At 48.6% G+C, this 131,055-nt stretch overlaps 1 protein-coding gene across 3 annotated transcripts; it reads right to left on the reverse strand.

Moving 5' to 3' along the window:
• Positions 1-16,422: 16,422 nt before the first annotated feature.
• spi1b (Spi-1 proto-oncogene b) lies at positions 16,423-121,155 on the reverse strand. 3 transcript variants are annotated; one of them, XM_038807312.1, is made up of 6 exons: positions 120,883-121,155; positions 120,674-120,770; positions 86,514-86,595; positions 63,035-63,273; positions 21,976-22,132; positions 16,423-17,010 (listed from the first exon to the last, which is right to left on the reverse strand). In XM_038807312.1, exons 2-6 carry the CDS (start codon positions 120,737-120,739, stop codon positions 16,700-16,702), a joined length of 855 nt encoding a protein of 284 aa, XP_038663240.1. In that variant the 5' UTR covers positions 120,740-120,770; positions 120,883-121,155; the 3' UTR covers positions 16,423-16,699. The 3 variants fall into 3 exon arrangements, with proteins under 3 accessions (XP_038663240.1, XP_038663239.1, XP_038663241.1); XM_038807311.1 differs by lacking the exon at positions 86,514-86,595 and adding an exon at positions 119,577-119,657; XM_038807313.1 differs by lacking the exon at positions 86,514-86,595 and having other exon boundaries at positions 16,425-17,010.
• Between the last annotated feature and the right edge of the window lie 9,900 nt (positions 121,156-131,055).

The raw sequence follows: 131,055 nt of genomic DNA on the forward strand, positions 1-131,055 counted from the left end.
TGAATCCTTCATGTGCGGGAAGTGTGTCCAGCTGCAGCTCCTGTTAGATCGCATGGCGGCTCTGGAGCTGTGGATGGTCTCACTTTGGAGAATCTGCGATGCTGAGGAGGTCGTGGATAGCACGTTCAGTGAGTTGGTCACACCGCAGATTAGGATTGGTGAGGGAGACAGGGAATGGGTGACCAAAAGGCAGAGAAAGAGCAGGAAGGCAGTGTAGGTGTCCCCTGCGGTCATCTCCCTCTAAAACAGGTATACTGTTTTGGATACTGTTTGGGGAGATGACTCACCAGGGGAAGGCAGTAGTAGCCAGGCTCATGGCACCGTGGCTGGCTCTGCTGCACAGAAGGGTGGGAAAAATACTGGCAGGGCTATAGTCATAGGGGATTCAATCGTAAGGGGAGTAGACAGGTGTTTCTATGGTCGAAAACGAGACTCCCAAATGGTATGTTGCCTCCCGGGTGCACGAGTCAGGGATGTCTCAGATCGGCTGCAGGACATACTGAAGGGGGAGGGTGAACAGCCAGTTGTCATGGTGCATATAGGCACCAACGATATAGGTAAAAAAACGGGATGAGGTCCTACAATCAGAATTTAGGGAGTTAGGAGATAAGTTAAAAAGTAGGACCTCAAAGGTAGTAATCTCAGGATTGCTAAGAGTGCCACGAGACAGTCAGAGTAGAAATTCAAGAATAGTCAGAATGAATATGTGGCTTGAGAGATGGTGCAGGAGGGAGAGGTTCAGATTTCTGGGACATTGGAACCGGTTCTGGGGGCGGTGGGACCATTACAAATTGGATGGTCTACACCTGGGCAGGACTGGAACCAATGTCCTAGGGGGTGCTTTTGCTAGCACTGTTGGGGAGTTTTTAAACTAATGTGGCAGGGGGATGGGAACCAGATTAGGAAGTTAGAGGTCAGTAAAGAGGCAGCAACTAAAGCCAGTAAGGTACTAGATAATAAACACAATGTGACTAAGGGGAAGAGTAGACAGGGAAGATATGATGAACGCAAAGGGACAGGTGGTCTGAGGTGCATTTGTTTTAATGCGAGAAGTGTAGCAGGTAAGGCAGATGAACTTAGGGCTTGGATTAGTACCTGGGAATATGATGTGATTGGTATTACTGAGACTTGGCTGAGGGAAGGGCAAGACTGGCAACTAAATATCCCAGGGTATAGATGCTTCAGGAAGGATAGTGAGGGAGATAAAAGGGGTGGAGGAGTTGCATTACTGGTCAGAGATGATATCACAGCTGTGATTAAGGAGGGCACGATGGAGGATTCGAGCACTGAGGAAATATGGGTGGAGCTAAGAAACAGGAAGGGTGCAGTAACATTGTTGGGACTTTACTACAGGCCTCCCAAAAATGAGCGTGAAGTAGAGGTACAAATATGTAGACAGATTATAGAAAAATGTAGGAGCAATAGGATGGTCGTGATGGGAGATTTTAACTTCCCCAACATTGAATGGGACTCATGTAGTGTTGGAGGCGTAGATGGAGCAGAATTTGTAAGGAGCATCCAGGAGAGTTTTTTTTACAGCAGTTTGTAAGTAGTCCAACTTCGGAAGGGGCCATACTGAACCTGGTATTGAGGAATTATCCCGGCCTGGTGGTTGAAGTTTCAGTCGGTGATTACTTTGGGAATAGCGATCACAATTCCGTAAGTTTTAGAATACTCATGGACAAAGACGAGAGTGGTCCTAAAGGAAGAGTGATAAATTGGGGAAAGGCCAAGTATAACAAAATTTGGCAGGAGCTGGGAATGTGGATTGGGAGCATCTGTTTAAGGAAAGGTTGATTAGAGTGCAGGACAGACATGTCCCTGTGTCAATGAGGGATAGAAATGGCAAGATTAGGGAACCATGGATGACGGGTAGAATTGTGAGACTAGCTAAAATGAAAAAGGAAGCATACATAAGATTGAGGTGACTTAAAACTGATGAAGCTTTGGAGGAATATCGGGAAAGTAGGACGAATCCCAAACGCGCAATAAAGAGGGCTAAAAGGGGTCATGAAATATCTTGGCTAACAAGGTTAAGGAAAATCCCAAAGCCTTTTATTCGTATATAAGGAGCAAGAGGGTAACTAGAGAAAGGATTGGCCCACTCAAAGACAAAAGAGGGAATTTATGCATGGAGTCAGAGGAAATGAGTGAGATTCTTAATGAGTACTTTGCATCGGTATTCACCAAGGAGAGGGACGGATGTTGAGGCTAGGGATGGATGTTTAATTACTCTAGGTCAAGTCGGCATAAGGAAGGGGGAAGTTTTGGGTATTCTAAAGGGCATTAAGGTGGACAAGTCCCCAGGACCGGATGGGATCTATCCCAGATTACTGAGGGAAGCGAGGGACGAAATAGCTGGGGTCTTAACAGATATCTTTGCAGCATCCTTGAGCACGGGTGAGGTCCCGGAGGACTGGAGAATTGCTAATGTTGTCCCTTTGTTTAAGAAGGGTAGCAGAGATAATCCAGGGAATTATAGACCTGTGAGCTGGATGTCAGTGGTAGGCAAACTGTTGGAGAAGATACTGAGGGATAGGATCTATTCACATTTGGAAGAAAATAGACTTATTAGTGATAGGCAGCATGGTTTTGTGCAGGGAAGGTCATGTCTTACAAACCTAATAGAATTCTTTGAGGAATTGACAAAGTTAATTGATGAGGGAAGGGCTGTAGATGGACTTCAGTAAGGCGTTTGATAAAGTTTCCCATAGCAGGTTGATGGAAAAAGTGAAGTTGTATGGGGTTCAGGGTGTACTAGATAGATGGATAAAGAACTGGCTGGGCAACAGGAGACAGAGAGTAGTGGTGGAAGGGAGTGTCTCAAAATGGAGAACTGTGACCAGTGGTGTTCCACAGGGATCCGTGCTCGGACCACTGTTGTTTGTGATATACATAAATGATCTGGACGAAGGTATAGGTGGTCTGATTAGCAAGTTTGTAGATTATACTAAGATTGGTGGAGTTGCAGATAGCGAGGAGGACTGTCAGAGAATACAGCAAAATATAGATAGATTGGAGAGTTGGGCAGAGAAATGGCAGATGGAGTTCAATCCAGGCAAATGCGAGGTGATGCATTTTGGAAGATCTAATTCAAGAGCAGACTATATGGTCAATGGAAGAGTCCTGGGGAAAATTGATGTACAGAGAGATCTGGGTGTTCAGGTCCATTGTTCCCTGAAGGTGGCAACGCAGGTTGATGGAGTGGTCAAGAAGGCATACAGCATGCTTGCCTTCATCGGACGGGGTATTGAGTACAAGAGTCGGCAGGTCATGTTACAGTTGTATAGGACTTTGGTTCGGCCACATTTGGAATACTGCGTGCAGTTCTGGTCGCCACATTACCAGAAGGATGTGGATGCCTTGGAGAGGGTGCAGAGGAGGTTCACCGGGATGTTGCCTGGTATGGAGGGTGCTAGCTATGAAGAAAGGTTGAGTAGATTAGGATTGTTTTCGTTGGGAAGACGAAGGTTGAGGGTGGACCTGATTGAGGTCTACAAAATTATGAGAGGTATGGACAGGGTGAATAGCAACAAGCTTTTTCCAAGAGCGGGGGTGTCAATTACAAGGGGTCACAATTTCAAGGTGAGAGGGGGAAAGTTTAAGGGAGATGTGCGTGGAAAGTTTTTTACGCAGAGGGTGGTGGGTGCCTGGAATGCTTTGCCAGCGGAGGTGGTAGAGGCGGGCACGATAGCATCATTTAAGATGCATCTAGACAGATATATGAACTCTGTAGAAAGGAAAGGTAAATAATCAAACAGGCATGTGGACCACCTCTGCAGCTGAGCCTTGAAGGCCAACGAGGACAGACCAAAGCCCCCATGACCGGTTGTGCCCCTCCTCCGGAGCAGCCACTGGTGACACCAGGCGAAGCAGAGGAGCCCCTCGAGTCGGAGATGCGGGAGGTCGACTCATCCGACCCAGACTCCGACATGGCGACTTTGCCAACAGCAGTTCGAAAGAGGTCCAGTAGCGACTGCTGGGCCAAGCACAGCAGAACCGTCAGGCGTTTGGCCGGGAAACGACACTCCCCGATTCCTTATACCCCTACGGATCAAGAACAGTGTTGGCCAGGTGTGGAAGGCCCTTTGTGGAGGACGAGGTTTAATACAATAGGCATCATACATATTTGAGTTTCTTACATTCATAGCTTCCGAGGGGTCGCTTGCCTCAGTTTAAAAAAAAATTTAGATTAATTTAATTAATAAATTTTTTTCGCATTAAGGGGCAATTTAGCGTGGCAATTCCACCTAGCCTGCACATCCTTGGGTTGTGGGGGTGAGACGCACACAAACATGGGGAGAATGTGCAAATTCCACACGGACAATGACCCAGAGCCGGGATCAAACCTGGGACCCCAGATCCGTGAGGCAGCAGTGCTAACAACTGTGCCATTGTGCTGCCCATGCTTCCCTCAGTTAACATAACCTCCCATGTCTGAGACAGTTTGAATGCAATTCCACGCAGCCAACCTCTACCACAAAGGCAGAGAAAGATGTCAAGGGATTTCACAGCAATCTTTTCAATAAAAGTGAGTTTGTGAAAGGGGAAAGTGTGTCATTCACAGACACTCCACCAGAGAGCAGCAGACACCAGCACACAGAAAGAATAGCTCCAAACATCAAGGCCTAGTCATAAGGAGATGTTAAAGGTGCTGATTGATGAGCTTAATGAGAGGAAAATCCTCCCAGAACTGTGCAAAAACACGGTGAAGGAAAATGAATCTTCTAGTGGGACCTTTACTCTGTATCTAACCCCGTGCTGTACCTGTCCTGGGAGTGTCTGATGGGACAGTGTAGAAGGAGCTTTACTCTGTACCTCACCTCGTGCTGTACCTGTCCTGGGAGTGTTTGATGGGACAGTCTAGAGGGATCTTTACTCTGTATCTAACTCCGTGCTGTACCTGTCCTGGGAGTATTTATAGGGACAGTATAGAGGGAGCTTTACTCTGTATCTTACCCCGTGCTGTACCTGTCCTGGGAGTGTTTGATGGGACAGTGTACAGGGAGCTTTACTCTGTATCTAACCCTGTGCTGTACCCGTCCTGGGAGTGTTTGATGGGACAGTGTAGAAGGAGCTTTACTCTGTATCTAACCCCATGCTGTACCTGTCCTGGGAGTGTTTGATGGGACAGAGTAGAGGGTGCTTTACTCTGTGTGTAGCCCTGTGCTGTACCTCTCCTGGGAGTGTTTGATGGGACAGTGTAGAGGGAGCTTTACTCTGTATCTAACCCTGTGCTGTACCCGTCCTGGGAGTGTTTGATGGGGACAGTGTAGAGGGAGATTTACTCTGTATCTAACCCCATGCTGTACCTGTCCTGGGAGTGTTTGATGGGGACAGTGTAGAGGGAGCTTTACTCTGTATCTAACCCTGTGCTGTACCTGTCCTGGGAGTGTTTGATGGGGACAGTGTAGAGGGAGCTTTACTCTGTATCTAACCTCGTGCTATACCTGTCCTGGGAGTGTTTGATTGGGACAGTGTAGAGGGAGCTTTACTCTGTATGTAGCCCCGTGCTGTACCTGTCCTGGGAGTGTTCTGGGAGTGTTTGATGGGGACAGTGTAAATTGAACTTCATAAGACTGGATATAAACCAATTGAAGCTCCCAATGAGATTTCAGATGGATTCAGTGGTTTCAGTCTCTATATGAATACATGAGACGTATTCAGAAGTTTGGAAGCGTTTGTGTTCACACAGATTGAACCTCCACCCTTACATTTTTGCTTAGAAAGTTCCGGAACAATAAATGAGCTAAATATGGCTGTGGACTGAAATAACTGTGTCTGTGTTGTTAATTTTTGCAGACTCCACCTTTTTGGAGGAAGTGAGTGCACATTTTTCAAATGGCTGTTTCAGAAACTTTTCCTTTGACTGTACAGCGTGAGCTCAGATGACAAAAGAGGAACTTAGTGCTTATTCCAATACCAGGGGGAGAACTGACGTCAGACTGCTAAATAAAGGTAGAAAGAGGAAAAGGGGAAGAAAGGAAGATAGGGAAAGAATGCAAAAAGGACTAACTGTTACACATCTTTCAGAGGAACATGGCAAGGAGTAGACTATTCAGCCTCTCGAGTCTGCTCCCCCATTAAATTAGATCATAACTGATCTTCCCCTCAACACCATTTTTCCACATGATCACCATGTCCCTTGACATTTTTAATATCTTGAAATCTATCAATCTGAATCTTGAATGAACACAATGTCTTGTTAGTTCTTGACTGAGCATAAACTGCTTCCTTGATGTTCACTCTGACAAAGGAAGGTTCAGGCGTGGAGATAGCTTCAACACGTTTATTGAACTATTAACAATTCTCCTACTTGGATTCGACTCTACTGTTAATCCTTCTATAGCTACTCAGACTGATGAACCAGTCTGCTACAATCCACGTGGTGGGTGTGATGTTCAATCAACCCTGTGTCTGTACTCACTGAGTGTCTCCACTGGAAAGAGGAAGATCATGTGTGCTGTGTCCTTTATATATGGGTTGGTGTAATGCCCCCCTGTGGTAGTGTCACCTCTGTGTGTATCGTGAATGCCCATTGGTCGTGTCCTATCTTACTAACCTATTGGTTGTATGTCTGTGTTTCATGTCTCTGGTGCTCCCTCTAGTGTATATCTAGTCTACATGAATTTACATTAACCCCTTGTGTATTTACAGTGATGCATATCACCACATCCCCCTTTTTACGTTACATATTTTCTGTACAGTGTTAAAGAAAATTGAACAAAAACAGGTAGATAAGTGATGCTATGTACAAGTTATGATAACAGTGATCATTAAACAATAAGTCCAAATCATATGCATGAGTCCAAAATTAATTAATTATTATGGTTGAGTGTCTTTCTTGTTTGGTTGGTGAGGTGGTGGCATGTCCTTGTGAACACCATCAGTGGCCCTGTGCGTAAGGAACCAAGAAGTGGTCAAGTCACTTTGTTGTCTGATTTGGAGTCTTTTTTTCTTCCGATGCCTGTGGTAGCGATGTATGCAATCTGTCCTGAAAGCCATGTTGCCTGTTGGTAGTGCAGCAAACGTGAATTGGGAAGATTATTGTACTGAGCTGAGCAGCAACAGTGTCCCTCATGGGCAGAGTTGTACCATATCGTACCAGTCATAGTTTCTGAGGTGTTATTTTTTGTTGCGCTTGTTGTCGACGTTGTTGCCTTTGGTACGCTTCTCGTTATTGTCGTTGATGTGGTTTTCATAGGTTGTGTTAAAAGCAAATTATTGCGGATGCTGGAATCTGAAACGAAAGGGAAAATGCTGGAAAATCTCAGCAAGTCTGGCAGCATCTGTAGAGAGAAAAGACCTAACGTTTCGAGTCCGATGACTCTTTGTCATCCTTTGTTGTGTTGGATGGTTCTGTTGTTGTGTTTGATGCACTCAAGGATCACATTCTGTGGATAATATGAGTCCTTCATACAGTTACTCGTGTCAGTGTGCTTTGTGGCATCTGCTGTTTCATTGAGCGTGCCGTCACTGAGTTTGCGGCGCTTCCCGTCTGGAGTCAAGTCCGGCTTACTTGAATCAGCTTTGGTTTCTTGCCGCTCCCCGTGCGGAGTCATTGCAGGTTCACTTGAGTCAGCTGAGGTTTCTTGATGCTCCACGTCAGGAGTCAAAACATTCAGGAATGCATTTGCTTGTGGAGAGACTCGAGCGAATGAGGTTTGAAGTAACGTGGTGTCACCGGAGACACCAGTAGTCTCACTGTGATTGCCGAGTGCCTCTGTACACACTGATGTGGAGATGCCGGTGTTGGACTGGGGTGAGCACAGTAAGAAGTCTTACAACACCAGGTTGCAAAATCCTAGCAACTGTTCTGGCTTGAGACAATTCACACCTCTTTAACCTGTGATTATCCCTCTCCCTGGATCTGTAATGATTTGATTACCTTCAAATGCACGCATTCCAAGCATTGTCCGGCATCTCTGATTTTGTCTATATAAATGTTTCTGGATACCTCTCCATTCACCTGAGGAAGGAGCTGCGCTCCGAAAGCTCGTGTTTGAAACAAACCTGTTGGACTTTAACCTGGTGTTGTAAGACTTCTTACTCTGTACACACTAGCTGAGGTCTGTCACATTGCACATCTTATATGGGAAGTGGGATGCCGTCATCACTTGTCTCACATATAGTGGATAGAGCCTCAGTAGCTTCTTGTCGTTCACTTGAGCTGGGTAGACTGTCGGAGTCTTCTTCTTGTGCCTCCAACAATCTGGGTGGACTGTCACGGTCGCTTTGTTGTTCACTGGAGCGTGGTAGACTGTCATAGTCTTTCTGTTGTTCACTGGAGCGTGGCAGACTTGCATAGTCTGCTGCTGGTTGCTCAGAGGAGGTTGCTGGACCCTCATGGTCTTGTTCCTGCAAGGACTGCTCTTTGGAGTCTTGCGTTGCTTCTATTGTGGAGTCTGTCCACGAGCTCAATGCGGAGGCTTGTGTCACTCGAGTCACTCCTTGTTCATGCAAGGACTGCGGTGTGGAGTCTTTCATCGCTTTCTGTGTGGAGGCTGGGACCCTTTGTGGTACGTGGACCACTCTCTGTGTGGAGTCGGGGTCCCTTCGTGGTGCGTGGACCACTCTCTGTGTGGCAGCTGGCTGCTCTCTGTGGGCTTGTACCACTCTCTGTCTCTTGGTGTCAGGCCGCAGCATAATCCTGCATTCACGAGTTGGGATGTCATATATGCTGGGCTGAAGATCCTCAAATCCGAAGAACACATCCGCGTCTGTGTCTGATTCTTCACTGTAGAACATTTTGTTGCGGTTCGGATTTGGTACTGGGGTCGCCATCTCTAATGATGAAATCTTTGCCTGAGTCGTAGTCTTCTAGGACCATATCATCACTTTTTGTGTCAGAGCTGGCATTGGGCTCGTGACGTCCAAAGAAGAAATCAAGGTCAGAGTCGTAGTCTTCAAGGACTGTATCATCTCTTTGAGCAGTGCTAACTGCTTGTTGCAGGGTTCTGCGGCAGTTACTTTCAGCTACTGGTTGAATTTCAGGCATCGTGCTGTTGTTCCAGGTGAAAGAATCTTGTTTTGAGGCTTAAAATTTTTTTTTCTTGTTTTGGGACATTTCCCCTTTAAGTGGGCATGGTCCTGGGCCTCTGACGTCACGCAGCGTGTGACGTAGGTTTTAGGAAGCGATTGGGCATGCTCAGATCGCTGTTCCTTTACATGGGGCCTTTTTCTCAACTGTGCATGTGCAGCACCTTTACCAAGATGGTTGCCGATCAAAATTGTCGTTCTCTGCTCCGGAACCTCGGCCTCGTGGTACGTACTGGTGCCTCTCTTACCATTTTCTGTTGGTTTGTTTGTGTTTCCCTCGCAGTATTGTTTGAATTTGTCCAGGATTGCCTGGAAGTCGCTCCTGTTTTGCCCTTTGGAGAACTTGAATGTTTTGAAGATTTCTTCTCCTCTGGCACCGGCGATGGTGAGCAGAAGCTTTGTCTTTTCAGCATCGGCCACGTCTTGTAGGTCGGCTGCTACCAGGAAAATCTCAAACCTTGGCCTGAATGCACGCCAGTTTTCACTGAGATTGCCTTGGCACCTGAGCCGCTGTGGAACAGGAATCTCGATCATCTTGCCTGGGTGTGGTTGCTGGTTGTCAGTGGTTGTTGAGTTGTAACTATATGGATTGAAACAGTCACTCACTGGAACCATGTCTTGTTATGCTCTTGACTGAGCATAAACTGCTTCCTTGATGTGCACTCTGACAAAGGAAGGTTCAGGCGTGGAGATAGCTTCAACACGTTTATTGAACTATTAACAATTCTCCTACTTGGATTCGTCTCTACTGTTAATCCTTCTATAGCTACTCAGACTGATGAACCAGTCTGCTACAATCCACGTGGTGGGTTTGACCATGGCCTAGCCCTTAATCTGAGACTGTGTCCCCTGGTTCTATATTTACCAGCCAGGTGAACCATCCGTCCTGCATCTACTCTTTTGAAGGGTAGGCATTTGTAGGTTCCAATTAGGACACCTCTCTTTCTTCTAAACTACAGAGATTACAGGTCCTGACCCCTCAGTCTCTCCGCATAGGACTATCCTGTTATCCCAGGAATCAGTCTGGTGAACCTTCACAGCACTCTCTCTATAGCAAGTATATCTTTTCTTAGATAGAGACCAAAACTGTACACATACTCCAGATGTGGTCTCACCAAGGTTCTGTACAATTGCAGCAAGCTATCTTTACTCCTGTACACAAATCTTCTTGCAATAAAAGGCAATGTTCCATTTGCCTTCCTAATTGCTTGCTGTACCTGTATTTTAGCTTTCAGTGACTCATGAACAAGGACTCCCAGTTTCCTTTGAACATCAACACTTTTCAGTCTCTCCCCATTACAGAAATACTCTGCAATTGTTTTCCTACCAAAGTGGATACCTTCACATGTTTCCCAAGTTATACTTCATCTGTCATGTTTTCATAGAATTTACAGTGCAGAAGGAGGCCACTCGGCCCATCGAGTCTGCACCGGCTCTTGGAAAGAGCACCTTACCCAAGGTCAACACCTCTACCCTATCCCCATAACCCAGTAACCCCACCCAACACTAAGGACAATTTTGTACACCAAGGGCAATTTATCATGGCCAATCCACCTAACCTGCACATCTTTGGAGGAAACCGGAGCACCTGGAGGAAACCCACGCACACACGGGGAGGATGTGCAGACTCCGCACAGACAGTGACCCAAGCCGGGAATCGAACCTGGGACCCTGGAACTGTGAAGCAGTTGTGCTATCCACAATGCTACCGTGCTTGCCCACTCACTCAGTCTGTCTAAATAAATCCCTTTGAAGTCTTTTAGCCTGATCTTCACAACTCACATTCTTACCCAGTTTTGTGTCATCAACAAACTTGGAAAATTTAATTCAATCCCCACATCCAAATCATTGCTATAGATTATGAAATGTTGGGGCCCACGCACTAATCCTTACAATACTACACTAGGCACCGCCTGCGAAAGTAAGGATGACCTGTTTATCCCTACTCTCTGTTTTCTGTCTATTAACCAATCATCAGTCCATGTTAGTATATTGATCAATGCTATGTGCTCTCATTTTGTTTACTTACCTCATACTTGGGACCTTATCGTAGGCCTTCTGAAAGTCCGATTACACCACATCCACATGTTCTCCTTTGGCTATTCTACAAGTAGCATTCCCAATAAACTTTCCCCAAACATGATTTCCTTCAATAAATCCATGTTGACTCTGCCCAATCATATTATTTTTATAAGTGCCCCGTTATTACCTCCTTTATAATAGATTCTAACATTTTCCCCACTGCTGATGTCAACTGTAGTTCTCCATTTTCACTCTCCCTCCATCATTAAATAGTGGAGGTACATTTGCTACTTTCTATCTTGCAGGTACCTTCCTAGAACATGCGAAACTTTGGAAGATAAATCACCAATACATCCACTATCTCTACAGCCACCTTCTACAAAACTCTGGGATGCACCTCTCCGGTTTGGGGGATTTGTGAACTCTAAATCTAATTCATTTTTCAAGTACTGCCTCATTCAGTTCCTAGTATTTCTGGGAAATTTTCTGAATCTTCTTCCGTGAAGACAAATACGGAGCGGATCTACCGGCCATGCTGCACCCCTAAAAGCACCGGAAAATGACGGGAGACCCTGCTCCCGGGATCTACCCAGCTCGCCACACCTCGCGAGATCTACTGCGATCTTATAAGATGTCACGGTGTGAAGCCTGCCCATTGGGGGCGGATAACCTTTTAGCAAATCTGCATATTAGAACGAGACCACTAGTCTCACTCTAATATGCAGTTCCCTGATGTAACCAAGGTGTTGGGACTTCGCTTCGGAGACCTTGGGTGAGCAACGTTCAGTACTGGTTTCCACAAATGGGAACAGATGGAACGGCACACGTGGAAAAACTCCCATAAGATTGGAGGCCCCCCTTTGGGCAGGGTGGTGCCCTGGTACTGTTGGTGCTACTCGGGCACCCTGGCATTGCTAGCCTGGAACTTCCACCTGGGTGCCAGCCTGGCCTGCCAAGGAGCTCAGGTGGCACTTCCAGCTGGCAGAGGAACTATCAGAATGCCAGGCTCACACTCTCCAGGTGCCAAGCTGACATTTTCTGCATGATAGTGATTGGGCAGGGGGTACCCTGCATGGGTGTGGTGAGATGAGCGGGCGGGTCCGGGAACCCCCTTACAATGAGTTGGGGTTTGGGGGGGGAAGGGAGGGGGGATGGTTCGGGGGTCACGTCAGAGGCTCAAAACTCCCTGCACTGAAGTGTTTCAGTGAGTGGGGTTCTAACCAGGTTGGATAGCATCTGCTACGAGCGTGGGGAGCATGCAGCTAAACGTGCTCGCTATGGGACACAGCTCACATTTGGTTAAATCGCCACCTCCTATCCGTTATAAGTTGTCCTGTCTCTGCCTGTCACGGAACCTTGTCCTTACTAATCCTTTCCTTTTCACAGACTTAAAGAAGCTTTTATTGTCCACCTTTATGTTTCTTGCAGGCTCAGGTTTATTCTCTTTTCCTTTCTGTTGCCAGTTTCGTGGCTTCCCCTTTCCCTCTGTACTGACCCTCTGACAGTGCAGCACTCCCTCATTACTGACCTCTGACAGTGCGGCACTCTCTCAGTACTGACCCTCTGACAGTGCAGCACTCCCTCAGTACTGACCCTCTGTCAGCGCAGCTCTACCTCAGTACTGACCCTCTGACAGTGCAGCACTCCCTCAGTACTGACCCTCTGACAGTGCAGCACTCACTCAGTACTGATCCTCTGACAGAGCAACACTACCTCAGTACTGACCCTCTGACAGTGCAGCACTCCCTCAGTACTGACCCTCTGACAGTGCAGCACTCCCTCAGTACTGACCCTCTGACAGCGCAGCACTCCCTCAGTACTGACCCTCTGACAGCGCAGCACTCCCTCAGTACTGACCCTCTGACAACGCAGCACTCACTCAGTACTGACCCTCTGGCAGTGCACATACCCTCAGTACTGACCTCTGACAGTGCAGCACTCGCTCAGTACTGACCCTCTGTCAGTGCAGCACTCCCTCAGTCCTGACCATCTGAAAGTGCAGCGCTCCCTCAGTACTGACCCTCTGACAGTGCAGCACTCACTCAGTACTGACCCTCTGACAATGCAGCACTCCCTCAGTACTGACCCTCTGGCAGTGCAGCACTCCCTCAGTACTGACCCTCTGACAGTGCAGCACTCCCTCAGTACTGACCCTCTGACAGTGCAGCACTCCCTCAGTACTGACCCTCTGACAGTGCAGCACTCCCTCAGTACTGACCCTCTGACAGCGCAGCACTCCCTCAGTACTGACCCTCTGGCAGTGCACACACCCTCAGTACTGACCCTCTGACAGTGCAGCACTCCCTCAGTACTGACCGTCTGACAATGCAACATTCCCACCGTACTGACCCTCTGACAGTGCAGCATTCCCACCGTACTGACCCTCTGACAGTGCAGTATTCCCTCTGTACTGACCCTCTGACAGTGCAGTATTCCCACAGTACTGACCCTCTGACAGAGCAGTATTCCCTCATTACTGACCTCTGAGGGTGCCAGATGCCCTCGGTCATGCAGCAGGGTGTTGGCCTGTGGTTTGTGTTCTTGTTTCCATAGGGGATGTTGAAACCAAAACTTTTAATCAGAGTTGATGATGATAGCACAGAGGGGGGAAGAGTGTGTGGGAATTGTGGAGTCCGATCTCCTCTGATTGTAATTCTGGTCCTGATCTGCCAGAAATGGAAGTTGCTCATACCCTAGGTATGTGTATATATTTGGAGAATCACAATATTTAAATGTTCCTTTAATTGTCAGAGCAGTGGCCAGTTCTGAATTCTTTTGCTTGTCCATTATACCTTTTTAAATTATTGTTTGGGCTCAATGCTATGGGCCATCATCTCGCCAAATGATATTACGAAATTAAATTTTCACATCTGCACTTAATTGTTAATAATACTTTGTTTTTGATGCACAGTTTGTATAATAATAATCTTTATTCTTGTCACAAGTAGGCTTACATTAACACTGCAATGACACTGCTGTGAAAAATCCAGATACAGTTTCAATGTTAATTGAATGTTTATGGACAGTGTTCTTTAATATCCATTTTATCCTACCTTATTCGTGCTTCACCTTAATTTGTATGTGTAATTTTCTTTCATCCGAATAAATCCAGTTCATTGTTTTAGCCTGCAGAGTACACTCTGATATTATGATGTCTTGTTTTTTGGAGTATGAGGCAAGTTACAGGCATGCCTCCTGGTTTAAGTTATTAATGGATCACAGAATTGCTTCTTTTCAATTCATTTTAATTTGAAGTTACAGCTGGGTCAGACTGTTGAACAACACTTCCATAACTCTCACATCAATACACATTGGCCAAACACAGATTTACAGCAATTTATTTCAAACAGCTCCATTATTACAGCGAAACAGCTAAAGCACTTTCTCTCTGAAGAATTATTAAACCAAGAAAGGATTTACTGTCTCCAGACTCCACACCAAAGGATTGTCCACACCAACAAGGTACAGTATTTGGCTCCAGCCGATTTTGATCTAAGTTTTTGGAGGTTCCACTCAAGGTAACATTGTGACGTAACTACTGGTCCTGGGAGAAAGGCTGAAACATGGAAAATTACAACCTTTCCCACTGCTCTCTCACCATTCAATTTCTAAAATATATCTTCTGTAATGAAGTGACAGCAGTGGAAGGAGGGACATAGAAGTTAACGTCATACATTCTCCCTCCTGACCTGAAGACCCGTGTTCAGGTCTTGGCTGGGAATTACAAACTAACTCCTCAGTACCTCATGGTGCAGGAACAGAAATGATCTTTTATTCATTTACGGGATGTGGGCGTCGGTGGTTAGATTAGCATTTGCTGCCTATCCCTAATTGTCCTCGAGAAGGTGGTGGTGAGATGCCTTCTTGGACCGCTGCAGTCCCTGAAGTGTAGGTACACCCACTGTGCTGTTAGGGAGGGAATTCCAGGATGTTGCCCCAGTGACAGTGAAGGAACAACGATATATTTCCTAGTCAGGGTGGTGGGTGACTTGGAGGGGAACCTCCAGGTGGTGGGGTTCCCAAATATCTGTTGCTCTTGCCCATCTAGATGGCAGTGGTCAGGAGTTTGGAAGGTGCTATCTAAGGAGACTAGGTGAGTTCCTGCAGTGCATCTTGTAGATGGTACATTGGTGGTGGAGTGAGTTGATGTTTGTGTAAGCAGGAGCAATCAAGCGGGCTGCTTTATCCTGGATGGTGTCCAGCCTCCTGAGGGCGGAATGGTAGCACAGTGGTTAGCACTGAGTGCCAGGAACCCGGGTTCGATTCCCAGCTTTGGGTCACTGTCTGCGCGGAGTCTGCATGTTCTCCCCGTATCTGCTTGGGTTTCCTCCGGGTGCTCCGGTTTCCTCCCACAAATCCCAGAAGACGTGCTGTTAGGTGAATTGGACATTCTGAATTCTCCCTCAGTGTCCCCGAACAGTTGCTGGAATGTGGCGACTAGGGGATTTTCATAGTAACTTCATTGCAGTGTTAATGTAAGCCTTCTTGTGACAATAAAGATTATTATTGTGTTGTTGGAGCTGCACTCATCCAGGCAAGTGGAGAGTATTCCATCACACTCCTGACTTCTGCCTTGTAGACGCTGGACAGACCTTGGGGAGCCAGGAGGTGAGTTACTCACCGTAGGATTCCTAGCCTCTGACTTGCCCTTGTAGCCACAGTATTAATGTGGCTGGTCCAGTTCAGTTTCTGGTCAATGCTAACCTTAGGATGTTGATAGTGGGGGATTCAGTGATGGGTAATACCATTGAATGTCAAAGAGCAATGTTTAGATCCTCTCTTATTGGCAATAGTCATTGTCTGGCATTTTAGGAGGGGTTTTGGTGCCAAAAGGTAGAGAGGGTTCCTGGACTGTGGACTCTTTGCCATGATGCAGAGTCAGATGCCTGTGGGCCTTGTTAGCAGAGATCGATGAAAGGATTGAGTCAGAATCAGAGCGCGTTCTCCATGGATAGTTGAAAACGGTGAGAGTGGTGAATTTCACTCAGCAATAGATTGTGCTGAGCTTAAAAAATACACAAGGAGGGTTTTATTACAGAGTAACAGTCCGACACAATGTAGAGCTGGAAGCAAAACACAGAGACTAATGATAAGAAAGTCCTGTTGTCACTGGCAACCCCCCCACCCCCAGCCCCTGTATGAGGAACACCCCCCCTACCCCGCCAACCACAGTTATTGGTAAGCACACTGCATCTGCAGGAAGTGCAAGAGGAGGAAAATCCAGAGGTGGAGTGTGGAAGGGTAGAGGGAAGGTGGAGGAAGGAAGGAGAGGAGCTGGGGAAGGAGGGGTAGAGTGGGTAGGGAGGGCAGGATCTGAGGCGGGGAGGGATGGGAGGGGAGGGTAGGAAGTATGGAGGGACGGGAGGGGAGGATAGGATGGGGGGAGGTTAAGAGGTGGGAAGGGAGGAGAGGAGACGAGAGGGTAGGAGGTGGGGAAGCAGGGGAGAGTAGGAGGTGGGGAGGGAGGATAGGAGTTTGATGCATTCTTGTTCCTGGGCATTTGTAGCTGATTACGCTGTTTTTCCTCGCTTGCAATGCTCCTCAATGTCCCTGAATGGGCCGCCCCTCCCACTTCCTCATGGAAATGTCCAGACAGAGAGGGATGGAGAGTTGATTTGGTGGGACGTGGGTGGACCATTCATTGGGTGTAATGTTTCCACTCCCCTCTCCCCATCACCTCGCCACTGAACTGATACGTGAGTTTCTTCTTGATTTTCCGCACCTCGCCTGTCTTGCCATAGTTTCTGAGAGCTCTGGCCATTTTCTGGTATGTCATTATCTTGCGGTTGCCTTTCTGTATCCCCCAGCGGTTCGCTAGCGCCTCCTTGTGTTTGGAGGAGAACTGGAATGTCCCCTTGTCCTTATCCACCCACCAAATACTCTCCTTCATATCTCCACTGCGCAAGAGGTCCAGCAGGAACTGGTAGAGTCGAATTTTCTTCTTGTTCGCTGTTGGGGGGAATTATCACAAGATGGTTTGTCAAAATGTCATAACAGTTAAACTATGACCCTCCCTCCCCACTGTTAAGAGCAAGTATAACACATGATCTTCGCCATGCAGACATTATTGATCTAACTTCTTTACACCTTCCCGACAGAAAGGGCAAAATGCTCAGGACTTACAATATGCTACGCTCCCTCCCCACTTCAAATAAATCACACAATTAAACTGTAAAATGTTCCTCTCTGTAATTTTCCAGAATATAATGACTAAATCAATATTAGAACTTTGTAAAAAATTAACAGGTTAGGTTGCTTATTTATTTTTACTATCTTCACAACCAAAACATATGTGACCCATACTGCCAGATTAATTTAAATTTAAAAAACCAAAATGCATTTAATCAAAATTATCAACATCTGACACAAAATAATGAAAGAAGGAACAATTTATTTTCTTCTTCCTTCCCACACATCAAACTAATTACCAGTCTGGCTTATTTCTCTTTCTGTCTAGATATCTCCATGCATTTCCCGTTAGCTTTACTCTGCTCTCTCAACATCTCTGACTTTGTTACAAACTCCACTTAATAGTTGACTGATCGACCTTAATCAAAGATCCTGGCACACATTGCTCTACTGGTGAGTTCTGTGAAACTGGCAAACATTCTGGGCGGAATTCTCAGCTCCCGGGAAAAATCGGGAGTGCCGTCGTGAACTCGGCCGAGTTTCACGACGGCCTCAGAGGCCGCTCCTCGCCCCCTATTCTCCCCTCCCGGTGCGCCGAATGACGTCAGCCGCTGACGTCATGACGCTGACGGCACTAACCCACGCATGCGCGGTGGCCGTCTTTCCCCTCAGCCGCCCCGCAAGACGTGGCGGCTTGATCTTGCGGGGCGGCGGAGGAGAAATAGCGCGTCCGATTTGGATGGCGGCCCGACGATCAGTGGGCACCAATCGCGGGCCTGTCCCCTCCCGAGCAATGGGCTTCTCACTCCCGATTCACGACGGCAGCGACCAGGTGTGTTTGCCGCCGTCGTGAAACGTGCGCAAGTGGCAGGCCGCTCGGCCCATCGGGGTCGGAGAATCGCCGTTCGCCGTGAAAAACGGCGAGTGCCAATTCGTCCGAGCCCGGGGGGGGGGGGGGGATCGCGAGGGGCGCGAGGGGGGCGTGAATTTTGTTGGGGGGGCCTCCCGCGATTCTCCCACGCCGCGTGGGGAGCGGAGAATCGTGCCCAAATCTTTCATCTATCAGGTACTGAAGGAGTCTCTCTCCAATCTTCTCCAGATATGTGCATGTACACAGTCTCTTTACAGCAACTCCAGTTGCATGCTTCTCCCTATCACCCCAGTGGTTTATCACTATGACCTTTTGACCAGCACTGAGCTCTCTAAGTCCTGTGTCTCATTGTCATTTACCTTGCTTTTCTCTTTGCTATTGACGTCAGACTTTAACAAACAAAATCTTGCCCTGAGAATGTGATTAAACACTAACTCATGGTCAGTTGATTTCTAATATTTCATATAATCAAAATCAAAGCTCATCTTTAAAACTGTGATTTTGCTTGGGATGGTCATCCTTGCTCTGAACGAAACATGATTGTAAGGGTTTGGCTGGTCAGTGAACAAAGTGAAGGTTCGACAGTGCAAGTATTTGTGGGACTTCGCAACACCATATATGGGGCGTGATTCAACCGGGAAAAAAATCTATGTCCGGTTTTGGGTGCATTTGGTGGGGTGTATCTTGATGGTGGCAGCGCCGGGAAACACCCGGTTATTCAACAGTCGTTTTTTTTTGGTCTCGAGGAGTCTCTCTCCGCCGAGGCCGCACTTGAGTTATTTCCTGATGATCAACCCAACAGGAAAGGCTCCTCGCAGTTCACGGTGCCATTTTGTACTTCTCGCGCAATGTCTGAGCAGTCTGTACATGGGGACTGTTGCATCCGCACTGCGCCCCCTGACCACCTCACCCACCCATGTCCTGAAAAACGTGCTTGTCAGGTGAATTGGACATCCTGAATTCTACCTCAGAGTACCTGAACAGGAGCCGGAGTGTGGCGATTAGGGGCTTTTCACGGGAACTTCATTGCAGTGTTAATGTAAGCCTATTTGTGACACTAATAAAGATTATTATTATTAAGTATAAGGAGAGCTGTACTCCTTCAGTGTGTTTCCGTGAGGGACCATGGACGGAATTCTCCGCCACCCGGTAATCGGCGGGGGTGGGAATCGCACCGCGCTGGTCGGCGGGCCACCTGAGCTGGTCGGCGGGCCCCCCGCGGCGATTCTCCGGCCCGCGATGGGCGAACTCCCGCCGCTGTCAGGCCACTCCCGCCGACATGGTTTAAACCACCTCTGGTGCCGGCGGGAGCAGGCGGTGTGAGCGGGCCCCGGGGTCCTGGGGGGGACACGGGGCGATCTGACCCCGGGGGGTGACCCCATGGTGGTCTGGCAACGATTGGGGCCCACCGATCGGCGTGGGAGCCTGTGCCGTGGGGTCACTCTTTTTCTTCCACCGCCGCCATGGCCTCCACCATGGTGGAGGCGGAAGAAATCCCCTCCACTGCGCATGCGCCGGGGTGACGTCAGCGGCTGCTGATGCACCGGCGCATGCATGGACTCACGCCGACCGGCGAAGGCCTTTCGGCCAGCCGTTCGTGCCGGCTGGCGGGGCGCCAAAGGCCATTCGTGTCGGTCAGCCGAGCGGGAGCCACTCCAGCGCGGGCCTAGCCCCTAAAGGTGTGGAGGATCCGCACCTTTGGGGAGGCCGAACGCCAGAGTGGTTCTCACCACTCCGGTACGCCGGGACCCCCCGCCCCGCCGGGTAGGGGAGAATCCCGGCCCATAAGACCATAAGAGGCTTTCATTGAACTGATCTTAAGATGTTGGCTTCCAGATGTTGGCTATATGACTACGGACAGCCTGAGGTGTCAATCAGACCGGTTATATTTCAAAACCTAAACAACCCCCGCCCTTTTATACTGAGCTAAGGATACAAAGAGAGACACCCAGGGCTGCTGGATTTCTGGGGTTTCTCCTGGCATCTCCCTGTTGTCTAAGACTGGCATGAGCTCATCTGCAGGCAGCCATAATTGAACAGCTGTATTTACATCTCCCCAACAGAGAGAGCACTAGAGAGGCCGATCTAACTAAATGCTCAGCTCTTAAAATAGACCACAGCCACCTCCACTTCTCCCCCCACTCACCCCACCACTCCCCACCTCTGAAAAAGAATGATGTGGAGATGCCGGCGTTGGACTGGGGTGAGCACAGTAAGAAGTCCTACAACACCAGGTTAAAGTCCAACATACTCGTGCGACTCGGTCAACGTTGTCTACCTCCTACGCTGCAGGAAAGGATGTCCTGAAGTGTGGTACATTGGTGAGACCATGCAGACGCTGCGACAACGGATGAACGGACATCTGTTCCCCAAGGACGCCCGACAACGCAGAATCGCTAAACAGAAACTTATAGCTACGTTCCGCACACTTGAGTGCGGCCTCAACCGGGACCTGGGATTCATGTCGCATTACATTCATCCCCCACCATCTGGCCTGGACTTGCAAAATCCTACCACTGTCCTGGCTAGAGACAATTTGTACCTCTTTAACCTGTGATTATCCCTCTCTCTGGATCTGTAAAGACTTAAGTACTTGCAAATGCTCGCATTCTAAGCATTGGGCGGATTCTCCGACCCCCGCCGGGTCGAAGAATCGCCGGGTGGCTGCGTGAATCCCGCCCCGCCTCTCAGACGGTGGCTGCTGAATTCTCCGGTGCCAGTTTTTTGGTGGCGACAGGGATCACGTCGCGGCAGTCGGGGGCCGATGGCAGTGACTCCCCCGCCGATTCTCTGGGCTTCGATGGGCCGAGTGGCCGCCCATTTTTCGGCCAGGACCGCCGGCGTGAAATACACCAGGTCCATACAGGCGGGATCTGGCTCTGAGGGCGGACTGCGGAGTGTCGGGGTGCTCCGGCCCCGGGTGGAGCCCCACAGTGGCCTGGCCCGCGATCGGGGCCCACTGATCTGTGGGCGGGCCTGTTCCGTCAGGGCACCCTTTCCCTCCGTGCCAGCCTCTGTAAAGCTCCGCCATGGCCGGCGCGGAGAAGAAACCCCCCACACATGCGCAGGGATCACGCCAGCGGTTCTATGCATGCGCCAGAACACACTGGCGCGCCCGCACATGCACCAACTCGCGCCGGCCGGCGGAGGCCCTTTGGCGCCGGTTGGAGGATGAGCCAATCACTCCAGTGCCGGACTAGCCCCAGGAAGTGTGGAGGATTCCAGAACTTCCTGGCGGCCCGACGCCGGAGTGGTTTACGCCACACTTTGGCACCGGTACGGCCCACCCGCTGGTTGGGGGAGGATCCCGGCCATTGTCTGGCATCTTTGACTTTGTCTAACTAGACGTTTCTGTAACCTACCTCTTCATTCACCTCAGGAAGGAGCTGCGCTCCGAAAGCTAGTGATTGAAACAAATCTGTTGGACTTTAACCTGGTGTTGTAAGACTTCTTACTGAAAAAGAATGGTCAGACTAAAAATGTTAACTCTGTTTCCCTCTCCACGGATGCTACCAAACCCGCTGAACTTTTCCAGAACTTTCTGCTTCTATTTCAGATTTCCAGCATTCCCAATATTTTCCTTTGCCTCAAAATAGATAAATTTCCTGCCTAAGGGAATTAAGGGTGGAAATTGCCGGGGCTGTGACCACACCTCCCATAGTCCTTCGGTAGGGGAGTGGACCTCGAGGATTCCAAACCCTTGTTTGAAAAGATGGAAGAGAGATAAACCCAATACAACACAGTACTCTTGCCCTCACTGCTTTTGTGTCACATTAACGTCCCGACCTATACCAGACCTCTCGGCCTAGATCTCATTCAATCCCATCATTCCTTTTTCTGTTAACTGAGCCAATCCGCTCTTTGTTGCCTCAGTTGTTCTCTGTTCAATCCCAACAATGCCATCGCAGACCCACCTGAATCTGCACTGCCCATGTAGGAAGTAGGTTCCGCAGCCTCGGCCTCTCCGTCAGAAACCTCCAATGGTGGACTTTGACTCTCCAACTGTTCATCATCAGAACTACGCTCGGCTGAGGATATGTACTGCGGGCAACAGTGTGACACGTAGGGAACCTGCATCAAAGAGACAGGCCATGAAGTAGACATAACTTACAAACAGTCAAACACACTGATGCTTATTGAGTTTGAGACATGGGAGCACATTTAAAGAAATATCAAGTCTCCAACCTGTCAAAGCGACACCGAGAGAGCAAGATCCAAAACCCTGGTTTCATACAGTAACGCTCACCAAGACGCTGCAGTGATCGAGTCAGCTGAGATTGGATCAAAGGCCTGGAATTCAGTGATTTGAAAGGGAGAGTGAGAAGCGGAGGTGTTGTAGCACTGTTGCTTCACAGCTGCAGGGTCCCAGTTTCAATTCCCAACTTGGGTCACTGTCAGTGGGGATTCTTCACATTCTCCCTGCGTGTGGGTAGATTTCCTCCGGGTGCTCTGGTGAGGTAATTTGGACATTCTGAATTCTCCCTCTGTGTACCTGAACAGGCGCCGGAATATGGCGACTAGGGGCTTTCACAGTAACTTCATTGAAGTGTTCGGGCTGGTTTAGCACAGGGCTAAATCGCTGGATTTTAAAGCAGACCAAGGCAGGCCAGCAGCATGGATTCAATTCCCATACCAGCCTCCCCGAAAAGTTGCCGGATTGTGGCGACTAGGGGCTTTTCACAGTAACTTCATTTGAAGCCTACTTGTGAAAATAAGCGATTTTTATTTTCCATTTCATTTCATGAAATCCGACTTGTGACAATAATAAAGATTGCTGTAACAGAGCATGGACAGGAAGATGTGGATGACAAGAAAATAAAGGTGAGAATTTTAAAACTAAGCTGTTGCGAGACCAGGATGCAAAACAGGTCAGCAATGACGGGGCTGCACTGTCAGAATCTCAGTACTGAGGGAGTGCTGCACTGTCAGAGGGTCAGTACTGAGGGAGAGCTGCACTGTCAGAGGGTCAGTACTGAGGGAGTGCTGCACTGTCAGAGGGTCAGTACTGAGGGAGTGCTGCAATGTCAGAGGGTCAGTACTGAGGGAGTGCTGCACTGTCAGAGGGTCAGTACTGAGGGAGTGCTGCACTGTCAGAGGGTCAGTACTGAGGGAGAGCTGCACTGTCAGAGGGTCAGTACTGAGGGAGTGCTGCACTGTCACAGGTTCACTACTGAGGGAGTGCTGCACTGTCAGAGGGTCAGCACTGTGGGAGTGCTGTGCTGTCAGAGGGTCAGTACTGAGGGAGTGCTGCACTGTCAGAGGATCAGTACTGAGAGAGTGCTGCGCTGTCAGAGGGTGATTACTGAGGGAGTGCTGCACTGTCACAGGTTCACTACTGAGGGAGTGCTGCACTGTCAGAGGGTCAGTACTGAATGAGTGCTGCGCTGTCAGAGGGTCAGTACTGAGGGAGTGCTGCACTGTGAGAGGGTCAGTACTGAGGGAGTGCTGCACTGTCAGAGGGTCAGTACTGAGGGAGAGCTGCACTGTCAGAGGGTCGGTACTGAGGGAGTGCTGCACTGTCACAGGTTCACTACTGAGGGAGTGCTGCACTGTCAGAGGGTCAGCACTGAGGGAGTGTTGCACTGTCAGAGGGTCAGCACTGTGGGAGTGCTGCGCTGTCAGAGGGTCAGTACTGAGGGAGTGCTGCACTGTCAGAGGATCAGTACTGAGGGAGTGCTGCGCTGTCAGAGGGTGAGTACTGAGGGAGTGCTGCACTGTCACAGGTTCACTACTGAGGGAGTGCTGCACTGTCAGAGGGTCAGTACTGAATGAGTGCTGCGCTGTCAGAGGGTCAGTACTGAGGGAGTGCTGCACTGTGAGAGGGTCAATACTGAGGGAATGCTGCACTGCCAGTGGGTCAGTGCTGAGGGAGTGCTGCACTGTCTTAGGGTCAGTACTGAGGGAGTGCTGCACTGTCAGAGGGTGAGTGCTGAGGGAGCGCTGCACAGTCAGAGGGTCAGTTCTGAGGGAGTGCTGCACTGTCAGAGGCTCAGCACTGAGAGAGCCCTGCAGAGTCAGAGGGTCAGAACTGAGGGAGTGCTGCACTATCAGAGGGTCAGTATTGAGGGAGTGCTGCACTGTCAGAGGGTCACTACTGAGGGAGTGCTGCACTGTCAGAGGGTCAGTAATGAGGGAGCGCTGAACAGTCAGAGGGTCAGTACTGAGGGAGTGCTGCACTATCAGAGGGTCAGTACTGAGGGAGTGCTGCAGTCAGAGGGTCAGGTCTGAGGGAGTGCTGCACTGTCACAGGGTCAGTACTGAGGGAGTGCTGCACTGTCACAGGGTCAGGACTGAGGGAGTGCTGCGCTGTCAGAGGGTCAGTACTGAGGGAATGCTGCACTGTCAGAGGGTCAGTACTGAGGGAGTGCTGCACTGTCAGAGGGTCAGTACTGAGGGAGTGCCGCACTGTCAGGATCAGCACTGAGGGAATGCTGCACTGTCAGAGGGTCAGTACTGAGGGAGTGCTGCACTGTCAGAAGGTCAGAACTGAGGGAATGCTGCACTGTCAGAGGGTTAGTACTGAGGGAGTGCCGCACTGTCAGAGGGTCAGTACTGAGGGAGTGCTGCACTGTCACAGGTTCACTACTGAGGGAGTGCTGCACTGTCAGAGGGTCAGTACTGAATGAGTGCTGCGCTGTCAGAGGGTCACTACTGAGGGAGTGCTGCACTGTCAGAGGGTCAGTACTGAGGGAATGCTGCACTGCCAGTGGGTCAGTGCTGAGGGAGTGCTGCACTGTCACAGGGTCAGTAGTGAGGGAGTGCTGCACTGTCAGAGGGTGAGTGCTGAGGGAGCGCTGCACAGTCAGAGGGTCAGTACTGAGGGACTGCAGCACTGTCAAAGGGTCTGTACTGAGTGAGTGCTGCGCTGTCAGAGGGTCAGAACTGAGGGAGTGCTGCACTATCAGAGGGTCAGTATTGAGGGAGTGCTGCACTATCAGAGGGTCAGTATTGAGGGAGTGCTGCACTGTCAGAGGGTCACTACTGAGGGAGTGCTGCACTGTCAGAGGGTCAGTAATGAGGGAGCGCTGAACAGTCAGAGGGTCAGTACTGAGGGAGTGCTGCACTATCAGAGGGTCAGTACCGAGGGAGTGCTGCAGTCAGAGGGTCAGGTCTGAGGGAGTGCTGCACTGTCACAGGGTCAGTACTGAGGGAGTGCTGCACTGTCACAGGGTCAGGACTGAGGGAGTGCTGCGCTGTCAGAGGGTCAGTACTGAGGGAATGCTGCACTGTCAGAGGGTCAGTACTGAGGGAGTGCTGCACTGTCAGAGGGTCAGTACTGAGGGAGTGCCGCACTGTCAGGATCAGCACTGAGGGAATGCTGCACTGTCAGAGGGTCAGTACTGAGGGAGTGCTGCACTGTCAGAAGGTCAGAACTGAGGGAATGCTGCACTGTCAGAGGGTTAGTACTGAGGGAGTGCCGCACTGTCAGAGGGTCAGTACTGAGGGAGTGCTGCACTGTCACAGGTTCACTACTGAGGGAGTGCTGCACTGTCAGAGGGTCAGTACTGAATGAGTGCTGCGCTGTCAGAGGGTCACTACTGAGGGAGTGCTGCACTGTCAGAGGGTCAGTACTGAGGGAATGCTGCACTGCCAGTGGGTCAGTGCTGAGGGAGTGCTGCACTGTCACAGGGTCAGTAGTGAGGGAGTGCTGCACTGTCAGAGGGTGAGTGCTGAGGGAGCGCTGCACAGTCAGAGGGTCAGTACTGAGGGACTGCAGCACTGTCAAAGGGTCTGTACTGAGTGAGTGCTGCGCTGTCAGAGGGTCAGAACTGAGGGAGTGCTGCACTATCAGAGGGTCAGTATTGAGGGAGTGCTGCACTGTCAGAGGGTCACTACTGAGGGAGTGCTGCACTGTCAGAGCGTCAGTAATGAGGGAGCGCTGAACAATCAGAGGGTCAGTACTGAGGGAGTGCTGCACTATCAGAGGGTCAGTACTGAGGGAGTGCTGCAGTCAGAGGGTCAGTACTGAGGGAGTCCTGCACTGTCAGTGTTTCAGTACTGAGGGACTGCTGCACTGTCAGAGGTTCAGTACTGAGGGAGTGCTGCACTGTCACAGGGTCAGTACTGAGGGAGTGCTGCGCTGTCAGAGGGTCAGTACTGAGGGAATGCTGCACTGTCAGAGGGTCAGTACTGAGGGAGTGCTGCACTGTCAGAGGGTCAGTACTGAGGGAGTGCTGCACTGTCAGAAGGTCAGAACTGAGGGAATGCTGCACTGTCAGAGGGTCAGTATTGAGCTGGTGCTGCACTGTCAGAGGGTCAGTACTGAGCAAATGCTGCACTGTCAGAGGGTTAGTACTGAGGGAGTGCCGCACTGTCAGAGGGTCAGTACTGAGGGAGTGCTGCACTGTCAGAGAGTCAGTACTGAGGGAATGCTGCACTGCCAGTGGGTCAGTGCTGAGGGAGTGCTGCACTGTCAGAGGGTCAGTGCTGAGGGAGCGCTGCACAGTCAGAGGGTCAGTACTGAGGGAGTGCTGCACTGTCAGAGGCTCAGCCCTGAGAGAGCCCTGCAGAGTCAGAGGGTCAGAACTGAGGGAGTGCTGCACTATCAGAGGGTCAGTATTGAGGGAGTGCTGCACTGTCAGATGGTCAGTACTGCGGGAATGCTGCGCTGTCAGAGGGTCAGTCTGAGGGAGTGCTGCACTGTCAGAGGGTCAGTACTGAGGGAGCGCTGCACTGTCAGAGGGTCAGTACTGAGGGAGTGCTGCACTGTCAGAGGGTCAGTACTGAGGGAGCGCTGCACTGTCAGAGGGTCAGTACTGAGGGAGTGCTGCACTGTCAGAGGGTCAGTACTAAGGGAGTGCTGCACTGTCAGGGGATCAGTACTGAGGGAATGCTGCACTGTCAGAGGGTCAGGACTCAACGAGTGCTGGTCAGCCAGAGGGTCAGTACTGATGGAGTGCTGCACTGTCAGAGGTTCAGGACTCAACGACTGCTGCTCAGTCAGAGTGTCAGTACTATGGGAGTGCTGCACTGTCAGAGGGTCAGTATTGAGGGAGTGCTGCACTGTCAGAGGGTCAGTACGTGCGAGTGCTGCACTGTCAGAGGGTCAGTATTGAGAGATGCAGCACAGTCAGAAGGTCAGAACTGAGGGAATGCAGCACTTTCAGAGGATCGGTACTGAGCGAATGCTGCACTGTCAGAGGGTTAGTACTGAGGGAGTGCTGCACTGTCAGAGGGTCAGTACTGAGGGAATGCTGCACTGTCAGAGGGTCAGTACTGAGGGAGTGCTGCACTGTCAGAGGGTCAGTACTGAGGGAGTGCTGCACTGTCAGAGGGTCGGTACTGAGGGAGTGCTGCACTGTCAGAGGGTCAGTACTGAGGGAGTGCTGCACTGTCAGAGGGTCGGTACTGAGGCAGTGCTGCACTGTCAAAGGGTCAGTACTGAGGGAGTCCTGCACTGTCAGAGGGTCAGTACTGAGGGAGTGCTGCACTGTCAGAGGGTCGGTACTGAGGCAGTGCTGCACTGTCAAAGGGTCAGTACTGAGGGAGTCCTGCACTGTCAGAGGGTCAGTACTGAGGGAGTGCTGCACTGTCAGAGGGTCGGTACTGAGGCAGTGCTGCACTGTCAGAGGGTCAGGACTCAACGAGTGCTGCTCAGTCAGAACATAGAACATAGAACAGTACAGCACAGAACAGGCCCTTCGGCCCTCGATGTTGTGCCGAGCAGTGATCACCCTACTTAAACCCACGTAACCCGTATACCCGTAACCCAACAATCCCGCCATTAACCTTACACTACGGGCAATTTAGCATGGCCAATCCACCTAACCCGCACATCTTTGGACTGTCAGAGTGTCTGCTGAGGGAGTGCTGCACTGTCAGAGGGTCAGTACTGAGGGAGCCCTGCAGAGTCAGAGGGTCAGAACTGAGGGAGTGCTGCACTATCAGAGGGTCAGTATTGAGGGAGTGCTGCACTGTCAGATGGTCAGTACTGCGGGAATGCTGCGCTGTCAGAGGGTCAGTCTGAGGGAGTGCTGCACTGTCAGAGGGTCAGTACTGAGGGAGCGCTGCACTGTCAGAGGGTCAGTACTGAGGGAGTGCTGCACTGTCAGAGGGTCAGTACTGAGGGAGCGCTGCACTGTCAGAGGGTCAGTACTGAGGGAGTGCTGCACTGTCAGACTGTCAGTACTGAGGGAGTGCTGCACTTTCAGAAGGTCAGTACTAAGGGAGTGCTGCACTGTCAGGGGATCAGTACTGAGGGAATGCTGCACTGTCAGAGGGTCAGGACTCAACGAGTGCTGGTCAGCCAGAGGGTCAGTACTGAGGGAGTGCTGCACTGTCAGAGGGTCAGGACTCAACGACTGCTGCTCAGTCAGAGTGTCAGTACTATGGGAGTGCTGCACTGTCAGAGGGTCAGTATTGAGGGAGTGCTGCACTGTCAGAGGGTCAGTACGTGCGAGTGCTGCACTGTCAGAGGGTCAGTATTGAGAGATGCAGCACAGTCAGAAGGTCAGAACTGAGGGAATGCAGCACTTTGAGAGGATCGGTACTGAGCGAATGCTGCACTGTCAGAGGGCTAGTACTGAGGGAGTGCCACACTGTCAGAGGGTCAGTGCTGAGGGAATGCTGCACTGTCAGAGGGTCAGTATTGAGGGAGTGCTGCACTGTCAGAGGGTCAGTACGTGCGAGTGCTGCACTGTCAGAGGGTCAGTATTGAGAGATGCAGCACAGTCAGAAGGTCAGAACTGAGGGAATGCAGCACTTTCAGAGGATCGGTACTGAGCGAATGCTGCACTGTCAGAGGGTTAGTACTGAGGGAGTGCTGCACTGTCAGAGGGTCAGTACTGAGGGAATGCTGCACTGTCAGAGGGTCAGTACTGAGGGAGTGCTGCACTGTCAGAGGGTCAGTACTGAGGGAGTGCTGCACTGTCAGAGGGTCGGTACTGAGGCAGTGCTGCACTGTCAAAGGGTCAGTACTGAGGGAGTCCTGCACTGTCAGAGGGTCAGTACTGAGGGAGTGCTGCACTGTCAGAGGGTCGGTACTGAGGCAGTGCTGCACTGTCAGAGGGTCAGGACTCAACGAGTGCTGCTCAGTCAGAACATAGAACATAGAACAGTACAGCACAGAACAGGCCCTTCGGCCCTCGATGTTGTGCCGAGCAGTGATCACCCTACTTAAACCCACGTAACCCGTATACCCGTAACCCAACAATCCCGCCATTAACCTTACACTACGGGCAATTTAGCATGGCCAATCCACCTAACCCGCACATCTTTGGACTGTCAGAGTGTCTGCTGAGGGAGTGCTGCACTGTCAGAGGGTCAGTACTGAGGGAGTGCTGCACTGTCAGAGGGTCAGTACTGAGTGAGTGCTGCGCTGTCAGAGGGTCAGTACTGAGGGAGTGCTGTACTGTCAGAGGGTCAGTACTGAGAGAGTGCTGCACTGTCAGAGGGTCAGTACTGAGGGAGTGCTGCCCTGTTAGAGGGTCAGTGCTGAGGGAATGCTGCACTGTCACAGAGTCGGTACTGAGGGACTGCAGCACTGTCAAAGGGTCTGTACTGAGTGAGTGCTGCGCTGTCAGAGGGTCAGTACAGAGGGAGTGCTGCACTGTCAGAGGGTCAGTACAGAGGGAGTGCTGCACTGTCAAAGGATCTGTACTGAGTGAGTGCTGCACTGTCAGAGGGTCAGTACTGAGCGAATGCTGCACTGTCAGAGGGTCAGTACTGAGGGAGTGCTGCACTCTCAGAGGGTCAGTACTGAGGGAGTGCTGCACTTTCAGACTGTCAGTACTGAGGGAGTCCTGCACTGTCAGTGTTTCAGTACTGAGGGACTGCTGCACTGTTAGAGGGTAACTACTGAGGAAGTGCTGCTCTGTCACAGGTTCACTACTGAGGGAGCGCTGCACTGTCAGAGTCTCAGTACTGAGGGACTGCTGCACTGTCACAGGGTCAGTACTGAGGGAGTGCTGCACTGTCAGAGGGACAGTATTGAGGGAGTGCTGCACTGTCAGAATTTTAGTACTGAGGGAGTGCTGCACTGTCAGAGGGTCAGTATTGAGCTGGTGCTGCACTGTCAGAGGGTCAGTACTGAGGGAGTGCTGCACTGTGAGAGGGTCAGTACTGAGGGAATGCTGCACTGCCAGTGGGTCAGTACTGAGGGAGTGCTGCACTGTCACAGGGTCAGTACTGAGGGAGTGCCTCACTGTCAGAGGGTCAGTGCTGAGGGAGCGCTGCACTGTCAGAGTCTCAGCACTGAGAGAGCCCTGCAGAATCAGATGGTCAGAACTGAGGGAGTGCTGCACTATCAGAGGGTCAGTATTGAGGGAGTGCTGCACTGCCAGAGGCTCACTACTGAGGGAGTGCTGCACTGTCAGAGGGTCAGTACTGAGGGAGTGCTGCAGCCAGAGGTCAGGACTGAGGGAGTGCTGCACTGTCACAGGGTCAGTACTGAGGGAGTGCGGCACTGTCAGAGGTTCAGTACTGAGGGAGTGCTGCACTGTCACAGGGTCAGTACTGAGGGAGTGCTGCGCTGTCAGAGGGTCAGTACTGAGGGAATGCTGCACTGTCAGAGGGTCAGTACTGAGGGAGTGCTGCACTGTCAGAGGATCAGTACTGAGGGAGTGTTGCACAGTCAGAGGGTCAGTCCTGAGGGAGAACTAATGATCAAATGTGAGCGACAGATTCCCATACAGACTTGGAAAAGGTTATAAGAGATAGGGTTTATAATCATCTTGAAAAGAACAAGTTGATTAACGATACTCAACCTGGTTTTGTGAAGGGTAGGTCATGCCTCACAAACCTTATTGAGTTTTTTGAGAAGGTGACCAAATAGGTGGATGAGGGTAAAGCGGTTGATGTGGTGTATATGGATTTCAGTAAGGCGTTTGATAAGGTTCCCCACGGTAGGCTATTGCAGAAAATAAGGAAGTATGTGATTGAAGGTGATTTAGCGGTTTGGATTAGTAATTGGCTAGCTGAAAGAAGACAGAGGGTGGTGGTTGATGGCAAATGTTCATCCTGGAGTTCAGTTACTAGTGGTGTACCGCAAGGATCTGTTTTGGGGCCACTGCTGTTTGTCATTTTTATAAATGACCTGGAAGAGGGTGTAGAAGTTAGTAAATTTGCAGATGACACGAAGGTCGGTGGAGTTGTGGATAGTGCTGAAGGATGTTATAGGATACAGAGGGATAAGCTGCAGAGATGGGCTGAGAGGTGGCAGATGGAGTTTAATGCGGAAAAGTGTGAGGTGGTTCACTTTGGAAGGAGTAACAGGAATGCAGAGTACTGGGCTAATGGCAAGATTCTTGGTAGTGTAGATGAACAGAGAGATCTCGGCATCCAGGTACATAAATCCCTGAAAGTTGCCACCCAGGTTAATAGGGCTGTTAAGAAGGCATATGGTGTGCTAGCCTTTATCAGTAGGGGGATTGAGTTTCGGAGCCACAAGGTCATGTTGCAGCTGTACATAACTCTGGTGCGGCCGCACCTGGAGTACTGCGTGCAGTTCTGGTCACCACACTTCAGGAAGGATGTGGAAGCTTTGGAAAGGGTTCAGAGGAGATTTACTATGATGTTGCCTGGTATGGAGGGAAGTTCTTACGAAGAAAGGCTCAGGGACTTGAGGTTGTTTTCGTTAGAGTGTAGAAGGCTGAGAGGTGACTTAATAGAGACATATAAGATAGTCAGAGGGTTAGATAGGGTGGACAGTGAGAGTCTTTTCCTCGGATGGTGATGACCAACACAAGGGGACATAGCTTTAAATTGAGGGCTGGTAGATGTAGGACAGATGTCAGAGGCAGTTTCTTTACTCAGAGAGTAGTAGGGGTGTGGAACGCCCTGCTTGCAACAGTCGTAGACTCGCCAAATTTAAGGGCATTTAAGTGGTCACTGGATAGACATATGGATGAAAATGGAATAGTGTAGGTCAGATAGGCTTCAGATGGTTTCACAGGTCAGTGCAACATCGAGGGCCGAAGGGCCCGTACTGCGCTGTAATGTTCTATGTTATGGACTTGTGAAGCTGTGGGACTCCCATTGGGAGGCAGTGTTTTGTCAACATTCAGTGTTAGGTGGATGGAGAAAGGGGGTTTTGGGGAGACGGTGGGCAAGCGTGATTTGAACTGTTTGTTCATATTGAGGGAAAATGGCAGCATGGAGAGGGAATGCTGGCGGATTCTCTGTTGTAATGACTGTATTTCACATCACACGCGGGAAGCTCGAGCGATGAGAACACTCAGTGTTGGTGAGCACTTCCTGGGCTTTGCAATGTCGTGGGCTCTGCCTGAGGTGAAACACTTCCTGACTTGGGGCAATATCGCCGTTGTAATAGGAAGCGCCTGACCTCCCACTAGCACTGTTACCTCTTATGAAACAGTCCAAGCAAGTATTTCCAACCGTTTAAATTATTTCTGCTTCAATATTCATATCAAACAGAGTTGACCATATATTAAAGGTAAACTGACATTAGAGAGACCCACATGTTGGTTATTGATGTGATCTCAGTGTGGATCATACAATTGGACAACACGGTAGCACAGTGGTTAGCACAGTTGCTTCAGAGCTCCAGGGTCCCAGGTTCAATTCCCTGCTTGGGTCTGTGTGGAGTCTGCACGATCTCCCCGTGTGTGCGTTGGTTTCCTCCGGGTGCTCCGGTTTCTTCCCACAGTCCAAAGATGTGAAGGTTCGGTGAATTGGCCATGATCAATTGCCCTTAGTGACCAAAACTCGTTTGGTGGGGTTACAGGGATAGGGTGGAGGTACGGACTCTCGTAGAGGTATGGGCTTTGGTAGGGTGCTCTTTCCAAGGGCCAGTGCAAACTCAATGGGTCGAGTGGCCTCCTGCACTTTAAATTCTATCATTCTATGATTCTAACCATGGGATGGTTACAGAACAGAAGGAGGCCATTCAACCCAGCACTCGTGTTGGCTCTCGTGTCTCACTACCTCACCTTTTTCCCGTCTCTCTGCAAAGCTTTCCCTTTTGGGTAATAATCCCATTATCTTTTGAAAGCTGTGATTGGCAGTTCTTCAGCAAAGTTATTCATTTCCCGTTCAGGTTAATTTCTTTCGTGACTCCAAAATCCAGAGAGCCCTTACAGTGCAGATGGAGGCCATTCAGCCCATTGAATCTGCACCGACCCTCTGAAAGAGCGCACAACCTCAGCTCACTCCCCCATCCTATCCCCGTCAACACATCTAACCTTCACAGCTTTGGACACTAAGGGACAATTTGGCATGGCCAAACCACCTAACCTGCATATTTTTGGACACAAAGTGACAATTTGGCATGGCCAAACCACCTAACCTGCACATTTTTGGACACAAAGTGACAATTTGGCATGGCTAATCCACATAACCTGCACATTTTTGGACAATAAGGGGCAATTTAACATGACCAATCCACCTAACCTGCACAGTTTTGGATAATAAGGGGCAATTTAACATGGCCAATCCACCTAACCTGCCCATGTTTGGACAATAAGGGGCAATTTAACATGGCCAATCCACCTAACCTGCCCATGTTTGGACAATAAGGGGCAATTTAACATGGCCAATCCACCTAACCTGCCCATGTTTGGACAATAAGGGGCAATTTAACATGGCCAATCCACCTAACCTGCCCATGTTTGGACAATAAGGGGCAATTTAACATGGCCAATCCACCTAACCTGCCCATGTTTGGACAATAAGGGGCAATTTAACATGGCCAATCCACCTAACCTGCCCATGTTTGGACAATAAGGGGCAATTTAACATGACCAATTCACCTAACCTGCACTGTTTTGGAATCCATTTCCTTACCTCACCACCTCGCTGAGCTCTTTATTGCGAGGAAGTGCACTTCTTCAACATTTATCTCCAAGTTCAAGACAATATATAGACTTTAGGAAGAAAGGAACAGGAGGAGGCCATTCAGCCTGCTCCACCATTCAATATAATCATGGCTCATTGGACACTTTGATGCCTTTTACACCTGTTATCTCCATTACCTTTTATGTGATTTCCATAGTCATTTCTATGGTAGCTGAATAATTAAATTTGAATACATTTGAGCTCAAATAAATTACCTTCCCCGACGTGTGATAGCCTCAGATCATTTTAAAAGAGGAGTATTTCTGCACCATTCCATATTGTGGAAATCGGCTGTCAGTTCCTCAACATCTAAATATTACTAAAAATGGATCCTGAATGGTTCCAAGCAGAGGTATGAAAGGTTGTCAGGTAAAGAAGTGACTTCTGTATATCAATTGAGATTTCAAAAGAGAACTTGGATCATTGTCTAAAGAGAAATAATATGCAGGAGTACAGGGGAATGGGAGGGAAATGGCATCAGAGAAATTGCTCTTGCAAAGGCTGAATGGCTTCCTTCTGTGCTGTAATAGTAAAAAGTAAGAAATATTAAATAAAAATTAATCATGTTTGGCCCTTGGCTGTCCAATAATTACAGTCACGAGGTTTGTAAATGTAAACATGATTGTTTTTTATTTAATTACAAGAACTGCAATGAAATATGCAGCAAATATAACTGGTTAACTATTATCCAATTCCTGGGCAGCACGGTAGCACAGTGGTTATCACAGTTGCCTCATGACGCTGAGGTCCCAGGTTTGACCCCGGCTCTGGGTCACTGCCCGTGTGGAGTTTGCACATTCTCCCTGTGTTTACATGGGTTTCGCCCCCACAACCCAAAGATGTGCAGGCTAGGTGGATTGGCCACGCTAAATTGCCCTTTAGTTGGAAAAAATGAATTGGCTACTCTAAATTTATTTTAAAAAACAATTATCTAATTCCTGACTTCTCATGCAGCTGCATTTTAGGTGGTTCCCCAGCAGACTCCGATACTTCGGGTTTTTGTCAATTTCAAAAGGCATTTCCAGGATAGGTTCGGCCTGCCTGGCAGAACAAACAGCCGGGAATCGGGGAAAGTCGAAATTGTCATCGAAGAGGGGCGGAGGTATGAAATGTCAGGCGTCGAGCACAAGCAAGGACTCATCAAAGATGGCGGGGCATATGGCCATGCCCATTACCCTCGATATGATGGCGGGGGCTGATGGAAAGAGAGTTAAAGAAATTTGGTGGGGAGATGGATGAATGGTGGTGGGTAAAGACCAAACGGCATTTGTCAAGGGGCGGAGGTTGACGGCAAAGATGCAACGTTTATTGAACGTGGTCCTTACCTGGGGGGGAAGGTCAGGTTCTGCAGATCATAATTTCACTCGATGCGGAGAAAGCGATTGACTGGGGAGACTGGGACTATCTGTTCGCGATATTTGGATTTGGTGCAGGTTCTGTACTGTGGGCGTGTCTGTTTTATGTGGCCCGTTTGCCAGTGGTTGCATTAACAAAGTGACTTCTGACCCCTGTCTGCCAGGGATGTCCGATGACCCCTTTGTTGTTTGCACTAGCAATAGGGTCACTGGCCATGGCCCAGATCGCCTCGAGAGTATGGGAGAGAATAGAGGAGGGGTGAAGCATAAAGTCTCGCTATACGTGAGGGAACCAGAGGGGTCAATGGGTAACATTATGGGGATCTTGCAGAATTTGGGGGCCTTTTCTGCTTAAAAACTAAATATAAGAAAGAGTGAATACTTTGTGATGGGGGTGCCGAGGCAGAGGGGGTTAGGGGAGTGCCATCCCGGATTTCTGTAACTTGGGGGTCCAGCTAGTAAGGGACTGGGGGAAGCTCCGGAGGTTGAATTATGCAAGCATGGTGGAGAAGGTCAAGGTTGGTCTGCAAAGATGGAGCGGTCTTCCATTATCCCTGGCGGGCTGAGTACAATCGGTTGACATGACCGAGATTTTAATTTTTATTCCAGTGCCTCTAAGGCATTTTTTAGAGAGATTGACCAGCTGGTGACTGGGTTTATTTGGGTGGGTAAAAGCCCAAGGATCAGGAGGACAGTGATCCAGATGCAGAGACAGGTAGGGGGCTTGATCTTGCCAATCTTTCAATACAACTATTGGGTGGATAATGCTGAAAAGGTGCTAGAGTAGCACAGGGACTCGTCTGGGTGGAAGGAGAGTCTGCCTAGGGGCGTTGGTAATGGCTCTATTAATGCTGGGGCTGAAGAAATACTCAGCTAATCCGGTGGTAGTGGCGACGTTAAGAATTTGGAGGCAACTCCGCCAATATTTTAAATTTAGGCCTGCCTTAAGGCTAACTCCCATCTGTGGGAACCAGCTATTTGAGCCTGCTTGGTCGGCTGGGAAGTTTAGGGAGTGGAGGGAAAAGAGTTTGAAGAAGGTGGCAGATGCATTTTTAGAGGGTTGGTTTGCTATCCTGGGGCACTGAAGTAAAAACATGGGCTTCTAGATACTGATGGGTTCAGCTATCTCCAGGTGCGTAGCTGAGTCAAAACATACTTCTCTGCCTTTCCGGTGAAGCTGCCTTCTATCGTGCTTGAGAGGATCTTCTCCTGCTCAGACTCGGAGGAGCGAACACGTTGGGTATTCACCAACAGAGAGTTAGGGAGCTGATGTACTTGGTTGAGGGTATGAAGGCAAAGTGGAAGCGACCTCATCCTGTGCGAAGGCATCTGATTCACCTGAGGAAGGAGCAGTGCTCCGAAAGCTAGTGTTTGACACAAACCTGTTGGACTTTAACCTGGTGTTGTAAGGCTTCTTACTGTGTGAGGTTGAGTCTCATCCAACTAAAAGTGGTGTTCCAGGCTCACCTCACCAAGGCTAGAATGAGTCCGTTTTTTGAAGGGATGGATGATAGATGTGTTCGGTGTTTGGGGGGCCTGGTGCACCACATGCACATGTTCTGGTTTTTCTCAAGCTAGTGGGCTTCTGAGGTCTTTTTTTGAGACTATGTCGGTAATCCCGAACATTAGTTTGGAACCTTGCCCATTAGTGGCGATTTTGATGGCTTTAGTTGTGCCTGAGCACCAAATGGGGGTGGGGCAGGTCTTTGCTGGCAAGGAGGCGGATCCTCTTGGGCTGGAGGTCACGTACCCCGGCAAGTGCCTTGGCGTGTCTGGGTGGCTTATTGGCATTTCTGCACCTCGAGAAGTGGAAGGGTTTTATCATAAATGACAACCGTATATAATGTACTTTAAAGAGCTGGGCTTACTAACTAAGTTAGATTATTGCAGGGGAAGGTGGGGGTGGGGGAGTGGGTTCTTACTGTTTAATTGTTATTCTGTGTTATTGTATGTATTGTATATAAATTCCTAAAAATTATAATAAAAATATTTTACCAAAAAATGTATGATCGAATTTCCCGCTTTAACTTGCCCCACCCTCTACACACACACACACACACACAAACGCACAAGACAGACAAACACAGAGGGTAAGAAAGGAGAAATAAAAAGTAAAAGGGGAAAAGAGTATTTGTTTCAGATGGTTGTTTCCAGCACCTTTCTCCTCTTCAAACTCTACTTTCAGTTTGAGGCTTTACTGTAGATTCATTTGAGCTCCAGTAATTTCAGAAACACAGCACTCACAGCCTTTCTGGAGAGAGTGAGATGGGTCCTGGTCTTTCTTTGCCTGTAATAGTTTTCCTGTAGATTTACTCATTCAGATTCTCTACAGTTTCAGGAAGACAGCACTCACAGTCTTTCTGGAGAAAACATGGGGGTGAGAGAGAGAGAGTCCTTGTCCCTGTGCTTCCAGGAGTAAAATTATGCTCCTTGGGACTCTGAAAATCATTCCACTGGGATAGGATCCAATCACCACCTGTTACCGACAGAGTTCAGCCTTTTGGGCCAGTTTAATAGCCAATAAATCAAACCAAGTCCCATCCCATATCTCCCTTTGGTGCTGAAAAGCCTGAAGCTCCTGTTCAAACTAGCAGAATCTAGCCGAGCGTTCTCTCCTGTAACTTCTGAATTCCTTGTTCTCTCTGCTGATTGACATAAAGATAGATGTCCATTCATCATTCATGGATCAAAAATCATAACGGCAAAATAAAAAAAAGGAGAAATCAGGGAATAAACAGGAAGCACCCCACAATTTTCAGTGAAAAGAATCACGTTTCAGTTTCTCTGTCAGAAGTCTAGTTCAGTGTGAAGACTAAATGCCGAGACATCACACTTACATGCACTGAAAGTGATAGTTCCCTTTTTTCAGTCTATAGTTGTGTGAAGCTGGATCTAGTGCATGTCTCTGCATCACATCTCAATATTGGTCAACCTTGGATGTCATACTTAAGGTTGGATGTACAAGATCAACTATAAGGCCAGATTTTGAGAAATGTTGTAACATGCATGCCCATGTGCCTCATTAGACCCAGTGGGTGTAGAAATAATAACATTTTTACAAAATACTTGATTTGCATATTTATATGTTGATCTATAATATGCCATTTTTAATAATTACAGCAAACTTTGTGTTACCCAGCACTCCATATAAGTGAAGATTCCATAGAACCCCTACAGTGCGGGAAGAGGCTATTTGGCCCATCGAACATGCACCGACCCTCTGAAAGAGTACCCTGCCGAGACCCACACACCCCGCACTATCTCTGTAACCCAGTAACTTCACCTAATCTTTGGACACTAAGGGACAACTGATCATGGCTAATCCACCACCTTACCTACACATTTTTGGACTGTGGGAAGAAACCGGAGCACCCGGTGGAAATCCACGAAATAGTGGGAGAACAGACTCCGCACTGACACCCGTGACCGGAATTGAACCCGGGTCCCTGGCTCTATGAGGCAGCAGTGCTAACCGCTGTGCCAGCGTGCCGCTCATCACTCCACCAACTGGAATTCTCTAGCTGGGGCCCGAAAACATCCCAGATCCCGCCGGCACGACGAGGAAAGCTCCTACAGTTAGAGACACTGATAGTCCTTCTTGTTCGTAGCTGCCATTGTAATCTTTACTTCCCTATTGCATTAATTCTAAACCCCATCCTACAATGATGAACGGGGGCTCTCCGTCGCGTGTCCGCCCCGCTACCGCTGCTTGCGCGGATGGAGAATTTGGCGCGCCGTTCACTGCCGGCCGGATTGGCTGCTCTCACTGTTTGTCGATGGGATTTCCCATTGAAACCTCCCCATCCTGCCGGGAAACCTTTGAACAGGGGTGTGCTGCTGGCAGACCAGAGACTCCTGCTGCCTTGTTCTGTAGACTGGCCGAAGTGAAAGAGGTACTGCAGAACATGTAGTTTGAAATAATTTATTATGGAAAAAACTGTAATAACTAGGATAAACGAACTAACAAACAACTAACACTAAACAACTCTTGTGGAACTACTGCAAATAGGTATACCTCCCACTACGCTTAACGCCCGACTCCCAGATCACATGGTGACGTGATGAGTTTACAATGTCACCTAGTGGTCGGAGGCCGTGCAAAACGTTATGTATCGTCACACCCGCCACCAGCGAAAGGAGGGAGAATTCGGCCAATAGTACCCAAGAAACTAGAGAAAAGCCCTGGTGAGAAACACAGAGGAGTAATGAGTATAGAACATAGAACAGTACAGCACAGAACAGGCCCTTCGGCCCTCGATGTTGTGCCGAGCAATGATCACCCTACTCAAACCCACGTATCCACCCTATACCCGTAACCCAACAACCCCCCCTTAACCTTACTTTTTCTTTAGGACACTACGGGCAATTTAGCATGGCCAATCCACCTAACCTGCCCACCTTTGGACTGTGGGAGGGAACCGGAGCACCCGGAGGAAACCCACGCACACACGGGGAGGACTTGCAGACTCCGCACAGACAGTGACCCAGCCGGGACCCTGGAGCTGTGAAGCATTTATGCTAACCACCATGCTACCGTGCTGCCCCCAATGTTGACATTAAAGCAAAAAATTGACATCTGTAAGTATTAATCAGCGGATGAAAGAATCTAGTGTTGGTTAGAGTGTAGCTATAATTCTAATTATAGTGATAATATAACGTAAAATGATTTGAGGGGGTGCCCGGAAAAATGTCTTCATCCAGGAGTGGTGGCTGTCTGGAATTTCATTGAAAGATACCTGGTTTTGCACCTGAGGCTCTGTAACCTCTGAAAGGTGCGATTCCAATGGGTGGCTAGTATTCTTTTTCAGCCGGTGCTGACAAGATGGATTGAATGGCCTCTTTCTGTTTTCTTTTCATGGCTCTATGGTTTATCCATGATAAACGATATCATGGGTCACTGATATGTTCGGAGGCTACCCCGCCCTCCAACCCAATGCTCATCGTAAAGGCAAAAATATTTATGAGGAAATGAAATTGACTGAATCATGCATATTTTCCAGTGGTTTTAAACATCCATCGCAGCATTAGAAAGTTAAATGTATCTGCTCAACAGGAATCAGCTGAGTATGAAGCTGCAGAAAAATACTGCTCATATTTTAACAAATTATTTGCTGCACATAATCCACCCCTTTGATTACATTTTTGAAGCAGACAATACTGACAATGCTCGGCAAATTCTACCTTAGAAGGTGCTAGTAAATCTGGAATAAAGATGGAATTACAATGTTTGCGTCTGAAAATGCAAAAATAGTTTCCCAGTGTTATGTTTTCAGACATGTCTGCTGACGAAGAAGGTTTTGAAGGACCTAATGTAAGGCCACGGACAAATATTATTGTCCAGAATTAGGAAGGAAAGTCACCACAGTCCCAGATGACCATAGGCTACTTTCCCTTTCGAGAGGGAGAGCTGACTGGCGGTGATTTAACCTAAGGATCACCACACCTCAGGCGAGGGGCAAGGTTGAGAAGGCAGGACTTCATGAGTAACCTCAGCTGGTACAGGAATTGAAACCACACTGTTGGCCTCGCTCTGTATCATGTCTAATTCTGAGGAGTATTTTGTGAGTACTTGATTACTATTTTAAACTTCATTCTTTGATAGTTTCCATAGAATCCCCACAGTATAAAATGAGATCATTCAGCCCATTGACACTAAGTGTCCAAAGATGTGCAGGTTAGGCGGACTGGTCATTCTAAATTATCCCTTAGTGTCCAAAGATGTGCAGGTTAGTTCGGGTTACGGGGATAGGGCAGGGGTGTGGGCCTAGGTAAGGTGCTCTTTCAGAGGGTCGGTGCAGAGCCGATGAGCCGAATGGCCTCTTTTGCACTGTAGGAATTGTATGATCTGACCCCTCAACCCTGCTCTGCCATTCAATGAAATTGTGGCTGACTTTGGCTGATTTGATGGCTACCTCATCTCCACATTCCGCCTCATGCCAATAAACGTTGACTCCCGTGTTAGTAAAGAATATATCTATCTCTGCCTTGAAAATATTCAATGGCACCCGCCTCCACTGCACTCTAAGAGAGAGAGAACTACAGACACCTAACACTCAGAGAGAAAAGATTCTTTTGATCTCTGTCTTAAATGAGTGACCCCTTCTTTTTAAACTGTTTTGCTTAGTTCTAGTCCTTCCCACGCAGGAAATCATTACTTCAGCATTGACCCTGTCGAGTCATTTTAGAATCATTTAAGTTTCAAGAAGGTCACTTCTCATTCTTCTAAATTCCAATGGGTACAGGCCCAGCCTATTCAACAAGATGTAGCATTAGTTGAGTGAACCTTCTCTGAACTTCTGCTCATACATTTCTAGCTATTCTCAAATTAAGAGACCAAATCTGTTCACAGTACTCCAGATGTGACCTCACGGTACCCTGGGCAACTGTAATCAATATTACAGTTTTATATTTCAATTATAGAATCATAGAATTTTACAGCACAAAAGGAGGCCATTCGGCCCATCGTGTCCCCACCGGCTCCAAAAACAGCTATCTAGCTAATCCCATTGTCCAGCCCTCAAAATTCATCACTTTCAAATATATATCCAGCTCGCCTTTGAAATCTATGGAATCCAGCTCCATTACTCTCCCCGGCAGCGCATTTCAAACCCCAACAACTCTCTGAGTGAAGCAGTTTCTCCTCATCTCCCTCCTGTGTCTCTTACTGATCATCTTAAAATTGTAACCCCTAGTTACTGATATACCAACCAGTGAAAACAGGATATTCTTCTTTCCCCTGTCAAAATTGTTCATCATTTTAAACACCTCAATAAGGTCACCTCTTAATCTTCTCTGCTCCAAGGAGAACAAGACCAATTTCTCCAATCTTTCCTTGTATCTAAAATTCCTCGTTCCTGGTATCATTCCAGTAAATCTCTTTGGCACTCTCTCCAGGGCATTAACATCCTTCCTTAAATAAGGGGCGCGATTCTCCGCTGCCCACGCCGGTTGGGAGAATAGGGGGAGGGCCTCCCGACATTTTTTCGCCCTCCCGCTATTCTCCCCCCCTTCACCCGACCCACGTCACGAATCACCGCTCGCCGTTTTTTACGGCAAGCGGCGATTCTCCGCGGCCGATGGGCCGAGCAGCCGGGCCTTTACGCCCGTTTTTTCACGGCAGCAAACACACCTGCTCGCTGCCGTCGTAAAAACGGGCACTGGATGCCCATTTGGGGCATCCAGAGGCCCGTTTGGGGCGGGAGCACCACTGTTGTGCTCGGGAGGGGACAGGCCCACGATCGGTGCCCACCGATCATCAGGCCTGCGTCCAAAAGGGACGCACTATTTCCCCTCCGCCGCCCGACAAGATCAAACCACCACATCTTGTCGGGCGGCGGTGGAGAAATGCGGAACCGCACATGCGCGGGTTCCGTCAATGGCGTGATGACGTCACCTGCTCTTGCGCGGGTTGGAGCCGGCTCCAACCTACGCATGCGCAATTGACGTCATACAGATGCCAGCTGTGATTCCCGGGGTCTCGCTCCTAGCCCCGATTGGGGGGGGGGGGAATCTGGTCCCGGGAACGTGCGTGAAGGCTGCCGTGAAACACGGCCAGTTTCACGGCAGCCTTTACAACTCTCCGCCTTTGCGGAGAATCTCGCCCAAGGTGCCCAGAACTGAACACAATTCTCCAAATGTGGTCTGACCAATGATTTGTAGAGGTGTAACATAACTCCCTTGCTTTTATACTCTGTACCTCTATTTATAAACCCAAGGATGCTATAAGCCTTCTTAAGAACTGTTTCAACTTGCCTGGCCACCACCTTCAGAGAATTATACACTTGAACCCTGAGGTCCCTGTGCTCCTGTACTCCCAGCAAAGTTGTCCAATTGAGCCAATATTGTCTCCCCATGTTTCTCCTCCCAAAATGCCTCATCTCACATTCCGCTACATTGAAATTCATCTGCCAGGCGTCTGCCCATTTGGCCAACTTATCAATGTGCCTCTGAAGTCGCTCAGCATCATCCTCACAATTCACTATTCTCCCTAGTTTAGGATCATCTGCAAAAATTTGGAGATTTTTGCCTGCACCACCCATCTCTAAAACATTTATATAATTCAGAAAAAGCAAGGATCCCAACACTGAGCCCTGGGGAACACTACTTTCAACTCGCCTCCAGTCTGAGAAATGCCCATCCATACCATAGAATCATGGAAAAGTTACAGCACAGAAGGAGTCCATTCAGTCTATCTTGTCCATGCCAGCCCGAGGGCACCCAGGTGCCCTTTCTAATCCTACCTTCCTGCCCTGGTCCATAGCCCTGAAGCTTACAGCTTTCAAGGTGCAGATCCAGGTACTGTTTAAAAGAGTTTAGTGTCTCTGCCTCCACCACCACTGGGGCAGCGAATTCCAGACTCCAACCACCCTGTGGATAAAAAGATTCTTCCTCATACTCCCCGTACACCTTCTGCCACTTATCTTGAATCTCTGTCCCCTGGTTCTAGAATTCTCCACCAAGGGAAACAATTTGATCCTGTCCACTCTATCTCTTGCCCTTATAATTATGTATACTTCAATTAAGTCACCCCTCAGCCTTTGTTGTTCCAAGGAAAATGTTCCCAACCTATCCAATCTCTCCTGATAGCTACACTTTTCTATCCCTGGCAACATTCTTGGAAACCTCCTCTACACTCTCTCCAGAACAATAATGTCCTTCCTGTAATGTGGTGACCGGATCTGCACACAATATTCCAGTTGTGGCCTCACCAGTGTTTTATACAATTCCAACATTATATCCTTACTTTTATATTCTATACCTCTGCCACTGAAGGGGAGCTATCTATATACTTTCTTTACAACCTTGTCTGCTCAAACTGCTGCCTTTAGGGGCCTGTGTACTTGTACACCAAGATCTCTCGCTTCACCTACCCATGTTAGTATATCCCCATTTAGTGCGTACTCCCTATAACTGTTTGACCTCCCTAAATGCATGACCTCACGCTTCTCTGTGTTAATGCCATCTGCCACTTTATCACTACTTCACCAATCTATCTATCTCAATATGGAGATTATACCTATCCTCTACACTGTCCACCATTCGGCCAATCCTTGAGTCATCCACCCTTTGATTCCTATCTTCCCAATTCTTTTTTTTTCCAATTAAGGGGCAATTTAGCATGGCCAATTTACCTACCCTGACATCTTCGGGTTGTGGGGATGAGACACACACAGGCACAGGGAGAACGTGCAAACTCCACACAGTCAGTGACCCGGGGCCAGGATTGAACCCCGGCCCTCGGCGCCATGAGGCAGTAGTGCTAACCACTGTGTCACCGTGCTGGCCCACCGTATGCCTTCTTAACGAGCCCATTAACCTGTACTGCCACCTTCAGGGATCTGTGGACAAGCAGTCTCTGTTCCTCTGAGCTTCAGAGCGTTTAGCCATTTATTGAGACTCCCTTGTCTTGTTACTCCTTCCAATGCGCTTCAGCTCGCACTTTTCAGGGTTAAATTCTATCTGCCACTGATCTGCCCATTTGATTAATCCATCTATATCTTCCTGAAACTTAAGGCCATCTTCCTCACTATTAACCACTTGGCCAATCTTTGTGTTATCTGCAAACTGACTTCTCATCTCCCCACATTCTCATCTATACATCACAAACATTAGGGGACCTAGCACTGATCTCTGTGGTATGCCACTGGATACCAGCCTCCAGTCATAAACAACTACTACCACCCTCTGTCTCTTATCACTTTTAAAAAAATAAATTTAGAGTACCCAATTCATTTTTTTTTCTAATTTAGGGGCAATTTAGCCTGCACATCTTTTAGGTTGTGGGGGCGATTGTGCCATCTCTTTTGAGTACTCACGTGATGGAAGAGCTGATGCTGTTATACTACTCGAAAATCACTCTTAACTTTTCCTGTATGTGCACATTGGGTGATTAATGGAATAGTATCTTCTGTGATGTGCAGGACAACATCACCTCTGAAGTTTCCTTTCATGTCGCATCTGTCTGGGTACTTCTGTTGTTGGTCATGGACTGACTCAATGTCATCACTCTTAGCTCCACTGCTGTGATTGGCATCTTGATGATCCCGTGTATGGTCACAATGTTGAGTTTCGTACTGGCCAGTAACTACAGCTCAACCAGATCCTTCTGATCCTCCTCAAACCAGCCCCTCGTGTTGACTCTGGACAACCCATCATTCCCGATGGCTGTCATTATTTTCACCTTTTGTTTATCTGGTTCTGAGATGGATAAATCAAAATGTCTCAATTTTGATTGGATATCTGTGGCCTTCTAATTCTTGCTGGGAAATTTGGTGTCCACTTCCTGACATATCCTGTCTTTTACAGATGCTGTCAATATGTCAGCAGGATGGCGGCACAGTGGTTAGCACTGCTGCTTCACAGCATCAGGGGCCCGGGGTTCAATTTTGGCTGTGACTGTGTGAAGTTTGTACGTTCTCCCTGGGTCTGCATGGGTTTCCTCTGGGTGCTCCGGATTTCTCTTGCAGTCCAAAGGTGTGCAGGTTACGTGGGGTTACAGGGAAAGGGTGGGGAAGTGGGTCTAGTTGAGGTGCTCTTTTGGACGGCCAGTGCAGACGTGATGGGCTGAATGGTCTCCTTCTTCACTGTAGGGATTCTATGGATTTGTAGCTTCTCTACTCTGAGGGGAGGTTCAGAAATACAGCACCTGCTTCTTCATTTTCTCTCTTTTCGATTGGGCTGGAATTCAGGTTTTTTCAGTTTCCCACACTGCCTTTGACACAGGAAAAGTGCCTGTGAACGTCACGATGGCCCTACAAGCTGGTACAGTCCAACTCAAAATCAACTGGCTGATTCACCACTAACCCAGTAACCCCACAATTCCGGTTCTCACTGTTTCCTGGGGAACTCTGCCTCCCGGGGCCCACAATGCTTATACAGTCTTTGTCCAGTACAAAAAACTGACTGTGCTTTTCCTATGATCTTAAAATCTTTGTCATTTTGTTTAAGGGGAACCAATTGCTGCTCACCATGTTATATTTCTGTGTTTGCTTCATGTAAACTTACCAATTTCACACAGGACTGGTAATCTAAATGCAGAATCAGATTATTTGAAGATGTAGTACAGGGTTGCTCAGCACACACATTTACTATAAAGATTCAACAGCTATTGTTAACAATTACAAATGTACAGTTGTAATTTCTTCAGGTCATTTGCTGCTAGCCAAACATGAAAATAAGAAACAGGAGATCTAGGCCGTTCAGCCCCTTAGCCTGCTCCGCAATTTAATAAGGTCATGACTGATCTGTTTGTGTTGCGTTCCACATTCCCATCTACCCCCGATAACCTTTGATTCCCTTGCCTAACAAGAATCTATTTACCTCCACCTTAAAAATATCCAATAACCCTGCTTCCACCACCTTTTGAGGCAGAGAGTTCCAAAGTTGCACGGTCCTCAGAGAAAATGTCTCCTCATTTCTGTCAGAAATGGGTGATCCCAAAATTTATAACAGAGCAGCCTAGCTCCGGACTCACCCCCAAGAGGAAACATCCTTTCCACATCCACCTTGTCAATACCGTTCAGGATCTTTAATGCTGCAATCAACACCCAGGCTGTGTATTATCCATTTCAACACACTCCAGCCTGTGTACTATACAATCAAACACACTTGGGCCTGTGTAATATCCTATCTAACACACTCCAGCTGTGTAGTATCCATCATAACTGATGTTGATAGGGGAAAGTGATCATTTGGAAAGGAAACACTGGTGGACCGAGTGAAGATATGAGTCGAAAGTGGGAAACATAAAGCGTGACACGTAAGGCTGCAGTGACACACTAACAGTAATAAAACCACGAGGGATGTTGTTGGGGAGATTTCAGAGAGTCCAATAACTGTTCTAACATTGTACAAAGTCTTACAACACCAGGTTAAAGTCCAACAGGTTTGTTTCAAACACTAGCTTTCGGAGCACTGCTCCTTCCTCAGGTGAATGAAGCGGTAGGTTCCAGAAACATTTATAAAGCCAAAGTCAAAGATGCCAGACGATGCATAGAATGCGAGCATTTGCAGGTAATTAAGTCTTTACAGATCCAGAGAGAGGGGTAACCCCAGGTTAAAGAGGTATGAATTGTCTTAAGCCAGGACAGTTGGTAGGATTTCACAAGCCCAGGCCAGATGGTGGGGAGTGAATGTAATGCGACACGAATCCAAGGTCCCGGTTGAGCCCGCAGTCATGTGTGCAGAACTGGGCTATAAATTTCTGCTCGGCTATTCTGCGTTGTCGCGCATCCTGAAGGCCACCTTGGAGAAAGCTTACCCGGAGATCAGAAGCTGAATGCCCTTGACTGCTGAAGTGTTCCCCAACGTGGGTACCACCATTACACTTGAGAATACCACCCACCAGGTACGCGGTACATACTCGTGGGACTCGGCCAACGTTGTCTACCTCATACGCTGCAGGAAAGGATGTTCTGAAGCGTGGTACATTGGCGAGACCATGCAGACGCTGCGACAACGGATGAACGGACATCGCACAACCATCGCCAGGCAGGAATGTTTCCTTCCAGTCGGGGAACACTTCAGCTGTCAAGGGCATTCAGCCTCTGATCTCCGGGTAAGCGTTCTCCAAGGTGGCCTTCAGGATGCGCGACAACGCAGAATCGCCGAGCAGAAACTTATAGCCAAGTTCCGCACACATGGGTACGGCCTCAACCGGGACCTTGGATTCATGTCGCATTACATTCATCCCACACCATCTGCCCTGGGCTTGCGAAATCCTACCAACTGTCCTGGCTTGAGACAATTCACACCTCTTTAACCTGGGGTTACCCCTATCTCTGGATCTGTAAAGACTGAATTACCTGCAAATGCTCGCATTCAAAGCATTGTCCGGCATCTTTGACTTTATTTATATATATGTTTCTGGAACATACCTCTTCATTCACCTGGGGAAGGAGCAGTGCTCCAAAAGCTAGTGTTTGAAACAAACCTGTTGGACTTTAACCTGGTGTTGTAAGACTTCTTACTGTGCTCACCCCAGTCCAACGCCGGTATCTCCACATCATGTTCTAACATTGGCTGAGAAACATTGTAAACATCTTGCATAGCAAAGTGTTATGGGCCAGGGTTTACAGAACCCCAAAGTGTATCATGGAGTTCACTTGGCCCACAACTTTTAATAGATTGTGGTATGGGGAGCAGAGGGCCCACTCTACAGGTGTGGTACAGCAGAAATGGAAAAGTATTTTTTTAAAGCAAAACAGTGTTTATTCTATGAACTCAAGTTAACCTTTTTAAAACATACAGTGAACATCTTAGCAACCATTAATTCAAATACAACCCCCAAAACTTCAACATTAAGTAATCCTTAATATATTCCCAAACAACATCCAGAAGACAAAAGAAACACCTTTCAACAGAAGCACATTAGGTTTACATTCACTACTGACAACATTTATAATTCTGAATTCACCAAATGATCAAGAGATAGTCTTTTCATGGCAGAGAGAACAGCAGTACACCTGCTTTGTCTGCCTTCAGCTCCAACACTGAAAACAAAACCAAAAAAACACAGACACACCCCAGCTTTTCTCAAAGTGAAACTAAAAAGCAGAGCCAGAGCTCAGCTCCACCCACACTCTGACATCACTGCAGTAACATGAGCAGCCAAACATTTCTTAAAGCGACATTCTCATGACAAAAGAAAGACTGAGTATCGAGGGTGACTGAGTACTATTGAGTATCGAGGGTGAGTGGGTAACACTGAGAATCGAGGGTGAGTAACACTGAGTATTGAGGGTGAGTGAGTAATACTGAGTATCAAGGGTGAGTGAATAACACTGGGTATAGAGGATGAATGAGTAATACTGGGTATCGAGAGTGAGTGAATAACACTGGTTATCGAGGATGAGTGACTACCAGTGAGTATTGAGGATGAATGAGTAACATTGAATATCGAAGGTGAGTGCGTAGCAATATCGAGGGTAGCTGAGTAACACTATGTATTGAGGTTGAGTGAGTACTAGTGAGTATCGAGTGTGATTGAGTAACATTGAGATTCAAGGGTGGTTGAGTAAAACTGGCTATTGAGGGTGAGTGAGTATCGAGGGTGAGTGAGTAACACTGAGTATTGCGGGTGAATGAGTAACACGCTATCAAGGTTGAATGAGTAACACTGGGTATCAAGGGTGGCAGAGTAACACTTCAGTATCGAGGTTGAGTGCGTAATACTGGGTATCGAGGGTGAGTGGGCACCGGTGAGTATCGACGGTGAATGAGTAACACTGGGCATCGAGGGCAAGTATTGAGAATGAATGAGTAACACTGGTTGTCGAGGTTGAACGAGTAACATTGAGTATCAAAGGTGAGTGAGTAATACTGAGTTTCAAGGATGAATGAATAATACTGGGTATTGAGGGTGAGTGGGTAACATTAGGTATCAAGGATTAGTGAGTACCAGTGAGTATTGAGGAGACGTGAGAAACCCTGAGTATCAAGGGTGAATGCGTAAAACTGATTATCGATAGTCAGAGAGTAACACTGAGTATGGAGCCTGAGTGTGTAACACTGGGTATTAAGAGTGAGTGAGTAACACTGGGTATCGAGGCTGAGTGAGTAACACTGAGTATCGAGGCTTAGTGTGTAACACTGAGTACTGAGGCTGGGTAACACTGGGAATCGAGGCTGAGTGAGTAACACTGAGTATCGAGGCTGAGTAACACTGAGTATCGAGGCTTAGTGTGTAACATTGAGTATCGAGGATGAGGAACACTGGGTATTGAGGATGAGTGAGTAATACTGAGTATCGAGGCTGGGTAACACCGGGTACTGAGTGTGTGTGAGTAACACTGGGTACCGAGGCTGGGTAACACTGGGTATTGAGGGTGAGTGAGTAACACTGAGTACCGAGGCTGGGTAACTCTGGGTATTGAAGGTGAGTAACACTGAGTACCGAGGCTGGGTAACACTGGGTATTGAGGGTGAGTAACACTGAGTACCGAGGCTGAGTAACACTGGGTATTGAAGGTGAGTGAGCAATACTGAGTATCGAGGCTGGGTGACACTGGGTATTGAAGGTGAGTGAGTAACACAGAGTACCGAGGCTGAGTAACACTAGGTATTGAGAATGAGTGAGTAATACTAGGTATTGAGGCTGGGTGAGTAATACTGAGTACCGAGGTTGGGTAACACTGGGTATTGAGGCTGGGTGAGTAATACTGGGTATTGAGGATGAGTGATTAACACTGAGTACCAAGGCCGGGTAACACAGGGTATTGAGAATGAGTGAGTAACACTGAGTACCGAAGCTGAGCAACACTGGGTATTGAGGATGAGTGAGTAACACTGAGTACCGAGGTCGGGTATCACTGGGTATTGAGGTTGAGTGAGTAACACTGAGTACCGAGGTCGGGTAACACTGGGTATTGAGGATGAGCGAGTAACACTGAGTATCGAGGCTGAGTAACACTGGGTATTGAGGGTGAGTGAGTAATACTGAGTATCGAGGCTGGGTAACACCGGGTATTGAGTGTGAGTGAGTAACACTGGGTACCGAGGCTGGGTAACACTGGGTATTGAGGGTGAGGGAGTAACACTGAGTACCGAGGCTGGGTAACACTGGGTATTGAGGGTGAGTAACACTGAGTACCGAGGCTGGGTAACACTGGGTATTGAGGGTGAGTAACACTGAGTACCGAGGCTGAGTAATACTGGGTATTGAAGGTGAGTGAGCAATACTGAGTATCGAGGCTGGGTGACACTGGGTATTGAAGGTGAGTGAGTAACACTGAGTACCGAGGCTGAGTAACACTAGGTATTGAGAATGAGTGAGTAATACTAGGTATTGAGGCTGGGTGAGTAATACTGAGTACCGAGGCTGGGTAACACTGGGTATTGAGGCTGGGTGAGTAATACTGGGTATTGAGGATGAGTGATAACACTGAGTACCGAGGCCGGGTAACACAGGGTATTGAGAATGAGTGAGTAACACTGAGTACCGAAGTTGAGCAACACTGGGTATTGAGGATGAGTGAGTAATACTAGGTATTGAGGCTGGGTAAGTAATACTGAGTACCGAGGCTGGGTAACACTGGGTATTGAGGCTGGGTGAGTAATACTGGGTATTGAGGATGAGCGAGTAACACTGAGTATCGAGGCTGAGTAACACTGGGTATTGAGGGTGAGTGAGTAATACTGAGTATCAAGGCTGAGTGACACTGGGTATTGAGGATGAGTGAGTAACACTGAGTACCGAGGCTGGGTAACACTGGGTATTGAGGATGAGTGAGTAACACTGAGTACCGATGCTGGGTAACACTGGGTATTGAGGATGACTGAGTAATACTAGGTATTGAGGCTGGGTAACACTGGGTATTGAGGGTGACTGAGTAATACTGAGTACCGAGGCTGGGTAACACTGGGAATTGAAGGTGAGTGAGTAACAATGGGTACCAAGGCTGTGTGAGTAACACTGAGTAACGGAGATGAGTAACACTGAGTACTGAGGCTGGGTAACACTGGGTATTGAGGATGAGTGAGTAACACTGAGTACCGAGGCTGGGTAACACTGGGTATTGAAGGTGAGTGAGTAACACTGGGTACCGAGGCTGGGTAACACTGGGTATTGAGGGTGAGTGAGTAATACTGAATACCGAGGCTGGGTAACACTGGGTATTGAGGGTGAGTGAGTAACACTGAGTATCGAGGCCGGGTAACACTGGGCATTGAAAGTGAGTGAGTAACACTTAGTATTGAGGGTGAGTGAGTAACACTGAGTATTTAGGCTCGAAAACACTGGGTATTGAGGGTGAGTGAGTAACACTGAGTATCAAGGCCGGGTAACACGGGGTATTGAGAATGAGTGAGTAACACTGAGTACCGAGGCTGGGTAACACTGGGTATTGAGGATGAGTGAGTAACACTGGGTACCGAGGCTGGGTAACACTGGGTATTGAGGGTGAGTGAGTACCACTGATTATCGAGGCCGGGTAACACTGGGCATTGAGAGTGAGTGAGTAACACTGGGTATCGAGGCCGGGTTACACTGGGCATTGAAAGTGAGTGAGTAGGATTTAGTATTGAGGGTGAGTGAGTAACACTGAGCATTTAGGCTCGGTAAAACTGGGTATTGAGGGTGAGTGAGTAACACTGAGTATCGAGGCTGGGTAACACTGGGTATTGAAGGTGAGTGAGTAACACTGAGTACCGAGGCTGGGTAACACTGGGTATTGAAGGTGAGTGAGTAACACTGAGTACCGAGGCTGGGTAACACTGGGTATTGTAGGTGAGTGATTAACACTGAGTATCGAGGCTGAGTAACACTGGGTATTGAGGGTGAGTAACACTGAGTATCGATGCTGGGTAACACTGGGTGTTGAAGGTGAGTGAGTAACACTGAGTATCGAGGGTGAGTAACACTGGGTATTGATGGTGAGTGAGTAATATGGAGTATCGAGGCTGAGTAACACTGGTATTGAGGGTGAGTGAGTAACATTGAGTTCCGAGGCTGGGTAATACTGGGTATTGAGGGTGAGTGAGTAACACTGAGTATCGAGGCTGGGTAATACTGGGTATTCAGGGTGAGTGAGTAATACTAGGTATTGAGGCTGGGTGAGTAATACTGAGTACCAAGGCGCGGTAACACTGGGTATTGAGGATGAGTGAGTAATACTGAGTACCGAGGCTGGGTGACACTGGGTATTGAAGGTGAGTGAGTAACACTGGGTATTGAGGATGAGTGAGTAACACTGGGTGACGAAGGTGAGTAACACTGGGTATTGAAGGTGAGTGAGTAATACTGGGTATCAAGGCTGGGTAACACTGGGTATTGAAGAGGAGTGAGTAACACTGGGTATTGAGGATGAGTGAGTAATACTGAGTACCGAGGCTGGGTAACACTGGGTATTGAAGGTGAGTGAGTAACACTGAGTATCGAGGCTGGGTGAGTAATACTGGGTATTGAGGATGAGTGAGTAACACTGACTACCGAGGCTGGGTAACACTGGGTATTGAGAATGAGTGAGTAATACTAGATATTCAGGCTGGGTGAGTAATACTGAGTACCGAGGTTGGGTAACACTGGGTATTGAGGCTGGGTGAGTAATACTGGGTATTGAGGATGAGTGAGTAACAATGAGTACCGAGGCTGGGTAACACTGGGTATTGAGAATGAGTGAGTAACACTGGGTACCGAGGCTGGGTAACACTGGGTATTGAGGATGAGTGAGTAACACTGAGTACCAAGTCTGGATAACACTGGGTATAGATGATGAGTGTGGAACACTGAGTACCGAGGCTGGGTAACACTGGGTATTGAGGATGTGAGTAATACTAGGTATTGAGGCTGGATAACACTGGGTATTGAGGGTGAGTGAGTAATACTGAGTACCGAGGCCGGGTAACACTGGGCATTGAGAGTGAGTGAGTAACACTGAGTATCGAGGACGGGTAACACTGGGCATTGAGGGTGAGTGAGTAACAGTGAGTATCGAGGCCGGGTAACACAGGGCATTGAAAGCGAATGTGTAACATTTAGTATTGAGGGTGAGTGAGTAACACTGAGTATCGAGGCTGAGTAACACTGGGTATTGAGGCTGGGTGAGTAATACTGGGTATTGAGGGTGAGTGAGTAACACTGAGTATTGAGGCTGGGTAACACTGGGTATTGAGGGTGAGTGAGTAACACTGAGTATCGAGGCTGAGTAACACTGAGTATTGAGGCTGGGTAACACTGGGTATTGAGGGTGAGTGAGTAATACTGAGTATAGAGGCTGAGTAACACTGAGTATTGAGGCTGGGTAACACTGGGTATTGAATGTGAGTGAGTAACACTGAGTACCGAGGATGGGTATCACTGGGCATTGAGAGTGAGTGAGTAATACTGAGTACCGAGGCTGAGTAACACTGGGTATTGAAGATGAGTGAGTAACACTGGGTATTGAGGGTGACTGAGTAACGCTGAGTATCGAGGCCGGGTAACACTGGGCATTGAAAGCGAGTGAGTAACACTGAGTATCGAGGCTGGGTAACACTGGGTATTGAGGGTGAGTGAGTAACACGGAGTACCGAGGCCGGGTAACACTGGGTATTGAGGATGACAGAGTAACACTGAGTACCGAGGCCGGGAAAACACTGGGTATTGAGGGTGAGTGAGTAATACTAGGTATTGAGGCTGGGTAACACTGGGTATTGAGGGTGCCTGAGTAATACTGAGTACTGAGGCTGGGTAACACTGTGTATTGAAGGTGAGTGAGTAACACTGAGTATCGAGGCCGGGTGACACTGGGCATTGAGAGTGAGTGAGTAACACTGAGTATCGAGGCCGGGTAACACTGGGCCTTGAGGGTGTGAGTAACAGTGAGTATCGAGGCCGGGTAACACAGGGCATTGAAAGCGACTGTGTAAAATTTAGTATTGAGGGTGAGTGAGTAACACTGAGTATTGAGGCTGGGTAACACTGGGTATTGAGGGTGAGTGAGTAACACTGAGTATCGAGGCTGAGTAACACTGGGTATTGAGGGTGAGTGAGTAACACTGAGTATCGAGGCTGGGTAACACTGTGTATTGAAGGTGAGTGAGTAACGCTGAGTATCGAGGTTGGGTAACACTGGGCATTGAGAGTGAGTGAGTAATACTGAGTACCGAGGCTGAGTAACACTGGGTATTGAAGATGAGTGAGTAACACTGGGTATTGAGGGTGACTGAGTAACACTGAGTATCGAGGCCGGGTAACACTGGGCATTGAAAGCGAGTGAGTAACACTGAGTATCGAGGCTGGGTAACACTGGGTATTGAGGGTGAGTGAGTAACACTGAGTACCGAGGCCGGGTAACACTGGGTATTGAGGGTGCCTGAGTAATACTGAGTACTGAGGCTGGGTAACACTGGGTATTGAAGGTGAGTGGGTAACACTGGGTACCAAGGCTGTGTGTGTAACACTGAATAACGAAGGTGAGTAACACTGAGTATTGAGGCTGGATAACACTGTGTATTGAAGGTGAGTGAGTAACACTGAGTATCGAGGCCGGGTAACACTGGGCATTGAGAGTGAGTGAGTAACACTGAGTATCGAGGCCGGGTAACACTGGGCCTTGAGGGTGAGTGAGTAACAGTGAGTATCGAGGCCGGGTAACACAGGGCATTTAAAGCGACTGTGTAACATTTAGTATTGAAGGTGAGTGAGTAACACTGAGTATCGAGGCTGAGTAACACTGGGTATTGAGGGTGAGTGAGTAACACTGAGTATCGAGGGTGAGTAACACTGGGTATTGATGGTGAGTGAGTAATATGGAGTATCGAGGCTGAGTAACACTGGTATTGAGGGTGAGTGAGTAACATTGAGTTCCGAGGCTGGGTAATACTGGGTATTGAGGGTGAGTGAGTAACACTGAGTATCGAGGCTGTGTAATACTGGGTATTCAGGGTGAGTGAGTAATACTAGGTATTGAGGCTGGGTGAGTAATACTGAGTACCAAGGCGCGGTAACACTGGGTATTGAGGATGAGTGAGTAATACTGAGTACCGAGGCTGGGTGACACTGGGTATTGAAGGTGAGTGAGTAACACTGGGTATTGAGGATGAGTGAGTAACACTGGGTGACGAAGGTGAGTAACACTGGGTATTGAAGGTGAGTGAATAATACTGGGTATCAAGGCTGGGTAACACTGGGTATTGAAGAGGAGTGAGTAACACTGGGTATTGAGGATGAGTGAGTAATACTGAGTACCGAGGCTGGGTAACACTGGGTATTGAAGGTGAGTGAGTAACACTGAGTATCGAGGCTGGGTGAGTAATACTGGGTATTGAGGATGAGTGAGTAACACTGACTACCGAGGCTGGGTAACACTGGGTATTGAGAATGAGTGAGTAATACTAGATATTCAGGCTGGGTGAGTAATACTGAGTACCGAGGTTGGGTAACACTGGGTATTGAGGCTGGGTGAGTAATACTGGGTATTGAGGATGAGTGAGTAACAATGAGTACCGAGGCTGGGTAACACTGGGTATTGAGAATGAGTGAGTAACACTGGGTACCGAGGCTGGGTAACACTGGGTATTGAGGATGAGTGAGTAACACTGAGTACCAAGTCTGGATAACACTGGGTATAGATGATGAGTGTGGAACACTGAGTACCGAGGCTGGGTAACACTGGGTATTGAGGATGTGAGTAATACTAGGTATTGAGGCTGGATAACACTGGGTATTGAGGGTGAGTGAGTAATACTGAGTACCGAGGCCGGGTAACACTGGGCATTGAGAGTGAGTGAGTAACACTGAGTATCGAGGACGGGTAACACTGGGCATTGAGGGTGAGTGAGTAACAGTGAGTATCGAGGCCGGGTAACACAGGGCATTGAAAGCGAATGTGTAACATTTAGTATTGAGGGTGAGTGAGTAACACTGAGTATCGAGGCTGAGTAACACTGGGTATTGAGGCTGGGTGAGTAATACTGGGTATTGAGGGTGAGTGAGTAACACTGAGTATTGAGGCTGGGTAACACTGGGTATTGAGGGTGAGTGAGTAACACTGAGTATCGAGGCTGAGTAACACTGAGTATTGAGGCTGGGTAACACTGGGTATTGAGGGTGAGTGAGTAATACTGAGTATAGAGGCTGAGTAACACTGAGTATTGAGGCTGGGTAACACTGGGTATTGAATGTGAGTGAGTAACACTGAGTACCGAGGCTGGGTATCACTGGGCATTGAGAGTGAGTGAGTAATACTGAGTACCGAGGCTGAGTAACACTGGGTATTGAAGATGAGTGAGTAACACTGGGTATTGAGGGTGACTGAGTAACGCTGAGTATCGAGGCCGGGTAACACTGGGCATTGAAAGCGAGTGAGTAACACTGAGTATCGAGGCTGGGTAACACTGGGTATTGAGGGTGAGTGAGTAACACGGAGTACCGAGGCCGGGTAACACTGGGTATTGAGGATGACAGAGTAACACTGAGTACCGAGGCCGGGAAAACACTGGGTATTGAGGGTGAGTGAGTAATACTAGGTATTGAGGCTGGGTAACACTGGGTATTGAGGGTGCCTGAGTAATACTGAGTACTGAGGCTGGGTAACACTGTGTATTGAAGGTGAGTGAGTAACACTGAGTATCGAGGCCGGGTGACACTGGGCATTGAGAGTGAGTGAGTAACACTGAGTATCGAGGCCGGGTAACACTGGGCCTTGAGGGTGTGAGTAACAGTGAGTATCGAGGCCGGGTAACACAGGGCATTGAAAGCGACTGTGTAAAATTTAGTATTGAGGGTGAGTGAGTAACACTGAGTATTGAGGCTGGGTAACACTGGGTATTGAGGGTGAGTGAGTAACACTGAGTATCGAGGCTGAGTAACACTGGGTATTGAGGGTGAGTGAGTAACACTGAGTATCGAGGCTGGGTAACACTGTGTATTGAAGGTGAGTGAGTAACGCTGAGTATCGAGGTTGGGTAACACTGGGCATTGAGAGTGAGTGAGTAATACTGAGTACCGAGGCTGAGTAACACTGGGTATTGAAGATGAGTGAGTAACACTGGGTATTGAGGGTGACTGAGTAACACTGAGTATCGAGGCCGGGTAACACTGGGCATTGAAAGCGAGTGAGTAACACTGAGTATCGAGGCTGGGTAACACTGGGTATTGAGGGTGAGTGAGTAACACTGAGTACCGAGGCCGGGTAACACTGGGTATTGAGGGTGCCTGAGTAATACTGAGTACTGAGGCTGGGTAACACTGGGTATTGAAGGTGAGTGGGTAACACTGGGTACCAAGGCTGTGTGTGTAACACTGAATAACGAAGGTGAGTAACACTGAGTATTGAGGCTGGATAACACTGTGTATTGAAGGTGAGTGAGTAACACTGAGTATCGAGGCCGGGTAACACTGGGCATTGAGAGTGAGTGAGTAACACTGAGTATCGAGGCCGGGTAACACTGGGCCTTGAGGGTGAGTGAGTAACAGTGAGTATCGAGGCCGGGTAACACAGGGCATTTAAAGCGACTGTGTAACATTTAGTATTGAGGGTGAGTGAGTAACACTGAGTATCGAGGCTGAGTAACACTGGGTATTGAGGGTGAGTGAGTAACACTGAGTATCGAGGCTGGGTAACACTGTGTATTGAAGGTGAGTGAGTAACACTGGGTATCAATGCTGTGTGAGTAACACTGAGTAACGAAGGTGAGTAACACTGAGTATCGAGGCTGGGTAACACGAGGTATTGAAGGTGAGTGAGTAATACTGAGTACTGAGGCTGAGTAACACTGGGTATTGAGGGTGAGTGAGTAACACTGAGTATCGAGGCTGGGTAACACTGTGTATTGAAGGTGAGTGAGTAACGCTGAGTATCGAGGCTGGGTAACACTGGGCATTGAGAGTGAGTGAGTAATACTGAGTACCGAGGCTGAGTAACACTGGGTATTGAAGATGAGTGAGTAACACTGGGTATTGAGGGTGACTGAGTAACACTGAGTATCGAGGCCGGGTAACACTGGGCATTGAAAGCGAGTGAGTAACACTGAGTATCGAGGCTGGGTAACACTGGGTATTGAGGGTGAGTGAGTAACACTGAGTACCGAGGCCGGGTAACACTGGGTATTGAGGATGAGAGAGTAACACTGAGTACCGAGGCCGGGAAAACACTGGGTATTGAGGGTGAGTGAGTAATACTAGGTATTGAGGCTGGGTAACACTGGGTATTGAGGGTGCCTGAGTAATACTGAGTACTGAGGCTGGGTAACACTGGGTATTGAAGGTGAGTGGGTAACACTGGGTACCAAGGCTGTGTGTGTAACACTGAATAACGAAGGTGAGTAACACTGAGTATTGAGGCTGGGTAACACTGTGTATTGAAGGTGAGTGAGTAACACTGAGTATCGAGGCCGGGTAACACTGGGCATTGAGAGTGAGTGAGTAACACTGAGTATCGAGGCCGGGTAATACTGGGCCTTGAGGGTGAGTGAGTAACAGTGAGTATTGAGGCCGGGTAACACAGGGCATTGAAAGCGACTGTGTAACATTTAGTATTGAGGGTGAGTGAGTAACACTAAGTATCGAGGCTGAGTAACACTGGGTATTGAGGGTGAGTGAGTAACACTGAGTATCGAGGCTGGGTAACACTGTGTATTGAAAGGTGAGTGAGTAACGCTGAGTATCGAGGCTGGGTAACACTGGGTTTTGAGGGTGAGTGAGTAACACTGAGTACCGCGGCTGAGGAACACTGGGTATTGAGGGTGAGTGAGTAACACTGAGTATCGAGGCTGAGTAACACTGGGTATTGAGGGTGAGTGAGTAACATTTAGTATTGAAGGTGAGTGAGTAATACTGAGTATTGAGGCTGGGTAACACTGGGTATTAAGGGTGAGTGAGTAATACTGAGTATCGAGGCTGAGTAACACTGAGTATTGAGGCTGGGTAACACTGGGTATTGAAGGTGAGTGAGTAACACTGAGTACCGAGGCTGGGTAACACTGGGCATTGAGAGTGAGTGAGTAATACTGAGTACCGAGGCTGAGTAACACTGGGTATTGAAGATGAGTGAGTAACACTGGGTATTGAGGGTGACTGAGTAACACTGAATATCGAGGCCGGGTAACACTGGGCATTGAAAGCGAGTGAGTAACACTGAGTATCGAGGCTGGGTAACACTGGGTATTGAGGGTGAGTGAGTAACACTGAGTACCGAGGCTGAGTAACACAGGGTATTGAAGATGAGTGAGTAACACTGGGTATTGAGGGTGACTGAGTAACACTGAGTATCGAGGCTGGGTAACACTGGGTATTGAGGGTGAGTGAGTAACACTGAGTATCGAGGCCGAGTAACACTGGGCATTGAAAGCGAGTGAGTAACATTTAGTATTGAGGGTGAGTGAGTAACACTGAGTATCGAGGCTGGGTAACACTGGGTATTGAGGGTGAGTGAGTAACACTGAGTACCGAGGCTGAGTAACACAGGGTATTGAAGGTGAGTGAGTAACACTCAGTACCGAGGCTGGGTAACACTGGGTATTGAGGGTGACTGAGTAATACTGCGTACCGAGGCTGGGTAACACTGGGTATTGAAGGTGAGTGAGTAACACTGGGTATCAATGCTGTGTGAGTAACACTGAGTAACGAAGGTGAGTAATACTGAGTATCGAGGCTGGGTAACACGGGGTATTGAAGGTGAGTGAGTAATACTGAGTACTGAGGCTGGGTAACACTGGGTATTGAAGGTGAGTGAGTAACACTGGGTATCAATGCTGTGTGAGTAACACTGAGTAACGAAGGTGAGTAACACTGAGTATCGAGGCTGGGTAACACTGGGTATTGAGGGTGAGTAACACTGATTATCGAGGCTGGGTAACGCTGGGTATTGAGGATGAGTGAGTAACACTGAGTATCGAGGCTGAGTAACACTGGGTATTGAGGATGAGTGAGTAACACTGAGTACCGAGGTTGGGTAACACTGGGTATTGAAGGTGAGTGAGTAACACTGAGTACCGAGGCTGGGTAACACTGGGTATTGAGGGTGAGTGAGTAACGCTAAGTACCGAGGCTGGGTAACACTGGGTATTGAGGATGAGTGAGTAATACTGAGTACCGAGGCTGGGTAACACTGGGTATTGAGGGTGAGTGAGTAATACTAGGTATTGAGGCTGGGTAACACTGGGTATTGAGGGTGCCTGAGTAATACTGAGTACTGAGGCTGGGTAACACTGGGTATTGAAGGTGAGTGGGTAACACTGGGTACCAAGGCTGTGTGTGTAACACTGAATAACGAAGGTGAGTAACACTGAGTATTGAGGCTGGGTAACACTGTGTATTGAAGGTGAGTGAGTAACACTGAGTATCGAGGCCGGGTAACACTGGGCATTGAGAGTGAGTGAGTAACACTGAGTATCGAGTCCGGGTAACACTGGGCCTTGAGGGTGAGTGAGTAATAGTGAGTATCGAGGCCGGGTAACACAGGGCATTGAAAGCGACTGTGTAACATTTAGTATTGAGGGTGAGTGAGTAACACTGAGTATTGAGGCTGGGTAACACTGGGTATTGAGGGTGAGTGAGTAACACTGAGTATCGAGGCTGAGTAACACTGGGTATTGAGGGTGAGTGAGTAACACTGAGTATCGAGGCTGGGTAACACTGTGTATTGAAGGTGAGTGAGTAACGCTGAGTATCGAGGCTGGGTAACACTGGGTTTTGAGGGTGAGTGAGTAACACTGAGTACCGAGGCTGAGGAACACTGGGTATTGAGGGTGAGTGAGTAACACTGAGTATCGAGGCTGAGTAACACTGGGTATTGAGGGTGAGTGAGTAACACTGGGTATTGAGGGTGAGTGAGTAACACTGAGTATCGAGGCCGGGTAACACTGGGCATTGAAAGCGAGTGAGTAACACTGAGTATCGAGGCTGGGTAACACTGGGTATTGAGGGTGAGTGAGTAACGCTAAGCACCGAGGCTGGGTAACACTGGGTATTGAGGATGTGTGAGTAATACTGAGCACCGAGGCTGGGTAACACTGGGTATTGAGGGTGAGTGAGTAACGCTGAGTACCGAGGCTGGGTAACACTGGGTATTGAAGGTGAGTGAGTAGCACTGAGTACCGAGGCTGGGTAACACTGGGTATTGAAGGTGAGTGAGTAACACTGAGTACCGAGGCTGGGTAACACTGGGTATTGAAGGTGAGTGAGTAGCACTGAGTACCGAGGCTGGGTAACACTGGGTATTGAAGGTGAGTGAGTAGCACTGAGTACCGAGGCTGGGTAACACTGGGTATTGAAGGTGAGTGAGTAACACTGGGTATCGGGGCTGTGTGACTAACACTGAGTAACGAATGTGAGTAACACTGAGTATTGAGGGTGACAGAGAACTAGCACTAGCCCAATGGATAGGCTGTTGCACTCAGGGTTTTTTCATGTATGTAATGATATGAAGAACAGAGTCCTGGGAATTCCCTCAATGGTAGGTACAGTGGGCAGGGTTCTGTGTTCCTGAGGCTAAGTGTTCACACTGTCGGAAACGCCATCATGTTTCTCAACGGCGTCAACACGGCCTCAGGATCAGCAATTCTGTCCCCTGCAGATGGCCAGCATGGCACTGGAGCGACCCACGCCGCTCCAGCTGCTGATCCTGTTGTGAACTGGGAGCCACGGGATCCGTGCAAGCGCAGTGGCACGCGCGCATGGGCTGTGGCTCCATTCAACACACCGGCCCCGATTCAACATGGCATCGGGCTACAGGTTCGGCACGGAAGAAAGAAGGCCCCAAGCCAGTGAGGCCGGTCTGCCGATCGGTGGGCCCCAATTGACGGCCAGGTCACATCGGAGGCCCTCCCTGGGGTCGGACAACCCCCCCCAACAGGCCGCCCCACGACCCTTCCACGCCCACTTCCCACTGGCTGAGAGCAGGTGTGGATGGCGCTGGTGAAAATTTGTTTTTTTATGACGGCTGCTCGGCCCATTCCAGGCCGAGAATCGGTGGGCGCGCCACTTAGAGCGGTCCGCGACTGGCGCCGCACCAACCACGCCAGCGCCAATGCGCTGATTCTCCGCCGGTGTCGGGGTGATGTGGCACAATTCGAGCCGGTCGCAGGGATTCTCCGGCCCGGCCCCTGGCTGAGAGAATCCCGCCCAGTTTGTGAGGAGATAACCTGCTTTCTCGTTTCAGCTCAATAGTATGATCAGAACGGCAACAATTTTCAGGATTTAACAGTTTGAAGCAAACTTATGGGCGGAATTGTGGGGAACAAGGAAAGAAAGGGAACAACTGTGTAAGGTCAGGTGATAAAGTCACGTGACAAGTCAGGAAATCTGGTTTGAAAAAAAGTGGGAATGGGAAAAGGACAGCCAGTGTCGACAGCATCAAAAAGGACAAGGCATTAAAACGCTGAACTTAATGTTGAGTGTGTGACCTACCTGAGGAGCCGTGAAGCTGGTGGTTGACGAAGACTGTGCTTTGTTGTAATGAAGGGCAGTGCCAATGGGGATGCTGCACACTGGTAATGAATCCAAACCATGCAGTTGTTCGAGCTCCATGTGACGGTACAGCTGTTGCAGCTGTGGGGGCTGAACACTCTGTAACTCGGTGAAGTGATGATCGCCAAATGCCTCAAAGTCTCCATGGATGTGGTTTCCGGTATAATCCCAGTAATGATCTGTCAGGGGGAGCAGAGGAATGAGAGGAAAACCGATTAAATAATGAGAGGGAGAGAGAAGGAGAGAGAGGGGGGGGGGGGGGGGGGGGGAGAGAGAGGGGGGAGAGAAGGGGAGAGAGGGGAGAGAGAGGGGTAGAGAGGCAGACGAAGAGAGAGAGAGGGAGAGAGCACGCGGGAGAGAGAGGGGAGAGAGAGGTGGGGGGGGGAGAGAGAGAGGGAGAGAGAGGGGGAGGGAGGCAGAGGAAGAGAGAGAGGGAGAGAGCATGCGGGAGAGGGAGGGGGAGAGGGAGGGGGAGAGAGAGAGGTGGGGGAGAGAGAAAGATGGAACAACAAAAATAGGTGAGAGACAGATGAAGAGAGATAATGGGACATATAGGGGAGACGAAGAGGCACAGAGCAAGAGGGTGATTGAAAGGAGAGAAATGCACAAGAGGAGCAGAGAGAAGGTGTAGAAAGATGGAGAGACACAGAGGGCGGGATTCTCGAATAATGGGGCTAGAATGCAAGAAACAATACTTTTCACTGTATACTAATACATGTGATAATAATAAATCAAATCAAAAGTCCCCAAGGCAGCGTCAAAACGCTGAAGGAATGTCCACTGTGATTCTCCAAGTTGCAGCGAGCTGGCAGGGCCCCGGAGCGCTTCTCGCAGCTTCTCATGCGCACTGCCACCAGGAATGTAGGTCCTCTCAAGATCGCGTGTGCCCGCGGGTCGGTGCTGCCCGATTGTTTGCTTGGCCATCTGTGAGGCGCCCGTCCCCGGTGAAAGATCTCCCCCCCCCCCCCCCCCCCCCCCCACCAGGGTGGCCGTGGACTGAGTCCACAGTCGCTGACAGCCGTTCCTGACTGGAAAAGTGTGGTTCGAACCACGCCATCAGGAACGTGGCCGGTTGTCCTTGCAGAATAGTCACAGAGGCCCCTGTCAATGGCCCCCTGATCGTGACGCGTAGCTCGCGCACGAGCGTGATTCGCGGCCATTCTCCGAAAGACTAAGTGAGAGAGAGCAAGAGCAACAGAGAAAGGGAGTGAGATAGAGCGAGAGGTTAACATGGATCCTTGTGTACTCTATGTCCTGTGTTCCGAGCATGTGAAAATAAAAATGTTACCACCTTGCCTTGTGTTACCCTCCTGCCCTGTGTTACCGTCCGGCCCTGTGTTACCGTCTGGCCCTGTGTTACCGTCCGGCCCTGTGTTACCGTCCGGCCCTGTGTTACCGTCTGGCCCTGTGTTACCGTCTGGCCCTGTGTTACCGTTCAGCCCTGTGTTACCGTCCTGCCCTGTATTACCCTCCTGCCCTGTGTCACTGTCCAGCCCTGTGTTACCGTCCGGCCCTGTGTTACCGTCCGGCCCTGTGTTACCGTCCGGCCCTGTGTTACCGTCTGGCCCTGTGTTACCGTCTGGCCCTGTGTTACCGTTCAGCCCTGTGTTACCGTCCTGCCCTGTATTACCCTCCTGCCCTGTGTCACTGTCCAGCCCTGTGTTACCGTCCGGCCCTGTGTTACCGTCCGGCCCTGTGTTACCGTCCTGCCCTGTGTTACCGTCCGGCCCTGTGTTACCGTCCGGGCCTGTGTTACTGTCCGGCCCTGTGTTACCGTACATAGAACATAGAACAGTACAGCACAGAACAGGCCCTTCGGTCCTCGATGTTGTGCCGAGCAATGATCACCCTACTCAAACCCATGTATCCACCCTATACCCGTAACCCAACAACCTCCCCCCTTAACCTTACTTTTTAGGACACTACGGGCAATTTAGCATGGCCAATCCACCTAACCGGCACATCTTTGGACTGTGGGAGGAAACCGGAGGACCCGGAGGAAACCCACGCACACACGGGGCGGACGTGCAGACTCCGCACAGACAGTGACCCAGCCGGGAACCGAACCTGGGACCCTGGAGCTGTGAAGCATTTATGCTAACCACCATGCTACTGTGCTGCCCAACGTGCTACCGTGCTGTATTGATGCTCCATCCTGCATTGATGTCCCATCCAGTATTGATGCTCCACCCTATATTGATTACCTGTCCTTTATTGATGCTCCATCCTGTATTGTTGCACTGTGCTGTATTGTTGCCCTGTGCTGTATTGTTGCCCCATCCTGTATTGTTGCCCTGTCACATCAAGATGTGTCTCTGCAAGCTAAAGAATGTTCATTTGGTGATTTCGAAGTGGTAACTGCTCTCAGTAGTGAAGTTAAACCTGATGTCTTTCTGTAAAATGGGTTCTTTTTTGTCTTATGGATGTAGCAAGGAAAGATTAAGAGTTACTTATAGAGTACTGTGGGGGATGTATTGGTGTTGATAGTTGTTGAGATGTTTACTGTGGGTTTATAAAGTGTTAATTGGTTTCATAAATAAACATTGTTTTAATTTTAAAGTACTGTAGATTTCTGTGGCATCACACCTGCAGAGTAGGGCCATGCGCTCCCCATAACCACAATCTATTAAAAGCTGTGGGTCAGGTGAACTCCATGATACATTTTGGGGTTCTCTCAACTCTGGCCCATAACACCTGCCCTGTATTGTTTCCTGTACTGCATTGTTGCCCTGACCCGTATTGTTGCCCTATCCTGTGTTGGGCTCCTGACTTGTGTTGTTACTCAATCCCTCAATTACTCAATCAATGTTTCCCTGTCCTGCAATGTTGCCCCATCATATATTGTTTACATATCCCATATTGTTGCCCCGTCGTATATTGCTTACGTGTCCTGTATTGATGCTCCATCCTCTATTGTTGCCCAGTCCTGTGTTGCTGCCCCATCCTGTATTGTTGCCCCACCCTGTGTTGTTGCCCTGTCCTGTATTGTTGCCCCATTCTGTGCTGTTGCCCTGTCCTGTATTGTTTACCTGTCCTGTATTATTTCCCTCTCCTGCATTGTTGCCCCATCCTGTATTGTTGCCCCATTCTGTGCTGTTGCCCTGTCCTGTATTGTTTACCTGTCCTGTATTATTTCCCTCTCCTGCATTGTTGCCCCATCCTGTAGTGCTGCCCCATCATGTATTGTTGCCCTGTCCTGTATTGTTGCCCTGTCCTGTATTGTTGCCCCTGCCATGTGTTGGGCCCCTGTCCTGAATTGTTGTTTACTCCTGTATTGTTTCCCTGTCCTGCATTGTTGCCTCATCATGTATTGTTGCCCTGTCCTGTATTGTTTACATGTCCTATATTGTTGCCCGGTCCTGTATTGTTTACATGTCCCGTATTAATAATAATAATAATAATAATCGCTTATTGTGACAAGTAGGCTTCAATTAAGTTACTGTGAAAAGCCCCTAGTCGCCACATTCCGGCGCCTGTTCAGGGAGGCTGGTATGGGAATTGAACCTGCGCTGCTGGCTTGTTCTGCATTACCAGCCAGCTGTTTAGCCCATCCTCTGTTGTTGCCCAGTCCTGTGTTGCTGCCCCGTCCTGCATTGTTGCTCTGTCCTGTATTCTTTTCCTCTCTTGTGATGTTGCCCTGACCTATATTGTTGCCCCGTCCTGTATTGATGCTCCGTCTTGTGATGTTGCCCCGTCCTGTATTAATGCTCCGTCTTGTGATGTTGCCCCGTCCTGTATTGATGCTCCGTCTTGTGATGTTGCCCTCTCTGGTATTGTTGCCCTATCCTGTATTGTTGTCCCATCCTGTATTACCAGCCTATCCTGTATTGTAGCCATGTCCTGTATTGTTGCCCTGTCCTGTATTGAGCTCCTGTCCTGTGTTGTTCCCAATCCTGCAGTGCTGCTCCATCATGCATTGCTGCCCTGTCCTGTATTGTTGTTCCATCCTGTATTGTTGCCCCCGTCATGTGTTGGGCCATTGTCCGATGTTTTGCCCAATCTTATATTGCTTCCCTTGTCTGCATTGTTACCCCATCCTGTATTGCTGCCCCGTCATGTATTGTTTACCTGTATGGTATTGATGTTCCATCCTGCATTTATGTCAAGTGCTGGGTTGCTGCCCCATCCTGCATTGTTGCCCTGTGCTGTATTGTTTTTCTGTCCTGGGTTGTTGCAGCATCTTGTACTGTTACCCAGTTCTGTATTGTTGCCCTGCCCTGTGTTGTTACCTGTCCCTATGCTTTTCCATGTCCTGTATTGTTGACCCTTCCTGTATTGTTCTCTGTACTGTATTGTGTACCTGTGTTGCATTGATGCTCCATCCTGAATTTTTGCCACTTCCTGTATTGTTTACCTGTGCTATATTGATGCTCATTCCTGTATTTTTCCCCTTTCCTGTATATTTATATCTGTCCTGTATTGCTCTCCATCCTGTATTGGTTACGTGATCTGTATTGTTTCCCTAACCTGTATTGATGCCCTGTCCTGTGCTGTTGCCCTGTCCTGCGTTCTTGTCTGGTTCCGTTTTGTTGCCCTGTTCCGTTTTGTTGCCCGGTTCCGTTATGTTGCCGGGTTCCGTTATGTCGCCGGGTTACGTTGTGTCTGTAAATGTTGCCTGGTCCCATAATGCTGCCTGGATCCGTTTTGTTGCAAGGTTCTGTTTTGTTGCCCGTTCCGTTATGTTGGCCGGTTCTGTTATGTTGGCAAGTTCTGTTATATTGCTCGGCTCCATTATGTTGCCCGGTTCCCTTATTTTGCCCGGTTCCGCTATGTTGCCCGGTCCTGTATTGTTGCCCGGTTCCGTATTGTTGCCCGGTTCTGTATTGTTGCCCGGTTCCGCGATGTTGCCCGGTTCCGCTATGTTGCCCGGTTCCGCTATGTTGCCCAGTTCTGCAATGTTGCCCGGTTCCGTTATACTGCCCGGTTCCGTATTGTTGCCCGGTTCCGTATTGTTGCCCGGTTCTGTATTGTTGCCCGGTTCTGTATTGTTGGCCGGTTCCACAATGTTGCCCGGTTCCGCGATATTGCCCGGTTCCGTATTGTTGTCCGGTTCCGTATTGTTGCCCGGTTCTGTATTGTTGCCTGGTTCCACGATGTTGCCCGGCTCCGCGATATTGCTCGGTTCCATTATACTACCCGGTTCTGTATTGTTGCCCGGTTCCGTATTGTTGCCCGGTTCTGTATTGTTGCCCGGTTCCGTTGTGTTTCCCGGTTCCGTTATGTTGCCCGGTTCCGTTATGTTGCCCGGTTCCGTTATGTTGCCAGGTTCCTTTATGTTGCCCGGTTCCGTTATGTTGCCAGGTTCCGTTATGTTGCCCGGTTCCGTTATGTTGCCAGGTTCCGTTATGTTGCCCGGTTCCGTTATGTTGCCCGGTTCCGTTATGTTGCCCGGTTCCGTTATGTTGCCCGGTTCCGTTATGTTACCAGGTTCCGTTATGTTTCCCGGTTCCGTTATGTTGCCAGGTTCCGTTATGTTGCCAGGTTCCGTTATGTTGCCCGGTTCCGTTATGTTGCCCGGTTCCGTTATGTTGCCCGGTTCCGTTATGTTGCCAGGTTCCGTTATGTTGCCCGGTTCCGTTATGTTGCCAGGTTCCGTTATGTTGCCCGGTTCCGTTATGTTTCCCGGTTCCGTTATGTTGCCAGGTTCCGTTATGTTGCCAGGTTCCGTTATGTTGCCTGGTTCCGTTATGATGCCCCGGTTCCGTTATGTTGCCCGGTTCTGTTTTGTTGACCGGTTCCGTTATGTTGCCTGGTTCCGTTATGATGCCCTGGTCCGTTATGTTGCCCGGTTCTGTTTTGTTGACTGGTTCCGTTTTGTTGCCCTGTTCCGTTTTGTTGCCCGGTTCCGTTATGTTGCCGGGTTCCGTTATGTCGCCGGGTTACGTTGTGTCTGTAAATGTTGCCTGGTCCCATAATGCTGCCTGGATCCGTTTTGTTGCAAGGTTCTGTTTTGTTGCCCGTTCCGTTATGTTGGCCGGTTCTGTTATGTTGGCAAGTTCTGTTATATTGCTCGGCTCCATTATGTTGCCCGGTTCCCTTATTTTGCCCGGTTCCGCTATGTTGCCCGGTCCTGTATTGTTGCCCGGTTCCGTATTGTTGCCCTGTTCTGTATTGTTGCCCGGTTCCGCGATGTTGCCCGGTTCCGCTATGTTGCCCGGTTCCGCTATGTTGCCCAGTTCTGCAATGTTGCCCGGTTCCGTTATACTGCCCGGTTCCGTATTGTTGCCCGGTTCCGTATTGTTGCCCGGTTCTGTATTGTTGCCCGGTTCTGTATTGTTGGCCGGTTCCACAATGTTGCCCGGTTCCGCGATATTGCCCGATTCCGTATTGTTGTCCGGTTCCGTATTGTTGCCCGGTTCTGTATTGTTGCCTGGTTCCACGATGTTGCCCGGCTCCGCGATATTGCTCGGTTCCATTATACTACCCGGTTCTGTATTGTTGCCCGGTTCCGTATTGTTGCCCGGTTCTGTATTGTTGCCCGGTTCCGTTGTGTTTCCCGGTTCCGTTATGTTGCCCGGTTCCGTTATGTTGCCCGGTTCCGTTATGTTGCCAGGTTCCGTTATGTTGCCCGGTTCCGTTATGTTGCCAGGTTCCGTTATGTTGCCCGGTTCCGTTATGTTGCCCGGTTCCGTTATGTTGCCCGGTTCCGTTATGTTGCCCGGTTCCGTTATGTTGCCCGGTTCCGTTATGTTGCCCGGTTCCGTTATGTTGCCAGGTTCCGTTATGTTTCCCGGTTCCGTTATGTTGCCAGGTTCCGTTATGTTGCCAGGTTCCGTTATGTTGCCCGGTTCCGTTATGTTGCCAGGTTCCGTTATGTTGCCCGGTTCCGTTATGTTGCCAGGTTCCGTTATGTTGCCCGGTTCCGTTATGTTGCCAGGTTCCGTTATGTTGCCCGGTTCCGTTATGTTTCCCGGTTCCGTTATGTTGCCAGGTTCCGTTATGTTGCCAGGTTCCGTTATGTTGCCTGGTTCCGTTATGATGCCCCGGTTCCGTTATGTTGCCCGGTTCTGTTTTGTTGACCGGTTCCGTTATGTTGCCTGGTTCCGTTATGATGCCCTGGTCCGTTATGTTGCCCGGTTCTGTTTTGTTGACTGGTTCCGTTATGTTGCCCGGTTCCGTTATGTTGCCCGGTTCCGTTATGATGCCTGGTTCTGTTATGTTGCCCGGTTCCGTTATGATGCCCTGTTCCGTTATGTTTCCCAATTCCGTTATGTTGCCCGGTTCCGTTATGTTGCATGGTTCCGTTATGTTGCCAGGTTCCATTATGTTGCCTGGTTCCGTTATGTTGCCCGGTTCCGTTATGTTGCCTGGTTCCGTTATGTTGCCCGGTTCCGTTATGTTGCCCGGTTCCGTTATGTTGCTTGGTTCCGTTATGTTGCTTGGTTCTGTTACATTTCCCGGATCCGTTATGGTCCCCCTTTCTGTTTTGTTGACCGGTTCCGTTATGTTCCCCGGTTCTGTTATGTTGCCCGGTTCCGCTATGTTGCCCGGTCCTGTATTGTTGCCCGGTTCCGTATTGTTGCCCGGTTCTGTATTGTTGCCCGGTTCCGCGATGTTGCCCGGTTCCGCTATGTTGCCTGGTTCCGCTATGTTGCCCAGTTCTGCAATGTTGCCCGGTTCCGTTATACTGCCCGGTTCCGTATTGTTGCCCGGTTCCGTATTGTTGCCCGGTTCTGTATTGTTGCCCGGTTCTGTATTGTTGGCCGGTTCCACAATGTTGCCCGGTTCCGCGATATTGCTCGGTTCCATTATACTACCCGGTTCTGTATTGTTGCCCGGTTCCGTATTGTTGCCCGGTTCTGTATTGTTGCCCGGTTCCGTTGTGTTTCCCGGTTCCGTTATGTTGCCCGGTTCCGTTATACTACCCGGTTCCGTATTGTTGCCCGGTTCTGTATTGTTGCCCGGTTCTGTATTGTTGCCCGGTTCTGTATTGTTGCCTGGTTCCGTTATGTTGCCCTGTTCCGTTATGTTGCCCAGTTCCGTTATGTTTCCCGGTTCCGTTATGTTGCCCGGTTCCGTTATGTTGCCCGGTTCCGTTATGTTGCCAGGTTCCGTTATGTTGCCCGGTTCCGTTATGTTGCCAGGTTCCGTTATGTTGCCCGGTTCCGTTATGTTGCCCGGTTCCGTTATGTTGCCCGGTTCCGTTATGTTGCCCGGTTCCGTTATGTTGCCCGGTTCCGTTATGTTGCCCGGTTCCGTTATGTTACCAGGTTCCGTTATGTTTCCCGGTTCCGTTATGTTGCCAGGTTCCGTTATGTTGCCAGGTTCCGTTATGTTGCCCGGTTCCGTTATGTTGCCAGGTTCCGTTATGTTGCCCGGTTCCGTTATGTTGCCAGGTTCCGTTATGTTGCCCGGTTCCGTTATGTTGCCAGGTTCCGTTATGTTGCCCGGTTCCGTTATGTTTCCCGGTTCCGTTATGTTGCCAGGTTCCGTTATGTTGCCAGGTTCCGTTATGTTGCCAGGTTCCGTTATGTTGCCTGGTTCCGTTATGATGCCCCGGTTCCGTTATGTTGCCCGGTTCTGTTTTGTTGACCGGTTCCGTTATGTTGCCTGGTTCCGTTATGATGCCCTGGTCCGTTATGTTGCCCGGTTCTGTTTTGTTGACTGGTTCCGTTATGTTGCCCGGTTCCGTTATGTTGCCCGGTTCCGTTATGATGCCTGGTTCTGTTATGTTGCCCGGTTCCGTTATGATGCCCTGTTCCGTTATGTTTCCCAATTCCGTTATGTTGCCCGGTTCCGTTATGTTGCATGGTTCCGTTATGTTGCCAGGTTCCATTATGTTGCCTGGTTCCGTTATGTTGCCCGGTTCCGTTATGTTGCCTGGTTCCGTTATGTTGCCCGGTTCCGTTATGTTGCCCGGTTCCGTTATGTTGCTTGGTTCCGTTATGTTGCTTGGTTCTGTTACATTTCCCGGATCCGTTATGGTCCCCCTTTCTGTTTTGTTGACCGGTTCCGTTATGTTCCCCGGTTCTGTTATGTTGCCCGGTTCCGTTATGTTGCCCGGTTCCGTTATGTTGCCCGGTTCTGTTATGTTGCCCGGTTCCGTTACATTGCCCGGTTCCGTTTTGTTGCCTGGTTCCGTTATGTTGCCCGGTTCCGTTATGTTGCCCGGTTCTGTTATGTTGCCCGGTTCCGTTACATTGCCCGGTTCCGTTTTGTTGCCTGGTTCCGTTATGTTCCCGGTTCTGTTATGTTGCCAGGTTCCGTTATGTTGCCCGGTTCCGTTATGTTGCCAGGTTCCGTTATGTTGCCCGGTTCCGTTATGTTTCCCGGTTCCGTTATGTTGCCAGGTTCCGTTATGTTGCCAGGTTCCGTTATGTTGCCTGGTTCCGTTATGTTGCCTGGTTCCGTTATGATGCCCCGGTTCCGTTATGTTGCCCGGTTCTGTTTTGTTGACCGGTTCCGTTATGTTGCCCAGTTCTGTTTTGTTGACCGGTTCCGTTATGTTGCCCGGTTCCGTTATGTTGCCCGGTTCCGTTATGATGCCTGGTTCTGTTATGTTGCCCGGTTCCGTTATGATGCCCTGTTCCGTTATGTTTCCCGGTTCCGTTATGTTGCCCGGTTCCGTTATGTTGCCTGGTTCCGTTATGTTGCCTGGTTCCGTTATGTTGCCCGGTTCCGTTATGTTGCTTGGTTCCGTTATGTTGCTTGGTTCTGTTACATTTCCCGGATCCGTTATGGTCCCCCTTTCTGTTTTGTTGACCGGTTCCGTTATGTTCCCCGGTTCCGTTATGTTCCCCGGTTCTGTTATGTTGCCCGGTTCCGTTATGTTGCCCGGTTCCGTTATGTTGCCCGGTTCTGTTATGTTGCCCGGTTCCGTTACATTGCCCGGTTCCGTTTTGTTGACTGGTTCCGTTATGTTGCCCGGTTCCGTTATGTTGCCCGGTTCTGTTATGTTGCCCGGTTCCGTTACATTGCCCGGTTCCGTTTTGTTGCCTGGTTCCGTTATGTTCCCGGTTCTGTTATGTTGCCCGGTTCCGTTATGTTACCCCGGTTCCGTTATGTTGCCCGGTTCTGTTTTGTTGACCGGTTCCTTTTTGTTGCCTGGCTCCATTATGTTGCCCCGGTTCCGTTATGTTACCCCGGTTCCGTTATGTTGCCCGGTTCTGTTTTGTTGACCGGTTCCTTTTTGTTGCCTGGCTCCATTATGTTGCCCCGGTTCCGTTATGTTGCCCCGGTTCCGTTATGTTGCCCGGTTCCGTTTAGTTGCCCGGTTCCGTTCCGTTATGTTGCCCGGTTCCGTTATGTTGCCCGGTTCCGTTATGTTGCCCGGTTCTGTTATGTTGCCCGGTTCCGTTACATTGCCCGGTTCCGTTTTGTTGCCTGGTTCCGTTATGTTCCCGGTGCCGTTATGTTGCCCGGTTCCTTTATGTTGCCCGGTTCCGTTATGTTGCCCAGTTCCGTTTTGTTGACCGGTTCTGTTTTGTTGACCGGTTCCATTATGTTGCCGGGTTCCATTATGTTGCCCAATTCTGTTTTGTTGTTCGTTTCCGTTATGTTGCCGGGTTCCGTTTTGTTGACCGGTTCCGTTTTGTTGCCGGGTTCCGTTTTGTTGACCGGTTCCGTTATGTTGCCGGGTTCCGTTTTGTTGCCGGGTTCCGTTTTGTTGCCCAATTCTGTTTTGTTGTTCGTTTCCGTTATGTTCCTGGTTCCATTATGATGCCCTGTTCTGTGTTGTTACCCGGTTCCGTTCCATTATGTTGCTGATTTATATGTTGCCCTATTCAGTTGTGTTGCCCGGTTCCGTTACGTAATGTTGCCAGGTTCCGTTATGTTGCCCGGTTCCGTTATGTTTCCCGGTTCCGTTATGTTGCCCGGTTCCGTTATGTTGCCCGGTTCCGTTATGTTGCCAGGTTCCGTTATGTTGCCCGGTTCCGTTATGTTGCCAGGTTCCGTTATGTTGCCCGGTTCCGTTATGTTTCCCGGTTCCGTTATGTTGCCAGGTTCCGTTATGTTGCCAGGTTCCGTTATGTTGCCTGGTTCCGTTATGATGCCCCGGTTCCGTTATGTTGCCCGGTTCTGTTTTGTTGACCGGTTCCGTTATGTTGCCTGGTTCCGTTATGATGCCCTGGTCCGTTATGTTGCCCGGTTCTGTTTTGTTGACTGGTTCCGTTTTGTTGCCCTGTTCCGTTTTGTTGCCCGGTTCCGTTATGTTGCCGGGTTCCGTTATGTCGCCGGGTTGCGTTGTGTCTGTAAATGTTGCCTGGTCCCATAATGCTGCCTGGATCCGTTTTGTTGCAAGGTTCTGTTTTGTTGCCCGTTCCGTTATGTTGGCCGGTTCTGTTATGTTGGCAAGTTCTGTTATATTGCTCGGCTCCATTATGTTGCCCGGTTCCCTTATTTTGCCCGGTTCCGCTATGTTGCCCGGTCCTGTATTGTTGCCCGGTTCCGTATTGTTGCCCTGTTCTGTATTGTTGCCCGGTTCCGCGATGTTGCCCGGTTCCGCTATGTTGCCCGGTTCCGCTATGTTGCCCAGTTCTGCAATGTTGCCCGGTTCCGTTATACTGCCCGGTTCCGTATTGTTGCCCGGTTCCGTATTGTTGCCCGGTTCTGTATTGTTGCCCGGTTCTGTATTGTTGGCCGGTTCCACAATGTTGCCCGGTTCCGCGATATTGCCCGATTCCGTATTGTTGTCCGGTTCCGTATTGTTGCCCGGTTCTGTATTGTTGCCTGGTTCCACGATGTTGCCCGGCTCCGCGATATTGCTCGGTTCCATTATACTACCCGGTTCTGTATTGTTGCCCGGTTCCGTATTGTTGCCCGGTTCTGTATTGTTGCCCGGTTCCGTTGTGTTTCCCGGTTCCGTTATGTTGCCCGGTTCCGTTATGTTGCCCGGTTCCGTTATGTTGCCAGGTTCCGTTATGTTGCCCGGTTCCGTTATGTTGCCCGGTTCCGTTATGTTGCCCGGTTCCGTTATGTTGCCAGGTTCCGTTATGTTGCCCGGTTCCGTTATGTTGCCCGGTTCCGTTATGTTGCCCGGTTCCGTTATGTTGCCCGGTTCCGTTATGTTGCCAGGTTCCGTTATGTTTCCCGGTTCCGTTATGTTGCCAGGTTCCGTTATGTTGCCAGGTTCCGTTATGTTGCCCGGTTCCGTTATGTTGCCAGGTTCCGTTATGTTGCCCGGTTCCGTTATGTTGCCAGGTTCCGTTATGTTGCCCGGTTCCGTTATGTTGCCAGGTTCCGTTATGTTGCCCGGTTCCGTTATGTTTCCCGGTTCCGTTATGTTGCCAGGTTCCGTTATGTTGCCAGGTTCCGTTATGTTGCCTGGTTCCGTTATGATGCCCCGGTTCCGTTATGTTGCCCGGTTCTGTTTTGTTGACCGGTTCCGTTATGTTGCCTGGTTCCGTTATGATGCCCTGGTCCGTTATGTTGCCCGGTTCTGTTTTGTTGACTGGTTCCGTTATGTTGCCCGGTTCCGTTATGTTGCCCGGTTCCGTTATGATGCCTGGTTCTGTTATGTTGCCCGGTTCCGTTATGATGCCCTGTTCCGTTATGTTTCCCAATTCCGTTATGTTGCCCGGTTCCGTTATGTTGCATGGTTCCGTTATGTTGCCAGGTTCCATTATGTTGCCTGGTTCCGTTATGTTGCCCGGTTCCGTTATGTTGCCTGGTTCCGTTATGTTGCCCGGTTCCGTTATGTTGCCCGGTTCCGTTATGTTGCTTGGTTCCGTTATGTTGCTTGGTTCTGTTACATTTCCCGGATCCGTTATGGTCCCCCTTTCTGTTTTGTTGACCGGTTCCGTTATGTTCCCCGGTTCTGTTATGTTGCCCGGTTCCGCTATGTTGCCCGGTCCTGTATTGTTGCCCGGTTCCGTATTGTTGCCCGGTTCTGTATTGTTGCCCGGTTCCGCGATGTTGCCCGGTTCCGCTATGTTGCCTGGTTCCGCTATGTTGCCCAGTTCTGCAATGTTGCCCGGTTCCGTTATACTGCCCGGTTCCGTATTGTTGCCCGGTTCCGTATTGTTGCCCGGTTCTGTATTGTTGCCCGGTTCTGTATTGTTGGCCGGTTCCACAATGTTGCCCGGTTCCGCGATATTGCTCGGTTCCATTATACTACCCGGTTCTGTATTGTTGCCCGGTTCCGTATTGTTGCCCGGTTCTGTATTGTTGCCCGGTTCCGTTGTGTTTCCCGGTTCCGTTATGTTGCCCGGTTCCGTTATACTACCCGGTTCCGTATTGTTGCCCGGTTCTGTATTGTTGCCCGGTTCTGTATTGTTGCCCGGTTCTGTATTGTTGCCTGGTTCCGTTATGTTGCCCTGTTCCGTTATGTTGCCCAGTTCCGTTATGTTTCCCGGTTCCGTTATGTTGCCCGGTTCCGTTATGTTGCCCGGTTCCGTTATGTTGCCAGGTTCCGTTATGTTGCCCGGTTCCGTTATGTTGCCAGGTTCCGTTATGTTGCCCGGTTCCGTTATGTTGCCAGGTTCCGTTATGTTGCCCGGTTCCGTTATGTTGCCCGGTTCCGTTATGTTGCCCGGTTCCGTTATGTTGCCCGGTTCCGTTATGTTGCCAGGTTCCGTTATGTTTCCCGGTTCCGTTATGTTGCCAGGTTCCGTTATGTTGCCAGGTTCCGTTATGTTGCCCGGTTCCGTTATGTTGCCAGGTTCCGTTATGTTGCCCGGTTCCGTTATGTTGCCAGGTTCCGTTATGTTGCCCGGTTCCGTTATGTTGCCAGGTTCCGTTATGTTGCCCGGTTCCGTTATGTTTCCCGGTTCCGTTATGTTGCCAGGTTCCGTTATGTTGCCAGGTTCCGTTATGTTGCCAGGTTCCGTTATGTTGCCTGGTTCCGTTATGATGCCCCGGTTCCGTTATGTTGCCCGGTTCTGTTTTGTTGACCGGTTCCGTTATGTTGCCTGGTTCCGTTATGATGCCCTGGTCCGTTATGTTGCCCGGTTCTGTTTTGTTGACTGGTTCCGTTATGTTGCCCGGTTCCGTTATGTTGCCCGGTTCCGTTATGATGCCTGGTTCTGTTATGTTGCCCGGTTCCGTTATGATGCCCTGTTCCGTTATGTTTCCCAATTCCGTTATGTTGCCCGGTTCCGTTATGTTGCATGGTTCCGTTATGTTGCCAGGTTCCATTATGTTGCCTGGTTCCGTTATGTTGCCCGGTTCCGTTATGTTGCCTGGTTCCGTTATGTTGCCCGGTTCCGTTATGTTGCCCGGTTCCGTTATGTTGCTTGGTTCCGTTATGTTGCTTGGTTCTGTTACATTTCCCGGATCCGTTATGGTCCCCCTTTCTGTTTTGTTGACCGGTTCCGTTATGTTCCCCGGTTCTGTTATGTTGCCCGGTTCCGTTATGTTGCCCGGTTCCGTTATGTTGCCCGGTTCTGTTATGTTGCCCGGTTCCGTTACATTGCCCGGTTCCGTTTTGTTGCCTGGTTCCGTTATGTTGCCCGGTTCCGTTATGTTGCCCGGTTCTGTTATGTTGCCCGGTTCCGTTACATTGCCCGGTTCCGTTTTGTTGCCTGGTTCCGTTATGTTCCCGGTTCTGTTATGTTGCCAGGTTCCGTTATGTTGCCCGGTTCCGTTATGTTGCCAGGTTCCGTTATGTTGCCCGGTTCCGTTATGTTTCCCGGTTCCGTTATGTTGCCAGGTTCCGTTATGTTGCCAGGTTCCGTTATGTTGCCTGGTTCCGTTATGTTGCCTGGTTCCGTTATGATGCCCCGGTTCCGTTATGTTGCCCGGTTCTGTTTTGTTGACCGGTTCCGTTATGTTGCCCAGTTCTGTTTTGTTGACCGGTTCCGTTATGTTGCCCGGTTCCGTTATGTTGCCCGGTTCCGTTATGATGCCTGGTTCTGTTATGTTGCCCGGTTCCGTTATGATGCCCTGTTCCGTTATGTTTCCCGGTTCCGTTATGTTGCCCGGTTCCGTTATGTTGCCTGGTTCCGTTATGTTGCCTGGTTCCGTTATGTTGCCCGGTTCCGTTATGTTGCTTGGTTCCGTTATGTTGCTTGGTTCTGTTACATTTCCCGGATCCGTTATGGTCCCCCTTTCTGTTTTGTTGACCGGTTCCGTTATGTTCCCCGGTTCCGTTATGTTCCCCGGTTCTGTTATGTTGCCCGGTTCCGTTATGTTGCCCGGTTCCGTTATGTTGCCCGGTTCTGTTATGTTGCCCGGTTCCGTTACATTGCCCGGTTCCGTTTTGTTGACTGGTTCCGTTATGTTGCCCGGTTCCGTTATGTTGCCCGGTTCTGTTATGTTGCCCGGTTCCGTTACATTGCCCGGTTCCGTTTTGTTGCCTGGTTCCGTTATGTTCCCGGTTCTGTTATGTTGCCCGGTTCCGTTATGTTACCCCGGTTCCGTTATGTTGCCCGGTTCTGTTTTGTTGACCGGTTCCTTTTTGTTGCCTGGCTCCATTATGTTGCCCCGGTTCCGTTATGTTACCCCGGTTCCGTTATGTTGCCCGGTTCTGTTTTGTTGACCGGTTCCTTTTTGTTGCCTGGCTCCATTATGTTGCCCCGGTTCCGTTATGTTGCCCCGGTTCCGTTATGTTGCCCGGTTCCGTTTAGTTGCCCGGTTCCGTTCCGTTATGTTGCCCGGTTCCGTTATGTTGCCCGGTTCCGTTATGTTGCCCGGTTCTGTTATGTTGCCCGGTTCCGTTACATTGCCCGGTTCCGTTTTGTTGCCTGGTTCCGTTATGTTCCCGGTGCCGTTATGTTGCCCGGTTCCTTTATGTTGCCCGGTTCCGTTATGTTGCCCAGTTCCGTTTTGTTGACCGGTTCTGTTTTGTTGACCGGTTCCATTATGTTGCCGGGTTCCATTATGTTGCCCAATTCTGTTTTGTTGTTCGTTTCCGTTATGTTGCCGGGTTCCGTTTTGTTGACCGGTTCCGTTTTGTTGCCGGGTTCCGTTTTGTTGACCGGTTCCGTTATGTTGCCGGGTTCCGTTTTGTTGCCGGGTTCCGTTTTGTTGCCCAATTCTGTTTTGTTGTTCGTTTCCGTTATGTTCCTGGTTCCATTATGATGCCCTGTTCTGTGTTGTTACCCGGTTCCGTTCCATTATGTTGCTGATTTATATGTTGCCCTATTCAGTTGTGTTGCCCGGTTCCGTTACGTAATGTTGCTCGGTTCCACTATGTTGCCCGGTTCCGTTATGTTGCCCGGTTCCGTTACTTTATGTTGCCCAGTTCCATTATGTTGCCTTGTTCTGTTATGTTGCCCAGTTCCGATCCATTATGTTTCCCAGTTCCATTATGTTACCCGGCTCCGTTGTGTTGCCCGGTTCCGTTCCGTTGTGTTGCCCGGTTCTGCTCCGTTGTGTTGCCCGGTTCCGTTCCGTTATGTTGTTCGGTTCCGTTGTGTTGCCCGGTTCTGTTGTGTTGCCCGGTTCTGTTGTGTTGCCCGGTTCTGCTCCGTTGTGTTGCCCGGTTCCGTTCCGTTATGTTGTTCGGTTCCGTTGTGTTGCCCGGTTCTGCTCCGTTGTGTTGCCCGGTTCCGTTCCGTTATGTTGTTCGGTTCCGTTGTGTTGCCCGGTTCCGTTGTGTTGCCCGGTTCTGTTGTGTTGCCCGGTTCCGTTCCGTTGTGTTGCCCGGTTCCGTTCCGTTGTGTTGCCCGGTTCTGCTCTGTTGTGTTGCCCGGTTCCGTTCCGTTATGTTGTTCGGTTCCGTTGTGTTGCCCGGTTCTGCTCCGTTGTGTTGCCCGGTTCCGTTCCGTTATGTTGTTCGGTTCCGTTGTGTTGCCCGGTTCTGTTGTGTTGCCCGGTTCTGTTGTGTTGCCCGGTTCCGCTCCGTTGTGTTGCCCAGTTCCGTTCCGTTATGTTGTTCGGTCCCGTTCTGTTATGTTGCCTGATTTGGATACTGTTGGGGGGGGTACGACTTAGCCATGGGGTACAGGTCTCTGGCACAGAGTCTGTCCCAGTTGCTCAGAAAGGAAGGGGGGAGAGGAGTAGAGCATTAGTCATTGGAGACTCCATAGTTAGGGGGATAGATGGAGAATCTGTGGGAACGAGAGAGACTCGCGGTTGGTGTGTTGCCTCCCAGGTGCCAGGGTCCGCGATGTCTCAGATCGTGTTTTCGGGATCCTTAAGGGGGAGGGAGAGCAGCCCTAAGTCCTGGGCCACATAGGCACCAACGACATAGGTAGGAAAAGGGATAGGGATGTAAGGCAGGAATTCAGGGAGCTAGGGTGGAAACTTAGATCTAGAACAAACAGAGTTATTATCTCTGGGTTGTTACCCAGAGTGCTACGTGCTAGCGAGATGAGGAATAGGGAGAGAGAGCAGTTGAACACATGGCTACAGGGATGGTGCAGGAGGGAGGGTTTCAGATTCCTCGATAATTGGGGCTCATTCTGGGGTAGGTGGGACCTCTACAAACGGGATGGTCTACACCTGGACCAGAGGGGTACCAATATCCTGGGGGGGAAATTTGATAATGCTCTTCAGGAGGATTTAACCAATTCAGCAGGGGCAGCACGGTGGCGCAGTGGGTTAGCCCTGCAGCCTCACGGCGCTGAGGTCCCAGGTTCGATCCCGGCTCTGGGTCACTGTCCATGTGGAGATTGCACATTCTCCCCGAGTTTGCGTGGGTTTCACCCCACAACCCAAAAATGTGCAAGCTAGGTGGATTGGCCACGCTAAATTGCCCCTCAATTTGAAAAAATGAATTGGGTACTCTAAATTTACTTTAAAAAAATGTAAAAACTAGTTCAGCAGGGGGTTGGGAACCTGAATTGTAGTTCCAGTATACAGGAGGTTGAGAGTAGTGAGGTCATGAGTAAGGTTTCTAAGTTGCAGGAGTGTACCGGCAGGAAGGAAGGTGGTTTAAAGTGTGCCTACTTCAATGCCAGGAGCATCCGGAATAAGGTGGGTGAACTTGCAGCATGGGTTGGTACCTGGGACTTCGATGTTGTGGCCATTTCGGAGACATGGCTACAGCAGGGACAGGAATGGTTGTTGCAGGTGCCGGGGTTTAGATATTTCAGTAAGCTCAGGGAAGGTGGTAAAAGAGGGGGAGGGGTGGCATTGTTAGTCAAGGACAGTATTACGGTGGCAGAAAGGACGTTTGATGAGGGCTCGTCTACTGAGGTAGTACTGGGCTGAGGTTAGAAACAGGAAAGGAGAGGTCCCCCTGTTAGGAGTTTTCTATAGGCCTCCGAAAAGTTCCAGAGATGTAGAGGAAGGGATTGCAAAGTTGATTCTGGATAGGAGCGAAAGTAACAGGGTAGTTGTTATGGGGGACTTTAACTTTCCAAATATTGACTGGAAACACTATAGTTCAAGTACTTTAGATGGGTCCATTTTTGTCCAATGTGTGCAGGAGGGTTTCCTGACACAGTATGTAGATAGGCCAACAAGAGGCGAGGCCATATTGGATTTGGTACTGGGTAATGAACCAGGACAGGTGTTAGATTTGGAGGTAGGTGAGCACTTTGGTGATAGTGACCACAAGATTACGTTTACTTTAGCGATGGAAAGGGATAGGTATATACCGCAGGGCAAGAGTTATTGCTGGGGGAAAGGCAATTATGATGCGATGAGGCAAGACTGAGGATGCATCGGATGGGGAGGGAAACTGCAGGGGATGGGCACAATTGAAATGTGGAGCGTGTTCAAGGAACAGCTACTGCATGTCCTTGAAAAGTATGTACCTGTCAGGCAGGGAGGAAGTGGTCAAGCGAGGGAACCATGGTTTACTAAAGTAATTGAATCACTTGTCAAGAGGAAGAAGGAGGCTTATGTAAAGATGAGACGTGAAGGTTCAGTTAAAGCGCTCGAGAGTTACAAGTTAGGAAGGAAGGACCGAAAGAGAGAGCTAAGAAGAGCCAGGAGGGGACATGAGAAGTCTTTGGCAGGTAGGATCAAGGATAACCCTAAAGCTTTCTATAGATATGTCAGGAATAAAAGAATGACTCTGGTAAGAGTAGGGCCAGTCAAGGACAGTAGTGGGAAGTTGTGCGTGGAGTCCGAGGAGATAGGAGATGTGCTAAATGAATATTTTTCGTCAGTATTCGCACAGGAAAAAGACAATGTTGTCGAGGAGAATACTGAGATACAGGCTACTAGACTAGAAGGGCTTGAGGTTCATAAGGAGGAGGTGTTAGCAATTCCGGAAAGTGTGAAAATAGATAAATCCCCTGGGCCGGATGGGATTTATCCTAGGATTCTCTGGGAAGCTAGGGAGGAGATTGCTGCACCTTTGGCTTTGATCTTCATGTCATAATTGTCTACAGGAATAGTGCCAGAAGACTGGAGGAAGTAGAGCCAACCCCGGTAACTATAGACCAGTGAGCCTTACTTCTGTTGTGGGCAAAGTCTTGGAAAAGTTTATAAGAGATAGGATGTATAATCATCTGGAAAGGAATAATTTGATTAGGGATAGTCAACACGGTTTTGTGAAGGGTAGGTCGTGCCTCACAAACCTTATTGAGTTCTTTGAGAAGGTGACCAAACAGGTAGACGAGGGTAGAGCAGTTGATGTGGTGTATATGGATTTCAGTAAAGTGTTTGATAAGGTTCCCCATGGTAGGCTATTGCAGAAAATTCGGAGGCATGGGATTCAGGGTGATTTAGCAGTTTGGATCAGAAATTGGCTAGCTGGAAGAAGACAAAGGGTGGTGGTTGATGGGAAATGTTCAGCCGGAGTTCAGTTACTAGTGGTGTACCACAAGGATCTATTTTGGGGCCACTGCTGTTTGTCATTTTTATAAATGACCTAGAGGAGTGCGTAGAAGGATGGGTGAGAAAATTTGCAGATGACACTAAAGTCGGTGGAGTTGTGGACAGTGCGGAAGGATGTTGCAGGTTACAGAGGGACATAGATAAGCTGCAGAGCTGGGCTGAGTGTTGGCAAATGGAATTTAATGCAGAAAAGTGTGAGGTGATTCATTTTGGAAAGAGTAACAGGAAGACAGAGTACTGGGCTAATGGTAAGATCCTTGGTAGTGTGGATGAGCAGAGAGATCTCGGTGTCCATGTACATAGGTCCCTGAAAGTTGCCACCCAGGTTGATAGGGTTGTTAAGAAGGCGTACGGTTTTCCCGTGCTTCCCGACAGGGGGGCGAGTGATAGGGTGCTATCAGGGGTCTGGGTCGGGGAGGGGAAGATCTCGGACATTTATAAGATTATGCAGGAGGTGGAGGAGGTACCAGTAGTGGAGTTGAAAGACAAGTGGGAGGTAGAGCTGGGGGAACAGATAGAGGATGGGACATGGGCAGACGCCCTAGAGAGGGTCAACTCATCGTCGTCATGTGCGAGACTGAGTCTCATTCAATTTAAGGTACTGCATAGAGCCCACATGACGGGGACAAGGATGAGTCGGTTTTTCGGGGGTGAAGACAGGTGTGTCAGATGTTCGGGAAGCCCTGCGAATCATGCACACATGTTTTGGGCATGTCCGGCACTGGAGGAGTTCTGGAAGGGGGGTGGCAGGGACGGTGTCGAGAGTGGTGGGGTCCAGGGTCAAGCCAGGATGGGGACTTGCGATCTTCGGGGTTGGGGTGGAGCCGGGGGTACAGGAGGCGAGGGAGGCTGGAATAGTAGCCTTTGCGTCCTTGGTGGCTCGGAGGAGGATCTTGATTCAGTGGAGGGACGCAAGGCCTCCAAGTGTTAACACCTGGTTAAACGACATGGCAAACTTCATCCAATTGGAAAGAATCAAATTCGCCCTGAGAGGGTCGGTGCAGGGGTTTTTCAGGCGATGGCAACCCTTCCTGGACCTCTTAGATCAGAGATAGAAACTGAGGTCGTGACAGCAGCAACCCGGGAGGGGAGGGGAGGGCGGGAGGGAGGGGGGGGGGAGGGTGTGGGGGAGGGGAGGGGGGGGGGAGGGGGGATAGCAACGAAGGAAACACGGTATCGGTGGTGTCACGGGCAAGGCCTGCCCGAGGACACTGCCAGAAATGACAAGATGGTCGGGCGGCCGGTTCGTCGGCGGGGGGGGGGGGGGGGGAGGCGGGGGGGGCGCGCGGGTAGGGGGTGGGGGGGATTCTTGTTAAGTAGGGGGGTTTGACTTTGTTTTGATATAATTCAAATGTAGGGGGGGTTAAAATGTTTGTACTCTGAAAAATTTCTTCAATAAAAAGTATTTAAAAAAAAAAAAAGAAGGCGTACGGTGTGTTAGCTTTTATTGGTAGAGGGATTGAGTTTCGGAGCCATGAAGTCACGTTGCAGCTGTATAAAACTCTGTTGCAGCCGCATTTGGAGTATTGCGTGCAATTCTGGTTGCCGCATTGTAGGAAGGATGTGGAAGCATTGGAAAGGGTGCAGAAGAGATTTACCAGGACGTTGTCTGGTCTGGAGGGGATATCTTATGAGGAAAGGCTGAGGGACTTGAGGCTGTTTTCGTTAGAGAGAAGAAGGTTAAGAGGTGACTTAATTGAGGCATACAAGATGATCAGAGGATTAGATAGGGTGGACAGTGAGAGCCTTTTTCTTCGGATGGTGATGTCTAGCACGAGGGGACATAGCTTTAAATTGATGGGAGATAGATATGGGGCAGATGTCAGAGGTAGGTTCTTTACTCAGAGAGTAGTAAGGGCGTGGAATGCCCTGCCTGCAACAGTAGTGGACTCGCCAACATTAAGGGCATTTAAATGGTCATTGGATAAACATATGGATGATAAGGGAATAGCATAGATGGGCTTTAGAGGGGTTTCACAGGTCGGCGCAACATCGAGGGCCGAAGGGCCTCTACTGCTCTGTAATGTTCTATGTTCTATGATTCCGTTATGTTGCCCGGTTCCGTTGTGTTGCCCTGTTCCATTCCGTTATGTTGCCAGATTCCGTTTTATTGCCCGGTTCCGTTGTGTTGTCCGGTTCCGTTCCGTTATGTTGCCAGATTCCGTTTATTGCCCGGTTCCGTTGTGTTGTCCGGTTCCGTTGTGTTGCCCGGTTCCGTTGTGTTGCACGGTTCCGTTGTGTTGCACGGTTCCGTTGTGTTGCCCGGTTCCGTTGTGTTGCCCGGTTCCGTTTTGTTGCCGGGTTCCGTTTTGTTGCCGTGTTCCGTTCCGTTATGTTGTCCGGTTCCGTTGTGTTGCCCGGTTCCGTTGTGTTGCCCGGTTCCGTTTTGTTGCCGGGTTCCGTTTTGTTGCCGTGTTCCGTTCCGTTATGTTGTCCGGTTCCGTTGTGTTGCCCGGTTCCGTTGTGTTGCCCGGTTCCGTTGTGTTGCCCAGTTCCGTTTTGTTGCCCAGTTCCGTTATACTGGCCGGATCTGTTATGTTGGCCGGTTCTATTTTGTTGCCCAGTTCCATTATGTTGCTTGGTCCTCTGTTGCCCGATGCTCTGTTCCCAACCTGTATTTTAGCACTGACCTGTATTCTGGCCCCAAACTCTATCGTTGCCCCTTTCCTACAGTGTTGATGTCTCTGGCATGTTGAGCTGCCCTGTATTGTTTCCTGTACTGCATTGTTGCCCTGTCCTGTGTTTTTGCCATGTCCTATGTTGTTGCCCTGTCCTGTATTGATACTCCAAACTGTAACGTTGTCCCATCCTGTATTGTTGCCCTGGCCTGTATTCTAACTTTGTCATGTGTTGATGTGTTAGCTGTTGTCTTGTGTTTTGCCCAATCTTGTATTGCTTCCCTCTCCTGCATTGTCACCTCATCCTTTATAAGACCATAAGACCTAAGACATAGAAGCAGAATTAGGCCACTCGGCCCATCGAGCCTGCTCCTCCATTCGATCATGGTTGAAAATGTTCTCATCCGCATTCTCCTGTCTTCTCATTCCTTATTAATCTGGAACCTATCTATCTCTGTCTTAATGAAACTCAGTGATTTGGCCTCCACAGTCTTCTGCGGCAAAGAGTTCCACAGATTCACCACCCTCTGGCTGAAGAAATTCCTCCTCATTTCTGTTTTAAAGGATCGTCCCTTTACTCTGAGATGGTGTCCTCTGGTTCTAGTTTTCCTACAAGTGGAAACATCCTCTCCACATCCACTCTAACCAGGCCACACAGTATCCTCTAAGTTTCAATAAGACCTTCCCTCATCCTTCTAAACTCCAACGAGTAATAATAATAACAATAATAATACGCTGATAGTCACAAGTAGGCTTGAATGAAGTTACTGTGAAAAGCTCCTAGCCACCACATTCCGGCGCCTGTTCGGGGAGGCCGGTATGGGAATTGAACCCACGCTGCTGGCATTGTTCTGCATTACAAGCCAGCTATTTAGCCCACTGTGCTAAACCAGACCCAGAGCACTCTACTGTTCCTCAAACAACAAACTGTTTATTCCAGGAATCATTCTTGTGAACGTCCTCTGGACCCTTTCCAAGGCCATCACATTAGATACAGGGCCCAAAACTGCTCCAAATGGGGTCTGACCAGAGCCTTGTACAGCCTCAGAAGTACATCCCTGCTCTTGTATTCTAGCCCTCTCGACATGAATGCTAACATTGCATTTGCCTTCCTAACTGCTGACTGAACATGCACGTTAACCTTAAGAGAATCGTGAACAAGGACTGTCCTGTCATATTTTGTTTACCTTTCCTGTGTTGCTGCCCCATCCTGCATTGTTGCCCTGTCCTCAGTTGTGTTGTTGCCGTGAGCTGTATTGTTGCCCTGTCCTGTATAATAATAATAATCTTTATTGTCACAAGTCGGCTTACATTAACACTGCAATGAGGTTACTGTGAAAATCCCCTAGTCGCCACATTCCAGCGCCTCTTCGGGGCACAGGGAGGGAGAACTCAGAATGTCCAAATTATCTAAAAGAAGGTCTTTCGGGACTTATGGGAGGAAACTGGAGCACCCAGAGGAAACCCACGCATAAACGGGGACAACGTGCAGACTCCACATAGACAGTGACCTAAGCCGGAAGTCGAACCTGGGACCGTGGAGCTGTGAAACTACAGTGCTATCCGCTGTGCTAATGTGCTGCCCACCATTGTTTCCCTACACTGTGCTGTTGCTCCATCCTGTGTTTTTCCCTGTCCTGTATTGTTGACACATACTGAATTGTTGCCCTTTGTCATTGCTGTGACCTGCATTGTTGCCCCTTCTTGCGTCGTTGCCCTGTCCTATGTTGTTCTCCTATTCTATGTTGTTGCCCTGTCCATCGTCGTAGCCCTGTCCTGTGTCATTGCCCTGTCCTGTGACATCGTCCTGTCCTGTGTCATTGCCCTGTCCTGTGTCATTGCCCTGTCCTGTGTCATCGTCCTGTCCTGTGTCATTGCCCTCTCCTGTGTCATTGCCCTGTCCTGTGTCATTGCCCTGTCCTGTGACATCGTCCTGTCCTGTGTCATTGCCCTGTCCTGTGTCATTGCCCTGTCCTGTGTCATTGCCCTGTCCTGTGTCATTGCCCTGTCCTGTGTCATTGCCCTGTCCTGTGTCATTGCCCTGTCCTGTGTCATTGTCCTGTCCTGTGTCATTGCCCTGTCCTGTGTCATTGTCCTGTCCTGTGTCATTGTCCTGTCCTGTGTCGATGCCCTGTCCTGAATCGTTGCCCTGTCCTGTGTCATTGTCCTGTCCTGTGTCATTGCCCTGTCCTGTGTCATTGTCCTGTCCTGTGTCATTGTCCTGTCCTGTGTCGATGCCCTGTCCTGTGTCGTTGCCCTGTCCTGTGTCATTGTCCTGTCCTGTGTCATTGCCCTGTCCTGTGTCATTGTCCTGTCCTGTGTCATTGTCCTGTCCTGCGTCGTTGCCCTGTCCTGTGTCGTTGTCCTGTCCTGCGTCGTTGCCCTGTCCTGTGTCGTTGCCGTGTCCTGCGTCGTTGCCCCGTCCTGTGTTGTTGCCCCGTCCTGTGTCGTTGCCCCTGTCCTGTGTTGTTGCCCCATCCTGTGTCGTTGCCCCATCCTGCATCGTTGCCCAGTGCTGCATCGTTGCCCTGTCCTGCGTCATTGCCCTGTCCTGCATCGTTGCCCAGTGCTGCATCGTTGTCCTGTCCTGTGTCGTTGCCCTGTCCTGTGTCGTTGCCCCGTCCTGTGTCGTTGCCCCATCCTGCGTCGTTGCCCTGTCCTGCATTGTTGCCCAGTCCTGCATCGTTGCCCTGTCCTGCATCGTTGCCCTGTCCTGCATCGTTGCCCTGTCCTGCATCGTTGCCCTGTCCTGCATCGTTGCCCAGTCCTGCATCGTTGCCCTGTCCTGCATCGTTGCCCTGTCCTGCATCGTTGCCCTGTCCTGTGTCATTGCCCTGTCCTGTGTCGTTGCCCTGTCCTATGTCGTTGCCCTGTCCTGCATCGTTGCCCTGTCCTGCGTCGTTGCCCTGTCCTGCGTCGTTGCCCTGTCCTGCATCATTGCCCTGTCCTGCATCGTTGCCCAGTGCTGCATCGTTGCCCTGTCCTATGTCGTTGCCCTGTCCTGCATCGTTGCCCTGTCCTGCATCGTTGCCCTGTCCTGCGTCATTGCCCAGTGCTGCATCGTTGCCCTGTCCTGCATCGTTGCCCTGTCCTGCATCGTTGCCCTGTCCTGCATCGTTGCCCTGTCCTGCGTCATTGCCCTGTCCTGCATCGTTGCCCAGTGCTGCATCGTTGCCCAGTGCTGCATCGTTGCCCTGTCCTATGTCGTTGCCCTGTCCTGTGTCGTTGCCCTGTCCTGCATCGTTGCCCTGTCCTGTAACTTCGCCCCATCTTGTGTCGTTGCCCGGTCCTGCGTCATTGCCCTGTCCTGCATCGTTGCCCTGGCCTGCATCGTTGCCCTGTCCTGCATCATTGCCCAGTCCTGCATCGTTGCCCTGTCCTGCGTCGTTGCCCTGTCCTGCGTCGTTGCCCTGTCCTGCGTCGTTGCCCTGTCCTGTGTCGTTGCCCTGTCCTGCATCGTTGCCCCGTCCTGTGTCATTGCCCTGTCCTGTGACGTTGCCCCATCCTGCGTCGTTGCCCTGTCCTGTGTCGTTGCCCCATCCTGCATCGTTGCCCTGTCCTGTGTCGATGTCCTGCCCTGTGTCGTTGCCCTGTCCTGCATTGTTGCCCTGTCCTGCATCGTTGCCCTGTCCTGCATCGTTGCCCTGTCCTGCATCGTTGTCCTGTCCTGCATCGTTGCCCTGTCCTGCGTCATTGCCCTGTCCTGCATCATTGCCCTGTCCTGCATCGTTGCCCAGTCCTGCATCGTTGCCCAGTCCTGCATCGTTGCCCTGTCCTGCGTCTTTGTCCTGTCCTGCATCGTTGCCCTGTCCTGCATCGTTGCCCAGTCCTGCATCGTTGCCCAGTCCTGCATCGTTGCCCTGTCCTGCGTCTTTGTCCTGTCGTGTATTGTTGCCCTGTCCTGTGTCATTGCATGAGTCTGTTTTGTTGCCTGGTCCTCTGTTGTTGCACGGTGCTCTATTGTTTCCCCAACCTCTATTGCTGCCCCGAACTCTATTGGTGTTGATCATGTATTGTTCCCCTGCCCTGTATTGTTGACCTGTCATGTATTGCTGCACCATCCTGTATTGATTCTCTGTCCTGTACATTTGTCCTGTCCTATATTGTTGCCCCATTCTGTATTGCTGTCCTGTCCTATATTATTGTCCTGATCTGTATTTTTGCCCTGTGCAATGCCCTGTACTCCTTTGCCCTATATTGCTGTCCTCTATAGGTCTACACCCCTATATTGTTGGCCTGGCCTATATTATTGACCCATCCAGTGTTGTTCCCAGTCCTGTATTGCTGCCCCGTCCTGAATTGTTTCCCTTTCCAGTAACATTGCCGGTCCTGCATTGTTGCCCCATCCTGTGTTGGTGCTCTGTCCTGTAAAGTTGCCCGGCCTTGCCTTGTTGCCCTGCCCTGTATTGTTGTCCTGTCTGTATTGTTGATCCGTCCTGTGTTTTTTTCCTGTTCTATGTTGTTGCCCTGTCCTGCTTCATTGCCCTGCCCTGTACTGTTGCCGAGTTCCGCGTTGTTGCCCGGTTCTGTTTTGCCCTGTCCTGTGTTGTTGCCCTATCCTGTGTCGTTGCCCTATCCTGTGTCGTTGCCCTATCCTGTGTCGTTGCCCTATCCTGTGTCGTTGCCCTGTCTTGTGTCATTGTCTGGGTCTGTTTTGTTGCCCTGCCCTGTGTTGTTTCCCTGTCTTGTGTCATTGTCTGGGTCTGTTTTGTTGCCCTGTCCTGTATTGTTGCCCTGTCCTGTATTGTTGCCCTGTCCTGTATTGTTGCCCTGTCCTGTATTGTTGCACTGTCCTGTGTTGTTCCCCTCTCCTGTGTTGTTCCCCTCTCCTGTGTTGTTCCCCTCTCCTGTGTTGTTGCCCCATTCTACGTTGTTGCTCTGTTCTATTTTGCCTTGTCCTGCGTTATTGCTCTGTTCTATGTTGTTCACCGGGTTCTGTATTGCTGTCCATTTCCTACATGATCTCTCTGGTATTGTTGACCTGCCCTTAATGTTTCCTGTACTTTACTGTTGCCTGTCCTGCATTGTTGCCCTGTCCTGCGTTGTTGCCCTGTCCTGTGTTGTTGCCCTGCCCTGTGTTATTGTCCTGTTCTGCGTTGCTGCCCTGTCCTGCGTTGTTGCCCTGTTCTGCGTTGTTGCCCTGTTCTGCGTTATTGCCCTGTCCTGCGTTATTGTCCTGTTCTGCATTGTTGCCCTGTCTTGTGTTGTTGCCCTGTCCTGCATTGTTGCCCTGTCCTGTGTTGTTGCCCTGTCATGCGTTATTGCCCTGTTCTGCGTTGTTGCCCTGTCCTGCGTTGTTGCCCTGTTCTGCGTTGTTGCCCTGTCCTGTGTTGTTGCCCTGTCCTGCGATATTGCCCTGTTCTGCGTTGTTGCCCTATCCTGTGTTGTTGCCCTGTCCTGCGTTGTTGCCCTGCCCTGTGTTGTTGCCCTGTCCTGTGTTGTTGCCCTGTCCTGTGTTGTTGCCCTGTCATGCGTTGCTGCCCTGTCCTGTGTTGTTGCCCTGTCCTGTGTTGTTGCCCTGTCCTGTGATGTTGCCCTGTCATGCGTTGTTGCCCAGTCCTGTATTGTTGCCCTGTCCTGCGATTTTGCCCTGTCCTGCGCTGTTGTCCTCTCTTGTATTGTTGCCCTGTCCTCTATTATTCCCATGCTCTGGGTTGCTGCGCTGCCCTGTACTGGTGTCCAATCCTATAAATTTACCCTATCCTGTATTGTTGCCCTGTCCTGTGGTTTTCCCTGTTCTGCCCTATATGTCTGTTGGTGTACATCCCTATATTGTTTCACTGACCTGTGTTTTTTCCCTGACCTGCATTATTTCCATGACCTATGCTGTTGACCAGTCCTGTATTGTTGCCTGGTCCTGTATTGTTGCCCCATTCTGCATTGTGGCCCGTTTCTGTTTTTCCCTGTCCTGTGAGCTTCCCCTAATCTATTTTGCCTTGTCCTGAGTTGTTGCTCTGTTCTATGTTGTTGCTATGTTCTGTTTTGCCCTGTCCTGAGTTGCTGCTCTGTTCTATGTTGTTGCTATGTTCTGTTTTGCCCTGTCCTGTGTTGTTCCCTGTTCTATGTTGTTGCTATGTTCTGTTTTGCCCTGTCCTGTATTGTTTCCCTGTTCTATGTTGTTCCTATGTTCTATTTTGCCCTGTCCTGTGTTATTTCCCTGTTCTATGATGTTGCTATGTTCTGTTTTGCCCTGTCCTGTGCTGTTTCCCTGTTCTATGTTGTTGCTATGTTCTGTTTTGCCCTGTCCTGTGTTGTTGCCGTGTTCAATGATGTTGCTATGTTCTGTTTTGCCCTGTCCTGTGTTGTTTCCCTGTTCTATGTTGTTGCTATTTTCTGTTTTGCACTGTCCTGTGCTGTTTCCCTGTTCTATGTTGTTGCTATGTTCTGTTTTGCCCTGTCCTGTGTTGTTTCCCTGTTCTATGTTGTTGCTATGTTCTGTTTTGCCCTGTCCTGTGTTGTTGCCCTGTTCTATGTTGTTGCTATGTTCTGTTTTGCCCTGTCCTGTGTTGTTTCCCTGTTCTATGTTGTTGCTATGTTCTGTTTTCCCTGCCCTGTGTTGTTGCACTGTCCTGCGTTGTTGCCCTGTCCCGTGTTGTTGCCCTGTCATGCGTTATTGCCCTGTTCTGGATTGTTGCCCTGTCCTGTGTTGTTGCCCTGTCTTGCGCTGTTGCCCTGTTCTGCGTTGTTGCCCTGTCCTTCGTTGTTGCCCTGTCCTGCGCTGTTGCCCTGTCCTGTGTTGTTGCCCTGTTCTATGTTGTTGCTATGTTCTGTTTTGCCCTGTCCTGTGTTGTTTCCCTGTTCTATGATGTTGCTATGTTCTGTGTTGCCCTGTCCTGTGTTGTTGCCGTGTTCTATGATGTTGCTATGTTCTGTTTTGCCCTGTCCTGTGTTGTTTCCCTGTTCTATGTTGTTGATATGTTCTGTTTTGCCCTGTCCTGCGATATTGCCCTGTTCTGCGTTGTTGCCCTATCCTGTGTTGTTGCCCTGTCCTGCGTTGTTGCCCTGCCCTGTGTTGTTGCCCTGTCCTGTGTTGTTGCCCTGTCCTGTGTTGCTGCCCTGTCATGCGTTGCTGCCCTGTCCTGTGTTGTTGCCCTGTCCTGTGTTGTTGCCCTGTCCTGTGATGTTGCCCTGTCATGCGTTGTTGCCCAGTCCTGTATTGTTGCCCTGTCCTGCGATTTTGCCCTGTCCTGCGTTGTTGTCCTCTCTTGTATTGTTGCCCTGTCCTCTATTATTCCCATGCTCTGGGTTGCTGCGCTGCTCTGTACTGGTGTCCAATCCTATAAATTTACCCTATCCTGTATTGTTGCCCTGTCCTGTGGTTTTCCCTGTCCTGCCCTATATGTCTGTTGGTGTACATCCCTATATTGTTTCACTGACCTGTGTTTTTTCCCTGACCTGCATTATTTCCATGACCTACGCTGTTGACCAGTCCTGTATTGTTGCCTGGTCCTGTATTGTTGCCCCATTCGGCATTGTGGCCCGGTTCTGTTTTTCGCTGTCCTGTGAGCTTCCCCTAATCTATTTTGCCTTGTCCTGAGTTGCTGCTCTGTTCTATGTTGTTGCTATGTTCTGTTTTGCCCTGTCCTGTGTTGTTCCCTGTTCTATGTTGTTGCTATGTTCTGTTTTGCCCTGTTCTGTGTTGTTTCCCTGTTCTATGTTGTTGCTATGTTCTATTTTGCCCTGTCCTGTGTTATTTCCCTGTTCTATGTTGTTGGTATGTTCTGTTTTGCCCTGTCCTCTGTTGTTTCCCTGTTCTATGATGTTGCTATGTTCTGTTTTGCCCTGTCCTGTGCTGTTTCCCTGTTCTATGTTGTTGCTATTTTCTGTTTTGCACTGTCCTGTGCTGTTTCCCTGTTCTATGTTGTTGCTATGTTCTGTTTTGCCCTGTCCTGTGTTGTTTCCCTGTTCTATGTTGTTGCTATGTTCTGTTTTGCCCTGTCCTGTGTTGTTGCCCTGTTCTATGTTGTTGCTATGTTCTGTTTTCCCTGTCCTGTGTTGTTGCACTGTCCTGCGTTGTTGCCCTGTCCCGTGTTGTTGCCCTGTCATGCGTTATTGCCCTGTTCTGCATTGTTGCCCTGTCCTGTGTTGTTGCCCTGTCTTGCGCTGTTGCCCTGTTCTGCGTTGTTGCCCTGTCCTTCGTTGTTGCCCTGTCCTGCGCTGTTGCCCTGTCCTGTGTTGTTGCCCTGTTCTATGTTGTTGCTATGTTCTGTTTTGCCCTGTCCTGTGTTATTTCCCAGTTCTATGTTGTTGCTATGTTCTGTTTTGCCCTGTCCTGTGTTGTTTCCCTGTTCTGTGATGTTGCTATGTTCTGTGTTGCCCTGTCCTGTGTTGTTTCCCTGTTCTATGATGTTGCTATGTTCTGTTTTGCCCTGTCCTGTGTTGTTTCCCTGTTCTATGTTGTTGATATGTTCTGTTTTGCCCTGTCCTGTGTTGTTGCCCTGTTCTATGTTGTTGCTATGTTCTGCTTTGCCCTGTCCTGTGTTGTTTCCCTGTTCTATGTTGTTGCTATGTTCTGTTTTGCCCTGTCCTGTGTTGTTTCCCTGTTCTATGATGTTGCTATGTTCTGTTTTGCCCTGTCCTCTGTTGTTTCCCTGTTCTATGTTGTTGCTATGTTCTGTTTTGCCCTGTCCTGTGTTGTTTCCCTGTTCTATGTTGTTGCTATGTTCTGTTTTGCACTGTCCTGTGTTGTTTCCCTGTTCTATGTTGTTGCTATGTTCTGTTTTGCCCTGTCCTGTGCTGTTTCCCTGTTCTATGATGTTGCTATGTTCTGTTTTGCCCTGTCCTGTGTTGTTTCCCTGTTCTATGATGTTTCTATGTTCCGTTTTGCCCTGTCCTGTGTTGTTTCCCTGTTCTATATTGTTGGTATGTTCTGTTTTGCCCTGTCCTGTGTTGTTTCACTGTTCTATGTTGTTGCTATGTTCTGTTTTGCCCTGTCCTGTGTTGTTTCCCTGTTCTATGATGTTGCTATGTTCTGTTTTGCCCTGTCCTGTGTTGTTTCCCTGTTCTATGATGTTGCTATGTTCTGTGTTGCCCTGTCCTGTGTTGTTTCCCTGTTCTATGATGTTTCTATGTTCCGTTTTGCCCTGTTCTATGATGTTTCTATGTTCCGTTTTGCCCTGTTCTGTGTTGTTTCCCTGTTCTATGATTTTGCTATGTTCTGTGTTGCCCTGTCCTGTGTTGTTTCCCTGTTCTATGATGTTTCTATGTTCTTTTTTGCCCTGTCCTGTGTTGTTTCCCTCTTCTATGATGTTGCTATGTTCTGTTTTGCCCTGTCCTGTGTTGTTTCCCTGTTCTATGATGTTTCGATGTTCCGTTTTGCCCTGTCCTGTGTTGTTTCCCTGTTCTATATTGTTGGTATGTTCTTTTTTGCCCTGTCCTGTTCTGTTTCCCTGTTCTATGATGTTTCTATGTTCTGTTTTGCCCTGTCCTGTGTTGTTTCCCTCTTCTATGATGTTGCTATGTTCTGTTTTGCCCTGTCCTCTGTTGTTTCCCTGTTCTATGTTGTTGCTACGTTCTGTTTTGCCCTGCCCTGTGTTTTTTCCCTGTTCTATGTTGTTGCTATGTTCTGTTTTGCCCTGTCCTGTGCTGTTTCCCTGTTCTATGATGTTGCTATGTTCTGTTTTGCCCTGTCCTGTGTTGTTTCCCTGTTCTATGATGTTTCTATGTTCCGTTTTGCCCTGTCCTGTGTTGTTTCCCTGTTCTATATTGTTGGTATGTTCTGTTTTGCCCTGTCCTGTGTTGTTTCACTGTTCTATGTTGTTGCTATGTTCTGTTTTGCCCTGTCCTGTGTTGTTTCCCTGTTCTATATTGTTGCTATGTTCTGTTTTCCCTGTCCTGTGTTGTTGCCCTATCCTGCGTTGTTGCCCTGTCCTGTGTTGTTGCCCTGTCATGCGTTATTGCCCTGTTCTGCGTTGTTGCCCTGTCCTGTGTTGTTGCCCTGTCTTGCGTTGTTGCCCTGTTCTGCGTTGTTGCCCTGTCCTGCGTTGTTGCCCTGTCCTGCGCTGTTGCCCTGTCCTGTGTTGTTGCCTGTCCTGTGTTGTTGCCCTGTCATGCGTTGTTGCCCTGTCCTGTGTTGTTGCCCTGTCCTGTGTTGTTGCCCCGTCCTGCGATTTTGCCCTCTCCTGCGTATTGTCCTCTCTTGTATTGTTGCCCTGTCCTGCGATTTTGCGCTGTCCTGCGTTGTTGTCCTCTCTTGTATTGTTGCCCTGTCCTCTATTATTCCCATGCTCTGGGTTGCTGCGCTGCCCTGTACTGGTGTCCAATCCTATAAATTTACCCTATCCTGTATTGTTGCCCTGTCCTGTGGTTTTCCCTGTTCTGCCCTATATGTCTGTTGGTGTACATCCCTATATTGTTTCACTGACCTGTGTTTTTTCCCTGACCTGCATTATTTCCATGACCAATGCTGTTGACCAGTCCTGTATTGTTGCCTGGTCCTGTATTGTTGCCCCATTCTGCATTGTGGCCCGGTTCTGTTTTTCGCTGTCCTGTGAGCTTCCCCTAATCTATTTTGCCTTGTCCTGAGTTGTTGCTCTGTTCTATGTTGTTCCTATGTTCTGTTTTGCCCTGCCCTGTGTTGTTTCCCTGTTCTATGTTGTTGCTATTTTCTGTTTTGCCCTGTCCTGTGTTGTTTCCCTGTTCTATGTTGTTGCTATTTTCTGTTTTGACCTTTCCTGTGTTGTTTCCCTGTTCTATGATGTTGCTATGTTCTGTTTTGCCCTGTCCTGTGTTGTTTCCCTGTTCTATGATGTTGCTATGTTCTGTTTTGCCCTGTCCTGTGTTGTTTCCCTGTTCTATGTTGTTGCTATGTTCTGTTTTGCCCTGTTCTGTGTTGTTTCCCTGTTCTATGTTGTTGCTATGTTCTGTTTTGCCCTGTCCTGTGTTGTTGCCGTGTTCAATGATGTTGCTATGTTCTGTTTTGCCCTGTCCTGTGTTGTTTCCCTGTTCTATGTTGTTGCTATGTTCTGTTTTGCCCTGTCCTGTGTTATTTCCCTCTTCTATGTTGTTGCTATGTTCTGTTTCGCCCTGTCCTGTGTTGTTTCCCTGTTTGATGTTGTTGCCATTTTCTGTTTTGCCTTGTCCTGTGTTGTTTCCCTGTTCTATGATATTGCTATGTTCTGTTTTGCCATGTCCTGTGTTGTTTCCCTGTTCTATGTTGTTCCTATGTTCTGTTTTGCCCTGTCCTGTGTTGTTTCCCTGTTCTATGTTGTTGCTATTTTCTGTTTTGCCCTGTCCTGTGTTGTTTCCCTGTTCTATGTTGTTGCTATGTTCTGTTTTGCCCTGTCCTGTGTTGTTTCCCTGTTCTATGTTGTTGCTATGTTCTGTTTTGCCCTGTCCTGTGTTGTTTCCCTGTTCTATGATGTTGCTATGTTCTGTTTTGCCATGTCCAGTGTTGTTTCCCTGTTCTATGTTGTTGCTATGTTCTGTTTTGCCCTGTCCTGTGTTGTTTCCCTGTTCTATGATGTTGCTATGTTCTTTTTTGCCCTGTCCTGTGTTGTTTCCCTGTTCTATGTTGTTGCTATGTTCTGTTTTGCCCTGTTCTGTGTTGTTTCCCTGTTCTATGTTGTTGCTATGTTCTGTTTTGCCCTGTCCTGTGTTGTTGCCGTGTTCAATGATGTTGCTATGTTCTGTTTTGCCCTGTCCTGTGTTGTTTCCCTGTTCTATGTTGTTGCTATTTTCTGTTTTGCCTTGTCGTGTGTTGTTTCCCTGTTCTATGATGTTGCTATGTTCTGTTTTGCCATGTCCTGTGTTGTTTCCCTGTTCTATATTGTTGCTATGTTCTGTTTTGCCCTGTCCTGTGTTGTTGCCCTGTTCTATGATGTTGTTTTGAGGTGAGGGACGCCGTCAGTGTCCTTTGAGGTGAGGGACGCCGTCAGTGTCCCTGCTGATTTCATCTGTGGGAAGTGCACCCAACTCCAGCTCCTCAAAAACCGTGTTAGGGACCTGGAGCTTGAGCTGGATGAACTTCGGATCATTCGGGAGGCAGAGGGGGTCATAGATAGGAGCTTCAGGGAAATAGTTACACCAAAGACTGGAGATAGATGGGTAACTGTAAGAGGGACTGGGAAGAAGCAGTCAGTGCAGGGACCCCCTGCGGTCGTTCCCCTGAGTAACAAGTATACCGTTTTGGATACTTGTGGGGGGGACGACTTACCAGGGGTAAGCCATGGGGTACGGGCCTCTGGCACGGAGTCTGTCCCTGTTGCTCAGAAGGGAAGGGGGGAAAGGAGTAGAACATTAGTAATTGGGGACTCAATAGTCAGGGGCACAGATAGGAGATTTTGTGGGAGCGAGAGAGACTCACGTTTGGTATGTTGCCTCCCAGGTGCAAGGGTACGTGATGTCTCGGATCGTGTTTTCCGGGTCCTTAAGGGGGAGGGGGAGCAGCCCCAAGTCGTAGTCCACATTGGCACTAACGACATAGGTAGGAAAGGGGACAAGGATGTCAGGCAGGCCTTTAGGGAGCTAGGATGGAAGCTCAGAGCGAGAACAAACAGAGTTGTTATCTCTGGGTTGTTGCCCGTGCCACGTGATAGTGAGATGAGGAATAGGGAGAGAGAGCAATTAAACACGTGGCTACAGGGATGGTGCAGGCGGGAGGGATTCAGATTTCTGGATAACTGGGGCTCTTTCTGGGGAAGGTGGGACCTCTATAGACAGGATGGTCTACATCTGAACCTGAGGGGCACAAATATCCTGGGGGGGAGATTTGTTAGTACTCTTTGGGGGGGTTTAAACTAATTCAGCAGGGGCATGGGAACCTGGATTGTAGTTTTGGGGTGCGAGAGATTGAGAGTAGAGAGGTCAGGAGCACAGTTTTGACTTCGCAGGAGGGCGGCAGTGTTCAGGTCTGTGGTTTGAAGTGTGTCTATTTCAATGCCAGGAGTATACGAAATAAGGTAGGGGAACTGGCAGCATGGGTTGGTACCTGGGACTTCGATGTTGTGGCCATTTCAGAGACATGGATAGAGCAGGGACAGGAATGGTTGTTGCAGGTTCCGGGGTTTAGGTGCTTTAGTAAGGTCAGAGAAGGGGGCAAAAGAGGGGGAGGTGTGGCGCTGCTAGTCAAGGACAGTATTACGGTGGTAGAAAGGATGCAAGATGGGGACTCTTCTTCCGAGGTAGTATGGGCTGAGGTTAGAAACAGGAAAGGAGAGGTCACCCTGTTGGGAGTTTTCTATAGGCCACCTAATAGTTCTAGAGATGTAGAGGAAAGGATGGCGAAGATGATTCTGGAAAAGAGCGAAAGTAACAGGGTAGTTGTTATGGGAGACTTTAACTTTCCTAATATTGACTGGAAAAGATATAGTTCGAGTACATTGGATGGGTCGTTCTTTGTACAATGTGTGCAGGAGGGTTTTCTGACACAATATGTTGACAGGCCAACAAGAGGTGAGGCCACTTTGGATTTGGTTTTGGGTAATGAACCAGGCCAGGTGTTAGATCTGGAGGTAGGTGAACACTTTGGAGACAGTGACCACAATTCGGTGACCTTTACGTTAGTGATGGAAAGGGATAAGTATACCCCGCAGAGCAAGAGTTATAGCTGGGGGAAGGGCAATTATGATGCCATTAGACATGACTTAGGATGTGTTGGTTGGAGAAGTAGGCTGCAAGGGTTGGGCACACTGGATATGTGGAGCTTGTTCAAGGAACAGCTATTGCATGTTCTTGATAAGTACGTACCAGTCATGCAGGGAGGAAGGGGTCGAGCGAGGGAACCGTGGTTTACCAAAGAAGTGGAATCTCTTGTTAAGAGGAAGAAGGAGGCCTATGTGAAGATGAGGCGTGAAGTTTCAGTTGGGGCGCTTGATAGTTACAAGGAAGCGAGGAAGGATCTAAAGAGAGAGCTGAGACGAGCAAGGAGGGGACATGAGAAGTCTTTGGCAGGTAGGATCAAGGAAAACCCAAAAGCTTTCTATAGGTATGTCAGGAATAAAAGAATGACTAGGGTAAGAGTAGGGCCAGTCAAGGACAGTGGTGGGAAGTTGTGTGTGGAGGCTGAGGAGATAAGCGAGATACTAAATGAATACTTTTCGTCAGTATTCACTCAAGAAAAAGATAATATTGAGGAGGAGAATGCTGAGACCCAGGCTATTAGAATAGATGGCATTGAGGTGCGTAGGGAAGAAGTGTTGGCAATTCTGGACAAGGTGAAAATAGATAAGTCCCCGGGGCCGGATGGGATTTATCCTAGGATTCTCTGGGAAGCCAGGGAAGAGATTGCTGAGCCTTTGGCTTTGATTTTTAGGTCATCATTGGCTACAGGAATAGTGCCAGAGGACTGGAGGATAGCAAATGTGGTCCCTTTGTTCAAGAAGGGGAGTAGAGATAACCCCGGTAACTATAGGCCGGTGAGCCTCACGTCTGTGGTGGGTAAAGTCTTGGAGAGGATTATAAAAGATACGATTTATAATCATCTAGATAGGAATAATATGATTAGGGATAGTCAGCATGGTTTTGTGAAGGGTAGGTCATGCCTCACAAACCTTATCGAGTTCTTTGAGAAGGTGACTGAACAGGTAGACGAGGGTAGAGCAGTTGATGTGGTGTATATGGATTTCAGTAAAGCGTTTGATAAGGTTCCCCACGGTCGGCTATTGCAGAAAATACGGAGGCTGGGGATTGAGGGTGATTTAGAGATGTGGATCAGAAATTGGCTAGTTGAAAGAAGACAGAGAGTGGTAGTTGATGGGAAATGTTCAGAATGGAGTTCAGTTACGAGTGGCGTACCACAAGGATCTGTTCTGGGGCCGTTGCTGTTTGTCATTTTTATAAATGACCTAGAGGAGGGCGCAGAAGGATGGGTGAGTAAATTTGCAGACGACACTAAAGTCGGTGGAGTTGTAGACAGTGCGGAAGGATGTTGCAGGTTACAGAGGGACATAGATAAGCTGCAGAGCTGGGCTGAGAGGTGGCAAATGGAGTTTAATGTGGAGAAGTGAGAGGTGATTCACTTTGGAAAGAATAACAGGAATGCGGAATATTTGGCTAATGGTAAAATTCTTGGTAGTGTGGATGAGCAGAGGGATCTCGGTGTCCATGTACATAGATCCCTGAAAGTTGCCACCCAGGTTGATAGGGTTGTGAAGAAGGCCTATGGTGTGTTGGCCTTTATTGGTAGAGGGATTGAGTTCCGGAGCCATGAGGTCATGATGCAGCTGTACCAAACTCTGGTACGGCCGCATTTGGAGTATTGCGTACAGTTCTGGTCGCCTCATTATAGGAAGGACGTGGAAGCTTTGGAACGGGTGCAGAGGAGATTTACCAGGATGTTGCCTGGTATGGAGGGAAAATCTTATGAGGAAAGGCTGATGGACTTGAGGTTGTTTTCGTTAGAGAGAAGAAGGTTAAGAGGTGACTTAATAGAGGCATACAAAATGATCAGAGGGTTAGATAGGGTGGACAGCGAGAGCCTTCTCCCGCGGATGGAGGTGGCTAGCACGAGGGGACATAGCCTTAAATTGAGGGGTAATAGATATAGGACAGAGGTCAGAGGTGGGTTTTTTACGCAAAGAGTGGTGAGGCCGTGGAATGCCCTACCTGCAACAGTAGTGAACTCGCCAACATTGAGGGCATTTAAAAATTTATTGGATAAGCATATGGATGATAAGGGCATAGTGTAGGTTAGATGGCCTTTAGTTTTTTTTTCTCCATGTCGGTGCAACATCGAGGGCCGAAGGGCCTGTACTGCGCTGTATCTTTCTATGTTCTATGTTCTATGTTATGTTCTGTTTTGCCCTGTCATGCGTTGTTTCCCTGTTCTATGATGTTGCTATGTTCTGTTTTGCCCTGTCCTGTGTTGTTTCCCTGTTCTATGTTGTTGCTATGTTCTGTTTTTCCCTGTCCTGTGTTGTTTCCCTGTTCTATGTTGTTGCTATGTTCTGTTTTGCCCTGTCCTGTGCTGTTTCCCTGTTCTATGTTGTTGCTATGTTCTGTTTTGCCCTGTCCTGTGTTGTTTCCCTGTTCTATGATGTTGCTATGTTCTGTTTTGCCCTGTCTTATGTTGTTTCCCTGTTCTATGCTGTTACTATGTTCTGTTTTGCCCTGTCCTGTGTTGTTTCCCTGTTCTATGATGTTGCTATGTTCTGTTTTGCCCTGTCATCTGTTGTTTCCCTGTTCTATGATGTTGCTATGTTCTGTTTTGCCCTGTCCTGTGTTGTTGCCCTGTTCTATGTTGTTGCTATGTTCTGTTTTGCCCTGTCCTGTGTTGTTTCCCTGTTCTATGATGTTGCTATGTTCTGTTTTGCCCTGTCCTGTGTTGTTGCCCTGTTCTATGATGTTGTTATGTTCTGTTTTGCCCTGTCATGCGTTGCTGCCCTGTCCTGCGCTGTTGCCCTGTCCTGTGTTGTTGCCTGTCCTGTGTTGTTGCCTGTCATGCGTTGTTGCCCTGTCCTGTGTTGTTGCCCTGTCCTGTGATGTTGCCCTGTCATGCGTTGTTGCCCAGTCCTGTATTGTTGCCCTGTCCTGCGATTTTGCCCTGTCCTGTGTTGTTGTCCTCTCTTGTATTGTTGCCCTGTCCTCTATTATTCCCATGCTCTGGGTTGCTGCGCTGCCCTGTACTGGTGTCCAAACCTATAAATTTACCCTATCCTGTATTGTTGCCCTGTCCCGTGGTATTGCCCTGTTCTGCCCTATATGTCTGTTGGTGTACATCCCTATATTGTTTCACTGACCTGTGTTTTTTCCCTGACCTGCATTATTTCCATGACCTATGCTGTTGACCAGTCCTGTATTGTTGCCTGGTCCTGTATTGTTGCCCCATTCTGCATTGTGGCCCGGTTCTGTTTTTCCCTGTCCTGTGAGCTTCCCCTAATCTATTTTGCCTTGTCCTGAGTTGTTGCTCTGTTCTATGATGTTGCTATGTTCTGTTTTGCCCTGTTCTGTGTTGTTTCCCTGTTCTATGATGTTGCTATGTTCTGTTTTGCCCTGTTCTGTGTTGTTGCCCTGTTCTATGTTGTTGCTATATTCTGTTTTTCCCTGTCCTGTGTTGTTTCCCTGTTCTATGATGTTGCTATGTTCTGTTTTGCCCTGTCCTGAGTTGTTGCTCTGTTCTATGATGTTGCTATGTTCTGTTTTGCCCTGTTCTGTGTTGTTTCCCTGTTCTATGATGTTGCTATGTTCTGTTTTGCCCTGTCCTGTGTTGTTGCCCTGTTCTATGTTGTTGCTATGTTCTGTTTTTCCCTGTCCTGTGCTGTTTCCCTGTTCTATGTTGTTGCTATGTTCTGTTTTGCCCTGTCCTGTGTTGTTTCCCTGTTCTATGTTGTTGCTATGTTCTGTTTTGCCCTGTCCTGTGTTGTTTCCCTGTTCTATGATGTTGCTATGTTCTATTTTGCCCTGTTCTGTGTGGTTTCCCTGTTCTATGGTGTTGCTATGTTCTGTTTTGCCCTGTCCTGTGTTGTTTCCCTGTTCTATGATGTTTCTATGTTCTGTTTTGCCCTGTCCTGTGTTATTTCCCAGTTCTATGTTGTTGCTATGTTCTGTTTTGCCCTGTCCTGTGTTGTTTCCCTGTTCTGTGATGTTTCTATGTTCTGTTTTGCCCTGTCCTGTGTTGTTTCCCTGTTCTATGATGTTGCTATGTTCTGTTTTGCCCTGTCCTGTGTTATTTCCCTGTTCTATGTTGTTGCTATGTTCTGTTTTGCCCTGTCCTGTGTTGTTTCCCTGTTCTGTGATGTTTCTATGTTCTGTTTTGCCCTGTCCTGTGTTGTTTCCCTGTTCTATGATGTTGCTATGTTCTGTTTTGCCCTGTCATCTGTTGTTTCCCTGTTCTATGATGTTGCTATGTTCTGTTTTGCCCTGTCCTGTGTTGTTGCCCTGTTCTATGTTGTTGCTATGTTCTGTTTTGCCCTGTCCTGTGTTGTTTCCCTGTTCTATGATGTTGCTATGTTCTGTTTTGCCCTGTCCTGTGTTGTTGCCCTGTTCTATGATGTTGTTATGTTCTGTTTTGCCCTGTCATGCGTTGCTGCCCTGTCCTGCGCTGTTGCCCTGTCCTGTGTTGTTGCCTGTCATGCGTTGTTGCCCTGTCCTGTGTTGTTGCCCTGTCCTGAGTTGTTGCCCAGTCCTGTGTTGTAGCCCCGTCCTGCGATTTTGCGCTGTCCTGCGTTGTGGTCCTCTCTTGTATTGTTGCCCTGTCCTCTATTATTCCCATGCTCTGGGTTGCTGCGCTGCCCTGTACTGGTGTCCAAACCTATAAATTTACCCTATCCTGTATTGTTGCCCTGTCCTGTGTTGTTTCCCTGTTCTATGATGTTGCTATGTTCTGTTTTGCCCTGTCCTGTGTTGTTTCCCTGTTCTATGTTGTTGCTATGTTCTGTTTTGCCCTGTCATCTGTTGTTTCCCTGTTCTATGTTGTTGCTATGTTCTGTTTTGCCCTGTCCTGTGCTGTTTCCCTGTTCTATGATGTTGCTATGTTCTGTTTTCCCTGTCCTGTGTTGTTTCCCTGTTCTATGATGTTGCTATGTTCTGTTTTGCCCTGTCCTGTGTTGTTGCCCTGTTCTATGTTGTTGCTATGTTCTGTTTTGCCCTGTCCTGTGTTGTTTCCCTGTTCTATGATATTGCTATGTTCTGTTTTGCCCTGTCCTGTGTTGTTTCCCTGTTCTATGATGTTGCTATGTTCTGTTTTGCCCTGTCCTGTGTTGTTTCCCTGTTCTATGATGTTGCTATGTTCTGTTTTGCCCTGTCCTGTGTTGTTGCCCTGTCATGCGTTATTGCCCTGTTCTGCGTTGTTGTCCTGTCCTGTGTTGTTGCCCTGTCTTGCGTTGTTGCCCTGTTCTGCGTTGTTGCCCTGTCCTGCGTTGTTGCCCTGTCCTGCGTTGTTGCCCTGTCCTGTGTTGTTGCCCTGTCCTGTGTTGTTGCCCTGTCATGCGTTGTTGCCCTGTCCTGTGTTGTTGCCCTGTCCTGTGTTGTTGCCCCGTCCTGCGATTTTGCCCTCTCTTGCATATTGTCCTCTCTTGCATTGTTGCCCTGTCCTCTATTATTCCCATGCTCTGGGTTGCTGCGCTGCCCTGTACTGGTGTCCAAACCTATAAATTTACCCTATCCTGTATTGTTGCCCTGTCCCGTGGTATTGCCCTGTTCTGCCCTATATGTCTGTTGGTGTACATCCCTATATTGTTTCACTGACCTGAATTTTTTTCCCTGACCTGCATTATTTCCATGACCTATGCTGTTGACCAGTCCTGTATTGTTGCCTGGTCCTGTATTGTTGCCCCATTCTGCATTGTGGCCCGGTTCTGTTTTTCCCTGTCCTGTGAGCTTCCCCTAATCTATTTTGCCTTGTCCTGAGTTGTTGCTCTGTTCTATGTTGTTGCTATGTTCTGTTTTGCCCTGTTCTGTGTTGTTTCCCTGTTCTATGATGTTGCTATGTTCTGTTTTGCCCTGTCCTGAGTTGTTGCTCTGTTCTATGATGTTGCTATGTTCTGCTTTGCCCTGTTCTGTGTTGTTTCCCTGTTCTATGATGTTGCTATGTTCTGTTTTGCCCTGTCCTGAGTTGTTGCTCTGTTCTATGATGTTGCTATGTTCTGTTTTGCCCTGTTCTGTGTTGTTTCCCTGTTCTATGATGTTGCTATGTTCTGTTTTGCCCTGTCCTGTGTTGTTGCCCTGTTCTATGTTGTTGCTATGTTCTGTTTTTCCCTGTCCTGTGTTGTTTCCCTGTTCTATGATGTTGCTATGTTCTGTTTTGCCCTGTCCTGTGTTGTTTCCCTGTTCTCTGTTGTTGCTATTTTCTGTTTTGCCCTGTCCTGTGTTGTTTCCCTGTTCTATGTTGTTGCTATGTTCTGTTTTTCCCTGTCCTGTGTTGTTTCCCTGTTCTATGTTGTTGCTATGTTCTGTTTTGCCCTGTCCTGTGTTGTTTCCCTGTTCTATGTTGTTGCTATGTTCTGTTTTGCCCTGTCCTGTGTTGTTTCCCTGTTCTATGATGTTGCTATGTTCTGTTTTGCCCTGTTCTGTGTGGTTTCCCTGTTCTATGATGTTGCTATGTTCTGTTTTGCCCTGTCCTGTGTTGTTTCCCTGTTCTATGATGTTTCTATGTTCTGTTTTGCCCTGTCCTGTGTTATTTCCCTGTTCTATGTTGTTGCTATGTTCTGTTTTGCCCTGTCCTGTGTTGTTTCCCTGTTCTGTGATGTTTCTATGTTCTGTTTTGCCCTGTCCTGTGTTGTTTCCCTGTTCTATGATGTTGCTATGTTCTGTGTTGCCCTTTCCTGTGTTGTTTCCCTGTTCAATGATGTTGCTATGTTCTGTTTTGCCCTGTCCTGTGTTGTTTCCCTGTTCTATGTTGTTGCTATGTTCTGTTTTGCCCTGTCCTGTGTTATTTCCCTGTTCTATGATGTTGCTATGTTCTGTTTTGCCCTGTCCTGTGCTGTTTCCCTGTTCTATGTTGTTGCTACGTTCTGTTTTGCCCTGTCCTGTGTTGTTTCCCTGTTCTATGTTGTTGCTATGTTCTGTTTTGCCCTGTCCTGTTCTGTTTCCCTGTTCTATGTTGTTGCTATGTTCTGTTTTACCCTGTCCTGTGTTGTTTCCCTGTTCTATGATGTTGCTATGTTCTGTTTTGCCCTGTCCTGTGTTGTTTCCCTGTTCTGTGATGTTGCTATGTTCTGTTTTGCCTTGCCGCCCGACCTGTATTTCTGCCCATTTTCTACATGGTTGACCTCAATGGTATTGTTGACCTGACCTGTCCTGTGTTGTTGCCCTGTCCTGCGTTATTGCCCTGTCCTGCGTCGTTGCCCTGTCCTGCGTCGTTGCCCTGTCCTGTGTCGTTGCCCTGTCCTGCGTCGTTGCCCTGTCCTGCGTCGTTGCCCTGTCCTACGTTGTTGCCCTGTCCTGCGTTGTTGCCCTGTCCTGCATTGTTGCCCTGTCCTGCGTCGTTGCCCTGTCCTGCATCGTTGCCCTGTCCTGCATTGTTGCCCTGTCCTGCGTCGTTGCCCTGTCCTGCATCGTTACCCTGTCCTGCGTTGTTTCCCTGTCCTGCATTGTTTACCTGTGCTATAGTGTTATCCCATCCTGTATTGTTAATAATAACCTTTTAGTAACACAAGTATGAAGTTACGGTCAAAAGCCCCTAGAAGCCACATTCTGCCGCCTGTTCATGTAAGCCGGTACGGGAATTGAACCCGCACCGCTGGCCTTGTTCTGCATCACAACCCAGCTGTCTAGCCCAGAGGTAAACCAGCCCTATGCTGTTGCCCCATCCTGCATTGTCACCCTCGCTACTGTTTTTCCCTGACCTATGTTGTTGCCCAGTCCTGTATTTTTTACCTGTCCTGTACTGATGCTCTGTCCTGCACAGTTGCCCTATCCTATACTGTTGACCCGTTCTGCATTGCTGTTGTGTCATTATTGTTGTCCTGGCCTGTATTGTTGACCTAACCTTCATGTTGCCTTATATTGCCGTCTTGTATAGGTCTAGACCCCTGTATTGTTGCCCCATCCTGTATTGTTTACCTGTCCTTTATTGATGCTCCATCCTGTGTTGTTGCCTGATCATATTCTTTCCCCTGCCCTGTATTGTTGACCTGTCCTGTATTTCTGCCCATCCTGTGTTATTGCCCCAGACTGTACTGTCATCCAGAGCTGTGATTTTACCCTGTCCTATATTATTGACCTCTCCTGTCTTGCTACTCCATCCTGTATTGATGCTCCATCCTGTATATTTGTCCTGTCCTATATTGTTGCCCCATTCTGTATTTCTGTCCTGTCTTATATTATTGATCTGATCTGTATTTTTGCCCTGTCCTGTGCGTTTCCCTAAGCTCTTTTGCCCTATATTGCTGCCCTGTATGGTCTACACCCCTGCATTGTTGGCCTGGCCTATATTGTTGACCCATCTAGTGTTGTTCCCTGTCCTGTATTGCTGGCCCGCCCTGTCTTGTTTCCCCTTCCCGTAATGTTGCTTAGTCCTGCAGTGTTGCCCCATCCTGTATTATTGCCGTATCTTGCATTGTTGCCCTGGCTGTATTGTTTTCCTGTCCAGTACAGTTTTCCGATATATGTCCACACCCATGTATTGTTAACCTGCCCTGTGTTGTTGACCTGCCTTGTGTTGTTGGTACCTCCTATGCTGCCCTATATTGCTGTTCTGTTTCGAACTTGATCCATCTCTTCTTGCCCCATGCTGCATTCTTGCCCCATCCTGCATTCTTGCCCCATCCTGCATTGTTCACCTATCCTGTGCTGTTCAACTGTCCTGTGTTGTTCAACTGCCTGTGTTGCCCTATATAACTGTTCTATATAGGTATGCATCTCTGTATTGTTACCCTGACCTGCATTGTACCCCCATCCTGTATTGTTGACCGGTCCTGTATTATTGCTCCATCCTGCATTGTTCCCCGTTGTTGTTGCTCTGTTCTGTGTAGTTGCCCCATCCTGTATTGTTGACCGGTCCTGCATTGTTGCTCCATCCTGCATTGTTCCCCGTTGTTGTTGCTCTGTTCTGTGTAGTTGCCCCATCCTGTACTGTTGACTGGTCCTGTATTGTTGCTCCATCCTGCATTGTTCCCCCTTTTTGTTGCTCTGTTCTATGTAGTTGCCCCATCCTGTATTGTTGTCCTCTCCAATACTGTTATCCATCCTATATTGTTGCCCCATCCTGTATTGTTGCCCCATCCTGTATTGTTGCCCCATCTTGTATTGTTGCCACATCATGTGTTGTCCTGTCTTGCTGTCCTATATTGGTCTACACTCCTGTATTGTTAGCCTGTCCTGTATTGTTGACCCATCTGGTGTTCTTGCTCCGTTCAATGTTCTTGCCCTGCCTGGTTTTCTCACCTTGTCCAGTGTTTTTTGCCCCATTAAATGTCCTTATCCCATCCTGTGTTACGCTATATTGATTTCCTGTATAGGCCTATGCCCCTGAATTGTTGCCCTGTCATTTATTGTTGACCAGTCCTGCAATAGTGCCCTGTCCTGTGTTGCCCTATATTGCTGTCATGCAACTCCTGTATTGTTAGACTGTCCTGTATTGTTGCCCTGTCTGGTGTTCATGCCCCATCCAGTGCTGCTTCTCAATCTAGTGTTATTGCCCTGTCCTGTGTTGTTGCTCTGTCCTGTGCCATTCCCTGGCCTTGTGTTGTGTCATGTGAGAGTACCTTTAAGAATGTTTATAAATGGGTGTGTATATAAATATCTGTAGTGAGAGTACCTTTAAGAAATGGATGTTTACTACTGCAGTGATGTCAGAGAGTGGGTGGAGCTGGGCTGTCTGTCAGCTTTTTACTTTCGTTTTTGAGCAGGCTGCAGGGTGTGTTTTAGTTTTGTTTTCAGTGTTGGAACTGAAGCCAGACCCAGCAGGTGTACTGTTGTTCTCTCTGCCATCAAAAGACTATCTCTGGATCATTTGGTGAATTCAGAATTATAAATGTTTTCAATAGTGACTTTAACCTGATGTGCTTCTGATAAAGGTTTTGTTTTTAAGTCGTTTGGATGTTAAAAAGGAAAGCTTAAAGGTTTATTTAGTGTTGTAGTCTTTGGGGGTTGTACTTGAATTAATGGTCGCTAAGATGCTCACTGTATGTTTTAAAAAGGTTAACTTGTGTTCATAGAATAAACACTGTTTTGCTTAAAAAATACTTTTCCATTTCTACTGTACCACACCTGTAGAGTGGGCCATGTGCTCCCCATACCACAGTCTATTAAAAGGTGTGGATCAGGTGACCTCCATGATACACTTTGGGGTTCTCTAAACCCTGGCCCATAACAAATTAGGGGCTCGAGGGAGATGAATGTCTATCTATTGGATTGACTTAGTGAACTTAAAGACAGTGAGGGGTGAGCATATTGTAGTTGCTTTTCAAGTGTGGTATTCTAGTTTAAGAGGGGAGTGTGTTGTGGACAATGGCTCTTTCAGAGACTAAAAGCAGACTGTCAGATTTAGCAAAAAAATTGCAGTTAACATGACCTGACAAAATGTGAAAAGATGAGGTAATTATGGCGGTGGCTAAGGATTTAAAATTGCCTGAGATACAGTTTGACTCATTGGAACTGGCAAAAATTCAGTTGCAAATTAAACAAATGGAACATGAGAAAGAATCAAAGCAGCTTGAATACGAAAGGGTGAGAGAGGAGAAAGAAAGAGAAGAAAGGAAAACAGAAATAATAGCCTGAGCAGAACAAAAAGAAAGAGAAAGGGAGATACAGATCAGGGAAAAAGATAAAGAGAGAGTTTGAACTTCAGAAAATGACCATGAAACATGACAGTCAGTTAAAATTGGCAGACGTAAAGGGAAACGTGCAGTTGGATGATAGTGATGAGGATAGTGAGAAAGAGCGTCATAGTCGAAGGCTTGATGGGGATCTAGTTAAATATGTCCAAGCATTGCCAAGGTTTGATGAGAAGGAGGTAGAAGCCTTATTCATTTCATTTGAGAAGGTAGCTAAACAAATGAAATGGCCAGAGGACATGTGGGCATTACTGATTCAAACAAAGCTAGTAGGTATGGCGAGTGAAGTGGTTGTATCACTACCAGAGGAGGTATCTGGGACGTATGAGGAGGTGAAAAAATCCATATTAGGTGCACATAAATTAGTGCCTGAAGCCGACAGACAAAGGTTTAGAAATTTAAGGAAAGAATTTGGTCAAACATACATGGAGTTTGAAAGGCTCAAACAGAGTAATTTTGATAAGTGGATAAGGGCTTTGAAAATAGACCAAATTTATGAAGCTCTCAGAGAAATTATGCTCTTGGAGGAGTTTAAAAATTCAATTCCTGATGTAGTGAGAACTCATGTGGAAGAACAGAGGGTTAAAACTGCGAGATTAGCAGCAGAAATGTCAGATGATTATGAATTAGTTCATAAATCAAAGCTTGGTTTCCGACATCAGTTTCAGCCTATGAGGGATAGAAACTGGGGACATGAGAAAAACTCAAGTGGTAGATGCAAAGGGGATCTGATGGGAGATAATAAGGAGAGTGTACCTCAGATTAAAAAAGAAATCCAGGAGGGTGGAAGAGAAATGAAAAGTTTCAAATGTTTTCACTGTAATAAACTAGGCCATGTAAAGTGACAGTGTTGGTGGTTGAAGAAAAGCATGGGGAAGGCTAATCTGGTAAAACCGGATAAGACAGTGGGGTTTGTTAAAGTGGTAAAGGAAAGCCTAAGTGAAGCGAAGGAGGTGCAAAATATTGTACAGCCTGATCAAGAGGTGATTGATGAGAAGGTGCCAGATCTCTTCAAAGAATTTACTTGTGTGGGTAAAGTTTACTCATGTGTATCAGGAGAGCAGGTAAAGAAGTCACAATTTTAACAGATACGGGAGCTAGTCAATCTTTAATGGTAAGAGATGAGGAGTTATGTAGTTTGGGAAGAACGTTGCCAGAAAAGGTGGTAATATGTGGAATTAAGGGTGAGAGGAGTAGTGTTCAATTATATAAGGTAAGGTTGGAAAGTCCAGTGAAGAGTGGTAAAGTGGTGGTCGGAGTAACAGAGAAACTATCTTGTCCAGGAATACAGTTTATCTTGGGTAATGATATAGCTGGATCGCAGGTGGGAGTGATGCCTACTGTGGTGGATAAGCCAGTGGAAAATCAGACAACTGAAGTGTTGAAGGACGAGTATCCTGGGATTTTTCCGGATTGTGTGGTAACAAGGTCGCAAAGTCACAGGTTAAGACAAGAGGAGTAATCAAAGAGCGAAGATGAAGTTGAAGTGCAATTATCAGAAACGATTTTTGATCAGATGGTTGGAAAAGAACAAGAACAGGTGGAGGATGAGGCGGATATTTTTAGTTCAGTAAAATTGGCGGAGTTACAACAAAAAGATAGAGAAATAAAACGGATTTATCAGAAAGCATTCACAGAAGAGGAATCTGAGTGTATACCAGAGTGTTATTATCGTAAAAGTGAGAAAATGGAGACCTTTATATATGCAGGCGGATGAAAAGTGGGCAGAGGTTCATCAAGAGTAGTATTGCCGGCAGGGTAATATCTTTGTCGACAGGAATAGTGCCGGAAGACTGGAGGATAGCAAATGTTGTCCCCTTGTTCAAGAAGGGGAGTAGAGACAACCCTGGTAATTATAGACCTGTGAGCCTTACTTCGGTTGTGGGTAAAATGTTGGAAAAGGTTATAAGAGATAGGGTTTATAATCATCTTGAAAAGAACAAGTTGATTAGCGATACTCAACACGGTTTTGTGAAGGGTAGGTCATGTCTCACAAACCTTATTGAGTTTTTTGAGAAGGTGACCAAACAGGTGGATCAGGGTAAAGCTGTTGATGTGGTGTATATGGATTTCAGTAAGGCGTTTGATAAGGTTCCCCACGGTAGGCTATTGCAGAAAATAAGGAAGTATGGAATTGAAGGTGATTTAGCGGTTTGGATCAGTAATTGGCTAGCTGAAAGAAGACAGAGGGTGGTGGTTGATGGCAAATGTTCATCCTGGAGTTCAGTTACTAGTGGTGTACCGCAAGGATCTGTTTTGGGGCCACTGCTGTTTGTCATTTTTATAAATGACCTGGAAGAGGGTGTAGAAGGATGGGTTAGTAAATTTGCAGATGACACGAAGGTCGGTGGAGTTGTGGATAGTGCTGAAGGATGTTATAGGATACAGAGGGACATAGATAAGCTGCAGAGCTGGGCTGAGAGGTGGCAGATGGAGTTTAATGCGGAAAAGTGTGAGGTGGTTCACTTTGGAAGGAGTAACAGGAATGCAGAGTACTGGGCTAATGGCAAGATTCTTGGTAGTGTAGATGAACAGAGAGATCTCGGCATCCAGGTACATAAATCCCTGAAAGTTGCCACCCAGGTTAATAGGGCTGTTAAGAAGGCATATGGTGTGCTAGCCTTTATAAGCAGGGGGATTGAGTTTTGGAACCACAAGGTCATGCTGCAGCTGTACATAACTCTGGTGCGGCCACACCTGGAGTACTGCGTGCAGTTCTGGTCACCACATTATAGGAAGGATGTGGAAGCTTTGGAAAGGGTTCAGAGGAAATTTACTAGGATGTTGCCTGGTATGGAGGGAAGGTCTTACGAGGAAAGGCTCAGGGAATTGAGGTTGTTTTCGTTAGAGAGGAGAAGGCTGAGAGGTGACTTAATAGAGACATATAAGATAGTCAGAGGGTTAGATAGGGTGGACAGTGAGAGTCTTTTTCCTCGGATGGTGATGACCAACACGAGGGGACATAGCTTTAAATTGAGGGGTGAGAGATATAGGACAGATGTCAGAGGCAGTTTCTTTACTCAGAGAGTAGTAGGGGTGTGGAACGCCCTGCCTGCAATAGTAGTAGACTCGCCAACTTTAAGGGCATTTAAGTGGTCACTGGATAGACATATGGATGAAAATGGAATAGTGTAGGTCAGATAGGCTTCAGATGGTTTCACAGGTCGGCGCAACATTGAGGGCCGAAGGGCCCGTACTGCGCTGTAGTGTTCTATGTTCTATGTTCTATGTGTATTGCCCTCCATTGACCTGCGGCAGGAACTTCTGGTCCTGTCGTTGCCAATGAGGTTTTCTGTTTTTCCCATCCTCCAACATGGATTCCCTCGCAGTGGCAAGTCACCATCAGTGGGACTGGAGAATCCTAACCTCTGTACGTGTCCTCTTGCATCCCTTACACCTTGATAAGATCATCTCTCAATCTTCTAAAGTTGAGGCAGCAGGGTAGCATGGTGGTTAGCATAAATGCTTCACAGCTCCAGGGTCCCAGGTTCGATTCCCGGCTGGGTCACTGTCTGTGCGGAGTCTGCACGTCCTCCCCCTGTGTGCGTGGGTTTGCTCCGGGTGCTCCGGTTTCCTCCCACAGTCCAAAGATGTGCGGGTTAGGTGGATTGGCCATGCTAAATTGCCCGTAGTGTCCTAATAAAAGTAAGGTTAAGGGGGGGGGGGGGTTGTTGGGTTACGGGTATAGGGTGGATACGTGGGTTTGAGTAGGGTGATCATGGCTCGGCACAACATTGAGGGCCGAAGGGCCTGTTCTGTGCTGTACTGTTCTATGTTCTATGTTCTAAAGGAGGTGTTGCGAGTTGCACATGAGATACCAGTGGGAGATCATTTGGGAATAAGGAAAGCTCAAGCTAAAAATCCAGAAACATTTTTATTGGCCTGGACTACATAAAGATGTAGTTACATTTTGTTGATCGTGTCACCCATGTCAAGTGATAGGGAAACCTCAGCAGTGATAAAACCAATGCCCTTAATACCCATTCCAGCAGTTGAGGAACCTTTTACAAGGGTCCTAATTGATTGCGTAGGACCGTTTCCTAAAACAAAAAGTGGGAATCAATATCTTTTGACTATAATGGATGTGTCTACTAGGTTTCCAGAGGCCATTCCAGTATGTAATATTACAGCTAAAAAGATTGTGGAGGAGTTACTTAAATTATTTACTCGATATGGACTACCCACAGAAATACAATCGGATCAAGGATCAAATTTTACCTTAAGGTTATTCAAAGACGTTATGGATAGCTTAGGAATAAAACAATTTAAATCAACTGCGTACCATCCAGAATTGCAGGGAGTGTTAGAAAGGTGGCATCAGACATTAAAGACAATGGTGAGGGCTTATTGCCATGATTATCCAGAGGATTGGGACAAAGGAATTCCATTTGTACTGTTTGCAATTAGGGATGCACCTAATGAGTCAACCAAATTTAGTCCTTTTGAACTAACCTTTAGTCATGAGGTAAGAGGACCACTTAAATTGAGTAAGGAAAAATTGGTGAGTGAGAAATCAGAAATTACATTATTGGATTACGTGTCAAATTTTAGGGAATGATTAAATAGGGCAGGGGAATTGGCTTGACAGCATTTAAAAGTTTCACAAAATGTGATGAAACGGGTAACGGACAAGAAATCCAAAGTTTGTAGTTTTGCCATTGGAGGTAAAGTTTTAGTGTTGTTACCAGTGGTAGGTGAACCTTTAAAAGCTATGTTTTGTGGACTGTATCAGATTAAAAGTAAATTAAGTGAGGTGAATTATGTGGTAAAAATGCCAGATAGAAGGAAAACTCACTGAGTGTGTCATGTGAGTATCATTAAAAGGTACTTTGAAAGGGAAGGAGAGAAAAAGGAGGAGGTTTTAATGATTCTAACTCAAACTGATGAACCAAATCCAGATGACTGTGAATTTGACATACCTCAAATTAAATTGGAAAATGAGGATGTTCTTAAAAATTGGGGAAAAGTGTTGAGTTACCTTTCAGAGGAAAAACGTACTGACCTGAAAGAGTTATTGATATCACATGGGTAAGTTTGTGGAGATAAATTGGGAAGTACTAAAATGGCTATGCACGATGTAGATGAGGGAAATGCTGTTCCAATCAAACAACATCCATATAGATTTAACCCTTTAATGGCACAGGTTAACAAAGAGATTGAGAGTATGCTTAAAAATGGAATAATTGAAGTGGAGCCAATGGAGCTCACCCATCGTGATGTTACCTAAACCAGACGGTACCCAACGGTTTGTGTGTGGACTATAGAAAGGTTAATGCAGTTACAAGAACGGACTCTTATCCTATCCCACATTTGGAGGATTAGAACATAGAACATAGAACAGTACAGCACAGAACAGGCCCTTCGGCCCTCGATGTTGTGCCGAACAATGATCACCCCACTTAAACCCACGTAACCCGTATACCCGTAACCCAACAATCTCCCCATTAACCTTACACTACGGGCAATTTAGCATGGCCAATCCACCTAACCCGCACATCTTTTGACTGTGGGAGGAAACCGGAGCACCCGGAGGAAACCCACGCACACACCGGGAGGACGTGCTAACCACCATGCTACCGTGAGGCCCCTATTTGCATTGAGAAAGTGGGACAATCAGCTTTTATTTCCAAATTGGATTTACTTAAAGGTTACTGGCAGGTACCTTTATCCGAAAGGGTGAAGGAGATGTATATACCAATTCAAAGTTATGCCATTTAGCATGGAAAACACACCCGCCACATTTTAACGGTTAACTTACAAAGTCATTTCAGGATTACCCAATTGTGCGGTATACATCGACGATCTGGTAATTTACAGTCAGACATGGAAAGAACATTTAAAACATCTGATGGAGTTATTCGATCGACTTCAGGAGGCGGGTTTGGTGATAAACCTAGCCAACAGTGAATTTGGAAAAGCCCAAGTCCTTGAAGAGTTTCCGATACCCTCGAGACAAAAGGAAATAATGCAATTTCTTGGCTTGAGTGGATTTGATCGAACATTTGTGCAAAGGTTTTGTAGCGTGGTTGCTCCACTGATGGACTTGCTGAAACAATGCCGAAAATGTCAGTGGACAGCGGACTTTCAACAGGCATTTGACCGCCTGAAAGCTGTGATAACCAATGCTCCTGTGTTGGAGAATTACAAGGGACTCTGTGATCAGATTGAACTAAAGTATCTGACTTTAAAGAGAAATGTCGAGGCGTAGAGAAATGGATGGATTGTGCAAAGATCTTCATGTTCAAAGAGACTATCATTTGAGAAGGATTTCAGTTGGACGAAGAAAAAAAGGACTATATTATTACATCTGTTTGCGTGTGTTGCTTTTTTGAAACAAAAAAGTATATTTTACTGTGTGCATTTCTTAAAGGATAGTGAAAAGGTGAAAAATGAAACCATCTTGAAGTTGATGGTTTATTTTCTTTTCTTGGGGGGAGGTGTCATGTGAGAGTACCTTTAGGAAATGGATGTTTACTACTGCAGTGATGTCAGAGAGTGGGTGGAGCTGGGCTGTCTGTCAGCTTTTTACTTTCGTTTTTGAGCAGTATGCAGGGTGTGTTTTCAGTGTTGGAGCTGAAGCCAGACCCAGCAGGTGTACTGCTGTTCTCTCTGCAATCAAAAGACTATCTCTTGATCATTTGGTGAATTCAGAATTATAAATGTTTTCAATAGTGACTTTAACCTGATGTGCTTCTGATAAAGGTTTTGTTTTTAAGTCATATGGATGTTAAAAAGGAAAGCTTAAAGGATTACTTAGTGTTGTAGTCTTTGGGGGTTGCATTTGAATTAGTGATTGCTGAGATGTTCACTGTATGTTTTAAAAAGGTTAACTTGAGTTCACACAATAAACATTGTTTTGCTTTAAAAAATACTTTTCCATTTCTGGAAAAAGTATGCTCCCCATACCACAATTTATTAAACGTTGTGGATCAGGTGACCTCCATGATACACTTTGGGGTTCTCTCAACCCTGGCCCATAAGAGTTGTTCCATAGTCCTGTGCTGTTCCCCAGTCCTGTGCTGTTCCCCAGTCCTATGCTGATCCCTTGTCCTGTGTTGTTCCTCGGTCCTGTGCTGTTCTGTTCCTCGGTTCTGTGCTGTTCCCCAGTCCTGTGCTGCCCTATATTGCTGTTCTGTATAGGTCCACATCCCAGTATTGTTGTTCTGTCCCATACTACTAACCTGTCCTGTATTTTTGTCTGTCCTGTATTGTTGTCCCATCCTGTATTCCTGCACCTGTTCTTTGTTGTTGCCCTGTCCTATGTTGTTGTCCTGTCCAGTGCTGTTGCCCCATCCAGTGCTGTTGTTCCGTCTGGTGTTGTTGCTCAGTCCTGTGTTGTTGTTCAGTCCTGTGTTGTTGCTCAGTCCTGTGTTGTTGCTCAGTCCTGTGTTGTTGCTTAGTCCTGTGTTGTTTCTGGTCCTGTGCAATTTCACGGTCCGGTGCTGTTTCCCTGTCCTGTTCCCTGGTCCTGTGTTGTTCCCCAGTCCTGTGTTGTTCCCCGGTCCTGTGTTGCCCTATATTGCAATTCTGTACAAGTCTACATGCCCTGTTCTGTATTACTAACCTGTCCCATATTGTTGCCAATCCTGTATTGTTTTCTTCTATTGTACTGTTGTCCTATTTTGCTTGCTGCCCTGTCCTCGGTTGCTGCCCTGTCCTTCTTTGTTGCCCCATCCTGTGGTTGCTGCCCAGTTTGGTATTGTTGCCCCAACCTACATTGTTAACCAATCCTGCATTGTTGCCCTGTTCTGTATTGTTGCCCTGTCCTGTGTTGCTCTATATTAGTATTCTGTATAGGTCTACATCCCTGAATTGTTGCCCTGTCCTGTGTTGATGCTTTGTCCTGTGTTGGTGCTTTGGCCTGTGTTCTCCAGTCCTATGTTGTTCGCCAATCCTGTGTTGTTCTCCAGTCCTGTTGTGTTCCCCAGTCCCATGTTGTTCCCCGGTCCTGTGTTGTTCTCCAGTCCTGTGTTGCCCTATATTGCTGTTCTGTCTAGGTATACATCCCTGTACTGTTACCCTGTCCTGGAGTGTTCCCACGTGTCGTATTGTTGCCCCATCCTTTAATATGCTCCTGTTCTTTGTTGTTGCCATGTTCTGTGTAGTTGACCGGTTCTATATTATTATCCTCTCCGCTATAGCTTTCCTCGCCTCTATTGTTGCCCTGTCCTGTGTTGTTGCTCCATTGTGTATTTTTGCCCTGTCCTGCATTGTTGCCCTGCCCTGCGCTTTTACCCTCTCCTGTGTTGTTGTCCTATCCTGTGTTTTTGCCCAGTCCTGTGTTGTTGCCCTGCCCTGCGTTGTTACCCTCTCCTGTGTTGTTATCCCATCCTGTATTTTTGCCCAGTCCTGTGTTATTTGCCTCTATTTTTCACAATCTTTAAGCTGACGTTCCACTGGCTAAGAAAGCTATGTCTCCTGATTGCCGTGTTTTGGATGTTAGTGAATATTGAGTACGATTTGCTCGGAATGGTGGATCAGGTCCTTGTGACCAATCGCACTGGCACTTTTGAAAACAATTTTCCTGGGCTTCAAATAACATTCCTCCTTCGATTATTACCTTTTCATGGTGTTTTCTGCTCATTTAACTTATTGTTGTTGAGGGGAGTTTTCTGATTGTGGATGTGCCCTGCAATTGGCTCTGAGGCCGGAATTCTCCGATCTTAAATCGCCCCGGTACAGCTGTCACCGAAAACATCCATTCGAAGAATTTGGCACTCAGCCAAAACCCCAGCCACTGCAGCGGGAATGGAGAATCTTGCCCGCGTGATTATGACGGAGGTTCCCACCGCCGCGGTTCGGACGGAAATTCCAACCCAGAGACTGCCTTTCAATGAGAGATTGTGTGGTAACCTTTCAGAGAAACCTGAAGAAGGTGCAACATGAGGTGAAGTGTTTTTACAAATTCAATTACAGAGAGTGAGGGCGTTACAAGCAAGGCCAGCATTTACTGCCCATTGCTTGTACTGATCCATTCCAGTGGGCCTGGAATCAGACCAGGGAAGGACAGCAGATTTCTTTCCCGAACGGAACATTAATGAACCAGATGGGATTTTATGCAATCAACAATAGTTTAGAATCATCCAATCCTTACAGTACCGAAGGAGGCCATTTGGCCCATCGAGTCTACACTGACCCTCTGAATGAGTACCACTCCACCTGCCCTATCCCCATAACCCTGGAAGCTAACCTTTACATCTATAAGGGCAATTTATCATGGCCAATCCACCTAACCTGCACATCTTTGGTCTGGAGGAGGAAACCGGAGCACCCGGAGGAAACCCACGCAGACATGGGGAGAATGTCCAAGCTTCACATAGACAGTCACCCAAGGTCAGAATCAAACCTGGGTCCCTGGAGCTGTGAGGCAGCAGTGCTAACCACTTTGCCACCCTTTATTAAGGCAGACAGGCTTGCAGTTCAGATCCCATTTTCACAATTGGCTCAATTGAATATCCTTGATGGAACATGAAGTCTCAGACTCCTGTCAGGCATTACGTTGGTTTTATGCTCCTTTGCAGACCAAACCCCACATTGCTCCATCCTATCTGACCATATGATCGTGCGCCTGTCACACATACACACACAGCTCGGCAGCTGCGTACACTGACATTTCTCACCACCAGCTCTGACTTGCAAAATTCACTAACAGATGTCAAAAGGAAACAAAACTCTGGACAACCACAAAGCTGCTGGTGTCCCCATATCTGCCTGAGAGGTGGAAGTGATTAATATCCTGAACGCCTTACTATTCAAAAGGACCCTTTTGATCTTAATATGTTCCTGCCTGGGTTTTAACAGGACTGAGGGAAGTCCTGCACTAACGAGCAGTGTGATGAGAAACGCAAACTACTTCACAAATGTTACATTAATGAATTTGCAAAGATCCAGTTCTCTGCTTTTCATTCTGGAGCAGTGGGGAACAAGAGTAGGCCATTCGGCCCCTCTGCCATTTAACTCATTCATAGCTGATCTTCTACTTCGGTCTCAGTCTTGAATAAACAAAATGACTGAGCACCCCAGGGGTAGAGAATTACAAAGGTTCACCAACCTCTGAGTGAAGAAATTCCTCCTCATCTCAGTCTTAAAATGGCCTACCTCTTATTCTGAGACTGTGTCCCCTGGTTCTAGACCCCTCAGCCAGGGGGAACATCCTTCCTGCATCTACCCTGTCGATCCCTGTAAGAATTTTGTACAGGTCAATGAGTTCATTTAGAATCAGAGTGATGCAACACAGATCAACCCACCCTGCCCACACTGGCTGACTGAAAGAGCCATTCTATTCACCCCACCTTTCTGCTCTTTGCCCACAGCCCTGCAATGTTCTTCAAGTATTTATCACATCCCCTTTTGAAAATTGCTGTGGAATCTGTTTCCGTCGCCCTTTGAGGCAGCATTTCAGATCTGGCACAGGTGACGTATTACACTATCCAAAGCAACATTGTTTGTCTGCTTTCATATAATTCTCTGATTTAGCTCACTGGGCTAAATCACTGGCTTTTAAAGCAGACCAAGCAGGCCAGCAGCACGGTTCGATTCCCGTATCAGCCTCCCCGGACAGGCGCCGGAATGTGGTGACTAGGGGCTTTTCACAGTAACTTCATTTGAAGCCTACTCGTGACAATAAGCGATTTTCATTTCATTTTTCATTTCTTGTGTGCAGATAAATTGCACTGGCAATTTTAGCCTGAACGTATCGCTCTGCCAGTTTGGTTTACACTGCCTTTTGGGGTATATGGGGCAATGTGCTGTGCATTCCATGTCATGTACATTGTGTGACATTTGTACCAGAGGATAATTGCTAGATGCCATCCCATGCCAAAGGGGACAAGATTCAGGAGTTGATCTGCTGAGGGGAAACTTGCTTTGGGCTCCACGGACATGAATGAAAATGTTCCTTTCTGTCGGGTAGCTGTGCCCTGTGTGGTGGTCCCACTCTGCATGGGTGGTCATGCTAACCTCAAACCCTTTACTTGATTCTGATAACTAGCACATTCTGGGAGGGCTGGGGACCCGGGTCCCACCAGGACCAGACACTTCAACCCACAGTTTCAGCGTGGAAGAGGGTCTGATCATGGGTCAATGTTTCACATGACTCATGAAACAGGCCAATCCTGTCAGCAGCTCACGGAGAGACTGAACACACCCTGTCCCGAGAGCGGGGGTGACCCAGGGAGACAAGAAGACTTACTTACCACTCTGGCTCTCTCCATCGCTGCTCTGTAGACAGGTGTAGTATTCGTGTTGCTGTCTGAAAACATCGCTATCGTAAGCAACAATATCTTCGGGATACTGCAATTAATTCAAAGAAAGACACTCAACAACCAATAATCGAGGAGCAGGTCACAATTATATCCCCAAGAGTCAGTATTGGCACCCAGGGAAAAGGCAAGGCTCTACTTACGGGAGCGATAAGATAGCCTTCCATAGAGGCTGGGCTTTGCTAAGACAGGAGCAATTCCTCTGGGCAGGTTAGCAGGACGTACATCAGTCGGCCAGACACATGTCTTAGCCCCCAAACTCCTCCAGCAGCTGATAGGGCAGCCTCCTCCACTCACTCTCCCAGTGTAGATTGAAGTGAAAGGATTTCCTGCAGCGGTCCTCAATGGTGGGGAGTTTGAGTTTGCAAAGTGTTGGGCGCGCCTATCTACCACTTGTTGGCTGGAGCCCGCTGCCTTCAAGTGCTTGTAGCGAGCAGCCAGGGAAACAGGAACTTCATGGTTAGGGGGCTGGTGTCATCAGACTCCACCTCTCTCTCTCTCTCTATTTGAGTGTAATTCACTCATCCACAGGGAAACAGAAGCAAAGCCCCTTCTCGGGCAGGCCAGGTGTACAGGGGCTTAGAACGTCAGGACTATTCACCAGGAGCAGCTCCATGTAGTTTGTCAGGGGCTGGGGGAAGATGTCCCGAAGCTGTGGGAAGCCCAGGGTCCTCTTCATCAACTGCTTCTCCCTCAGAGGCTGGTTGGATGGTTAAACCTCCCACATGTCCTCCCCCTGGGCTATCTGTGGGAAAATAAGGAGTGGTGACAAAAGTCAGGGGGTGTCTTCTCGGATGGTTTCCAAGACAGATGGAGAGTTGACACCATTGTTATCCCATTTCCCAACAGAGGGTGCGCCAGAGAGCCAGAGAGAGAATACTGCAGACATGAAGGCTTGGAGGAGAGCAGGAAGAGGCCCCTTAGACCATCGTGTCTGTGCTGGTCCTCTCCAAGCACAATTCAGCTAGTCCTCGTCCCCTAATCCAGCATCGTTCAGGAGTTTATCCAATTCCCTTTTGAAAATCACAAGTGAATCTGCCTCCACCATTCCAGATTCTAACCCTTGGCTACACAGAAACATTCTGCATGTCACCATTAGTTCTTTGACCGCTCACCTTAAATCTGTGCTCTCTACTTCTTGCCCCAATGGAAACAGTTTATCTCTATCTGCTGTAAGGAATGTGGGAATTTCAGATGTATTTTATTGTAGGTATTTGGTGCAGTAAGGGTTAAAAGCCTAAATTAGTGTATTTTTGAAGAATCCTGGGTTGAAAGGTTTTGGGAGCCAGGGCTGCAATTAAAGCATTGTAAAAGCTTGGGCTAATGGAATGTTGTTTGGATTAAGGGGATTCCCTGTGGAGTTAATTAGATTTGAGCTTGGTAAGATGATGTCATTACTGATCAGGGGCAGGATTCTCCGTAGGCTGATGCCAAAATTGCGAAACCTGATTGGGCGGAGAATAGGTTCTGACAGCAAAACCACGGCGGGTGCACATTTCATGGTAAATCCCAATTCTCCATCACCTCAACAGCGATGTCAATGTGTTCCAGAACACACGCACAATAAACACTGTTTGCATGTCATTAGCGGGCCCGACCCAGTATTCTCCGGGGCCTCCGCGATGCTCCACCACTGATGGGCTGAGTTCCTGATGGCGAGATTCAATTGTGCTTTTGAAAATCGTGGAACCATTGGGATGGCCTCAGCGCATGACCTGGAGGCCCTCCTATGATGGGTCGAGTTCACAACGTCGCGGTTCACTCATGGTCTCAGCCGTGCAGGAACCCGGCGTAGCGGCTGCAGACTGTGTCCAGCGCCACCACAGTCGGGTGGGAGCCATGCTGCTGGCTGGGGGTGGGGGGGGGGGGCTTCTGCAAGGGCTGGTGGGGGGTGGCCAGGGGGGCACTATCTGGCAGGTCAGGCCTGCGCATGGCCGGCGCCATGTTATACAGAGTGACAGCTGCAGGTTGTCGCCTTGCGCATGTCCAGCCATGCACCTGGCCTTCTCCGGCCTGTTATTTCATGGAGACCAGGAGATTAACTTGGTGCAGCTTGGTACTGACGCCAGCAGAATCGGTGAGGGGTGCCGCCAATTTTTTACATGTAAAATGCCGCAGATCTTCCGCACTTAGCCTCAGAAGTGGAAAATCTGGCCCAAAATTTCTGCATGGTTCTGGCAGGATTCAGGTCTGTTCTTTAAAGCAGTGTCAAAAGATCTCTCTCAAAGAACATATCCGGCATTCCTGAGGGTTCACTGTATTTAACAGAACTGAGATGGGTTTTTTTTTGTTGAAGTGGGAATAAAGATAGCAGTTACTGTGGTCACTCTATTGATTAGCGTCGTTTAAGGGGTAATTGTAAGTTATTTTCTGCTGCGATGTTAAAGATATTTTAGTACTGTGTTGGTAATAAAGTTTGTTTTAATATACCATATCCCTATTTCTTGGTGTAATCACTCCTGTGGGGAGGTATTCTTTCCTCACAGTCTTACAAAATTAAAATAAAATAATGGGGTTTCTGTTCAGTATCCTAGCCACTGTTGGGATATGCTCTGAGATCGTCTAGCCCCCTCGTGATTTGAATACCTCGATCAATCTTCCTCCCAGCCTTCACTTCTCAAAGGAGAACAGCCCCAACCTCTCCAATCTGTTGATGTAACTGAAGCCCCTCAACCCCATACCATCTCATCAATCTTTTCTTCATCCTCTCTAAAGCCTTCACACAGTCTTCTAAAGTGTAGTTACCAGAATTGAACATGATGGGCGGAATCTTCCGGAGCTGCCAGCAGCAGGAAGCTTGGTGGGCGGGGGAACGTCATTAGGTGGGAGGAAAAAAATCAGTTTCCCAATGATGGGATGAACTTCAGAAATTAGGGTCTGAGGATTTGAAAGGTGGGTTGAGGTTCTTGCCAAGCAATGTCGGGAAGCCCTTTTGCTGCATTAGGATCTCACAAATTCTCATGAAAAGGCCTTCTCACTGGAGTTAAGTTCCCGTCAGCGAGAAATTAGAATGTCCTCATTTACGTGGCATGTATCTGCTGAAGTTCACTTCTCCCATTACTTTGAGGTGAGTAGATGCTGTTTTGACCCTCAGGGGACCTTAGAACATAGAACATAGAACAGTACAGCACAGAACAGGCCCTTCAGCCCTCGATGTTGTGCCGAACAATGATCACCCTACTTAAACCCACATAACCCGTATACCCATAACCCAACAATCCCCCCATTAACCTCACACTACGGGCAATTTAGCATGGCCAATCCACCTAACCCGCACATCTTTGGACTTTGAAGAAAATGTGACAGGTCCTAGGAATAACAGGAGGGGTCAGGATAGACATGGGGGCTGGTAATTCATAAAGGTTCCTCGGCTATGAGTAGAGACTGGAGAGGCTGGGTTTGCTTTCTCTGGAGCAGAGGAGGATGGTGATCTGATAGAGGCATACAAAATTATGAGAGGAATCAATAGGGTAGATTGTAAGAATCTTTTCCCCATTGGCAGAGATGTCTAAGGCCAGAGGGCATGGGTTTACGGTGAGAAGTAAGTGGTTTAGAGGGGCCCTGAGGAAACATTTTTTCACCCAGAGGGTGGTGGTAATATGGAACACTCTGCCTGAGAGGGTGGTGGAGGCAGGAACTCTCACAACATTTAAGAAGCATCTGGACGAGCACTTCAATCGTCAAGGCAGAGTACGCTAAGGACCAAGTGCTGGTAAATGGGATTAATAGAGATTTGATGGTCAGCATAGAGAATGTGGGCCGAAGGGCATGTTTCTGTACTGTATGACTGTATGACTCGGACAGGAGGTATTTTGCAGGGTTATGGTTATTACTTCAAGGCTAATGGGGGAGGTTGAAGGGTGACAGAGGGGAGAGGAATGGGTTTATTGGATGGGTGATGGGGAGCTGTCGGTGGGTGACGGAGAAGGTAGAAGGCGGTGGAGGGTGTCTCGAATGTGACATGCCCCACTTTTTCAATTCTCACAACATGACTGGCATCAAGAGCTGTGCGAATGGCGGAATGAAGGGTAGACAGGGAATGCAGATGAAGGAGGGGAGTGAAGGGGCTGTGAGAGACGGCAGAGGCTGCCAGGGACAGGAAGGGAGGCAGCAGTGAGGGAATGCAGTGATGTCGGATGGAGGGAAGGGCAGTGTTTGTTTAAGCTGGGGGTCCTGCGGTTGTGTGGCCAAGTGAGATCCTAGGCATGCATTAGGGCTGGAGAGATGGTCCTCGAGGGCGGGGTCGGTGCTGTCAATGGTGGAGTCCTGGCAGTTGAACTGAGTGCAGTAGGCAGCAGAAGGAACAGTCTCAATGAGGGAGAATGGGGTGAGGTAGGGTGACAGGTGCTGGGAGACAGTCAGGTAACTGGAAGTTTCTGGGATGGGGCAGTTTCAGGAAATGGTTGAAACAGGTGGTTTGGACAATGGTAGAGGTCTGGGTCATGCAGCTAATGAACACATAGAATAGGACACGACCAATGAGCAGTCAGGACACTCCGGGGTGGTCTGTCACTATAAAAGGGATGAGGCACTCACACCCCGCCTCTTTCCACAGACCAACAGAGTGAGACAGGGTGTACCTCAGCATCACACCCCAGCACGTGGCTCAGAGCAAGGCTGGTTCAGTTAGACTGAGTTACTACATTTAGATTAGCAGAGAGTCGAATTCATTGAGAACTGTGCTAATAGTTTAATAAAACACATTGAACTCACTTCAAAGTCTGAAGTATCTTTTACTCAAAACTGCATCAGGTGGCAGCTTGTGTTATTTCAAATTACATAACACAACATGATACCAGGAGTCTGTTCAATCTAGTTAGTTCAACTCAGCAAGATAAGTGACGACCAGCAAATGTATACCGGCACAATGCAGAAGATTCCAGCTCCTCACCAGCTCAGGACCTCCGGCAATCTCAGTGCCAACTGGCGGACATTCAAGCAGAAATTGCAGCTTTATGTCGAAGCATCAGACCTCAATGTCTAATGCACAGAAGATAGCCCTTCTCCTCACCACAGCGGGTGATCACGCCTTGGAAATATTCAACTCCTTTCACTTCGCCGAAGATCAGGACAAGACAAAGTTTCAGACCATCCTGGACAGTTAGACAGCCACTGTGAGGTGGACACCAACAAAATCTTCGAGCGCTACATATTCAAGCAGTGATTGCTAGGTAAAGACGAATCCTTCAACTCATATTTAACTAACCTTAGACTGCCAGCGCAATCCTGCAACTTCGGTGATATCACTGACTCCATGATCAGAGACCAAATTGTTTTTGGAGTTCACACTGATCCTCTGAGAGCAGTAACTGAAGATCAAGTATATGACCCTGCCAGTCGCGATTGAAACATGCACAGTGCATGAGCACGCTAAAACCGTTATTCCCAATACAAAACGGCAGAAAATGATAAACTAGCCTCCCACGAGGCGGAGAGTGTGCAGGCCATCTCCTGGATGCAGCACCTCAACATTGACGAAAGCGGCTATTTCGCCCGCTCTTCCCGGGGCCCGACGCATGCGCGATGCGAACGGGACAACAAAGCGGCTGAAATCCGCACTGCACAAGTGCAGACATCTGATAACCGCACTGCGCATGTACAACGATGCATGGAGCGTCAGCACGCCAACGTCATGGCATGTTCTAACTGTGGCACCGCCCATTTAAAGAAACACTGCCCTGTAAGAGGCAGACGCTGTTTCAACTGCGGGAAGCCAGGCCACTATGCAGCCCTGTGCATATCTGCACCACCAGTCAGGTGCCAACGCTCCCAATTCCAACAACGACGCTTCCGGAGTGTGCAACAACGCCAACAGGATTCTGATCCCGGCAGTGCAACGGATCCAGGTGATGAATGCCTGGACAACACCTACCGTGTGGGCATTATTACAACGTGTGAATATGCCACATCAGACACGTCGCAAGTCCAGTCAATCCTTGCTGTGGATTCCGAGGACGAATGGCGAGCAGTGATGAAGGTCAACCACTGCCCCATCCAGTTCAAGCTGGACACAGGTGCCTCTGCCAACCTCCTCTCACAGGCAGACTTCAGACGCATTAAGAAGCCCCCCACAGTCCTTCCAGCTGCCTGCAAGCTCCTGGATTACAACGGGAATGCCATCATGGCACTGGGATCCTGCCATCTGCACGTATCCAACTGACACACGCAAGCATAGTTTTGCTTTGAAATTGTTAAGCCGGACAGGGCATCCCTACTAGATGCGCACGCCTGTAAGCAGCTGAACCTCATTCAAAGGGTTTACACAACAACATCCTCCCATGTGGATCTTCAGGCCGGCATCGGCGACATCCTCACCCAGTATCCAGATGTGTTCAAGGGATGGGCACGCTGCCATATTGATATAAGATTCTGCTACGACCTGATGCCAAGCCAGTGGTCCACACACCACGACGAGTCCCTGCTCCACTGAGAGAGCACCTGAAGGCACAGCTCAAGGATCTTCAGCAACAAGGCATCATATCCAAGGTCACTAAACTGACTGACTGGGTCAGCTCGATGGTGTGTGTAAAGAAGCCTTCGGGGGACCTGCACATCTGCATCGATCGCAAGGATCTCAATAAGAATATCATGCGGAAACACTACCCCATCCCGAAGCGGGAGGAACTCACAAGTGAGATGGCACACGGACGCTTCTTCACCAAATTGGATGCAGAGGGATTTTGGTAAATTCAGCTGGAAGAGTCCAGCAGAAGGCTCTGCACCTTCAACACGCCTTTTGGCAGATACTGCTACAATCGCATGCCATTTGGCATCATCTCGGCATCGGAGATATTCCATCGCATCATGGAACAGATGACGGAAGGCATTGAAGGGTTTGTGTGTACGTAAACGGCATCAACATTTGATTCACGACCCCTAAGAACATGTAACCCGTCTCCAGGAGGTATTCCGCCGTGTACATGCCGACGGCCTAAAGTTAAACAGGTCCAAATGTTGTTTTGGCACACCAGACAGAGTGGCTGGAGCTGAAAGCCAAGCTCACCACTGCACCAGTCCTGGCATTGTTCGACCCGGACCGGCAGACAAAGATATCCACAGATATGAGTCAGGATGGCATCGGCGCGGTGTTGCTTCAACGAGATGACACATCATCCTGGGCACCAGTAGCCTACGCATCAAGGGCGATGACACCCACTGAAACCAGATATGCTCAGATTGAGAAGGAGTGCTTGGGTCTTCTCACCAGCATCCTCAAATTTCATGATTATGTCTACGGCCTGCCGACATTCACTGTCGAGACGGATCATAGGCCTCTGGTCCACATCATCCACAAGGACCTGAACGACATGACGCCTCGGTTGCAGAGAATCCTGCTTAAACTTAGGAAGTATGACTTCAACTTAGTGTACACACCTGGCAAGGAGCTCATCATCATTGATGCATTGTCCCACTCCATCATCTCGCTTAGTGAGCCGCTGGAGATCATCCAGCTCATCGAATCACAGGTGCAGCTGTGTGGTAGCACTCTCCCAGCGACAGGTGAGAAGGTAGTTTTCATCCGTGATGAGACAGCCAAAGACCCCCTCTTGCACTACGTCACCCACAACCTCACTAATCGCTAGCAGAAAGGGCAGTGCCCACAATTTGACAATGTGAACGACGACCTGATGGTGATTGATGGTATCCTCCTCAAGCTGAACAGGATTGTCATTCCGCTCAGTCTCCAGAGCTTGGTGCTGTGGCAGATTCATGAGGGATACCTGGCGTCGAGAAGTGCAGACGCAGAGCCCAGCAAGCTGTCTACTGGCCTGGCATCAGCCAGGACATCACGAACATGGTCCTCAACTGTGCTACCTGTCAGCGGTTCCAGCCAGCGCAGAGCAAGGAGACGCTCCAACAGCATGACACAATGGCCTCTCCGTGGTCCAAGGTTGTCATCGACCTCTTTCATGCGAATGGTTGCGACTACGTATTGATCATCGACTATTTGTTGAATTACCCTGAGGTGCTGAAGCTCCCGGACCTCACCTCTCGGACTGTCATCAAAGCCTGTAAGGAGATGTTCTCAAGGCATGGCATCCCAAACACCGTCATGAGCGACAATGGCCCGTGCTTTACCAGTCGAGAACGTTCCACCTTTGCCATGTCATACAATTTAAAACATGTCACCTCCAGTCCGCACTTTCCACAGTCCAATGGAAAAGTTGAGAAAGGGATGCACATTGTGAAACTGCTCATCTGCAAGGCCACGGAGTCTGCTTCCGACATACACCTTGTACTGCTCGCGTACAGGGCGACTCCATTGTCCACTGGCATGTCGCCGGCTCAACTCCTGATGAACAGGGACCTGCGGACGACGCTTCCAGCCATACACCTGCCCAACCTGGATCACCTCCCGGTGCTGCAGAAGACAGCAGCTCAGAGAGACCGTTAAAAGCAGGGCTATGATGCCCATGCCACTGATCTGGCCGTGCTATCCCCGGCAGACAGTCAGGATCAAGATACTGGATGGCGGGTGGTCTGCCCCAGCTGTCATTGTTCGATAGGCCGCGCCCCGCTCTTATGTTATACGTATGGCTGATGGCTCCATCATGCGAAGGAATCGACGAGCACTGCGCAAAGTTGCCTGCCCACAACCACTTTCTCCTCCATTTCCACATGTTGAATTGCCACCTCCTGATACCTCGCACCATGAGGCCATCAGTCAGGCTTCCATCCTGCCTATCAAGGCACCGTCATCCCCTCCGCCACCTCTCCGGCAGTTGACCAGGATGAAACGCATGCCTCAGTGACTGGACTTGTGGATGTTTGTTTTGTTTGCTCTGTTCTGTTGTCCTCTGTCAGTCAAGTTATACAGACTCATTCACACGTAAATACATTCACATACGCCGACAAAACATTAAAAAAAGGGGAGATTCCATGATATGCAAACAAGCAGCTAATGAACACATAGAATAGGACATGGCCAATGAGCAGTCAGGACACTCAGGGGTGGTATCTCACTGAAAGGGATGAGGGACTCACACCCCGCCGCTTTCCACAGACCAACAGAGTGAGACAGAGTGTATCCTCAGCATCACACCCCAGCATGTGGCTTAGAGCAAGGTTGGTTCAGCTAAACTGAGTTACTACATTTAGATTAGCAGAGTCAAACTCATTGAGAACTGTGCTAATAGTTCAATAAAACACATTCAACTCACTTCAAAGTCTAGAGCATCATTCACTCAAAACTGCATCAAGTGGCAGCTTGTGTTGTTCCAAATTACATCATACGACACAGTGGGTGTTAGTGGCAGCTGCATGGCTGCCTAGCCGGATGCAGCTATGGTGTTCCGTGCCCGTCCACCCTGACCGCACAGTCCACCTCTTCGCCCACCCCCATGCTCCCCCTCGCCCTGGCAGAAACTCCCCGGCCAGCGGCATATCTGTCAGCAAACTATGGCGATGTTGGACACTTTCCTTCTCTCCCCCTCAGCATCCACAACGCCGTTTTCATGATTTTTAAAAGCACAAGTGAACCGCGCCATTGAGCATTTGGCCCATTGGAGACAGAACACAGCAGAGGCCCCGGAGAACACCGGGTCAGGCCCGTCAATGATATGCAAATGATGTCCACTGCATGTGCGGAATGCATTGACGCCGAGACGGTACATTAGTTCTTTTCTCTCCCTACAGATGCTGCCAGACTTGCTGAGATTTTCCAGCATTTTCTCTTTGGTTTCAGATTCCAGCATCCACAGTGATTTGCTTTTATGTCAGCACCCATGCCATCCGCCGTGGCCACGGAGACCACCAGCTACCCGCCCCATGTGCTGCATGCGGCCGACTGCCTACCACTGTGCACATTCTGTCTCCCTCGTCAGGAGAAGGCGGTTCACAACTGCGGGGAGAGGGAAAAGACTGCAGGGGGACCGCTGGACCTGCGGCCCCTAAACTCAGTCGAGCAGCAGGCACGGCATCTGGTTGGCGGACGTGGAGAGAGGGCAGTCACCGAAGGCGGAGGTCAGCATTGGTCGAGCAATGAGACCCCGCTGAGTTCCATGCTTCCCACGTCAGGTGTGTCACCACTCCCCCCACTACCTGCCCCCCGCTCCCGCCACCACCATCCACCACACAAACCCACACACCCTCCACCACCAACCAACCCACACCCCCCTCCACCACCACCCAAACCCACACCCCCTCCACCACCGCCCAAACCCACACCCCCTCCACCACCACCCAAACCCACACCCCCTCCACCACCACCCAAACCCACACCCCCTCCACCACCACCCAAACCCACACCCCCTCCACCACCACCCAAACCCACACCCCCTCCACCACCACCCAAAACCCACACCCCCTCCACCCAA

This window comes from Scyliorhinus canicula, chromosome 9 (genome assembly GCF_902713615.1).
Source record: "Scyliorhinus canicula chromosome 9, sScyCan1.1, whole genome shotgun sequence".
Lineage (NCBI taxonomy): Eukaryota > Metazoa > Chordata > Chondrichthyes > Carcharhiniformes > Scyliorhinidae > Scyliorhinus > Scyliorhinus canicula.

What these genes read in the sequence shown, in the direction of transcription:
- spi1b (XM_038807311.1), bottom strand. Translation starts at nt 120,906, where the DNA reads ATGGAAGGCTATCTTATCGCTCCC. An exon ending in AAGGCTATCTTATCGCTCCC is followed by an intron (nt 120,771 to 120,882) that starts GTAAGTAGAGCC and finishes AATTAATTGCAG; the next exon opens with TATCCCGAAGATATTGTTGC. An exon ending in ACACAGTCTCAGAATAAGAG is followed by an intron (nt 63,274 to 119,576) that starts GTAGGCCATTTT and finishes TCCCCCTGACAG; the next exon opens with ATCATTACTGGGATTATACC.